We start from the raw sequence: 119,341 nt of genomic DNA, 5'->3' as shown, positions 1-119,341 counted from the left end.
ACAAACGTGAAATCATTTACCTTTCTGAGAGAGAACGCTATCGAAGAATAAATATTTGACGGTTGTAGAAATCTTGTTCATTTCTGGGAAACAGAACTGATATGCCGGATTCTCTGTTTCACTTCCGAATGTGAAGATAGTCAGAGAGAGAGAGAGGTGAATTAGAATGTTTGGACACGCACGCCGCTATTGGAAAGAATTTCGGATCGAGGACGTTGTTTGTACGCGGATCAATGCAACACGAGAACTAATGAAAAACCTCCCAGAAAACCGTCTCCCACAACACGACATTTCTTTTTTAACCCTTCCCCCGAAACACGGAGAAGCTCATCTATTTGACGCCGTTGTCGTAGTCAATTCTTGTTCTCTCTCCTAAAAACAGTACGAACGACTTGTCGGGATACAGCGAAATTCGTTGATCCACCCCTTAAAAGGACCACAGAATAATTTGAATGTTGAGAATAACGCTACGTCAGTATCACGTGGTTTGCGAAGCGGGTAGGTATGCCAAAGTCACGTGACGGAAGGGGTGGAGCTACCCGAAGTTCGTCCCGAATTTTTCGAACTATCCTGTGAACCTTTAAGAAACCTTGATCTTACTTTGAATAACTTTTAGTCTTTACGACTGAAGAATCTCCCGAGATGGAAATGTGACGTACAATGAAAGCCAAGTCCAGCTTCGAGGTTCAAATCGAAGACAAAATTCGTAAAAGGACCATTGTTTTGTATCGGAGCTGCAACCAAAATCAATATCCGTAGGCGAAACGGGTCGATGGGGGGTCCTCGACGAGCTTGTTTTCGGCGACGTTACTCGCCCTTTGGGAAGCACCCGCTGCCTTCGCTGTCATTGTAGCCAACAACTGGAAACAGTCGAAATTGGAAGGTTCTTCGGGGACGGTGATAGTAAACATGGCGTGTCAATTTTCGTCCTTCGCTCCACTCTTTGTTTTTCGAGTTTTTAGCCAACCGCGACGGTCGATTATTTCCCCCGGGACGTGGCGCGTCGAGCGCCTTCGGAGAAACCGCGCGCTACTAATTACCGCCGACTTATTGACGCGACTTAGACCGAGGCTTAAGGACTCTCCCCAGAAGCTCGCTCTACGTGCCCCGGGCGAGTGTCGAGGGAAAGTTCGCTAACCGGTTCGAGCCTTAACGGCTATTTGAGCGTACCCAACTAGGCTACTTTCCCCCGCCTTCGCCGAACTACCCGTTGAGGGAGGGCCGAATTAAATCGGAATCGATTTTTGGTTAACTCCTGGCTCAAAGCGAGCCACTATCGAGGACGGCCGCTTCGCTGACCCGGTTCCGGAGTTCGCTCAGCCGCTGCCCGCCAAGAGTGCAGCCGTACCCGCGGAGACCATTATTATTGTTGTATTTGCCGTTAATAACATTATTCAAATTACACGCAGCGTGAAGCGAAATTGGGGCACGCGAAATCCTTGTTCACTTTAAATCGCGAAACGCGTTTATGTTTTATTCTGGCTTTTGAGGAAAGTCACTATCGGCAGCAGTATACAGGGGGTTTCAAAATGTTATGCAAAAATTTGAAGGAGTTGTAGGGGGTGAGTTGATAAGTATACCTGTTTTTCCCCTTTTTCCTACGATGAGTTAAAAGAGCGCCAGAGAGATTCAAAGTGTGGCCTATTAGCCCCAGGAAGTAGGCTGCAACAAGCGCGAAACCTAGCAGCAGGGACTTTAAATACTGCTTAGGTTTACCTTTTTACGCTGGTTACCTCGATTTGTTTACAAAGTTGATTTTACCTATCTCACGAACCCAAACCTTAATGTTCGCATTTCCCTGCTGCTTGGTTTTGCGCTTGTTACAGCATAACCTTTTGAAACCACCTGTATACGAAAGAAGTCTGCATCTGAGATGCGCGAATGAAACGTGTCATTTACTCCGCCTGACAATGTAAAACGTCAATGTTACACTTACTTACTTATTTACTTATTAGTCATATTTTTCCACCTGAGGCGCGTCAAAATTCTAAGAATTCTTCCCTTGATACTGAGAATTATCTTCTGCCTACAAGCATTCTCATTTCGTCAAAAAAAAAGGGGGGGGGGTGAATAAAAATAAAAATGGCAGGTAATATTCTAGCTTGGATTAATAAAAGTAGTTCCTAGTAGGAACTACTTTTATTAATCCAAGATTCTAGTCAGTTTACTTGATGCTGAAAATAAACAGTATGATATTTTTGTGGACGAAAATCAATTTAAGAAAAAACGAATGTTAAGTTAATTTCCGATAAAATATTTCCTTTTATATTATGTTTTCTTCCTTCATATATTGACGTGAAATCGTGCAAAAATAATATTTATTGTCCAAGGCTTAGTTTACAACGTTCGTGGCATTCTCGTAAGCCGCCATCCGAGGGGCTTACCACTCTTAGAAAATCTGTACACCGGATTACGCTTAGATTAGCACTGCCAAAGATTACGCGTAATCCCATTAGTACAGTCAAAGGTACGGCTCTGTACACCGATTACGCGGAGTGATCAGCCCCTCACCGCCATCTTTAGAAGAATCTTTTTACATTGGACGCTTTTTAGCCAGTTCTCAGGTGGAGAAAAATTATCACGAAGAACATCTTCTAAAGAGAAAAATTCCTTCTTAGAATTTTGACGCGCTCCAGATGTAATCATTTTAAATAATTTAATTGACTATTTTTAGCCTAGCTACTAATTCTCGCTCGGTTGATTCAATCTAAATTATAATATTCGCCATCGAAGGATCTCCCACGCATGTATCGTTGTTCTGACCTACTAATGTACTTCCAATTGAGCGCCTGTAGAAGTGTTTGACACTTAACATTCCGGCGTTCAGGGAGAAGATAACATTTAGGAGGCCCGTTTTATCACTTATACCAATATATTATCACGATAGAATTAAATAACAATCTGCCACTTATATGAAGTAAAATTTTGCATGAACTTGTAAAAGAATTAGTATTTTCATAAAAAATATTTTCCCGTTTAAAAATTGAATTTAAAGTACTTCAACCTCGTAATAACATGGCCGCTTCTACATTAAAAAGATTATGGCAAGTTAAAGGGGAACGGCACAGCTTTTCCAAATATGGCCTTATTTCCGTATCAAAAGATTAACAAGACGTTCAATATACTAACACGTACCTTTTTTTGTCTTGAAAAAATAGCTTTTGGCCCAAAAAGTTTAAACGAATAATAACGCCAGGTGTTTGGGTTTGAATTTTCGCCGCCATCTTAGGGGCTGCCGCCAGCGCCCTAACCCCGTATGAGCGATTTGCGAACTATCCTAACTTTTAAAATCGCGCAATTTAGGCTTAGGTCTCTTATAACTGGAACGCGCCGCTCGTGCAAAACAATTTTTTTGCGTCTTCAGCAGCGCGCGCTTTTACGTTGTTTTTCTCTCTCACCGTCTTCTCACCAGGTGTCGCGGTGGACGCGCGCTTTTCGATTTCCCGTTATTTTTTTTAATTAAAAATTAACCACTCAATATTTTTTGATGCGGTTTTCGCCATAAGTTTTAGTTTTTAATGGGCTATAGGGCTATCTAACTGGTTAAAGCTTGACTGTTCCCCTTTAACTTTCCCCTTACGAAAATAGGAGTCTTATGTTAGGATGGAACTAGGATAATTACGAATCAAGTCTTAGAGTAGACTGCAATTAACAGATATGTTCGAAACATCAAAATATAACACGTGCAAGACCATCTAATATATAAAGATGAGTGTTTGTATATATGTGTGTTCGCTATATAGGAATCTACAGTTTTCAACTTAGGTCGACCACATTTGGTAAACTATCTCATGGTACCCTGACTGTGGTTTTCGACGGTTCCGGTCGGCAAAACAACTTTAATTAATTGAATTAATTTCATAATTAGTTATATCCGCTATATACAAGATACTACACTTTGATCGCAGCCAAATACCGAGTTTCTTAATTCTTTAGGCATAAATGAAAAGAGACTTAAAACGGTTTTAAAATTCACAATTTATTTATTTAAAAAATCCAACGTTTCGGAGGAACTGTTCCTCCTTCTTCAGGGATTTTTACAAGTCTGACAGTATAATGGTAAAACTTTGGGACGAAAAAATATTTATGCGCTTACATATAGTGGCTACTGTTCTATAGCCACGAGCGTTTTTTCTCGAAGGCGAGTCGACCGTCGAAGGGTTATATGAGCAACGGACTCGATATCTTCGTTCGCGCGCGAGGCTACTATTGTCGGAATGGGGGATTCTGCGAGAGGAGGAATTGGTTTGTTGTGTGGGAGAGGGTGAGGACCATAAAAACATTTAAAAAGTGGAGAAAACGTGGATAAGTTAAAGGGACCCTCGTCGCGGTTTAAACATTGCGCAGATTTATTTTTTAAAATTTCGATGGATTCGCGTACATTAAAATGGGTTTTATGTAATTTTGGTTGAGCTAGTATGTCTATTGAGTCCCACCAGCATTATGGCCAAAAACACGAAGGTGTTCGCTAAGGGGAGAATTATTGTACGGGTTGTTTATATTTTTGTGTTCTTTAAGCCTTTGATGAAATGGGCGACGGCATTGCCCAATGTAAAAATCACCACATTCGCGGGAGATTTTATAAATAATGGCCTTGTCGAGGAGGGCAGTTGGTTCTTTGTTATTACATAATAAAGCTGACAATTTGGGTGGTGGGAGATAAATAGGATCGAGACCTACTGATTTAAGATTTTTAGCTAGTTTTTGAGAGAAGCCAGGATAAAAGAGGATGCATGCTGGGATGAAAGATTTTTTACGTTCTGAAACTACAGGAGCTAGAGTTGTTTGGAAACTGACGGTATTAGAGAATTTTTTTGATATTTTTATTATTATGTGATCTATTTGGGATTCCGAAAAAGAATGATTTAAAGCTGTGGATTTAACTAATTTTAATTCGGAGGAGAGGAAGGAAGAATTGGAGGAAATGGTGAAAGCGCGGTGAATTAATGTTGATAGAGCACTTATTTTTTGGGAAGGAAGGTGGCATGATTTCCCGTGTAAAAAAGATAAGGCATTGCAAGGCTTACGATAAACTGATATTTCAAATTGGAGGGTGGCCTGGTTTTTATGTATAAGAATGTCAAGGAAGGGCAGTTTGCTGTCTTGTTCAGTTTCTATGGTAAATTGAATGGCTTGATTGATTGAGTTTAAATGATTGTGGAATTCAGAGAGACAAGCTAAGCTATGGGGCCACACGCAAAAGGTATCGTCATAAAATCGGAAAAAACATTTAGGTTTTTTGGGGGCAGAACTGAGGGCGAGTAATTCCAAATTTTCCATAAAGGAATTACATAATCCCCCATTCCGTCAATAGTAGCTTCGCGCGCGAACGAAGATATCGAGTCCGTTGCTCATATAACCCTTCGACGGTCGACTCGCCTTCGAGAAAAAAATGCTCGCGGCTATAGAACAGTAGCCACTATATGTAAGCGCATAAATATTTTTTCGTCCCAAAGTTTTACCATTATACTGTCAGACTTGTAAAAATCCAGCTGAAGAAGGAGGAACAGTTCCTCCGAAACGTTGGATTTTTTAAATAAATAAATTGTGAATTTTAAAACCGTTTTAAGTCTCTTTTCATTTAGTTTAAAAAAAAACCATCTTCTATAGACACTAGGCCGTATAATAAAAGGCAAATTATCAACGTAAAATTGGTTAATATTGTCATTAACGAGTTGCTTATATTGGGTACTGTGCCATGTGTGGCGACAGTTATTGCAGCGTTCTATTTTCGTTGTGAATGTGTCACTGGCGCTTTTTCCTTGCTTATACCTAGGAGCAACAAACACAAGGTGAACGCAGCTAGCCTTTAAACACGCTAACGAAGGGTTGTGTACGAATTTCATTGGACGAGCGGAAGGAGTGGTTCCGAGTTTTCACCCAGTGCCACTAGCTGGGATCGGTCCCGGCCCCTCTTACTGGGAGGCGAGAGTGTAGTGCTGACCGCTCGAGCCCATAGTTGTATCAGGGATTAAACTTCTTAGTTCTAGTCTCAATGTAAAATGCTGAAGCCAAATAGGTGATTATGAAAAAGAATTGCGCGCAGAGGCTCACGGGAGTTGGTTATTTTTTGACAAAGCGTCGGCTGCTTAAATTCGTCTGCACCTACCGAGGCCCGCGGTCGTCCGCGTTTAGTAAAAAGCACTAACCATGGATTGATTGTTTGAAAAGTTAGTATTTTTCTAAAATTATTAAAAATACATAAAGTTAACAAATTTATTATATATTTTTTTATTTCTTATAGTTCTAGACCAAGTATTGATAAAGAAACAAGCCCAATTTTAATAGAAGACACAAGGTTATATTTACATACATGTTTCCATTATTCCTGAAAATGAATTAAAATCAATTTGGATAGAATTTAAAAATATTTCATTTAATAAATCAATTACCTTAATTTAACGACTTTGCAAACTTCTCTCAAAACGAAAAACGAAAAATCCTTTCGATTGAACAATGAAATAATAGAAATCTCGCTAACCCTTGCCCAACTAGCCAGACGAATTTACAATAAGGGCCAATTTTGATACTTTAAACTTGGCAGTACTTAACCAAATCACGTGACCACCGATATTTTTCATAATCACCTATTAGTTCTTTATTATTATTTTAATCATACGGCCTTTGAAATGCATCAGGGAAGTTCCATATCGGAATCTATCGCTGAAATCTTCTTGGCTTCATTAAACCCAAGTACCAAATGCCGAAATTCAACGTTCTGTTTCCCGGTGAAAAGTTTCCATTATCTCATCAAGCGCTATATAAACAGACCTTGCGGGTCCTGGCTCTCGGATATATTACTTCTGGGCGATTTCCTTGAAGGATGTTTTATTCAAGAGCCAATATATTACAATGTACAGCTCACAAATAGAGAAAGCTAGTTTTATTAGTTTTAGCATAAGTAACATAACACCAATAAGTATGACAATAAACGAGATTTACAACCAAACTGATTTTCATAGCTATTGCGTAATCGAGATGTTTTCTCAGCACAGAGCCCTCTAGTGTCTAAAATATACGACACTTCCGCTAAGCCGAAATATAATAGCTACGTTCAGCAGCAGTCAACAGAAAAAAACCGGATGGATTTGATATTTTCCACCGATGAGCTTTTTCGTCATAATGACGTCGTAAGTTTCTGAACGCTTTTATTCAGTCATCGGTGTTTTTTAAAATGCCGTAGCTTTTATAGTAGTTTTACGTCAGTAATGACGTCAGTTATCGGGAAAACCGACTCTTCCACTTCCAGCCGACGACTTCGGTGAGTAACCGATGACTATCGTGACGTCAAAACCGGAAACGCGACAAAGCGTACAGTAGGAAACTGATGTCACCGATTAGTTATCGGTGAGTCCGATGAGCTCTGCTGAACGTACCCCTGGTTTCCGATAGATAGGCGGAATATTAGGCTAAAATGATGAAAATTAAAAAAAGATTTCTCGGCGCCACGAGCTCATATTTTTTTTAACACGCGAGCTTCTCTTAATTAATCTGCAACTTTGAGTCTTAAATCAGGCTATTGCGCGCTTTAATTTAATGTTTGCGGCTCTAGCCACTCTTGCCTTTGGCTTTAAAAAATTTTGGCGCCACTGTACAGGGATATTCGAAAAATTATAGGGGTCTTCCAATAAGATGGCTTTGCGGGTTATATTCCCTTTAAGGTCGAAATAAGGAGTAATATATGGAACTAGTTGTGGCAGCTTAAAACTTGTCTTTTTTATGATTGAAAAAATCAGCTTCGATTTTCGTAAGGATAGTTTATGGGGAACGTATTTTTAGTGATGAAAGCTACAACTGAAACTAAATTGGGGATAAAGTGTTAAACAGACCGCGTATTTTAGCTTGCACTGTGGTTGACTTTATATTAAATGTGCTAACTCACTTCATTAGTTTTAAATAAATTCAAGCATATTTTAGCCACGATTTAGTTTTATACAAAGTTTAGTTTTTACCTTTTTTAAATTTTCAAAAAGAAGCGAACTATTTTTTGCCGCGGAAGACTACACGTTATGATAAAATCTACGTAAGAAGGCATGAAAAATAGTTTATTCCCTCTAATAGGTCGTCGCTCTAGCTAATTTCTTGTAACTAGTTTATTCAAATTGCAATAGTTGATTTTATCAAATGTCTTCACGCTTGTGCAACTTGTTGAAATGTTGCCCTGGAATAGTTCAACCAATGCCTAAGAATGAGTTCATAAGCTCTTTAGTGGGAGAGAAAACGGATCCACAGCTGAAGCGGGGAGGTAACATTTCAACAAGATGGCCAAGGTTATTTTATAAAAAGAACTATTCGTAATAAAATATTAATTTCACTGAAATATGAGAAACATGATCTATGATAATTTGATCACTCATGCATTTTGTGCCCTCGAACAGATTTGAAAATAAGGGGTCAATATTTAAAGGGAATATAACCCGCAAAGCAATCTTTATGGAAGACCCCTTTAATTTTTCAAGTTTCCCTGTACAGTGGCGCCAAACATTTTTAAAGCCAAAGGCAAGAGCGGCCAGAGCTTCAAACGTTGGTGTTCCACACCAAATACCGGAGGTTATATTCCCTTTAAATGATAAATGTTCTTAGAAAATTTCCAAATATATTTTATAGATAACATCTAATATTATTTATTTAATTTCCATCCCAGATTTCACTTTCTCAACGTTCAGTAAAATTGATAGTAGTGTTGTTAATTTTCCGGAAAAAATTAAATGCGGAAAAATTTAAGGGAATTTTTCCGAATTGCAGAAAACGTTTCGCAAATCGGAAAAATTAAAAATTTAAACATAAATTACTTTTTAAGGGTTTTAATGTTTTTAACTTGTTATCGATATAAAATGTCTAGTACAAGTAAACATACTACAAAATATTAATAGTGTTACATTGTTAATCAGTTGAATATAGTCTAGAGGTTTAGTTTGACTTTTAGATTCGAAAAAATGAGGCGAAAATTCCGCTTTATTTAAATTTACAAACAATATCAGACTAATCATGGAATTAAAACTTGTTTTTCGGAAAATTACGGAACATTTTCGGACTTACAACACTAATTGATAGTGATATTTTTAACGGGGGCCCTACGGTCTCCCGGCCCCCATTAAGTTTATTTTTATTGAGGGCCACTGGCCTAGGGGGGGGGGGGGTGAAATGGGTGGAGGAATTCTAAAAAAAGGGAGGGAAAATACGATAAAAAAATTGGTTACGTTACTTACGCAAATATTTATTGACTTTAAAACGTTAACTTTAACACTAGGGTACTAAAACAGCGTTTCTGAGATGGCGTAAAAAATATTTTCGTAAATTTCTTTTATAGCTATTTTTATTAAATTTGGGGGCCCCGGTGGCCCGCAACCCCTTTTCGAATGATTGATTTTAAGGGCCCCCTGATTTTTTTAAAGAGCCATTGACCCTAGGACTTCCAAAAATAGTCTTAAAGGGCCTATAACTTGCAAAGCCATCTTTATGGAAGACCCCTTAATTTTTCAAATTTCCGAGTACAGTGGGCCAGTGGCGCCAAATATTTTTAAAGCCAAAGGCAAGAACGGCCAGAGCTGCAAAGGTTGATGCTCCACACCAAATACCTGAAGTTATATTTCCTTTAAAGGGAATATAACCTCCAACGCGTTCTTTATGGAAGACCCCATCAATTTCCTTAATTCCCTTCACAATCAGCGATTATCAGCGCCGCAGGTGTGAAAAGCCAAGGCAGGCAGCGGACAATATTGGAACCCTCGGAGGGCGACAGAAATACCAGAGGTTATATTCCCTTTAAGTCCTTTTGTATAGTCTTAATTATCTATGAACTGGCAGATCTGTTATTTTTGGTAATTAGAGTTTAGCCTATTCACAGTGAACTAAAGGATTATTCACAAATCCTTCACCCAATTTACATTAAAAAGGTATTAAAATAGATTATATTATCATTTAGTTTTGTGTAATATAGGAAAATTACATCGGTTAAAAACCCTTGGAAGAGGCGGTTGACCTTCGGCGCCGCGTTCTTCCAAAATCGAAAGTTCACAGGTGGCGCCTATGATGGAGCGTCTGCTATTGTCAGATTAGAGAAAAGTTTATAACTTATTCATCATAACGCGTAATTATGTACAATAAAAAAATCCTTATTCTAATAATAATATATAATAATCATAATTATGATAATAATAGCAACAGCAAATACAAAATGTACACACTTATTTGACCCTGTGTCTTGCGCAATAGCATAAGTGTATAATATTGTTTCATAAGTGTGGACACTTCATATTCTTCACACGCAAATGTTTTACTGAGAAAGTCACACGGGTAGCCTTTGACAGTGCCTCGCTAGGGGGAGATTTTCTTCTTGTGATGACCTCACTCGTTACTAGCTCTCAGTGACAAACTTCCCAACAATATTATAAACTTATGGCAATAATAAAATGAAATTAAAAACAATGAAGTTAAGAATTGCATGGAAATTCTTTATAAAAACTCCAATTAATAATTAATTAACTGGCTACCAAGCGCCAATAGCGGCTGCTAATACCTTAACTATCTGTCTTTCGACGTCAACCAAAAGATGGCGTATCGATAGCTTTATGTCGCGAATAATGAAACAGTTTGAAACTACATTATACTCCGTTGCAGATTACTGCAGTAAATAAATAATACATAATAACATATGTAACATAATTACTCATAAGTATGCCTCTGTATAACATTTCCATGGAAAAATTCAATGAGACCTTGTTCCACGCGGAACATACATTAAGCGGACCCAAAAATGCAAAAATGCTTATAATCCTTGCGCTATAAAGGTTACCAAGGAAACAAAATCTCGTGATCGCGAGACACGAGCTAAACGTGACATGGGCAAAGCCAGAAACGCGCGAGGAATTCTCACTAACTTCCGTTTCCAATCAGTAATAATAATAAATAATAATAATAAAGTTGATGACGCGTATATCGTCACGGAATTGTAAGTGACGTAATTTACGTCATATCCCGTGAACAAGGTTTCATTAACGAAAATACTTTTATGGCATACTTACGAGTGATTTTGTTACATATGATAATAATAATAATAATACATTTTAAAATTTTAATGTTAAATGTGTAGGGAAGAAAATAAATATAAATATGGATACCTTTGTGGGCAAAATTGGATCAAAGATTTGGTGTTAAAAATTGGAGGAGCAGTGGACTGTGATTTGAAAGGCGGAATGACGTCATTCTGTTGTTCACAGGAATATTTTTTAATACTTTAAATGAATTTGACATAATAATCAACAATAAAAATAATATATGTCCCTTTAAGGCTGCACATTTAACGAGCTCTAAACTGGTTTTTTTCAGTTCGAAGAACTGTTTTTGTTATAATATTTTATAGGTCTTGAAACCTTGCTGTTGCCTCGGCAACGGGGTCCAGATACTAGAAAACATAGTGGCAAAAACTGGCCAACTAAATTTCAACGAATAAATTTAAGAAATTTCACGCGCATGGGTCTGTAGTGTGTATTTTTGAATTTTAAAATAGATCCAAAAAGAAATTGATTTGAAAAAATTCAACGGTTATATTGTGTAAATTGGCGCGTGCTTGCTCGGAAGGGATAATCTTATTGGCTAAGACAAATGCGGATAAATATTGCTAAGCCCACGTGATTCTATTTTATTATCAGAATAAATAATTACACGTGCGACGAAAAAATGGGCGATATCATCGAGATTCACGCGTTTTTAATTAAAAAACCCTTCCTTTTGACGGTTTTTATTTTGGAGTGAATAATTTCTTTTAGCGTCTATTGTTCAAAGTCATAGTTTTTGCTAAATTAATTAAAATAAATTTTAGAAGACAAGATACTTGATGACTAAAATTAAATTCTTAATGATATACAATTTTATTTCCGACCATTGATTCAAATGTGTATCTCAAACAATTTTCCCCGTAACAACAACAGCATAGTAGCGTGTATTTAGCAAGACAAGCGAAAATCTCAAGAATAAGAACCGCGCTTATGTCAAACATTTTATCTCGGCATTTCTTGAAAAAACACTTGACGCGCTCGAGTGCTCATCGCTGATTATTCAGATTGGCTTCGTTTTTTTGCTGGCATATCGATATAAACGAAATCACGCGTTATCAGCGAGAGGTTTTGCGTCGAAAATGCCGATCGCCGTTTTTAGCTTTATTTAAAACAACGGAAAATGACTAAATGACGAAGCCGAGGCAAAGTTCTACGCGGGGTAGAAGTTCAAAATATGAATTTTCTCCTTGAACGTCGACTATAATTAACAACGATCCGGGTAACGCGGTTTTTATCAGGCCGCGTTACTTGAAGATTTCCTTAAGGTTCAAGGTTGAGAATATCTCCGTTTATTAGTTGATAGCAACAAGCCGTGCTTTTTATTCGTGATAATCTCCCAGAAATCTCTTTTCTTACATTGCTTTTTACATAAGTCTATAATATCGTTACGCTCATGAATGTATTCATGCGCGTGAATTTATTTATTTCGACTTGGGGAGAATGACTATCTTAATGAGACGATTTATAGTGGGAGGGGAAGCAAAAATGTTACCAGCTTGAGCTTCAATCGCTTGGTATTAAAGGGGAACTGTCACCAAAACCAGAAATCGCGGTTGAACCTACGTGCAGCGCCAAAAGAATGAAGCGGCAAAAATTTGAGAAAGAGTGGCGTGTAAGGCGTATTAAAAACATGATTAACTACAATCTACCAATATAACTAGGTTAAAAAGCTAAGGAGAATGTCGTAGCAGACGGCAGTTCCGAAAAACGATAAAACCTGGAAAAAATATTTCGTTCACGAGATGGCGCTGAAGGTAGGTTCAACCAATCGGTTCTGAAATTATCGAGTCTGGGGGGATAAAACACGAAATTTGGTTGCTTATAATAAATCAAATACTGGAAATATTAACATGAAATTTTTTGTATAACCATTTTCAGACGTCCTCTATCCATTTAAATAGTTTTTAACCCATTTTAGGGTGGTGTCAGTTCTCGGCTGCGTTCAACAACTATCAACGGAGAAAAACCGCTGAGTTATCGTTGACTTCTTTTAAACAACGCTACGTCACAAAAATCTAAAGGTTGTTGTACGATTTATAGCTCGCTGACTTAACGAACAAAATATCGTCTGCTACCCCTCCTTTAACTTTGTCGAATGACGTCACGACACCGATGAGCAACGGAAAAACCTGCTCCTCCGACCGCTGACTTCGTTGAGCAACATGACGTAGAAACCGGAAGTTAAAAAAAGCGTACAGTAAGCTCAACGCTCAGCGCTGAGGTCAGCGCTGAGTCCGCTGAGTCCCGCTGAACGTAGCCCTCCTTTAACGGAGTGACGTCATTACCGGAAGGAAATTACTTTCAAGCGAGACGTGAGAAAAGACTACGTGATACTCGCGAGAGGGAGCTATGAAGTCTATATAATGGTTAGCTCCCAGTAAAGATTTTGCTCGCGATGAATAAGAAGTGTCGTACTAACTTTTGGTACAATATTATAGACTTATGGTCTTAATTATAAAACTAAGATTACAGAAGGTCAGCCAAATTCGTCATTCTCAATGATACGCTGAGATTTCCTTTCACGGAGAGCATCTAAAATTACATTCGACAATTCGTCGTTGGTGGGTTTTTTGGTATTGACCTACTTTATCGAAGCCAACGTGTTGTGTACATAAACATAGTGGGGGTAATCAGGGGTGCATCCCCCTCGAAATCTATGTTTGTTTTGGTTGCAAGGTTTGTATCCCGTCGTGTGAACAGTGACCGTTGCGCGTCTCAGCGTTTCAGATCGCTTCGGCTGAACCGCTTCGTCGACCATTTTGACAGCGATTCGTTACGTCATCGAGTCGGTTTTTGTGAACCATGAGCCTAATTAAATTTTTAGTGTAGTAAGTACGGAAAATTTTCCGTATTTTTCCGTAAAAAATAAAAAAAGTTTTCATTCCATGATTTGTCTAATATATTGTTTGCAAATTTAAATAAAGCGGCATTTTCGCCTCATTTTTTCGAATCTAAAAGTAAAACTAAACCTCTAGACTAGTTTAAACCAAAAGTAAATATTGAGATTATTTACTTTTGGTTTAAGCTGATTAATAATGTAACACTATTAATGTTTTGTAGTATGTTTACTGATATTAGACATTTTATATCGATAAAAAAGTTAAAAACATTAAAAAAACTTAAAAAGTAATTTATGATTCCATATTTTATTTTTCCGGAAAATTAACAACACTAAATATTTTTATGCCTTTTTTAGAAGAAAATGTCTCCCAACGTTTTGTCCATTTGTTTAAAAAATACAACAAATTTCTTCTGGGTTCATTCATTTTTAATTATAATGTTTTGAAATGTCACTCAAATGCGTGAGCAAACGAACTCCTAATTATATGGCTATAATACGCGTGTCCAATTTTCTTCAAAACTCACTGGAAATCAAACGTGTGAAGAAAAAGATTTCCAAACGCTAAGAACGTGGTTTTAGTTAAAAACTTTATTGATATTGTTGCGATCTGTGTCAATGATAACCCCGATGATAAGCATTTTACGCTATAATCAAATTATTTACGCTGTCTTTGAAGAACCAATTTGAATTATATAAATTATTAGTCTACAATTGTCCAAAAGAAACAGATATCTTAATCAAAAGACTTTTACCGCAACAGGATATTCTCTTCATCTGCTCTGTATTTTTGTCTTCGCTGAGACTATAGAAGATAAATCATATTGTTAGCTTCTTTGACAGCGTGCCGCCACTGTGTTGTTTCGATGTTTTACTTATCAAGGATAGTTGATTCTGGATTGATCAAAGGTTAATTTAACCCAATTCGCACTTATCCCCTCAAAAAAAATTGGTTTCCAAATTAACAGAAAATGGCTTTAAGATAATCAGATATTTAGACCTTTCTATAAAATCCGAGCGAAAGCGAGCAAACCCTTGGCAAAGACTTTAAGGTTATTGCGGTAAGACTAGCAACTCTAATTATTCTTTGGTTTTGTTAAATTAGCTTATGTTCAGTCCTTATTTGGGCTAAACATATTACATTTATTTAGTTATTTTATATCAACCAGCCAACCAATGTTGCATGTTTGCCAGATGAAAGATAATAATGGTCTATTACCATAAAACTATCAAGGCCCCCTAAGTTTGAAACGAATGGGATTTTAACATTAGGCTAATGACTGTCCAAACTGGCTACATGAATCCAACTGGTGGTGAAAAACTTAAACTTACGCGCAAATCCCGCGATGCATGCTACCGGATAGCAAGTGGTAGTATACACTCTTTTTTTGGGAATTTTGCTGGGCGCGTTCATGTTGAGTTTACCCCCCTTAACCCCCATATCCTGGGACCAAAGACCGGAGTCTAGACCCCCGACCGGTGGTTCCAGGAAATGGCCGACTAGCAGGCGGCCAAAAAGAGGGGTCGAAAATACCGCGAAAAAGAGTGTATAGGGGTTGGGAGGATTTGCTCTTTTCCTCCGCCAGGTAGCGTAGATTATATTTTATTCTCCCGCGCTTGTCTAGTGCGAACACACGCGCCTTTATGCTCAATTCAAACTTTGGGGTGTACAAATTTCATTGGACGAACCTTTTCGCTGAATGTTTTACGGAAAAGGGGAAGACAATTTCTGAATTTTCACCTTCCGACGGTAGCTGGCGCTAAAGCGTCTAACCAATGAAAACTGTACGCAAGAAAGTGCACGACTTTTGACGGGTTGCGTTCTACTTGTGTGGGGTTGTTGCTAATAGCTAAAAACAATTTACTTGGGAGTTCAAATCAATTTCAGAACATTCCAAGGAAAAGCTCAATTAGTTTTCCTGTTTAGATCACAGGGCTGTGGTATTTTGAGATTGATATTTGTTTATGTTCGTTCGAACAATTAGGTTAATGTATTCGGTGTTTAGTTTTCTCGTTATTTCGACGGACTTAGGCTTAACCTCGAAATAAAAAAGCGAATCAAAACAATCATTTCTCGGAAAAGATCGGACTATCAGTAGAAATAATTTTTCGTCGAGAAAATGTCGAAATCATCCGCGACTTAGAAACATTTTAATATTGATCGAAGCATATTGGCTATATTTTATCCTTATCTCATACGACTGAGTGATAGCTTCGTATGGCTAAAGTAAATTATTATTTTTCTAGAAAAAAATGTCGAAATAATTTTTTCAAGAACTTTAACAAATCGGAAAACATTTTAACATTGACGGAACCATGGTGGTCGTAAATATCGAATATCTCATATTCCACGAAGACGTCATCTATCTTTGACCCCGGCGTGTCCTCCAAATGGAACAGAGCGCCTCCTCAACAGCGACAGCCGTACCAAACTCTTATCTTGCTTTTTCGTACATCTTTGAGTGAGGAGAGAGAGAGATCTACAGAACGTAATAATCGTACTTTTTTTTCGCAAAGTTCAATCATCAAAGATTGTCTGCTCTTCGCGTCTCGCCGCTCGACGTGAATAGAGCAACGTGGGAACGGGCTCTGACTTTTATTCTTCAATTCGGGACAAGTCAGAATACAGCTAACATTGGACCAAAGGGTATCCCAAAAATGGGACTCTATTACCTTTTGTGTTTCTCACTGCTGATAAGTGGTACGTTATTACTTTATAATTAAAGTTACATTGGCTGTTTAAATTTAATCTATTTGAACGTAATAGTTACGCGTTATTTAGAGTGGATTTCAAATAAATTCTTACTGTCTTAATTCTAGTAGCGATGTTTTTATTTCGTAATTTCGATGGGTACATCATTAGAGAAACCACGCTACTATGAAAGTCAGACATTGTAAAATTCAAAAAGGGTTAAAAACTTAAATGTGTTAACGTAGTTACGCGTTATTTAGAGTCGATTTCAAATAAATTATTACTTTCTTAAATCTAGTGGCAATGTGATAGAAATAAATTACTTTTTGTTCCCTAATTTCGATGGGTACATCATTAGAGAAACCACGCTACTATGAAAGTCAGACTTTGTAAAGTGCAAAAAGGGTTAAATGTGTTAAATTTCAACCGCCTTACGAATAATTTGTTAGTTTAAATACATCGCTCCAGCCTAGAAAAGAAAATTATATATTTTCTTGTTTGTCTCCGCGAACAGTCTCATTCGGAGCCCCGTCATCGGTGAACAAGGAATGTAAAGAACAAAACGCTGGTAAGACATTTTACGCTTTTTTTAGCGGGATATGCACCCATTAATGGTGATCCGTCGGCGTAAATGAGATTACATCCGGTCAATCAACTGCCCGGAAAAAAATCAACTATTATTCGGTCTATGGTCTCGCATTAAGGCTAAGGCTAAGATTCTAGATAAGGCTTCTTATTCGCTTTCTTTTTGTGGGATTCGTTCCCCGGCCTAGTAGTAGTAGGCCTGTAAGTTGAATGCTTCTAAGGGATTTTAGTTCGAGGATTTTAAGATAACGAAAAAGCATTATACCGATTTTTTCGAAAAGATCGATAGTAACGCTGTTTTAGACGAGCGAAGATTCTAAAAATGTGTTTTGCCCAAAGAAAATAGGTCATTCGGGAAAATGATAAAGTGGTCCCTCGCGCCATCTTTCGGGGATTGAAAGCAAAAACCTTTAACGGATAAATAATAATAATAAAGGGAAATTGCGTTTTCTAAATCGCTATAGATAGTTTTCTGGAAAGCGACAAGTTCTACAAGTACCGTTACCATGGCGAAGCAACGGCGAAAGCGGTGGGCACCACTGACCTGGAAGAAAAGATCGACATTCGATGCGAGGTCCACGTGCAGCACTCTTCCAATTGCATCTACACTTTGGAGGTAAGCCGTTTCTCGCGACGCTTTTAAAACGCGTCTTAACCGAAACTCTGTCGATCTCCGAATTAGGTCAGAGACTGTCATTTGAACGCCTTCGAAGTGAATGGTCGAGGAGACAAAGTAGATCATTTTGTTCAGGATCAAACCTTGGACGCCGTCACGAAGTAAGGGTGGTAGCTTCCGCTAATAAGTTAAAACCTCCGTCGATAATTGCAAATTACTTAGGCATCCGGTCGCATTCGCCCTGAATGATGGTGAGATTAACAGCTTCTACGCGTCGCACGACGACCCACTCTACGCCGTCAACATTAAGAGGGGTATCGCCTCGGCTTTCGCCCGGAGGAAATCCGATCTCAAGGCCAATAGCGAGTCACATCAGGCTAGTCCATTTTTATACGCCAGTCGCGAGTCGTTCAATTGAAGTAACCGAAGACGTTTCCCGCGTACTTAGGTCCGAACCGACGTCCAAGGTGTTTGTCCAGTTGACGTCAGCTCCACCGAAGAGGGTAAAAGTGTCGAGACGAAAGACATGGGTGGATGCTACTTGCCATCCCGGAAAGATTACCATCTCAGCCCACTGTCGATGTTTTTCAATATGGTGAATTACCACTTTAAAAGCCTTATTTTATCCCGGCTAACAACGACCTATCTTCGTAGAGTTTCATCCAGCACGTGATCAACTCGACTTTGGAATGTCAAGTGTCCGGAAAGGACGGACAATTGAGAAGCGTCAATTGTCACGAAAGGCATGCCATTTTGTTGGAGTCCCATCGCAACACCGCCTCTGCCGTCCAGACTGTAGTTGAGTACAAAATGGATTATGTGGATTCGCACAGGAAAAAGGGAGCCCCCATTGACGTGTCCGCTTTCAAAGAAGTCGGCATTGTTTTGGAGTACGAAGAGAATTCCAACTCGTACCACCACGACCACGCCGATCTGACTCGGGAAGTGAAACAATTGTTGTCCCAGATCGTTGCCACAGCCAGCGAAAGAGTTCACATCGATACCATCAGGCAACACCGAGAATTAGTCGGATTACTTAGATCCAGCCAAGAACCCTTGGAAGACATCTCTCAGAGCGTCATCGACTGCGATTTCCAATCCAGCTGCTCCGATACCGAAAAGTCCGTCATCATGGACTTATACCAGTACTCCCTGCTTCAGTGTAACACCGTTCCTTGCTTGAACGCTTTCGCCGATTTGGTCGATAAGAAATTAGTCAATAAAGTGGGCGCCAATTTCGCCTACATGGCGCTTACCAACATCCGTAATACTCCGACGGAGTACGTCGGAGCCGTTTTGAAAATGTGCTTGGCTACTACCGACCGTTTCTGCTACCACACTTTGGGAACGATAGTCTCGAATATCCACCAGGAACAGCGCTTGGATGAGAACAGCGTCGTAAGTTATACACGTAAATGCTAATCCACGACCACGAATTCATCCCCCACCAAATGTCTAGTTGCGCAAGGAGATCGTCGACGCCGCTCGACACTTGCAAGCGACGCTGGGAGACGAATGCAGTTTGCAAAACGACAAATTCCCTCAATCCATCAACGCGCATCAAAAACTGGACTTTATGATGACCGTTATTAAAGTTAGAATATTTAAACCTAACGTATATCGTAAAAAGCTGGCTTTAATACGCGTGTCCCTGATTTAGACCATCGGTAATATGGGAGAAGTTTTTAGAATGGCCGAACCGGAAGTCGTCAACCGTCTGGCTAAATGCGCTCGCAGTACCGAGCTATCTCCCGCCGCCAAAGTGTCCGCCATTGAGGTAAACGACAACTACTTCTTTGTAATCGCGGATTTTTAAAATCTTCGTCTTTGGGTAGGCTTATCGCAAAATGCAACCGAGAGAAGACATTGGCATCTACCTCTTGAGATTTTTAGAGGACGAAGCTACCCCGGTCGAAATTCGTATCGCCGCCTATGACGTGCTCGTATCTAACTTCCCCGTTGAAACTTACAAGGACCTGTTTATAACCCTGATTACTAACAAAGACACCAACTCTCAAATTCGAGGCTACTTGGCCACGGAGCTGATAGCGTCCAAAACTCAAAAATACAAGAATATGGCCAAAGAAGGATTAAAGAGACTCAGGTAGGACTGGAAGTGGCGCTGTCAAATGGCGCGATTAAATCGTCATGGTCTTTTCGCAGGCGCTCGTTACCGGCGTCGATGGCTGACGATCCTGATTTGGTCAAATTGGACTTGAGCACCATCCCGGTTTTCGAGGTATCTTCATCTCGCAAACTAGCCGAGGAAGAGTACTTCGTTTTAAACTCCTTGCCAGAGGGATACAATCTATTTGGTGGACGCCTCGAAGGTGAAGTTATCTTCAACACCTTGAGCGCTTTCCCCCAAGCCCTCCGCGGTAATCTCACAACCGAACTCTTCGGGAAGGCGTTCCAGTTCTTGGAAGTCGGTTTGCAAAGCGGAGGTAACGTTCAACGACCGAAGATTGATTCTCGAGTCGAACTGTTCTAATAGAAAGATTTAACGTTTTAGGATTTGAGAATGTCATCTCTCAGATTAAAACCATGATCCTTACCCTGAAGGAACCTAGTTATATTCAATATCTAACTCTCATCAAACAAACGCTCTCCAACAGCCGAGCGAGCTCTAGAAGGAGACCATCGGGAGCTTTCGAACCTAAAACCAAAGTATTACTGGACAAGCAGATCGAGGACACCATCAAACAACTTCGAGATGCTTATAAAGCGGCCCAAAAGATTCTACCACCTTATTTTGTTCTTAGTTTAAGAATGCTCGGTAAATTTTTAACGTCGCCGTATATTCCTCACTGTTTCGCGTCCGATTTATATAAATGTCCGTGCTGCAGGGAACGACCTTGGATTTTTGTCCTACGAAGATGTTATTGGAGCGGTCAACAAAGTATACGCTTCAGTCAGTGCCGGACCCAGAAGCAATGACGATCGTCAAGTATTCAAAGCCGAAAGTACTAGAGTGCTGGACTTTATCGAAGCTTACCACCAATTCCCGACTCTAATGGGCATTCCGTTGAACTGGACCACCAACGCCTCCATCGCCTATTCCCTAAGAATTGCTGTGAGAACCACCTCTCAGTCCGCCAGCGCTCCCATCCATTTTAGGTAAGATCTAAGACGCCTATACTTAATTTGTCGTTAAGATAATTTATACTACGTTTAGCGGCGCTTTGACCTTCTTGAACCGAATGGTTCTGGATCTACCAACGATTACCACTATCGGTGTCCAAGCCAACACTTCCGCCTATACCGACCACGACATGAAACTCATTTTGGCTATCTCTCGTGGCATTGGAGCGAAAATCTCGATGGAAGTGGATGATAAACTCCATAAACCTTTTGAGTTTTAGTAAGATGATCCCACGCTTTTTTTCTTTTCGCGCGTACTCAGACGGTTGTTTCTTTACTCTCAAAAGTCGTACCAACCAGCTAATAAAGGGCAGCAGACACGTGGACATTGAAGATTACGATATTCAACGGGTGACTAAAGAGGAGTGTTCGTCAGCCGAGGTCCAAAGAGTGACTGGTTATAAGATATGCGCTTTTGGAACGTACCCCGATGTCACTCATTCGGACAAGCCTTTCTTCACAATGGCCGGTTCGGCTAAAATGACCGTACATATCCAGAAGGTGGACCCAGATATCGATTCTCTGAACGCCGACATTGCCTTCGAGATGGTCAAAAAGTCGGATGAGAGGAGGTTGGCCGTCAAATTATCCGCAACTGGTAATATACGACTATAGGATGGCTATATAGAAAACCGTAAAATCTATTGACGTTTTAAGGTCCAAACGGAGAAAAGAGGAGTATGCCCATAGAAATCAAAGGCAATTTTAACACTATGGAATTCTCTCTTCAAATCACCCATTCCGACCTCCCAGACGCCTACTTGCGCGCAAATAGAGAGAAAATTGAAGACACGGACAAAGCCAAAGGTTACAGATCCACGTTGAAAGCCGCTATCCAGAAAGGGAAGGAAGTGGAATTGCTATACGAGGTATACATTAGCTAAGCCTCACTGAGAGTGGCTGCTTTTAATAGCTTTCGAATATATAGAAACACAGTCGTCAAGAAGATAGGGAGGAGGGCCCATCCAACCGAAATCCCTCCGGGAGGAAGGATAAATTTATCGCCAAAGTGGACGAGCGCGAAATCAAATTGAGGACGCCGTACAATCATTACCGATACCACTCGCAGCTCCACAACAATAAGGACAACGACAAGATTGACGTGCATGTGTCTTACGAAAAGTAAAAATATCGCTTTGGAAAGACGCGTGTTTGACCATAATGCTCGGTTTGCTTACAGTCTAGATCCTTCTATGGACCTGATGAAAAAAATTCTTCCGGGAATCTTCTACGATAGCGATGGTAAAGCCCACATTCGCCTTCACGGCAACTACCGTCACCCGCAGAGACGCACGAGGGGCCAAGTGTCCAGGCAAGCTACGAGCCACCTCATCATCCCGTATTCAACCCTCGAAGTCAGCACTCACACCATCGAGGAAAAGGACAGGCTCAAATTTAGACTCAACGTCACCAAGACCGAAAAAGCCACCGGACACCTACTGGTTAGCGTTAAAATGTTCCCTTTCTAATCTAGAACTTGACAAATGAATGGTATTTCCGTTCAGACCTTCTTCAACGTCACCTCTAGTTACTTCAAAAAATCAAGCACCGACTTAGATCGTGTAGTCGGCGAGGCTCACCTAGACATTCCCAGACACTCCCTCTCGGCGAAAGCTACCGGCGAAAACCACAGAAATGGCGCCGAGACTTTAGTGCACGTCGAAGTTGCCGGAAGCCGAGACGTCCCCGAGGCGGATGAAGACGAACCTTACGTTAGTATTTAGTCTCCTTTTCCTCTTCACGCGCTGCTGTTAATTTTGTTTCTCGAACCAATAGGAAGGCTTGTACAAATACTACAAAGACAAGGGCAAGTCTTTCAAACGCCAAGAGAAGAAAATCGTCTACGAACAAAAAATTAAAGTGCGCCGTGGGAGCGACGATGACTTGACCGACACGGTCAAGAACGCGATGCGCAGCGACCTACCAGCCGAAGCCGGATACGAAGGTTCCTTCGATGATTCCTTGAACAAGGTTGTAACTGCCGATATCAGACTTTCTTACCCCTCGATCTTCACGAAGAAACAGGAACGCCTCGACTTCAATGGAACCTTCAAACACATCGTGCCCGCTTCTGGATCCCAATACACGTAAACCTAAACGTTGACGCGTAAGCTCTGGTAAAAAGAAAATTAAAATTTTCCAATTTCAGCTTCGGTAAGGACTTTGTTCTAGAAAGCAGCCAATCCAACCTTCGATTGACTTCCACTTCTGGTTTCGTCCGTCTGGACAAGAGGAGAACTTCTCTCTTGCATTCTTCATTTTTCACCAACACGGCTAAAGATACCAACCAAGGCAACTACAACTTGAAACTTCAAGTTGGTAGAACAGCCAAGAACTGCCCCGTTATCAAATTCGGACACAAAATCGACGCTCACTACTTGCAATTTTCAAGCAACATAGACGTTGATTGTAAGAACGGTGAACTACGAGACTTAGGTGCCGTGATCGACATCGACAGTCACTCTCCTTACCTGAAGGAACTTGAACTTCATTTAAAACGTAATTATTACACTTCGTGTTTGACAAAATTCTCCAAAAATATCGAATTTTTGTCAACATTCTGTTCCGCTACCAAAACGAAAACTTACTACTCGTGATTTTATGAGTCTAGAACGCACGGACCAGCAACCTCCTAAAGGCGCTCAGTCGCGTTAGGTTTTTTTGTAGTAGCGGAACAGGAAATGGAATAATCAAAGATAAAATTCGACGGGTACACATAGAAATCTCATAGGTAACTAGAATGCTGCCGTGTAACTGGCAAATGGGCCAAACGCCGTGGCAGACGATAGCCAGATCTCAGCCAATCAGAGCTCAAAGAGTGGTTCTGCCAAGAAGTTAATGTCACCAGAGAGAATGACGTCACCTATCTCCCGCTATATTAGCGGATCCAAGGAGGATTCAAGAAGGTTCAAGGCGAACTGGCGTCAAGCTCGGCCGTAGGCGGCAGCATTCTAGTTACCTATGAGATTTCTATGCGGGTACATCATACATTTGGGATAGTTTTTCTTTCGTTCAACGAGTGTTGATGATTCTCATAGAAACGGGGTTGGTTTATAGCGGATATTTTCGCTGGCGGTGTGCTAAGCTAGACTCGGGCTCCTAGTCGACGTTAAGCCTTTTGTCGAATAGAAGTTAACTTACCTCCTTTACTCTTTTTCTAACCATCTAAATGGGCGATCCTTCATTTACAATTCCGCGGCAGCCAACCAATTAATTTGAAAAAAACGCGGGACGACTTAGATTCGACGTAGTTTAAGCTAGGAGCAACAAACACAAGGAGAACGCAGCTAGCCTTTAAACAAGCTAACGCAGGTTTGTATACAAATTTCATTCGAGGAGGCTTTACGGTGAACGTTTTACGGAAAGGGGGAAGGCACTTAGCGAATTTCCCCCTTCCGACGGCAGCAGGCGCTAAAGCGTCTAACCAATGAAAAATGTACACAAGCAAATGCACGACTTTTGACGGTTTGCGTTCTCCTTGTGCGGGGTGCTGCGTTTGTTGCTCCTAGGTTTAAGCCTCGCCCGTTTTTCGAGATTCCGGATTTTAATTCAAGCCAAAAGCTACATCTATGACACTTTCGTTTAGAAAATTTCCATCTGGGTTCGGATTTTAGCGAAACTATGAACATGACCAGTTCCTTTTACGACGTCTCGGTTTCCGGAAAGTACGACAAGCAGAGACGTTTTTACGAAAAGAGTGCCGTTTTTACCAGAAAAGTACGTACATTTGGCCATCCGAATTGAATATTTTTCACGGATTCATACGAACTAAACGTCAACGCGTAGGTAACTTATCTGCCAAGTTTCAAGTTATCCATTGAAGGCGATCCTAAAGGGGCGATACGCGCCGACTTGGTGCCGATTGAAGGAGAAGACGCACTCAGCAAATTTTCCGTCACCCGTGATATTGAGAACAACGGCACCGTTTTGCACTACACGTTTTCTCACACTCACAAGGTAAAGGTCACTTTACCACGAATCCGAACGGTGGTTCATATATTTTTTCATTAGGACACTGGCGATGAACATCGGGACTTGGAAGTCATATTGCAAATCGCGGCGCCTCACGTGATTATCGTGAGTGGGAAAGGAAGCGTCGGTGTAGCACCTCATATTATTCGAATTATCAGAACGCGTCTCGAAGGCGTCTTCGAACACATTCGCGATAAGATTTCGAACGCCGATAACGAACTGAACCAGCAACTGGCGCCTTACATCGAAGCGCCGACCATTCGCGATTTCATTGACAGAAAATTGCACGTGGTAATTATCTCGTAATCATAATCGTTACAAATGTACTTGGGTTGTAATACCACTGCCCGTGTAGGTCCATGATGAGATCAGTAAACTTGCGCTTAGAATTCTGGAAGCCGTTGATAAACTAGCCATCACCTACGAGCCTACTTACAATATTGTGAAAAATTCCGCCACCCAATTACTGGTCCTGTCAGAAAAGGCGTTTAACTGTTTGAAGAAATCCTACGCTGGTACGGTCATTATCACGCTTGAAACGAGACTATAGTTGAATCTTTCGCTTTTTGCAGGTAGCTTAATCAAAGAATTGGAAATTCCTCTGAAACTGGACTATTTTTTGAATAATTACGAAATAGAGTCGGAAAATATAGCCAAAAAACTCCTAGGTTACGTCGTCAATAAAGATGAGAGTTTCAGATTTGGTTTCGAAGTGTACCACCCACTGATTTTGACTGATTTCCGCGAAGTAAGATCTCGCCTTTCGACGTTGTAACAATCGTCACCTAATTCCATTTTTATTCATTGGTAAACGCAGATGCCCAAATTAGAAACTTCGTCGGCGGAGGCGACATACCCTCTGTTGAACCGCATCCTGTCCTTGGTCATGGACGTGACTCGCCTCCAAAGAATGCCTCAAATGGGAATTAACGAAAAGATCGGTATGATTTTCGGAAGAAGTTCGGTACTGACGTTTGACGGAAAGCTCTACAGACTTCCCGAATACCCGAGCGTGAGTAAACTGGTTCCTTTCCTTTCGCGAGTAGCGGGAGTTTTAATGGTTAAAAATACGCAGGAGGATTGCGCCTTTTTATTGGCGCACGACGTTCGAGGGAGAACCTTTTCTTTGTTGACGACTAAAAACAAAATCCACGCCATTTTCCCGGAAATGTCCGTGAGCATCGACATTAATGGCAGAGTGTACGCCAACTCGACCCCGTCGGACAGCTCCAAACCTCTTAACCTTCCCATCGTTTCCGCCAACAAGTAAGCCATTCAGCCGCGATCAACTTATTCGCCAATTAATACGAGCACCTTTTCAGACGGATTAGTGTTACGAGAGAGGACAGTGATAGTTTGGCAATCACCAGCCCGACTCTTCGCGTACACTGTAAGCGATACAGTTGCGTCATTTTGCTTACCAGTTTACACCACGCTGGCACTATTGGTTTGTTGGGCAACGCCGATGGAGAAACTGACAACGATTTGGTGGTAAACCTTTAATAATTCGCTTATTTGACTCTCCGTGCGTAAGAAAGTATTTTCTATTCAAAGACTCCGAAAGGCGAGCGTTTGAGCACTCCGAAGGACGTCGCGTTGACGTACGAATTGAGCAAACAACAAATTTGCCAGAGGCTGGTCGACGCTCCGGAACCTTTGTTCAGCCCCGAAATTAAGCACTCGTGCGAGAAGCGCTTGGAAGACGCCAAACTGAAGGAGTGCGCCAGGCTAACCAAATTGGATCAACGGGAGATTCTCGAATCCTGCGCTCACGATTACGGTAACATTTCCATTAAAACCAAAAGACTGTAGTATAATTATATCTTTACAATTTAGAAGGATCTAACTCCGAAAACCCGAGGGCCTCTTGCGCGACCGTTGACGCTATGGTGTTCTTTTGCAGTTACCACAACGTTAAAGGACGCGGATGCGGTATGGACATTTGTTGTTTTTGTATAAGGGTGCAAAGCGCTAATTATTCTCTCGATTAACTCGTGGTAGATCGTTGCGACGGCGCCAACACCGCCGAAGACGAGAAAGGATTCACGAAACGCGCGGCCCAACCGGGTCTCGATTTGGTCCTGATTGTGGAAGAGAACAAAGACAACTTGGATGGCGGAAGCGGAACCGCGTTGAAGGGCGTCGAAACGCTCGTCATGGACATTGAAAGCGCTCTTCAAGCCGAGGGCTTCGGTGACGACCCCGATCAACCCAATCGCTTGTTTTTGGTTGGATACGGTGGCCAAGAAGGCGTGGAAAAGAAACCTCATCTGCAAACGCTCGGCGGGTAAGTAACAATTACCCGAGTAAACTACGTCTTCTTAGTAAATAACGGCCATCGTGATATTTTAAAATAACCAGAGACCCACCATTGAAATTTGACGAAGTAGCGAGCGCTCTTAAAACTCTGAAATTTGACGGGTCCGTAGCGGGAAATGCCCTGGAAGCTCTCCGTTACGCCAATCAAGCGGTCAAATTTAGACCCACAGCTTCGAAAGTGTTCCTGCTCATTACCAACGAAGACAAAGAAGTAAGAAGCGCGCCAAGATTTAAAAGCGTTGACATAAACTTCAATTTTTCCGACTCTAATTATTAAGTTTTCGACTTTGGACCGAGCTCTGATCTTGAATCTACAAAGTGAACTGAACGATAACGGAGTGACCCTGTATTCATTCAGCGATTTCTCTTCCCTTAAAAGGAGCAAAAAGGTGCTTGGGCTTCGAGCCGATGGTCTGATACTACCATCCAGTGGGGAGGACTACCAAGACTATCCAAAGTAAGGGTATACTAGCTCTCGAAAGTGGCTCGCGTTTTCAGAACGCAAATTTAAATAGGGTAACGCTTATTCTTAGGCCTATTACTAAAGTCTGTTATTCAAATAACAAATAAAACGTGTTTTTGAAAACTCAGGACGCCGGTTGCTAAGTTGACCTCAGCCACGAGAGGCGCCATTTTTGACTCTTCGCACATGGAAGAGAATCAGAATGATATTTTCTTCCACACTGTCGGGGAGGAGGTCGTCGCTAAGGTGGCCAAAGAGAAGAATCTGTGCAAGAAATGCGTGTGCAAGAGGAACTTCCTGTACAACCTGAGATCTCAATGTCACCCAAAAGCTTGTTAAAAGAGACTCCGCTAAATCGTAGTTTAAAAATGCTGTTCGAGGTATTCCGCGTGTATAGTATACTCCGCGTGGTTACGTTTTCAGCCAACTCAAATTACTCCCCGTATATTTAAATGTCCCGCAAAATCTTCCAAACCACTATATGAATACCTATTTTTACACGACATATATTTTTATGTAAAAAAAAAAATTATTATCGCGAATGAAACACATTTTTTTTGTCAAATAAAAATAAAATATTTTCCCATGAAATCTAAGCGACTGCCTTTACTCTCTGATCGAACACCTTCTATAAATAGTGGGCAACGCGCATGCGCTGCATCGATCGACGCTCATCCGGCCGACGCAAAAACTGAGAGAACTCGCAGAGACGCAATGGCCACCTTTATCAAACTGAAGTATGAGTAATTTAGTTTTCCAGTGAGAAGAGATTATTCACATTCCCCGCATGATGACGGACTTAACAACGGGAAAGAGCGTTCTAGTTCTAGCCACCGTCATCGGCTGTTTCGCCATTCTTTGGCCTCGTATTTTTTATCCCATGATGCAAACCACATTCTCTTTGGCATCTCCGTTGGCATCTCAAGACGACGCGGACAGTAAGAGCGATTTTATTTCGCAGTCTTAACATCTTTATAAATAGATTGGCAAAATTATAAGCCGCGCCAGATATAAATATAGTTTAGAAGCGTCAAAATATTTCTATACCGCTTACTATAAGCGTGTAAAATAATTTATTTTTTAATTATCCCAATCGAGATCAAAATCTGAAAGGCGGTCGGGTTCGTGGTCATCCTCCCGTCCACGCTGGGTCGGGTCCCGGAGGTCGAATCCCGCCGAGGATCAGGGAAATCGTCGGAGATGGCAGACCGGATATCGATCCCTTGACCACTATAACGATGGAGGACGGAAGAGTAGGTTCATTGCAATTTAAAGCTCCGCTATTCAATCGGGAACCTTCGTTGAATAATGATTTGCGATGTCCCAGCCTTTCACGAGACCCGGAGTCAGAGGGCCGGCGACGAGACCTCAGCAGAAACCGGCCGGTACCATGAGCATAGTCATGCCCGTCTATACCATAGGAATAGTCGGATTCTTCTTGTACACCATTTTGAAGGTCAGTTGATAATTATCCCATAGCTTTTTCGGAAGAGATTATTTCATTAGATTTGAAACCGTAGACATACAGCAGCATTGCCAGACGTACGATAATCGTACACGTCGATAATTTCGAGCTCATTTTTGGTACGTACGATATTTTCCATGGCGTACTATACATGGTGTACAAAAGGTTATGCAAAAAATTTAATGAGTTGTAGGGGGTGAGTTGAGAAGTTTGCCTGTTTTTGTCCGATTTCCCTACGATGAGTTAAAAGAGCGCAAGAGTTCTTCAAAGTGTGGCCTACTACCCTCTGGAAGCAGGCTGTAACAAGCGCAAAACCAAGCAGCAGTTTAAGTTTACATTTTTACGCTGGTTACCTAGATTTGTTTACAAAGTCCTTTTTTACCTATCACACGAACCCAAACCTAAATGTTCCAGGGGCTAGTAGGCCACACTTAGAACCTCTCTGGTGCTCATTTAACTCATCGTAGGAAAATGGAGAAAAAACAGGCATACTTCTCAACTCACCCCCTACAACTCCTTCAAATTTTTTCATAATCTTTTGAAACACCCTGAATTTAAATTGACTGAAAACCAGTTAAAACTGCGAAAGTTTTAAATTGGTCAAACTTTAAGTGTTATTAAAAAAATTGGATTTCAAAGCTTAACGACACACAAAATTAAAATTTATGGCCAGTTTTCAGGCGTACGATAATTTATTTCTGTAATCGATAATTTTTGTGCTCTGGTACGATAATTTGCGTTCCACGAACTGGCAACGCTGACATACAGCCGAACGAAAGCCCTATGGCTCGAAACATTTTGTTTAGCATTTTTCTTCCATGTTAGCACTTATACCCACGTTCCGCTGTTATCCAAATAGTTGGTTTTCAAGAATAAACAAGAGAATGAAGAAGACCAAGAGACCGATCCCAGAGGTTATTCGTCAACCATGAAGAAACTAGGAGTCGATCCGGCTAAACTGTCCAAGTTAAGACAATGCGTCTACGATTCTGGACAGAGTTGTCAAGACATCGACGACTATTCCGAACTTGTATCGAAGAGCCGGCTCAAGACCAAAGACACCGGCCAAAGGAAGGCCAGATCCGATCTGGGTAAACCTCGCGTCGAAGTCAAACCAACCAAGAAAAGCCCGTTTCAAGGACTTAAGAAACACGAAGGTATTGGTTTTTGGCAAATATCGGATCGAAGGGACTGTTGGTGTTTGTTTGGTTAGGCCTAACGCAGCCCGTCGCTCTGAGCGAGAATATATTAGCTTACACGGGATAGGCTCTATAATGCAATACACGTTTTATGACAGAGAAAAAGGATCAGCCCGAGGAAGAAGCGGTTTATCAAAATTTGAGAGAAGCCGAGCAGAAGGTCAAGCAGTTACTTCGAGAGGTGGAGAGACAAAGGCTAGAGTTAGCCAACAACAAACACCATCAGGCCCAAATCAGGGGCTTCGATAGCAAGGTACCACTTACGCGTTAATAATAAAGCGGTCGAGTTAGAACGTATTTTTGGCGCGAGTGGTCCCCCGAAACTTAAAGTGACTCCAAAGCCGCGATTAATATCATTTCGTATTTGCCAAGAATGCGTTCTAACTGCATTTTTCTTTCCACCGCCTTTTGGGTGACGCAGTGTTGGGCTCTTTGAAAACATTCGTCTCCCAGATGCGTGACGTCCAAGAAGAACTCGAACACAAGCTCGAAACTTTAAATCCGGAAGAATCGATGTCTAATAACGAAGATGAACTTCGAAGCTCAGAAAAGACAGCCGATCAAGACGACGAAACGGATGACGTAAGAAATCTTCGCGGTTGTCCGTGAGAAATAGTACTAATGACCGTTGAATTCGAAGGTTGGGGAAGATGAGCGGGCGCGCAACGAGAGCGTCGAAGATTCCGAGGAGGACCAATGGGAGGATCGCCACTCCGACGAAACTCTCCAAGACTCTCCAGTTAACGAAGAAGATAAAATCTTGCAAATCCTCGACTTGTTGATACGAGATAAGGTCCAAAATGAAGGTCCGGCGACGGAAACGACTAAAACAATCCTACGCCTACGAAAAGAACTTAACCAAAGATCGCTGAACACCGCGACGAAGAATCATGACGACAAGAAAATAAGATAATAGTCTAGACACGCACCACCTTCATTTTAAAAGTCTTATATCTATTAAAATTTGTATAAATATTATTTCAGAAATTGTGTTTCACTAACAAGGGGGTTGAGTAGACCTTCATGTACCTCGAAAGATTCTAAAGCGAAAAGTTTCAATGGCCATTCGTTTTGCCATGGCAAACAAAAATATTTTTCACAACTCAAATTTAAATTTTATCCACGTAAAATAGCATGGGAAAAGCACGAATTTTATTTTTTTGATTTTACCCAATTTTATCGATTTGGTTCAATTTTATCGATTCGGTCAAATTTTATCGATTTGGTTCAATTTTATCGATTTTTGTCCAATTTTATCGATTTTACCCAATTGTTTTGAAATTTTTTTTAATTTTTTAATTTTTTGAAAATAGCAAATCCGTGATTTTTCCTTTCTATTTTACGTTGAGAAAGTTTAAATTTGAGCTGTGAAAAACATTTTTGGTTGCCATGGCAAAACGAATGGACATTGAAACTTGTCCCGGGATTTTTAATTGTAAGACATTCAATTTATTGAAAGTTCGAAACATGGCCAATAATTCACTTTTTGTCGTTTTAAATTTCCCAAATTAGTTAGTTCAACTTTGGTTCAGGCTGGTTCACACAACGGCCAGTGTTTTCCTGATTTTCTCTATTTTCTCGTTTTATCAAAATTATCACCTTTTAACGCTGTTTTGGCGCACGGGAAAACGTTTGTACACACCATAGATATAGGAAACGTATATAAAGGTCTAGATAATATATTTCAAATGGAGTGAATACGGAGGTGACAGCTAGCAGAAACGCGTAATTTCTGCAGGCTATACTTATAAGGCGCTATCTATCGGTAAGAAAGCTCGTGCTATCGTCGCGAGAGCCGTTGTCTCGTGCTTAAAAATTATACTAAAAGTCACCAACAGATGGTGTCTAAAGACTACGGCCTGCGGAATGGTCAAGCACTTGTACTAAAATGCTAAGAGAGCTCGCGCTCTTGGTCACGTGCCTTCCTCGGTGTCTGCTAGGTGTCAATTCCGTATTTTATGTTAGGCTTAGACGCCCCGAAATTTATCTAGACCTTTATATACATTTCTTAAATCTATGGTACACACAGAAAAAAATTTGTCTGATTTTACCGCCGCCAGCGCTGCTGGTAAACGAGATGTATAGTCGTTTTCCCGTGCATTAGAACAACGGGAAAAGGTGGTAATACTAGAAAATAGGGAAAACCAGGAAAACACTGGCCGTCCAGGCCATGTGAACCAGCCTTAAACCATCAATTTATATGGGTATGATGGTCAAAATCAAGGCATATGATTCATACGTATAGTCTAAGGGGGGGGAACATTATACCTTTATTGGCTCCTCCTACCTGTTCTTGGCAATAGAGTAGTGTCAGTGCTACATCACGCAACGTCACCCATGCTTTTTCCTATAGAGAAAAAAACGTGCCTAAAATGGCGGCCATGGCCAAAGCTACGAGGTGATACTACTCTATGGTGAAGAATCGTAAAGCAATGATGTCCTTGCGGGTTTACCTTTGAAAACCTCCGAGACAAACAAACAAACAATTAATCAGACAGACAAACGAAATATTTAATTTGTATAGATATCAATTTTAAGGGAATATGACCTTCTGTCACCTCTCAAATGGCTTTAATATTGATAGCTATCTCCTATGTCGTAATCTCTAAACTTGTTGGGATACTTAAAGAACGCATTGGATGTTATCATGGGCTACTGAAGGACACTTCTCGGGCTGCCTTCTACCACGCTATCTCCAAAGTTTGACTTCTGTATAGAGGCAGATTGATCTAACTGGGGGGAAGACCCGCGTTCGGGGGGTAAAAACGGACTTTTCAGTGGCAAGAGAAGTGATCACTCGCGAAACACTGTTGCCCTCTATTAGCGAATTTCGGAACTATTATAAATAAAATACTGTCTGCTCTCTCGAGAAATATTCAAACATTTGATTTTACGTTTTTAATAAAGGTATAAAGTGTTTTTTTAATTACTTACCGCTTGTTAAATCGCCAATAGACCTTTAAGAAATCGCATGCTGGCTGGTTTTAAATACACAGGGAGATTCGGTGGTCACGTGACGTTTTATTTGCCCCTGAAATCGAAGCCAGCGCGCCCTTATGAGAGAATCGTTAATTAACCCAATCTCTAGTTGCTAGGGAACGTAAGCCGGAAATGAAAAGCGGCCCGAGAAGTGTCCTTCAGTAATTCGTCCATGATGTTATATTCCCTTTAAACTAGTGAAAAAAGCATGATGGTATAACGTAAGTAGCTTTGTAATCTTTAAAGATTACCAATTCTCCATGAGCCGAGTTATATCATTATTGGGCCTTGTATGCAAATGTTACTTGTTTTGAAAATGTGGATACCACAGCGCGACCGTATGGGCATTTTAACATAATGACATTCTGGTTTTTGCTGTTTATGTAATCGGCTTTTTATTGACCAATTTACATTTAAATCCAGCTGGACATGAAATGTGATGACGCACACCTTTCTAATTGGAACAGTTTCTAAACGTAACGTTTGATTGTTTCAGATTATGAATTTCATTCGCTATCTAAACTAATTAGAGCTTTTGCTACCGGGGCCAATCCCTGCTCCTTTCAACGCACTGTTTTCAGTGGCGTAGCTAAGAACATTCGTCATGAAGCAACGGCGGGGGTGCTCAAAACATACCTAATGCAAAAATGTCTGGATAATATCAATTTATAAAGCGTCTTCGTATTATAAAATTTCACCTTTCAAAAGTATACAAGATAGAATTGTTGGTAGAAGGTTTTCAAAATTTCGTCTTCTATGCAATGACTATTGAGAATTGTAACTGCGTTTTCTAAAATTAGGGTAATTACCAACTAGAAAATCATGGGCCACAATGTGTGATAGGTAAAAAAGGACTTTGTAAACAAATCGAGGTAACCAGTGGTAAAAAGTAAACTTAAACAGTATTTAAAGTCGTGATGGACCGCGATTTCTCACAAATTCATTGTACCCCTGAAATCGCATTTATCTGCTGCTTGGTTTTGCGCTTGTTGCAGCCTACTTCCAGGGCCTAGTAGGCCACACTTTGAAGCTCTCTGGCGTCTTTTAACTCATCGTCATAGAAATCTCATAGGTAACTAGAATGCTGCCGTGTAACTGGCAAATGGGCCAAACGCCGTGGCAGACGATTGCCAGATCTCAGCCAATCAGAGCTCAAAGAGTGGTTCTGCCAAGAATTTAATGTCACCATAGAGAATGACGTCACCTATCTCCCGCTATAGTAGCGGATCCAAGGAGGATTATTATCCTCCTTGGCGGAACCACTCTACGGCCTCTCATTGGCTGAAGGTTCAAGGCGAACTGGCGTCAAGCTCGGCCGTAGGCGGCAGCATTCTAGTTACCTATGAGATTTCTATGCTCTTCGTAAGAAAATGGGGAAAAACAGGCATACTTCTCAACTCACCCCCTCCAACTCCCTCAAATGTTTGCCTAACCCATTGAGTTGGGAATATTAATCTAGAGGTCCAATCAAAACGTCGGATTTCAGTATTTCGCGAAACAAGTTTTTAAAAAATAAGAATACTGCCGTCTGCTCCCAACGACGAGAAAACTTTATCATTCTACCCGTGGCGCCGTCTATCTCTCAATGGTTCGTTCAAATAAGACGCGTTTTCCGGCAAAAAGATTTTTTTTCTCCAAAAACTTGTTTCGCGGGGAGCAGATTTGATTGGATCTCTAGATTAATATTCCCAACTCAATGGCCCAACCTTTTAAAACACCCTGTATATAGACCTCTTAAACAAAGGCTGAAGCCCATTCTAGAAAACGCGCGGGAAACGTGTGGTACTCCACAGTGGTAGTGTAGAATTATGTAGCTTTATTGCGTACAGACGATTTATCTTACTCGTTCTCTAGCGCTCGCTTAACCTCTCTAATGTTTTACTTATCTTAAAAAGTGCCCGGGAAAGTAAACTAGACACAAAGTTTTTGGAAAAAATTTAATAACCCATTACAGTTAACAATATAGTATCTTCAAAAATGTGCGTCTAAATATTTTTAAAGCCAAAGTTTAATACGTTATTCTCGACCGAAACCAATCTAGATGGCGCTGCGGTGCAACGATCTTCCGAGGTAGCGCCTACGACCTAGCGTCTGCTAGTACCAAATTAGAGACAAATTGCTAAATCTGAGCGTCGTAATTTCTCACACAATACAGCGTACAATTATAATTAATTTTAAATATTAAACTATTTCATCCATCATAGCCCTGTAACACGCTAATAATTCTGATATCTAGTTTTCTACACCGCCAAAAGAGGGCGCAGCGAGAGCTTTCGGTCGTGAACTGTAAATAAACAGTGCTAATCGCGGAGCAAAATTTCTTAGGAATGACCATAAATATCACATTTTAAAATTTCAACCCACTCAGAGGCCTTTCTTTTTCATAAAATCGAAGTTGGTAGTCTTCTACCCTTATACTGAACTTTGCCTCACAGTGTGGCATAAAGCGCTCAGAAAAATATAATTTATTTTGTAGCAGTGGTGCCAGATCGAAGGAAATTCCCCTACGTCTAGGGAAATGTGAACTTTTTCCTAGGTTTACTTATATAATTTTTTACGTAAATATTAATGTTTCTCTGGTTTTGGAAAACGAAGGAATGTTTGGTCCTGAAAGGGATATAAGGAAAATTTCATTTTCGCGATCTGGCATCACTGTTTTGTAAGGCCAAAACAATGGCAATTCGCCGCAGGCACAAGTGATAGAAGCGTCGATACTTTGTACATAATATATTTACAAATTCTAATTTTTGATCAATTTTATGCTGTTATTTTAGGAACACCCTTTTGAGGCTCATACGTAATTGAGTGATTACCAACCTTGGGAAACGTTTAGGTGTTTAAAACAGGGGGATGATTTATTGATTTGGTCATAAAAGTTAAGGAGGTTCTAAGAGGAATCTTACCTATTCATTCCTATTCACAAATCATGTACAGGGAAACAAACATTAGAGCGAAATACTCAGAAGTTCGATTTGAATCGTTTTATTTATAATAGATGGCGCCAATACCTATGTTTCAATAACCGCACCGCCATCTATCGGCTCTAAAATTAACTATTAGGATGGTACTTTTCACCAAAAAAGGAACGCCTAAGCGCTGCCGACGTACTACGTCAAAGTACCATCAACGCCTACTTTTTCGTCTAACTGCGCATGTGTCAGATATATTATTGAATCTTGCTTATTTAAACTTTTTGGGGGGAATAAATAATGATATATTTAATAAGTGAACAATTTTTTTAACCGATGTTTTGTGTATAAATTATAAACAAAAGTACCACTAGGGATGATTCCGCATAAACAAAAAACTCAAAAAACAAAATTAACGGCTGTTAGATAATATAAAACTGTTACGTTTCAGACTGTTGGCGCCATCTAGAAAGACTTCGGGTATGTAAAAATCGGTCTCTTATGTCGATACTCCTCTGAAAGGATCTTATCCGTGGCCAATGGGTATGGGTCAATGACTACATTTCTATGCTTCAAATTCGCAATAGACCACTAATTTATATCGTTCATGGACTACTTAATTATTGGTATCAAAATTAAACTAGGATTGACTAGAAGGGAGTTCAACTCATTAAGGTTGGGAACCACCGAGTTACGACATGGACGTTGCGATACAATGACTAACACTTTGAACGTATACGAAAATAATTTACAACAATGACCTTGAAATACGGATAAAAATAGCTGGTCCCACCCTCATTTCTGATCCATTTGAGAATATCTGCTCCAAAAGCGCTCGTGAGTCATAGTTCTTAGAAGAGCGCATCCCCGACGTTTCCCGCATTGGTATCATTGGTTGACGAAAGAGGTCGCTGGCCTGGCCACTTCTCCCGGTTTCGTGTGCTCGTGTAAAATAGGATTCTCCAAAACGGTCTTGGAATTGACCAGTTTACTTTGCAGCGATCCCAGTTTGGTCATCAGGTAACCCACGAAATGCTGACTCTGTTGAAAACCATCGTCGGGTCAATTTCGGTTCGTTAATACTTTTTCGCTATTTACCAGGAAACTGTATATGTATAAACTTGGAATGTCTAGTTTTCGATTGAAACCGTGCTGCTTAAGCCTAGGAGCAGCAAACGCAGCACCCCACACAAGGAGAAGTTGGAGAACACAACCCGTCAAAAGTCATGTATTTTCTTGCGTACATTATTCATTGGTTAGACGCTTTAGCACCTGCTTCCGTCGGAAGGGGGAATTCGGAAATTGTCTTCCCGCTTTCCGTAAAACGCTCAGCGTAAAGGCTCGTCCAATGAAATTTGTACACAACACTGTGTTAGCGTGTTTAAAAGCTAGTTGCGTTCTCTTTGTGTTTGTTGCTCCTAGGTGCCGTAAGCTGGTATCGAACCCGGCTTCTCTATGTCGAATGTAAAACCTCACGCGTTTTTACAAATTCATTGGCTGGCTGCCGTCTCTAAGAAGCCGCTGGGAAAAAATTTAGAACACTTACTCTTGGATAATTTGTCATGAACTGGTCTAGTTAGTAATAATAATAATAATAAATAATAATAATAATAATAATCAGCTAAGCTAATATCCAAGGCACCACCTTAGGCCCAAGTCATCTAACGACTTTTAATGGATTAAATAGATTCGCGTACATCATGTATTTAGACGGTTAAAAGTGATTCATCCAAGATGTAAGTGAACTTATATTCGAGACAAGGGCCTTTATGCCGACTATGAGCCGAGTTTAGCTTAGCACTCAGGGCCGGATTAACCAATAGGCCGAATAGGCCTGGGCCTAGGACACCAAGCCTACAAGGGGCACTTTAATCATTTGCTTTTCACAAAATATTTTCCGGAGTTATTTTAGTAAATGCGTCCACCCCTATGAACCAAAAACGTTTGATTGTCACATTCTCTGACGGACTGCCGTCTAGCCCTTTACGTCTGACGACATACTAAATCTGGCAGCAAAATGAATTTTCCTTCCATTTCTCAATTATAAATTGAGGAAGCGCCTAACTCGCTTCGCTCGCTATTGAAAAGGGGGGCACCAAAATTAACTTGGGCCTAGGGCCCCATACAGTCTTAATCCGGCCCTGCTATAGTCAGTTGCAGGCTAAGAAAGACAAAATATATAGTACAGTCGGCTCAAGGATACCTCAGACCATTTCCGGCCAGTTGACCGCGCGAAATTTGAATTTGACCACTTTACGGTCAATTTCAAATTTCGTGATTTTCATCGTCTTTTCGCGCCATCTACGAACCGAAATTGGAATCAATTTTTAATATCATGTTGTCATGAGTTTAATTACTGAATACAGACGAATTATTTTGCTAAAGAAAGTTTGATATTGGAAGCTCCAAATATTTTAAATAGCCCAATACTATAAAAAGCACGATAAAGGTTTATTGTTAACAAGTAAAGAGAAAAACATAATTTTAAACGTTTTTAGCTCATTAAGACAACGTTAGCCCCAAGAAAGCGTGGTAACTATTTTAAAAGAAACTGCCAATTTAACTGGTAAGACGTAGAAATAAATTTACAAAACTATATAATTATACATACGGCATTCCTATTATTCTTAAATTTAAAATAGTATCTTTTAAATTTGCTCGCCACAACAATTATGAAATTTAAAAATGATGATTCCAATTTTGGTTTCTAGACGGCGCTAAAAGACGACGAAAAGAGCAAAATTCGAATTTGACGGTAAAATGGCCAAATTTAAATTTCGCGCGGTGGAATGACCGGAAACGATCTGAGGTATCCTTGCGCCGATTGTACTATATATTTTGTCTTTCTTAGCCTGCAACTCACTATAGCACTTGGCGATCAAAATCTTATTTCTAAACCATGCCCTTTTCCATGAGATTCACCAGGACATCCAAATTCTTCCTTAGACATTCCCAGTGTATACATATATAGTTTTCAGCTTTATACCAATTTCTTCTCATTGGAGACTGACGTGGGTATGTCCGGGATCATGATCATCAGCAAAAACTTGACGGCGAACACTGCGTGCTGAAATGTATTTCGGATATTCGCGTTAAAGAGAAAATGGTAAATAAGAACGAAAAGACTCGTTTTCACGCTAGACGGAAAATATAATTAACGCAAGAGGCGGCTCTATCGAAAAAAGTTTAAATTTTTAAAATGCTTCTAAAAGTGCTTCTAGGTGGCAGCACCTTCCGGGACTTAAAGCGAAAGGCGAGTTGTCTGCCATCTATTGGCTTCCCGAAACCACTTGTTTAATAAGTTAATAATCACGTGATTCCGAAAAGCCAATCAACGCGAGAAACTCCCAATTTGGCACACCTTTTTGGCTAGATTTTGATGCTTATCGAAACTTGATTTGATTATTAAGCTAACGACATCTAGTGCGAGCTAATGCACCTACATGTCCGTTACGACACAGGTATATAACTGCCTATCCCGCTAATTTTATACGCTTGAAACATATACCATGGACTAATAAATCAGGCCCGTACACGGGGGGGGGGTGCCAGGGGATGCTCAGCGCCCCCAAATGAGTACTTGAGCATCCCCAATCCGACTGACCCAAAAAAATCGATTGCTCAATTACCGAAAGATATGATCTAAAATATTTGTATATTAATCAAAAAGGAAAATTACTTTTACTAGCGAGCTGGTATCATTAAATATTTGAAACTATTTTACTAAAGTTTATGAAAATTGCTTTCGCGCGTCTCACTGCACCAGAAAAACATTTCAATTGTAGAAATATTGAACCAGCTTATCAAAAATGTTTTGACGAATATTTTAGGGCTACAACCGGATTAGTATATTTACCAATTTCATAGGTGGGGAGATAAAAATTACTCAAGGTATTGGCACCACCAAAAAGAATTTGAGCGCCCCCGAGTTTTGGCAGCTGTGTACGGGCCTGGACTAATTAACACAGGGACACCCCGTTCCCCAATATTTGCTTCGGGCGATTGTTAAATGTGCGCTCTGGCGGTATAGTTAATAACTAACGGAAAACTAGGGTCAAACGGGGATGAGAAAAGGGGGGAATGAACATAAAGCTAGTGCATGTGGCTACCGTGTTGTGGCGCGTAAAGTTTCGTTTTTGAATTGTCCTTCTTAATTTATAGTAAATAGAAAATCAATTAATTAGCCCATGCATATACCTTCGCAAAATAACATCGATTTTTTAAAAGACATTTTCGAAGAAAAAATAGTGCAAGGCGTATTACAATATATACTTAAAAATGACATCGGAAATAAGTAAATATCTCTACGCACTGATATTTTTACACTTTACGTCGTTAGTCCGAGGGGCCAGCCACTTAATAAAAAATGGTGTACCAGATTTCTGATTGCCTACAATGCCTAGTAATTTTATGATTTCAAAAAAATGAGATTTTTATTATTTTTTGATTTCTTGAAGACCTGATTTCCTAAAATTGTGCTTTTTTTTCGGAATAGGATAAGAAGAGTAACGCTGTATAACATCATTTTACTCCGATTCTGTGGCGAATAGTTTGGGTCGGAGTAAAAACGTTTTTCCAAAATGGCTACCTGTGGCCTGTTTAGCAGATAAATTCTGGCTAGCAGACGACCAAATCCGATTTACTCTCTTTACACCTCCTTTCTAGAAAGAGTAAAAAGAGTAGCCCGAATACTAAGGAACAAGCGAATGGTTTAGGTGGATGATTAATTTTCATCCCCGGAACAGGTGAATAAAACGTTTAAGGGTGAAAAGGGTACACTTTTACACTAATTGTCAAAGATTTCCCTGATTTTTAAATATTTCTTTTGATTCCCAAGTTTTTTTTGATTTCCTGAATAATCTTTGATTTTCAATGTATGCATAAAATTATTCCGGATTTGTATGCGTTTTTATTTCTGATTTTCTAAGATAATTTTTGAATTCTTATGATTAAGAAATCTGTTTGGAAATTTTATTAATTTTTCTGATTTTAAGCTAGCCCCTCGCGTTAGTCGGAGCTTGCTTCTCTGTATCATATAATTCCAGTCAAAACTATTACCGGAGCTACTCCACTTCCATCCCAGCAAAAGTGTAGCCGAGCGGATTCAACAAAATTTCCGTCGAGTGTGAAACTACCATAAATATCTTACCTCAAAAATGAGCACGATCATTAATTGCGCGGATAATGAGCCTTTTTCTCGACCAAAATCCGCTGCGTATCAAAATTATTTTAATAATCCGCTAAAATTAAGTGTTAAAGTGACATAATTACCAAAAGTGTGTTAATGTAATCATTTTTAAACCCGAAAAATGTTAAACGCGAAGTAAAACTGCGATGGGAGCCTTGGGAGGAGGGAGTGAAGCTCAAAAGTTTAAACAGTGACGCCTGGCGAGAGCTTCGAGAACTAAAGAAGCACTGGAGAAGGCTAACAGGTTTTAAGATTTTTGCCACTCGACGGTGACGATACCGCCATCTATCTACGTTTTAAAGGAACACACTGGCGTTTAAAAAAATCGGCAGGGATTTACCATAGAGTATAACTTAAAAACTAATGCCTACACTCGTAGCAGACGATTTATTTTAACCAATAAGAAAGTCTTCCATAAAAAACCGGAAATGAAGAATAAAAATTTGAAGAGATATTTTATAATGCACTAGTAAAGGCTAAACCGGCTACTCCTCTTCTGTTTATACTCTATGGATTTACCAAGTGGTACTTCAACCAATCATATTCTGGAAACAAGAGCGTGAAACTGGTTAAATACAAACGCCGGTGTGGCCCTTTAATTCCAAACACGAAAGAACGAGCCAGAAAAAAAGTGCATAGTCCATCCTAGCTTAGACTTCTATGTGGTCTATCTCGATAGCAGCATTCAGTAAATCTCGAGGGGCTGATCACTCCGCGTAATCGGTGTACAGAGCCGTACCTTTGACTGCACTAATGGGATTACGCGTAATCTTTGAAGTCCCTGCCTTTGGCAGTGCTAATCTAAGCGTAATCCGGTGTACAGATTTTCTAAGAGTGGTTAGCCCCTCGGTAAATCTTTATCATTAGAAAGTAGAGGAACTGGCACACTTTTGGTAATTATGCCACTTTGGTTAAGTGTATTTATTGAGAATTTACCGGTGAAGGCTAGCAACAGAGCGTTAGTGCAAACTCCGCATATGTTTAGAAAAGCCAAGATGTTCATCCACATTCCTATAAAGTCATTCGGAAATTGATTAGCCTCGAATCCCAGTAACAGTGTTCTCTGTCATTTTTATTTAAAACCATAAGCCTATCATAAGGTCCCCATAATTAAAGGTCTACCATAGGGGTACATGACGATACGGCAGTAGCGACATCTTCTTTTTCAAAATGCCGCACAAAACGCGTCTAAATCTCAAATATGTAAAATAAATACCTTCAGAAACGCAACTCTTATTTCTAATAGCCAATTTTAGGTTCTGACGAATCATTTGGCAAAGATAAATGTTAATTTTAAGTTTTAAAGCGATAAAATTGCGAATAAGCCTTGGCTACAGTGCTAAGGGCTCGCGGCGGAAATTTCTCCCGCGTGGTTCTAAGTTTAAAAACGTTCGCACACGGATTCTGCGCATTCATAATGCATTTCGCGAAATTTATTTCAGAAATGCATAGTTGAGGTCCAACTTGAGGACGTAGCCACTAGGAGGTGCAGATTTTGAATACCTACCTCTTAATAACGGGTATGTGATCGTCAAAAATTTGCCATAGACTTTGGCTTATAGGGACCTTATGATAGGCTTATATTAAAAGCTATATCAGGGAATGCCAAGCTTCTATCGATACTCACTGGTGGCGCGACAGTCTAGAACGTGGCGGAAAATTTCAATTTCCCATCCTGCTGCAAGGTATCATTACAGCACGATTTTCTATTACGTGCTTGACTGCCGCGACACCAATGAGTATTTACGGAAGCTTGACTTTCCTTGCTAGGGCTAATCTGCATTTATGAAAATGTACGGTATTTGTTAGGGCTGTGCGAGTACTCGACCTTTTTTGAGATCGAATACTCGAACTCGACCTCGAATAAACAATTGGAAAATACTCGTCGATTACCGAATACCAAAATATTGTATAGTCGGATACTCGATTATTCGAATACGCTGCTCTCGTCGAGTATTTGTTTTTTTCTATCCTCGTTGCTTTAAAGTTCAAAGAGGGGTTTTTACAACTTTTGTGGGGCAATAAACGGTACCTACAAAGTTGTGGAAACTGTGGTTTATTTAAATTAAATAAATATTTTTCAGTATTGGAAGTTACTTTATACTCCTTTTAAATTTAGTTTCATAATTACTCGTATAAAACCAACTCCTAATCAAGTACTCGACTTGTTAAAAATATTACTCGTGGTTTTTTTAGTAGCTGTAATCGAATAAGAGAAAGTGTCCCCTTAATCAATTATTCATTGGGTGGCGGAGTGGTTAGCGCTTTCACCTCGCAGCCAGAGGAGCCGGGTTCGATCCCAACTTGTGGCACTGGGTGAAAACTCGTAACTACTCCTTCCGCGTTGAGTTTACAAGTTCTCCCCCCACTGGTTAAAGGGGTTTTACCCCGAGTTCTTCGGTTTCCTCTTTCCATAATAACTTGTCGAGGTTAAATGTAACAGTTACTGTAGGGAGCTGTTGGCTCGCGTGGCATGACGGGCTTGCCACCACCTCCAACGCATTGTAACTCGGCCACCCGTTTAAAGGCATTAAAAGTCGCAAGATGACTTGGGCCTGTGCCTTGGGTATTAGCCTATTTTATTATTATTGTTATCAAAAGTGACATAATTACCAAAAGTGTGAGAATCCCTCTACTTTCGTATGCTAAAGGTTTAATGAATGCTCGACTCGAGATCGACCACATAATAGACTATTTATTGTCGCCTTTCTGGATCTTTTTTAGTCTATGGTATTATATCGCAGATGGCGATAGCATCTCCACAGAACGACAAAAATAATAAAAATACACTAACTTTGACCAGTGCGACTTAGTTCCTCCGTTCCTCACTACGAGGCGTTATTTGTGGGTTTTAACTTCCTTCCCTCCCCAAGGCATACTTTCCCTTATCCCCTCCCAACTTGTATTTCGCTCGTAACATTCATTAAGAAACAGGTCCGATTGACACACTTTTGGTAATTATGTCACTTTTGTTATTATCAAGTACTCGATTACTCGACTAGACTTCAACATTACTAGACTCGAATACTCGATAACCGACTCGATTGCCTAAAATCACCAATCACACTGCCCTAGTATTTTAGTTTAAAAAATCAACAACCTAGGACCTAGAATTGGTCAAGAACGTACCGATGTCGTTGTCCTGGTAAGCCAGGGGTCTTCGGTTCAGCCACAGCAAGCGCCTAGCGTCGACTCTCATGTCTATCAAGTTCATAATGAGTACCATGAGAGGAGCGATTGGGAGGGACGCCGAGAACATCTGTCGAAAGAGAGCGCGTTACTCGACGATAATATAGTCCAAGAGCCCATGACAAAATAAGCATGTGATAAGGTACGCGATGGGTCAAGGTATTTTTTAATTAGGTTAGTGATTTGTAACAAAGAACTGTTTGTCTTACGGGTCAAAGTGGGGGCTTTCCGGAAATACATCACTTCCGGTGACCTTGAAAATTGATATGACCTGATATTGGTATCGTTCGATTGGTCTCAACGTGCTCTTACCAAATGTCACTAAATTAACCTTCAAATCTGAACCAATAGGCGTATAAGACTAAAAAAGTAATTTTGTCTTATACGTGTAAATTTGGGAGGGGCTCGAAATTAGTTTTTTAATCTTATACGCCTCTTGGTTCAGATTTGAAGGTTAATTTAGCGATATTTGGTAAGAGCACGTTGAGACCAATCGAACGATGCCAATATCAGGTCATATCAATTTTCAAGGTCACCGGAAATGACGTATTTCCAGAAAGCCCCCACTTTGACCCGTAAGACAAACAGTTCTTTGTTACAAATCACTAACCTAATTAAAAAATACCTTGACCCATCGCGTACCTTATCACATGCTTATTTTGTCATGGGCTCTTGGACTAATAGGATGGCCGTGGCTAACTCACCATGAGATAGCCGTACTGGATGATCTTTTCGTTCATTTCCTCCCGGGTGAAGTCCTCGACCGGTGGTTTGTACATTTCCCGGAGCAAGTAATGCTGTTTGTTGGGGTCGCCTTCCCCCATGACCCGAATACGCTTGGGGTCGAAGCGCATGTACAGTTTCTTTATTTGGCTACATTCAATGGACGAACTAATTAACGCGTATGTAACAGTGGCGTTTTTGACGTAGTGAAACCAGCCTTAAACGAATAGGCGATAGCATAAATTGCAAGGTATATTGGGTAAAATTTCTTTCGGGAAAAAGTTTAGTGCCATCAAACGGTAGAAACCTTTAAAAATAGTCGCGTGGTTATAAAATTGCTTTAAGGGGGAACAATACTGTAAAAGCCTCTTTTTCGTTCAACGGTTCAAGCTGAACGTTTCTGTTTTAACAATTACATAATTGAATTATATTTTTCTTATTAAAATGAACCTTCCTCTAGAGCTTAAAATAATTTTGATAATTCTAATATTAATAGTCCGAATTAACACGTAAGAACTTAATTATTTATAAATTTGAAATTTTCAAAATTATTTTAATCACTAAACAAGACGCTGTTCTACACATAAATATTATTTTTAAAAATAAAAATACAAAAAATAAAAGAGTTCAGCTTGAAATAGCGCGAAAGTAGACAATGGCCACAGTAGTCTTCCCCCTTAAAGTTTACTGTTGAACACAATAGAAATGAAACTAGAACCACTGCGCTATCCGGTAATCGCAAGGAAAACGGGCAAGCTAGAAGGCTGCCATGAGAGTGGAATCGTTACTAATTCACGCAGGAGTGCTCCATCTATTAAAAAAAAATTAAACTTTAATTGTTTTTTTAAATAGATGGCGTGCTTCCACAAAGAATACTGGCGATTCCACTCTCATGGCAGCCTTCTAACTCGTACATTTCACCACGATCTAATCGTGCTTCTAGTCTCATTTCTATTTTTATGGTTGAACAGCGACTTCCAAGTTATGTTTTTAAATATTTTTGACTTTTTAATTGAAAAAATATATATTAATTTGTTAAATTTAATTTAATGACGACTCTGACATTAGTATTATTACTGTGATAGTGATGTTAAGTCTCTGACTAGAAAATTGTAAAAAAAATTAAGGACTTACAAGGAGACTACCCGAGGTGGTTATCTCCGATTTGGTTCAAACTCGGGTGGTAAGTAGACCTTCATGTAACTTGAAAATCCCTAAAAGGGTGGACAAGAATGGGCTTTCGTTTTGCCATGGCAACCAAAAATGTTTTTCAAAAAATTAAAAAAGGATCATCAATTAGATACATAATTCAGATCATGGCCAAATCTGGTACATTTGGACCAATATACGTCAATTTTGGTAAATATGAGAAAATATACATATATTGGGTAAATACGAGTAATCAGTTTTGAAGTTGTGAAAAACATTTTTGGTTGCCATGGCAAAACGAAAGCCCATTCTTGTCCACCCTTTTAGGGATTTTCAATTTACATGAAGGTCTACTTACCACCCGAGTTTGAACCAAATCGAAGATAAACCCCTCGGGTAGTCTTCTTGTTAGTGAAGCAGCCCCTATGTTTTGACTACGGCCAACCCCGATCGCGGTAGCACGTTATATAAGTTGGCAGCCCTATGACGAATTTCCGAGAACATTTCAATAAGGTAGCTAAGACCAAAACCATTTATGCTATTGCCTCATTAAACACCGTACCCTAGATTCGAATTCCGAGAGCTTTCTGAATTCTGATTGACGGTTTTGTAACTAAACGTTTACCCACGTTCGGCCCGTAACCTCCGAAAAATCGGCCTCCTATCAGAGTTTATAAAACCAAGAATGTATTTATTTATACCTAGGGAGAATGTCTATGTCGAGACGGTTTTTAGCCTTTCTCTCAATCCACCCGTTGGACCCCCCAGTACGCTCCTCCGCTTAAAATAAAACGAATAGTCCCGGTATTTCATTGGCTGCTTAAAATTTACGTCACCTAACGCGATGGTAATCAAACGCCGGTTACGTTTTGTCTTTCCCCCCGCGCGAGACGGGGGAAAGGCGTTCAATGTGCCCGGCGATTGTCCCAACATAATCATTCTTCCTAAATATAAATAAATACATTCTTGATAAAACCTGGTCCTATCAGCGCAACAGCGCGTCATCAAAATTGACCGATGTCTCATTTATAGTTGGTTACCATGGTAACTATGGAGCTATTGACTACGCGCGAGGCAGTTATTTCCAATCTAGGATACGAGCTGTCTATATAAACTTTGTTCGTACCACCCAAGCGCCACAGGAAACCAAACTTTAATAATCATGATTTAAAATTTTATCATGATTTAATAATTTTTCATCTTTGTACAGCCAAAGCTACAGATTTAATTTTAATCTAATCTAATCATAATCTAATCTTGACTTAATCCTACAATCATTTGAGTGAACTGCCCCTCGCTTTTGAGCCCAAAAAATATTTTTCTGTATGTAGATCTATGTCAAAAACGTTTGACGATAGTTGATTATTTAATGAGATTTTTTCACGATTCCAGCTTGGATTAACAAAAGTAGTGCCTACCTGGATATATCACTTCGAGAAAACCTGACAAGCAAATGACTTTTGCGACAGCAGCGCCTCTTCAACGAAGTTAACGGATAATTTCTGAAACTCCCGTAACACGTAGCCTTCTACAAGGCAGAACCCGTAAGAAACACTTAGCAAATACACGATAGAGTGATATATCCAGGTAGGCACTACTATTGTTAATCCAAGATTCCATCTTCTTTCGCGAGGGGATTCGTAACTAAAGAAGGACTACAAATGAATAGCCGAAAATTCTTACGGCACGACGATGTCCTTGAAGAACTTCGGCAGTGGTTTAATGATCATGTGCGATAGTAATTGAAAAGAAAGCAGGGACATGCAACTGTCGTTTCGGCCGCTGTTGCAATTGTCCTGGTACTTGGGGCCCATCCCCATGATCCCGTTCTCGCCACCTATGTCCTGAAGAATAATAGGTTACGCGTGGTTAAACATTCGAGAAAGCAGTGGCGTCACTTGGAGGTACTTTGGGTGATACCAGCAACAATATAAAGGGGTGACACTCTCATCATAATACAGTATTTTTTATACAACTTTCTAATTGGAATTTTTTCTCTAAACCTAATGGTTCTCGAGGTAATTTTAGTATGACCTTGAAGACATGGTTCAAGGTCATACAATTTTCCGAATATTAAAATCTCCCACCATGATGAGATTGTCTAGCAAATTTCGGCAATGTAGCACGACTTGTTTTGGAGTTATTAGCGCTGTCTTGCAATTTTCCCTTTTACGGCCTTTGTGATTTTGGTAAATGTTTCTCGACTTCCTATTGGTCGAATCCCATCGGGTCTACGCTATTTAGAGCTAAAACGTGACGGGAAACACTTTTCTAATTGGAACCAACTTTCTAACACTTACGGTTCTCGAGATAGTTTTTGGATGACCTTGAAGACATTACCTTGAAGACATTGTTCAAGGTCATCGAAATTTTCAAAGTAGGTTTCCCCCTACACACTCTATGCGGTTTTGGAGGTATTCGCCCTGGTACATATTCAGTGGACACCCTGTATACATGTAATCGTTAGAAATGCTTGCTATTTTTGTTTTTACTTTTTAATTCGTTTTTCACTCGAAGATGTTTGGTCCGAGTTTCGCGTTTTTATTTTATTCTCGAAGACCAATTGGTACGAGTAACTCGTAAGTTTTAATTTTTTTGAATTTGTTTAGGGCTTAGCTGTTTTTTTTGCTCATTTCCGCGTATTTTACCATTTTTAGCCTACTCAGCCTATTGGTTAACCCGCCACTTCCTTGGTAGTCTGGTTAGTGACACCGCCCTCAGTGACGCTACTGCTTGAAGACCGTTACTGTACGAATGGGAAGATTTTTACCCGGCGAAAGAAGGCGACGTAGAACAGTGACGTGTAGGTGTTCGCGAACTGGAACGCGAACAATTTGAACACTAGAGAGTCGCTATAGTTGCTGTCGGTTCGGTGGTTTTCTGTTTGGAACGGTAAATTTTAGGTGTTATCAAATGTTGCAGACAGTGGCATAGCTAGAATGGGTGACACCCGGGCCGGGCATCATAGCGTGGGGTGATACCCGGGGCGGGTATCATAGCGTGGGGTGACACCCGGCGCGGGTTTCATAGCGTGGTGTGACACCCGGGGCGGGTATCATAGCGTGGGGTGACCTCCGGAGCGGGTTTCATAGCGTGGAGTGACACCCGGGGCGGGTATCATAGCGTGGGGTGACACCCGGCGCGGGTTTCATAGCGTGGGGTGACAACCGGGGCGGGTATCATGGTTAGCTACTTACTAGTCTCTTGTTCATGTAAATTTTTTATTTTTTTCGCGGTCGGGAGTCACCCCCAAATCACGCCCAAACGGGTGGCACCCGGTACGGGCCGCCGCCCTAGCTACGCCACTGGTTACAGAACCCGAGATAACTTACCCCAATCCGTCAATTTTACCGCCACGTGCTGATAAATCTGAGAATAATTAACGAAAATATTAAGTTTTCTCTGAAGCGTTTCATCTTCAAGAACTTATACGGACCTGTCCCAATAACATGATTGAAATTGTGTTGAGGACAGTAGGGATCAAGGCACCGTGAAGCAACGAGCAAGTTGAATCTTGCCCACACCATTCGTTGTCGGCGTACACTCGGTACACGATGACCGACGTGACGCTGATGAATACCACGCATACCTAGAATGGACGCAACTTTGAACCTGAGACGTTCAACGTTTATTAAGTCCCTGATGGCTTTACCATAAGAATTAAGGAGCAACACGACGCGGCGAACTTCAAGATGCGATGACTAGCCGGGTAGTAGTAATACACCTCTCCCGTGACGTGGTTGAGATTGCTGTGGGTTCCCTCGAATGTCGGCCGGTCGGGTTCCACCTCATCGAAGGTGTCCATGTGCCAACGATGGGCGAGCGTGATCTGTTTGCGCGTCCAGATTTCGGACTGGACAGTACCCCAGACGCATATTACGAAGGAGAAAAACGGCGTTAGCAGGTTATCACTCGACGCTTTTAACACTTCCACGTAGTACACTACGTCTTTATAACCCCTGAAGTTAAGACAAATTCATTATGAACTATTTTTCCGTAATTTACGGTTGGATATACTTACGCGGTTTGGTTAGAACCATCTCTGTGTAAAAATTTGATGTCATCGTCCATTCTACGCGCGAATAAAACTAGTCAAACAAACTGGCGACCCTTTTAAAATGATCCCAATCAAAATGTGACTAGCTCACCGTTCTATGACACCAATGGAGAAAACGGTGATACCGAGTATGGACGGTATCCATAGGGAGGTAATGAGACTACCAACCCAGCCGAAATAGAAGGCGATCTTCTCCCCGTAGTAATCCTTGACTTTATCCAGAGGCTGCGACCTGCAAAAACCCACCCAGAGTTTATTTAGAATTTTTCGCGTGTCCAAGGCGACTCTCATGCCGTTGACTCCGTGTTCGTCGTTGAACTAATGAAATACAAAGGTTTAAAGGCGCTATCGACTCACTTCGAGGGCTCTAAAGGAACAAATATACCTGCGGTTCCGTATGATCATCCGCAAACTCTCTGAGTTCCAACTTCCCGTTCGGCATTTTTACATTGGACGTTTTGGGAGGCGGATCGGTTTCGAAACAAGGGATACTGCTGTAAGTTTCCAAAGAGGAAAGGTCGTGCAAGACGAAGGCGTCCAAATAAGCCTTCTTCAAGAGCATGAAATTTAGCCCTGCGAAGTATTTACTCCATGAGCTTCTTGCGTTGCCATTCGCGAGCGGATTTCTTCAATGCTTACCAATCATTCGAATGCCTTCAGGAACTAGATGAGACACTTTATCGTGTATATTGATGTTTATCAAAATATGGTGCACCTAGATAGTGTTTATTAGCCATTTAGTACTCGCAAGGAGACATTCCAAAGCGTAACCCACGGATTTTGTTCAAACTCGGGGGATTGGTAGACCTTCATGTATCATGAAAAATCCTAAAGGGAATTTATTCAATGGGCAACCGTTTTATTTATTTATTTATTTATTATCACATGTTGTGCCTACAAAGCCGTAATAGGCTTATATGCAGGCTTCCAATCTTGTGCAGGTGAAATGGTACAAAACACAATGTAATACAATACAAAATGGGGCAAGTACAGTAACAATTACAAAATCAGAACAAGATGTAAAATAAGATAAGGTAGATAAAGATTAAGACGTAAAATAAGATAAGATTAAATATCGGAATTAAAAAAATTCTACTAGAGTTGCCATGGGAACGCAAAATGTTTATCACAACACAAAGTATTAAATTTTTTGATATTGGAAATAACATGGGATTTTGACCTCAAATTGATCAACAGTTGGTCAATTTTGATGTTTTTTTTGTCAATTTTTATCTATTTTTGGCATTTTCGAAACTTTGAAATTTGTTAAAATGTTTCACAGGGGGGTCCTAGGAATCGGTCAGAATCCCATGTTATTTTCAATGGGAAAATTTCCATTTGTTCTTGTCAAAAACATTTTTCGTTGCCATGGCAAAACCGAGCGGGCAAAACGGTTGCCCATTGAATAAATTCCCTTTAGGATTTTTCAAGTTACGTGAAGGTCTACCAATCCCCCGAGTTTGAACAAAATCGGTGGGTTACACTTCGGGATGTCTCCTTGTCAGTTTAGCTATCGGGGTGTTTAGTTTATTTGGTAACGTACTAATAATGATCGTACTGCTGAGCGAAAGTACGTTTCTTTTTCATGATTTCCCAGAAACCATTCTCGACACGTGTCCAGAAAAGGCGTGTAAATCTTGGGAGCTAATGGAAATATTGTTTTTAGTACGCGTACCGATTCACAAGTCTATAATTACGCTCCATAAGCGAGTCAGTTAGTCAAAATAATTGTGGAGGGACGTACAGAGGCGTATCTAGGGTATGGCAGCCATGGCGCGTGCCATGGGCGCAACTCGACGGGGGGCGCCAAATCACATTTTAATTTTTTTTGGCGGTCTGCTTTGGTGTTGTGTTTTAGGTTTTTTTAATGTTTATATTTCCGTTATATATATCTCTAAGATGAGATTAGATTCAGGTAGCTTTCTGGAAAAATGCCTGGGGCCAAAGAAGGTTGTGTGAACTTGCTTTGCTAAGTATCGAGAGAGAACAAATGGAAAACACAGACTTCGACGATATTATTGACAAATTTTCGTCAATCAAAGCAAGGAAGGTAACACTATAAGTTGGTTACGAATTAGACAATATTTCTTGTACAATTAAAGATTATAGTTATTAAAAATTAACTTAAGTTTAACTTATATTCAATTTCATATAATTCGGACCACCTGGGAAGGGGCGCAATTTCTATGGTTTGCCGTAGGTCAAATTTTCTAGCTACGCCACTGGGGACGTAGAATTGACATCACACAAAAAAAAACAAGTGGGCCCGGCAGTCCCAAAAAGTAGTCTCACACGAGCTTACCTAGCAAATATTTGACATTCTAGTCATAACATAGACGTCGGGGATGGTTAACTTTTATTCAATAGATAAAGCTCTCAAAATTATTCGTAAAACATTTTGATCAAATAATTTATATTTCTGTATTATCCGATTAATTTTTTGAAAAATTTGTAAAATTTGTAAAATTAATCGGAAAAACGACGTTTTTTTCGATAAAAAGCTCAAATTTTACGAATAATACATGTTTTTTAATTATTTTCCGAAATATTAACCGGTAAATTTCTTTGTTTACATTCTTTTCCCGAAAAAAATCAATTTAATCATGGATAATGATTAACCGTCCCCGACCTCTATCATAACACACATAAACAGGCATATAAAATTTCTAAATTCTTTGCGCCTTTTTCCAAAATGACTCGTACTTGTTTGGAGGAATAAAACAAACCAGACGACCCGAAAACAATGATATAAAACGATAATAGTTGCAAAATCCCGTATGCAGTTGGCGCTAGTCGCGTTGGAACCCCTCCGTCTCGCGCGTGTTCACGGTCACTGACGAAACCGATTTCGCAGCTATCTCCTGTATACTTGTTTTATTCCTCCAAGCTTAAAACATAATTATCAACCAATAATTAAAGGGCAACGCAAGTGGCCATGCAGAGGGTGAATTATCTTATAGATAAAAAGAACGACTGCGCATGCGCTATCTGCCATAGTCTTTCCCTCGGTAAAAAAATCAGAACCATATTTGTCGAATTTATTTTGTATAAATGCGCATCTCGCGGTGCTTATGCGATAGCAAAATCCATGGATTCCGAGCAAAGTGAAGTTTTCGAGGTTACCATTTCCGGAAAAATAAAATGCGGAAAAATTTCTAGAAAATGTATTACGCTAAGCCTAAAATTCTGGGTTCGTTGGTGTTGAGCTTAGAAAATTGAAAAATTCGCGAATGAGAGCGAAATTGCACGACATGGCTACACCAAGGAGAATAAGGTTTCCGCACGGTGTAAAATCCTCCAATCAAGCGCCCCCTTACATGGCCACTCGCGTTGCCCTTTAAAAAACTCAGTGGCGTAAGCAAAATTGACGAAGTTCTCGATCTTTCGCGTATAAGCCTCGAATAAGGTTTTAAGGTTTTAAGGTTTTATTGTTGCCGTCTTCGACACCCTTTTGTAACAGGACGGCTCACAAAGAGCACAGCAAGAACAAATTGTTTTTGAAATGGCGTACTTTCATCTTTCATGTCCAGTAAACCTTTGATCTTTTTGGCTAAGCCTTTATTCTTCTTTTTCGGGGCCGTTTCGAAGACCAACTGAAATTAAATAAATAATTCATTTAAGAAAAAAGCCCCGCGGATTTGGGTTGCGAAGGCAACGACCAACGGCCATTCCGTCAGAAATCGATACCTTCGTCTACTCATAACCCTTCTCTTGAAGCACGCAATGTGCCCCGGAATTGATCGCAGCAGCTGGCTTCAAACTTTGTTTCTCTCAAATGACAAGGCCTAAGGAAATTTAATTCCGGAAACTATACTATAAACCTGCTATAAACTGATCTACTGAAATACCTCCCAGGTATAGTCTGGTCTGTTATGTATCGGTAACTTTCAGCAATGTCATCGCGTTGTTTCGGATTTCCGAGTACCGAGTAGGTGTTTAGTAATTAATAATAGACAGGTTAAGCAAGCCCGCGAAACGTGAACGGGGAAACTTGTAGCTGAGGATAGACGTAGCTCCATTCTATACAATCTACACTCCTATAAGTTTCCCGTTCACGTTTTCGAGGGCTGGCTGACTTAACCTGTTTCATAACACTTAATGGGATTTCATCAAGCTAAGTCTTGAGTATTCAACTTTGAAACGTCATCAATAAACTTGTTTAGTTTCTGCCCCGTTCGTTTGTGGAAAAAATTTAAAGGTCAACTATAAAATGCATAATGGAGTATAATAAAATTAAGTCGAGCTGAATTGTTTTATTATATCTTAATTTTCTATGCCTGCCATACATTTTCCTATCCATATTAAATTTTGCTATTTCTCGATAGATAGTGCCATTGTAAACGGTACAACATTTTTTTAATGAAAACCACGTTTTAATATTGGTGCATATAATATTCAACAATTAAGGTCCATACAACACAATCCACTAGAGGTGTGCAAAATATTTAGTTAGGCCAAATAATTCGATCGAATACCAAATCGAATATTCGAATCGTCGAATCGAATAGCACTTGGGAAAGTTCGCGAATATTCGTTTTTCTTGATCAAATAGTCGAATATTCGAAAAGATAGGAAAAAAGTATTTGGTATTTTCAAATAGTTTGCAAACTGGTCGAATAACCGCGGGTCTCTTTCTACTTTGTTAAGTTTCAAGGCCATCAGAGGAGAACGATGTGAAATTTCCAAACTAGTGCTTATTTCTGGCACCTCTCTTTATGCCACAGTGGCAACTAGGAGCAACAAACAAGGAGAACGCAGCATAGACAGTATATATCCCTAAGGGGACGAGAAATCGCCTACCTTCCACTGCATTAACGTCGCTGTTTATCTCACTGACGTTCTGTTATTGAAAGAGGGGGGAAAACACGTAAGCTTCTAAGCGCTTCAAATGACCTTGAATGTTCCCGTTTTTAAAATACAGCCGTCTTTATTCAGTTGGGGCCCTAGCATCATAGACAGTATATATCCCTAAGGGGACGAGAATACGCTCTGATTTTTAGACCCCCACCACAGTCGCTTTGCGGCCAGCTGCAAGAGTTCGTGTCGATGCTAGGGCCCCAACCGAATAAAGACGGCCGTACTTTAAAAACGGGAACTTTCAAGGTCATTTGAAGCGCTTAGAAGCTTACGTGTTTCCCCCCCTCTTTCAATAACAGAGCGTCAGTGAGAGAAACAGCGACGTTAATGCAGTGGAAGGTAGGCGATTTCTCGTCCCCTTAGGGATATATACTGTCTATGGGTGCACCCACAGACCACCTACCCTAAGAAGGACTCACATCGGCCTCGAAAAAAGTAGTCTCAAAAATGATGCGGCTTTTCTGTATATAGCAAACAGGTATAATAGTGCGTTAAAATTCTTTTTTTTTTACGAAATTAAAATAAAGAGTCGTGCGCGAGCCAGCTTCTGCAATACATATTTTTATTGTCACGCGTGCTCGTCTTTGTACCTCTACTTGCCGTGAGATGGCGTGCTCTTAAAAACGCCGATTCACAATCGAGTCATTACTACTAGCGATACATGTCCCTCTTGGGGTAGGTGGTCTGTAGTGCAACTGTAATAGATGTTTCTATAAAATGAAATGAATAAAAAGTAAAAAATAGAATATGTTTCTCTTACGTCACAAGACACATTGTAAATTATTAGTATATTCTTCGCACGCGCGATTTGCACGAGCTCTAGAAAACCTATATTAGGTGGTTTTTTAATGCCTGTCCGCGAACAAAAAGTGTAAACTTTTTACCCTAAAACGTTTTATTCGCCTGCTCTCGGGGTAAGATTTAGCCCGTCCCTAATTTTGTTCGCTTGTTCCAGAGCTCTAAGGTTAAACTTTTTACTCCTCCTCGAAAGGAAGTGTAGAGGGAGTCATCTGGCTTTGTCGTCTGCTTATATAGAAAATTCTTCTGCTTATATAGAAAATTCGTCTGCTTATATAGAAAATTCGTCTGCTTAAATTTCGTTTTACGAAAACATGACGGGTTTTGAAGCTTTTAATAACGAAAATCCAATTGTTAAATGCTATTTAATGGCTTTAAAAGTCGCTGGATTACTTAGGCCTAAGGTGGTGCCTAGCTGATTATTACTATTAAATAAATGAGAAAAATGAGCCTCATATTGATGACCTCACCACTGGCCGCCATCTTAAAACAAAACTACGGCTGCTACGGCAAATAAATAACCTTTAACCTTTAACTACTCCCTTCTTACTCCAATAAAGTTGAATTTAAAATAGTATCCGCATATTTTACTATTTATGATGAATTCAAAAAGATACACCGTCAACTTGTACGTTCTCAGTAACCTAAATACTTTCTTGTTTCAACAAGTGACGCTTCAAACCATAGATATAAGAAATGTATATAAAGGTCTAGATAAAATTCGGGGCGTCTAAGCCTAACATAAAATACGGAATTGACACCTAGCAGACACCGAGGAAGGCACGTGACCAAGAGCGCGAGCTCTCTTAGCATTTTAGTACTAAGTGCTTGACCTTTCCGCAGGCCTTAGTCTTTAGACACCATCTGTTGGTGACTTTTAGTATAATTTTTAAGCAGGAGACGATGGCTCTCGCGACGATAGCACGAGCTTTCTTACCGATAGATTGCGCCTTATAAGGATAGCCTGCAGAAATTACGCGTTTCTGCTAGCTGTCACCTCCGTATTCACTCCCTTTGAAATATTTTATCTAGACCTTTATATACGTTTCCTATATCTATGCTTCAAACACTTTAATTTACATGACGTTGAAAACTCCTAAACTCGCTTGATGAACTCCTGATAATAGGCTTTTACTCGCGACCAAATATTATCGCTACGCCCCCTTTGGTTCGCCGTTGAAACCTAGATAGGTAGCGGCTAAAGCAGAACCAAAGATGAGTAGACCAGTGGCATAGCTGAGAACTCAGAGCCCCCCCCCCCAAGATCTCTATGAGGGCCCCCTTTTTAATTTTTTATGGTTAGCGGGGTCCCCCCGAAGCTCGAGGCCCCTATTGAAGCTCGAGGCCCCCCGCACCGCGGGCCCTGCGGACTATCAGCTACGCCACTGGAGCAGAGGCCATTAGATTTTCCTCATCGTTATTCGTAAATTTAAATTTATAAATAATGATTAATTATTGCATTATATTTTGATAATTTTATTTAAGAAAAAAGTTCTCATGACTTTTTAATTTGTCTGTAGCAGACGCTAGATCTTAGGCCAAACCTCGGAGAAGCTAGCGCCGTTACGCCACCTAGACTCGTTTCGGTCACAAATATCTGCGATGATTATAGCGTGTTTGGCATTCAGAATATGCTTAGACCTTTCTAACCAATAGAGGTAGTTTAGTGAACAATTCCCATTGCCCGTTTTAAGCCTTTACCATAAGTAACATACATCAATAAGTATGACAATCAGAAAAAAATTATCACCGAACTGGTTTTCAGAGTTATTGTACAATCAATTCTTAGGGCGAGGGTGTCAGTGTCGAAAAACGTTTCGAAATAAAAATTGCCATTAAACCAATAGGAAGTGTCATACTTATTATTAATATGTTGCTACTTATGCTTACACTGATATTGTTATTCGCGACCGAAACGACTGTAGGTGGCGCTGGCTTCTCCGAGGCTGCACCTATGATCTAGCGTCTGCTACAAACCAATTAAAAGTCATAAGAACGTTTTTTCTTAAAGGGACACACCGGCGTTTGAATTTAACCAGTTTCAGGCGCTTGTTTCCAGAATGTGATTGGTCGTATCTGCTACCACGTGCTAAATCCTTGCCGAATTTTTTCAAACGCCGGTGTGGCCTTTTAAATAAAGTTATCATAATATAATAAGCAACGATGCAAAAATTATATTAAAATGCAAGTATCATTATTTATAAAGTCAAATTTACGAATAACGATGAGGAAAAACTAATAGCGTCTGCTTTAGCCGCTACCTATCTAGGTTTCAAAAGCGAACTAAAGGGGGCGTAGCGATAAATTTTGGTCGCTAATATTGTACTGTAGCAAATACCAGCTACGAGCTTAAAAAACCAGATGTTGGTAAACCAAATTTTTTTCATACTGAAACCCGTGAAAGTCTAATTTAAATTGGTGTTATTTAAAAGCTGAAATTTTGTATAATTATATTTTCCAAAATATTTTATATAAACTTTCAGCTTGAAATAGCACTTAAATTATTATAATTATGTAATAAATATAATAATTTAATTTTTTTATTGAAATTTTGCGCCAAAATTTCCACGCTGGCGTCATCTAGTGTAGAAATACGAAATTAAAATTTAATACTCGATGGTGGTTTCTAAATGTTTGTTTCCCTGTATGTAATAACGAATTGAAGTATTTCTCTAACGCTAGTTTTATAAGTTTTTCACGTTTCATTAAATTTATATGCCACCCTGGATGTTTCTTTCTATTGGGATTTGTTAATTGAAAAGCCACTTACTCCGGCTAAAGCGCATTCCAGTCGCGTTTGCTCGGAGGCTTTGCACAATATCTCGAAAGGGCTGTGTACTTTGACGAAGATTCGTTTCCCCACTCGTTCCTCGCGGACTTCCAGGCCTTCCTCGATCATGGCATCGTAGAAGACCCTCCGTAACTTCCCCAAATCAACAAGTTCCGGAGTAGAGTTCGTCAACTTGCTGAAAAGTTCGGTCTTGACGTCCCGCGGCGCGTAATCCGTGTCTTCGTACACCAATACATAATCGATGGGTTTCAAGGGCACCAAAACCTACCACGTACAACGCGTTAGTTACGTTAATTTAAAAGGTACGAAAAGTAATTACAAACCTGATCGGGGCCAAGCTCCATAGGACGATACAGGGACTCTCTCGAAGGTTTTTCTTCGGTACTACTATGCTCGCTTTCTTCCAAATCTTGGACGCTGCATTCCGGCGACGATGTCTTGTCGAGGCGCGTTAGCGTTCGTCGTGAACTGCCGCTTTCCACGCTTCTCCCATCGTCGGCGGCGGTAGGCATGGATCTATAAGCGGGTGATTAGAATTTTGTTTGCTACACAGTTGAGACAGACGTGGATCAATTTTTCTCTCCGGAAAAGCGAAGTTTACACGCCGAATTACAAACATAACTGGAACGGGGGAAACTCGAATCTGACGTAGTAAAAAGCACCGCCGTATCGATCTTACAAAAATCGAAACCCTACCAACCACTGCCGGCAACTCCTCGTATTCGTATAACCAAAACAAAAGTGACAGACTATCAACGGAATTTATAATTGTACGATTCTTGTAAATTAAGTCACGAAATCATACGCACCCGATCGATTGAAATCACGTTTGTCTACCTTAAAATTACCTTAATTTTTGCTGTTCCAGAGGCCTGTAGTCACTCGATCGGTGGATTATCTTTTGTATCGAAGCCCCTGTTAACTCAACTTTCCCTCGTGGACTTCTTTTAGACTATTGACCGAAGATCTAATTCCGAGGGTTTTTATCGGGATTATTAGGTCGCCATGCCCGGGAGATCTGGGCTAAATTCGGGTCAGAGACTGGATGATGAGAGGACAGGCGCGAGAAAGTTCTGGGAAATCGCTCACTCCTCTAGAATTATTTTATTTTTCTTGAATGCGGGTTGGGAAACGGAAGGATATACTATAGGTCTACTTTCCCGTTTCGCTATCGCTGCACTTTCTGGATCAGGTTGATATCCCCGAAAACCCGTAGATGTGTTAATTTTCTTATAAGAGTACAGATCTATTATAATTAAAAGAATTTTCCAATTACTTATAAAAATTAGGATCGGATATAGATAGTAGTTAAGGGGAATGATATTATTTAATTAATGTATAATAGTACTAAAATAAAATAATTAGTTATGGTAAAAAAACGGTTTTAAATTTATTTATTAAACGGTGTCAATTTGGTCTGGCCACACTGCAGCTACCCTTATGACATCATATGGGTAAAAATTCCCATTAGTTGCTTTCTGAATCAGAAAATAAAACTATAAATCGAATTAAATTATAACTCTATAGCGATCATTATCATATATTCCTTTAATGCTAAACGATAGTAGAAATGAACATAAGTAAATAAGTGTCACATGAAGTATTCTTCTGCAAAGTGCATATATGCTATTTTCTTGAAACATGTACTATGAAGGAAAGATATAATGGCAGAAAACTCAGCCATAGAGATGTTTTTCGAAATTCTACGCTAGCACCTTCTGCCCGTCAGTGCTGTTGTTCTCTTTAAAGGGAATATAACCTCAGGTATTTGGTGTGGAACACCAACGTTTGCAGCTCTAGCCGCTCGTGAAAAATTGAAGGGGTTTTCCATAAAGATTGTTTTGCGGGTTATATTCCCTTTAATTTCAAAAGTTGGAAGAGCAAAATACATAGCACCATCTCGTTATCCAGAATATGAAATAATTTTAGCAACTTTTAAGAGTTCAGTTTGTTGGCTCTCCTTTTCTTACCTCGCTGCATTTTTTCTAAATCTATTACATCATGTATTTTCCCATTGGGATAATCCGATTTATAAAAAAATAGATATCCCTATGCATGTTATTTTTACATTTTATATTTTAAAATTTTGAGTCGAGATACTGTATATGCTTTCACAATTAATTTGCCAGGAATCTGCTTACATAAATGTTTCACTTTAGGTCCTAGATGGATATTTATCTTACAAGTTTATATTATTTACCTCTCATATCTTTAAAAAATATTAAGGGATTAAAAGATTGCCTTAACAGGATTGCCACAATATCCTCAGATTCAAATTCCGTTTCAAATCTAAAATTAGCCAGTTTTTAACATACATTTATCAAAAGTTAATAAATTAAATACACTTATATTTCAGTACAAAAGTTAAAAAACCTGTCAAGAGTCTAAATAATAATAGTAGAATTTTCCATAGATCTAGAGTAAAATTACCTTAAAAAAGTGTCAAGATTAAACTAACTTCCCCTTACTTTTTACAAATTCTTATAATTCCTTGACTTTTTGGCCCATTTTTAAATTCCCTAACGTGTGGTAACCCTGTTTTAACAAAACAGACAAATCTGGAAACAAAAAAAATTTATTGACTTTTAAGTGAAAACTGAATAATTACAGTTTGAAAATCGATAGATATGGTACAGTTAATATTTAATTCTTTCATATTTTGGATATTATTAAAAAATGGTACCCACAATTTTTTTTATCTAGCAAATTACAAAAAGGATGGAGCGCAAATTGATTAAAAATTGATAAAAAGAAAATTTTACCTTTTTTTTTTACACAAAACTCATACTAATTTGTCAAAGCGTCAATAAAAAATCCAAAAAGAGTTATTCCGGACTCTTTGTAAGTTTAAGAATATTTTACAAGTGAAGGGCTCGCATATTTGCCAAGGTAAATATTTTTTTTTTTTACAATTTCTTTCATAAGACTATTACAAAAAGTCCGACTCAGTCTCTACTTTTATAAACGATAAAAAAATTAGTCCAACTGTATTTAAAAAAGATCGTGTATGATTAAAGTTGGATGAAATTTGTATCTACCGCATAAGTTCAAGTATTTATCGCTCTTTCTTCAATTTTAGACTCAAAGCATTCGTCTTGTCTATCTCCCGTGGCTACGTTATCTCTATGTCCTCGAACATAAGTAGCCGGACAAATTCCTTCCACAACATCCTTAGTAATACGAACACTGACCACATCAGAACCTGGCACATCAAACATTGGTTCTAGCAAGATAGTTTCCTATGTGTAAAGAAAAAAAAATTAGTACTCAACTAGTTTAATTGGTTGTTAGAAGAGAACCAACCATAATAGCCCTTAATCCTCTGGCCCCCGTTTTCCTTTCCATAGCTTGTCTAGCTATCGTTTGCAAGGCATCGCTAGTAAATGTAAGTTCTACTTTATCCAGGCTGAAGAGCATCTGATACTGAGGTACCATTGCGTTGCTCGGTTCAGTCAAGATTTGCACCAGCATCTCTTGGCTCAAACTATGAAATGGAACTACCACTGGAAATCTGCCGACAAATTCCGGGATCATTCCAAATTCAATCAAATCACGTGCCTAAAAAACAGAAGTTACAAAAATTATTTTCATTTTTTTCCCACAGCTAGGGCTGTGCGAGTACTCAAATATCATCGAATATTTGGCCTTTTTTGAGGTCGAGTACTCAAACTCAACCTGAATAAATAATTGGAAAAATACTCATCAATTAACGAGTACCAAAAAATTGCATAGTCGGGTACCCGATTACTCTAATAAGCTGCTCTCTAAACTCTTTGATTATTTGTTTTTTCTAACCTTGTTGCTTCAAAGTTCAAAGAGGGGTTTTTACAACTTTTTAGGGGGCAATAAACAGTACCTAAAAAGTTGTGGAAACTGTGGTTCTTTTAGTCGACTCAAATAAGAGAATGTGTCCCCTTAATCAAATACTAGATTACTCGACTCGACTTCAACACTTCATGAAAAAAATTGATACTCTATAACCGACTCGATTGCTCCTTACACACTAATCACACAGCCCTACCTACAGCTATTCTTACCTCGACTTTTTTTAATAGAGCATCTTTTTCTTCCATGTCATCAGTTACACTTTGAGCTTCAGAATAGCTAGCTACATCAGCCGCTGAAGCAGCTCGACGACCCGGAGATTGGTTCGCTGGTGCTCCGAAGCCCAAATACTATTAAGATTGTAATGAAATATAATTTCAATTTTAAATTAAAAACTTCATCAGTAAATTGCACCTTTTCGTTTTTTCTTCGACTAACTACTCTATCTAAGCCATTGAAGGCTCCTGATGCCACAAAGAGTATATTGGAAGTGTCTACAACGACGGTTTCCCCTCTCAATTTACGTGAATTTTTTTCTGGAACACTAACTAGGGTTCCTTCTAACATTTTGAGCATTCCCTGTTGAACACCCTCCCCGCCAACATCCCGAAGCTGATGGATGCCCGGTACAGCGCCTATTTTATCAACTTCATCCAAGAACACAATTCCTTGTTGAGCTCTTTCAACAACGTAATTCGCATCCTAATGAGAAAAAAAATGTCTAGTCTCGTTTTAAATGTGTCTAATGGGATATGAGATAAAAGTTACTTGTAGAAGCTTAGCAATAACTGATTCAATGTCTTCTCCTACATAGCCAGCTTGGGTCAGTGTGGTACAATCGCAAATTGCAAATGGAACATCCAAACATCTGGCTATTGTTTGAGCTAGCAAAGTTTTACCACTGCCAGTAGGCCCTAAGAATAAAATATTACTTTTCTCAAGCCTCAAATCGTGAGTGGACGCATCTAGTATGTCAGTGCCCCTCTAAAATTTAGAGAAAAACATTTTAAGTACAGGTTTCTAAGGATGAGATTGGTTTAAAATCACATTAATTGGCGGCGAATCACCGACATCCTGGATGTGATGATGGGTGGTAGAACCCATTCCACCAATCGATTGTCCTTGATACGGGGGTTGAGTTCCTTGGTTTTGTTGCTGCTGCTGTTGAAAACTGACCCCCAATGGACTACTATGAGTGATGCCTGATATATGAAGAAGATCTCTTGGAGCAAACACTCCGTGAGTATGACTATCCACAATGTCAGTAACCCCTCTCACTGTACCAGATGCGTTGGCAGGAACATTGTTAAAAATGCGTTTGTAATGGTTATAAACAGCAACGGCCAAAACCTTCTTTGCGTGATCTTGACCAATGACGTGTCGATTCAAATATTCAAAAATCTAAATTAAAGGTTTAGAGAAATTAATTAAATGACCAAGAATACATCATATTTAATAAATTACTTTTTTAGGCGGCGGTGGAGGTCTACGGTGCAAACCTTTATCAGAACCCAGTCCAATATGCCTATTCTCTTTAACAGATTTTTTGGTATCCATATCAGAGAGTACTACAAAGAAGTGGTGGCATTTTTCGCATTTTACAAACCGAGTAGATGCTAAAGCGTGTAAATTTTGAATCTGTTACCAGGAAAGATAATTAAAGATTATTGTGCAAACGGCGCCAAACTTACAAACTAAAGTTTCAACCTGGGTACAAGGATTTCCACATTTTGGGCAACAAAGATGGTTATCTCCTCCGTTATTATTGGTAGTACTGCTACCATTATTACCCCTTCCTGGGGTGTTGCTTCCTCCATTAGTTCCTCCAATTCCACGAGATCCAGACTTCCCTCCATCAGAAATACCGCCACTCCCTCTGACACCAGTCACCCCTTCTCCACAGTCTCCTCCAACTTCATCACCCCCATTATAAGGTGGACCAACTATAATTCTATTGGACAGAGATGTAGTACTAAGGCCACAAACGACTAAAGGGCAGTTTAAAGATTGACGATAAGTATGATTAAGAATAGCTGGCCAACTGGAGTTGCGAGTCACAACAGTTGCCAATGAAGCTGAGAAATAAAAAAATAGTTGAATGAAACATATTAGATAAAGAGTCAAAAAATGCCAAAAGTTAACTAACGTATTTTTGAAGAGTGAGCTAGGGCAATAATTCTCCAAGGTTGGTTAAAACCATATTTAACTGCTGATGTCATTACAATAATACGTTCCTGTAAAACTTTAATTTTCAGATATCTTCCAAGATAAAATTAAAGGGAATTTTTTTTTACCACAGCTGTGTGCTATTGTAAAGGACTTGGTTTGGCTCTGGAGCTTCCAAAAGGAAGGGAATGTTTACAAATAAGTTGAAAAAAATTCACATTAAGCGAAAGCGTATTAGCAATAACTCTTATTTCCAGCTGAAATAATGACTTAATAGCGAAAGGATTATCATTTATTAAGCGTATTATCTTTCCTTATCACAACATCATTATTTACCAATTTATATACGCTAGAGTCGTCATTACTATTAGTCCATAAAATGTGGAATTATCGTACGAGCAGACGATATAAAATTGCTTTTACTTTGACCCTTGTTGATCCCTGATTCCCGTTGATGGCGATGGGTGTTGTTTTGACGTAAGTTAAAAAAATTTCGATAAATTATTTATATAAATATTTTTATATACATTGGTATTAATTGTTTTATATTTTCATAAAAAAATTTTGTTCCTCCTTAGGCACAAAGCCTTTCGAAAGATTTATTTATTCTTGTCAGTGGCCTTGGCCTCTATGAGTTAGGGAGGGAAAGGAAAAACTATTTCAAATGGTCTACTTTCTGACCACCAATAGCCATGACAATCCCTTACCTAATATTGCCAATATTGCATAACGTTAAGACACCATATGAAAAAATTATCTAAATGAAGCCATTTCTCAATGGTGTCCCTAATTTAAATATAATGAATTTTAAATGTGTTAAACCGGGATTGAAATTGTACTAAAATATGACTCAGTATGAAATTGAAATGACTGATGAAAAGGAGACTGAGAATTTGCAAACTTCAGCAACAGATATTGTAACTGCAGAAGTTGTAGAAACTAAAAGAAATCCAATTGTGCACCCTAGCGCTAAAGCCCCGTAAGTATATTTTTCACTGTATTTTAGAAATTTGTCTGTTATTTTAACAAATTATTATAACTATAATAAGATTGTGCAAGGGCTGTGTGCAATTGGACTTGTTATTTTTTGATCCCGATTGCCCAGGATGTTTAGGCGTTTTAAAAGACCCCAACACAACGGTTCCTGAGATATTTGCTATTATACGGCAATGGATGCCACAAACACAGAAAAAAATAAATCTTTTGGTAGAAGAGGTATTCATGCAGATATTAATTTTCTTTAGATCTCAGCCTCATATTAAAATATTCTTGCAGATACTTAAGAGAGGTTGTCACATTGATGACCGTGATGGTCTCACTGACATGACATTGCTTCATTATGCTTGTAAATCTGGTGCTAATGGTGTGGGAGATGCTGCTGTGTCCACTCAAACGGTTGCCTGGCTTTTAGAGCAGGGAGCTAATATATCTATACGGTCAAGATGGACAGATATGGCTGCCATTCATTACGCCGCTTATTTTGACGTTGCCCCTGTACTTGAACTTTTGCTCAAAACTACAGGTTGCTGCCCAAATTCTGGTAAAACACTTTTCATCAATGTTTTTATTGAGAAGTACATAAAACCACTAAACCATTTTGGTAGGATTGGAGGATGGGTGCCGCGAGTTCAATTTTGGTACACCACTACACATTGCCGCAACTAATCTATGTTTAGACGTTGCTAAATTGTTAGTTCAACATGGTGCTTGTCTAACTGCTAAAGATGGCACAGGGAAAATTCCTCAAGGTGAGGTTTACGTCTCAAAAACCAAATGTGGCATTTTTCATTGCAACAAAACTCAAATTAAATTTGTTTATTGCAGAGTGCATTCCAGAAGTAGAAGTAAATGAATCATTGCCAGATTTGGGAAATGTTGTTACAACTTTGTACGATCTTTTGACCGCAAATGCTACTCTAAGTACCCATAGCCCTCAACATGGCAAAAATTGCTATCCACCGGCTGATTATAGTAATGTCTCCGGAAAGGCTATTTTGAGAGCTGCAGGAATTAGTATTGGAGATTTAGTTTGTCTGGCAGATTATAAGGTATGTGACCTCCTAAAAAAAAAGAAAAATTCCAAGCTAAAAAATATTTTTAGACTGGCATTTTGAGGTACTGTGGAACAACACATTTTGCCACTGGAATTTGGGCAGGAGTAGAACTTCAAGATCAAAGTGGCAAAAATGATGGATCAGTCAAAGGCGTTCGGTATTTCACATGTCCTTCTGGATATGGAATATTCATTCCAATTAACAAAGTTTCACGGTGCGATATTAGTGGAACTCATTCGCTTCCACGACATTTAGAAGCTTCACAATGCTTCACAGCCACGCCTAAAGCTATAAATCATCCTAAAGTTAATATTAAACACGTCACTCCTAAAGTTGAGACTGGTATGATTTTGTAGATTGTTGCATAGTAAATGCAGAATGTATAAACGGCTTTTTCATCTGATAATTTTGCTTTCTAGGTTTGGGATCTCTAAAAAGGCAGTCTTCTTCGTCATCTGATCCTAACCAGGAAGTGTTGTGTATTAACGATCGTGTTCTCATAACGGGTAGAAGAAAGGGCACAATTAGATTCGTTGGAGAGACTAGCTTTTCTACTGGTTTGTGGTACGGTATTGAATTAGACAAATCGGTGGGCAAAAATGATGGCTCTGTGCAAGGGAGGTCTTATTTCTCTTGCAAGCCAAATCACGGATTGTTTGCTCCACCATATAGAATCACAAAGTATAATTGATCCAGAGTGAAATGAAAATTCAAACAGTTAATGCATTTTAACTTATATTAGATTAGCCAAAAACTTGGACGACACTGAGGATGATTCAGAACATGGTGGCTCCTCGGGTGACCTCACCAATACTGGAAGCATGAGTCAAAGTTCAAACGGTGTGTGTTTGTAAATTTAGAATGTTATTTTTACTTTTTATTGTACTTATTATAGCTGTTTTGCAGATGCTGATTTCCCTCAAAGTCCTATTGGCTTTAATTCTCCCGCTGCTGCTAGAAAATCTTCTCGATCTTTGCACCATTCTAGACCTGGCTCGGATGGAGTGGGTGGTAGTCATTCGCCATCTTCTCTGTCAGTGCCAAATAGCAATACCAATTGTTGGCTTACTGTAGGCGTTAATGTTTTTGTCAATAATGAAATAGGTAAGAATAGATACGCTATAATGTTAAAAAAAATACCCGAATACTTACAACATATTCTTTTAAGGCATTGTGCGATATATTGGAAATGTGGATTTTACGGATGGAATTTGGCTTGGTGTTGAACTTCGAACAGCTTGTGGTAAAAATGACGGATCCGTGAATGGGAAAAGGTATTTTATCTGTAAGCCTAACCACGGTATATTAGTCAAACCGAATAGAGTGACTATAAGAGGCATAAACGGGGCCAAACTACTCCCCTCTTTAGATGGGCCTTAATTAGTTTGACCACTTGTACAGGTACTTTTTGCTGTTGCCAGTTAAGCTATAATTATTTTTGATCAAATCACTTTAGGCTTCGACCAAATAGTTATAAAAATGTGTAAACAGTAGTTGACCGGGTGATTTATTTTAAACCTAAGAATTTTTTAAGTTATTGCCATTTTGGATATTTGTTGAAGTTCTAAGTTTTTTTAACCCAAAGTTAGGTTGTGTTCCCAGGGTCTCATTATTTTTAGAAATTAAATATGATCTCTGGTGTTTTTTGGTAGCCAAACCAAATTAAAATGGTGTAGCTAATTTCACATTTGTCACAAGCTGCTAAGTACAAATTAGGCCTCTTTCTATGGGCTTTAAAATTTAACGTAAGACTATATTAATGAGATAATTAAAAACTATCACGCTGAATGTTGAAATTTTGGTAAAAATAATTTGCGGGCTGTCTTTAAACTGGTCTATTACGGTTCTTTAGGCTTGCCTTTTTAAAGAACAAGATACTAACTAAACATAAAAATTTTAAAATATATTGTTCCGCGTACAATAATGAAATTCAATTAAAAACACCAGCTGTTAATGTGTTCCCAAACTCTTACGAATTTAGATATTGTTTTGTAGACCTCCATTTTTGTGACATTGGATCTAGCTGTGATATTTTTTAATGTTAAATTCTGTTTAGTCAAACCTAGACTGAATATGTTCATGCAACCCAAACTAATTTTCCAAACTAATGCCAATTTAGTTTACAAATACCCAAAATGTTTCAAAAAGTATAATAATATATACTTTAAAAACGAATATATTAATTTCCATTCTGTCTGACTGGCGGTTCATTTTATGTTTTTGAAAAATCTTTTTCAATGAAATCAAGTTCATTAAAACTACCAGTTATTTACAATCTTTACTTTACAGTGATTTCTTTTGCATTTATAATTAATTTAATATCTTAACAATTCGGGTATTTTTCTTTAATACTCCAGTAAAATGATGAACGTAAATTTTCAAAAATGTCCATTTTTGGTAAACTTATTCTTAAATTTACATTTAAATACAAAAATAATACAATAATACATCATATATAACTTTACAATTAAATTAATTTTACATTAAAACATAAAACATTGGGAAGCACCAAAAACCACATTTAACAATAGGTGGGTTAAATTTTTCGCTTACCCTCTAAATTTATATAAATAATATAGAACAAAAAAATTGAAATAGAAGCTTCAATAAAACATCTTCAAGGAAATTGCCAAGAAGTAATATTTCCGAGAGCCAGGATCTGTAAGTTACTGTTTATAAAGTGCTTGTTGAAATAATGGATACTATTGACTTCTACAGTACTCAAAAGGGTTTCCTTTTAACCAGGTACTTTTTTTTTACATTTAAAGGCTTAGCAAAAACCGGATTTTCTCTTTACAGGTGAAAAGTTACCATTATTTCAACAAGTAACTTGCAGGTCCTGGCTCTTGGATATATTACTTGTTGGCAATTTCCTTGAACTGGTTTTATTGAAGCGCCTATTCAAATTGTATATTTTTTTATTTTGGGGCATTTTTTCACTTTATTTTTTTGTTCATGGGGCTACTCAATATATATATGGGAATTTAAACTCTTTTGGGATACATCTAACTTTTAAACAAAATATTTTTGATAATATATATAAACATGACACATTCTACCACGTAACTGAAAAGGATAGTCTTTAAATGGCATTTTCTTTATCATTTTTGGTCTAATTTTTAGAGTAGCATCTATGCGGCGTTTAATCTTAAGGCGTTGTGATCTCTTATTAATCAGAAAATACAAAATTCTACACCTAAATTCTATAGAGCTTTTTACAGGATTCCAACTGGTGATTTTTTTTCAACTGATCAAATGTAATACTAGTCCAAGCGATACATTTTGGAATCTATCGCTCATAAATAATGTGTTTTTAGTCGTATAAACATCCCATTCAGTCAGTTGTAGCGTAATTAAGAATTGAGCCTTTATAAATTCACGGAGGATAGTGTTTTTAACGATATATTTATCTCTACAGCAAAAACCAATTATAAATTATCCACTCTCATCTAACCGGAACGTGTTCCCTCGAAAATTTCCCTTAAGTTTTTTAGGTAAAGTCTATCGTTGTTCATTTGTGGCATCCTAATTTGAATATATCAGCTTTTTTTTTTGTTCACAAACTCGCGGCTTCGAGTTAGTTTTTCTTTAAACGCGAGTTTTTGATGACTTTTTAAACTCTACTCGTTGTCGTGGCCGCGGATCTCTCTCTTAGGTTTTGCTGGAACGCCTCTTTGCTGGACCTGTTCGCGTGTCAAAAGATCATTTGAAACCGTGAACTTCTCGGATAGGTTTTATTTCTTGAGCGAACTCAAATGGTGTCGATCAACGGCCTTAGACACCAACTAATTATTATAGGTACTCACCGGGATATGCACCCGCCCTGAGGTCGGTGGGGATTTCGAACGCACACGTAAACGGGTCTGTAAAGAACCACATTATCGTCCTCTTCGCCGGCTCCGGACATGGTGCCATCGTACACTTGACCCAACTGGAATTCCGGACATATATAAATGCCGCCTTCCACGTGGTCGCACGAAACGTCTATCAGGAAGTATGCAATTTAGTACGACTCGTTGAAAATATAAAAGGAGTAGCCACTATTTTCTACTAGGTCTTAAAACATAATAATAATATTAATAATCAGCTAAAACTGAAAGTGTGCACGTGGTTAATATGCATTAAGCTAGGACATACTGGGAATTGATAAGCCTATTGTACTCGTAAGCCTACATTTTTCATTTTATTTAGGAGTCTATGGACTTGCTTTATTAGTCAAATGCCTGGGTCTAAAGCAAAGACGATATATACGCTTCGCTAAATAGACTGGCGTGTTCAATGGCTCAACTTGCATACAATAGCAGACGCTGGTCAAAATTTTCCCTGGGATACAGAGTGCTACCATGGACTAATTAATGTATACATTAATTAGTCCATGGTGCTACTAGTGGCGCCTCTAACGGCTGGTCAAAGGCTTCTCCCGTGTTTCGAAAGTGTTAACAGGTTTTTTGTATGAGGACGACTGTCTAGTAAGTGAAGCGTACGTATAGTCTTTGGTCTAAAGTACACCGAAACGAATAGCCAAGTTGCTATTACTCTGATATATTTTCTACGGTTTTTTACGATCCACCAGAACAAGTTCGCCCTCGCAAAATGTCCCGGAAGACGTAATGCGAAGACGGACATTCTCTTTTACCGTATTCTATTTGGGGCTGTTGATTTGTGTTGGGAATTCTGAATGGAACGGTGGCGATGGTGATTGGGAAATTGGTGTGCAGATCGTCGCCCGATTTCTCAAGCTCAACCCACACCTACAAAACGAGATAAACATTGTTATAATTAGCTGTAACATATCTCCGGTGAATTTCTCTCGCTCACCTTGAGCACGTAATGAATTTGTAGTAGCTTACAAACGTTGGAGAGAGTCGGTGGCATGACGGGAACGACCAGGCTGTTGCTGCTGTCGAATTTGAACCGGGTCCGGGGCTGGACGGGTTGGCCCCGGTACTGGAGGACGTCGTACGTCGACTCTTTGCTGAGACCCAGGACCCGAGGGCCCTCGATGAAGTACTCGACGTGCTGAATGAGCTTCAGGTTCAAGCGGACGTTCTCGTCGCTCTGATTATCAATGTCGGCCTTCAATCGAATACTCTCGCCGGCGCAATAGGCCGACCTCTCCAAGGCGCTCCTCAAACTGACCACTCCTCTTTTGCAGCACAGGCAGCAGATTGACCTCTTGTTTTGACCCACCAACGGCTTCTGAAAATCCCCGAGAAGAAGCGAAACAGATTAATAGATGACTACGGCGTCACTGGTCGAAATAAAACGGAAGACGCGAAAATGAAAGTTCATCACCAGGTACTGTTCGTCCATGCAGTCAATGTGGGGTCCGATGAGAGTGAAGTACTTCATTCCCTGAGGCGGAGAAGCGTATGGAATGTCCAGCGTGACTTTGACGTAGTAGCGAACTGTGCAGGGTCGGGACTCGAAAGAGCAAGGCAGCGACGTCTCCGGCAACTGGAAGCGAAAGTGGAAGGAGTGGTGCCCTCGAGTTAGGATAGGCACCATGTCGCTCCCCTTATCTATACCCCCGATTCGCCGCCAGAGAGAGATAAAAATAAATATTCCACGCCTCGGTTTTTAGATAGTCACGGCACTCGAAGCTGACCTTTTCCCCAAAGGACGTTCCGTTCGTCGATGAAGACTTGTTCCTCCTTGACTGTGCGCCTCTCTCCGCTCACCATTACTTTCCACTCGGCGTGAGCCTTGCCTCGTAACAGCACTCGAATCGCTGGCGGTCAAATCGAAAATTATCATTTTGTACGAACGGCGTATAGCGGGCCGTCCGCCGGATCTACCTCTACCTTAAAAACTGCGTGTTTTTCCCTCGGGGGCTCTTTTTCTAGCTAGGCGCCATTCGAAACGCGGAAACTTATCAGTTTCGCTCACCCGTAAGCGTTCCCTTTACGTTAGGGAATTGTAACGGCTACTTGGAGAAACTCTGGGTTTTTTACGTCCTATAGAACTAGGATCAATCGCTTTCCTTAATAAATTACGAGCCGCGCGAACGGTAATGCCAAAAAGCAACGGAATCAAAATTCTCCAAACAAAAGGTATTTTCTGTAGAAAGTGAGCGTATAATATATAAACCCCATTAGTAAAATTGGGTCCATTGGTCAGTTTGACGTTGATAGGTGAAAACGTCGTTAGTTTATCGTACCCCAACTTAAGCGTTTTATTAATTAAACATCTTTTATGGGACACGTCGGGTGATTTACGTTACACGCTAGTAAATATTAGCATTCGTCAACGTCGGGAATACATTATTATGTCGTTTCATTTCCCTTAATGTAACAATAAAAGCTTACGCACGAATGTGGCTAGTTAGGTTAAACTCTGTACGATAAAGTAATGTAATCAAAATAAGCTCATTTATTTACGAAAAGCTTTGCGAAAAACCATCTAGATTAACACGGTCGAGTTTGTAACTATAACTACAATTTGTCCACTTTGCTTCATTTCGTTATTCAAATAATACACCGAAAATATAAAATAGGTACAAATCGTTTCGAACATTTTACGATAAATTTTCTGAATTATAATTGGGTACCAAAACAATAGTTGAAAAACAACGATAAGTTGAAAATATGATGGATTTTAAATTGGGAATATTAATCGTGCCCCCGCGAAATCTAGGGGTGGCTTCCCCGCTACAACCGCGTGGAAGGCACGCGGAACACTTCTACAGGCGTTTTGGTCTATTTTTGGCCTATTTGGGAGTGTTATCTTTCCTAACCATAACTTAACTATACGAAACTTTTTCATAAAAATGAAATGGCAGTGGAATACAATAGAAAACTTAGCACTACTCTAATAGTAATAAAGTTTACAACAGAAAAAAAACTCACTTTTTAATTTAAAATTTTCTGTTGTATCGAGTAATACGTGTCCGGATAAGGTTTCGCCGGCGTAATACATTTCTAAGGAGAAAAATAAATGAACCAAAGTTTCTAGGGAATTTTAATAAGTAAATGGATCATTACCTTTTTCAAGGCGGATATCAAATTCCCGGATGTAATCCATTCTTTTGTCCCCCTTTTTATTCCGTTCTAGATCAAGTCTGACGGCGTAAAAGAAAATGTAATAACTACTCGATTGACAACTCAAAAGCAACGCGTCTGCGGGGAAGAGAAAAAAAATACTTTTCGAAAATGAGAGTCTTATCTTTTCACGGGGAATATATCAAAGGCTGGCTGGCAGCGAATTAAAGACGACGGCTAACGCTCTTCCATACCGTTCCCGTCAAACGGCGATGGCGAAGGTAGAACCTCCGCGTTCCGGAATCGCCGATGGACTCTAGTAAAGCCATCGTCTGTTTCCCGACAGGCTTTTCCGTCGAGTTGAAATGATAAGGGAACGTCTTAAAACAAGTAGTCCTAATTGCTCCACAGTTTAATTTTCGTGTATACACCCTGCGCGGTAATTATATTTCGCGAAGGAAATGGTTCGAGAAGAGCGTGAGCGGTGTTATTTTGTAAAGACGTTTCTATTGTCACCTTATTGATCGGAGGTGTAGTGGGGCGCTGTAATAGGAGAAGATTCCCTTAGTATCGTTATTCCCGCGCCTCCACTCCCCGCTTACATACCGAAGCCACTTGACCCCGAGGAAGGACTCACGAGCGTATAGTAGGCGAATCGAAAAGGGGGAGATACGGGGAAATACGAAGAAGGGGGAGGGGAGACGCGTAAAGAAGGGAAAAAGAAATCGCGGCCATTTTTGGTCTCCTATTTACCTCTATTAGGCGGGGGTGAGCGTCTAGGTCTTGTCAGGCGATCCGTCGAAATTCGGAGGCTTCGTCTCCTCTTCCGCGAGTTGGTCTGGCGTGGCTCGTCGAGTGATACGGGTCAACGCGCTATATTAAGGTTCGCGTTGCCGCAGTTTCCATTCGCTGGATGCCGGGAATAAGGCGGCGCTTTCGGGACGAGAAGGCATCGCGCTGCCCGGACTCTTTTCGTTTTCGCTCAATTTTGTTTACGGGGCTTCGAGATGAGAGGTCCGCCGCTTCCGTCTCGATGGATTTGGACTTCCTTTTCTGGCCCTTTCATAATTACGACCGATTAAGGCGAGGCGTCGATTAGGCGAAAGCAACGCGCTCGCTTCGGAGACAAATCTCTCCCGCGATCTCTTTTATTAGTGCGCGCACTCTCTAGGCAGCGTCTCTCGGATGGGGCCAGGGAGGGGGAAACGGCGCGTCAACTCCACGAACGCCAACAGGTTTGCAGGCCCCGACGATTTACGCCGGCTCAAAACGCGGAAACCCACGTTAAATCCTCTGGTCTTTCACCGCCCGCTTTGGAATCTTCTCCGCGTTCTTCACGTTTTCACTCGCTTTCCGCGTAACTCGAATACTCCGGGGTTGCCTACCTCGTATTTCCATAGTGTCCGTATTTTTTACTTGAAATGTATGTTAATAGTTCAGAAATAATGGGTAAAATTGCAACACTCGGTGTGGCAAAATATCAATATCTAAGGCTAGTTTGTATTTATTTGCATTCAACTTTCTTTTTACTAGTGTTGTAAGTCGAAAAATAACCGAGGCCATTTTTTTCCGGAAAATTTTCCGTATTTTTCGGAAAAAAATAAAATTCCAGGATTGTTTGCAAATTCATTTTTTCGAATCTAAAAGTAAAACTAAACCTCTAGACCAGCTTTAAACTGATTAACAATGTAACACTATTAATGTTTTGTAGTATGTTTACTGTTATTAAACATTTTATATCGATTCAATTTTTTACTTTTCCGATTTGCGGAAAGTTATCTGGAAATTTTTCCGGATAATTAACAACTCTACTTTTTAGTTCCACATCGAGATATATATATATATCGAAGTGGGACTATTGCTATGGACGGATTGTCGTTAAGTGTTGTGTGTGTTTGTGTGTTTGTTTGTTTGGTGTGGAAAGCAACGACACGTCTGTTAAGTTGTCGAAATTCTCGTCCGTTTTTGCGCCTTATTTTACATATATTTTCGGAATTTAAGGTCAAGTGAACCTCAAACTTCGCGTCGGGTAGTGGGTGGTGGGCACACTCGCTTAAGATGCCTTGCTCGAAAGTGAGTACTCGAATAAACGAGCTCGAAAATTTTAAATGTTCGGGTGGTGAGCAGTGGTAGGTGGGCACACTCGCTTAATATGCCTCGCTCGAAAGTGAGTACTCGAATAAATGAGCTCGAAAATTTTAAATGCCCTCGTCCCCATATGTACTTATAAATGCTCTAAAAGCCCCACAATGAGATACTTATTTTCTTATTCAAATAAATCAACAAGAGACATTGAAAAACTTCATCACTCGTTACACCACACAATAGGTTCAAAGACAAACTACGAGTTCAATCCACACCTGACGAACTTCCTTTTGGGTAATAAAAGCAATAATGGAACCATAAAGAAACAATAATAAATTGAAGTCACTATCGGGAGAAGGTATTATATTATTAAGAACACGCGTACGCTTAAACAGTTAAAGCATTGAAGACTCTATTTCCCTTCACACACTTACGTACCGCCATTATTAATTATTGGACTCCCATACTCATCCAAAAACTAGGGGCATTCGGGCATATGTATTTTTATATCTATGAATGTAAATTTTTATTACGATAATCTTTGCCGTATACCATTCGCAAAACTTAGGTATATTAACTTACAAGTTTACGTAAAGACTACCCGTTTATAGCTCTACCACAAATAGATCGAAATTTAAAATATAGCTTTTTGTCAAATTACCTTGCAAGTTAAGTCAAAACCAATATGCATTAATCAAGAATGAATTTATGTACTTAGAATATGGGAGACCAAAAAATCCAAAGCAGTCGGACTTAAGCTTAATTACATTCAAGGGTATCTTTTTTTGAATTTGTGCAATAATAGGAATTTTGGTGTTTGAACCATACCCAAATGTTTGATATAAATTTCCTAAAATAAACATATTTGAATCCCAGTTTAAGAATTTCTTTAAATCATTTTTCCACTAATTTCAATAATTTAAAAAAAATTATGTTTGTCGTGTTTTGCTTACCTATTTCACCTTTGATACTTTACGTCTATCTAACGATAGGAAATCAAATGACCTCAACAGCTTATGAATTGGTTTGCCCACCCGTGTATCCTGAGGGTGGGCGGTGGCCACTCTTTAACATAGGATGGTAAATAGTATATCTAACTACAGGAAATCACATGGGCTCAAAAGTTTTTATATTAGTTTGCCCACCCGGGTCTCCTGATGGTGGGCGGCATCCACCCTTTCACTTAGGGTGGCAATTTATATATCCAACGATAAGAAATCACAAAGCCTCAAAAGCTTTGTATTAGTTTGCCTACCTGTGTCTACTAAGGGTGTATGCCTTTGCCCACTCGAATACACTGATGTGGAACTAATATTACGGCCTGGGCCGACTTGTTACAAATATAAACGTCCACAATTTGGCGCAAAATTCAGAGTTTAAGTCGGTGGTTTTCAACCTTTATTTTTTGATATCAGAAACAAAATTAGCGAAACCCCGAAATTTTAGGAATAAAATAATATCGCGGGAATCTGATCTTCCTTGGTAGTACAAGCCCCCAGCGTTTTAAATAATTATTATTATAAATAATAATTATTTATAAACAAAATTGCAGGATTATCAATTTATTAATCAAAACAACACAAATATGAAGTAGATTATAAATTTGTTATTTGGGTTTTTAACCTTTTTATGTATTTTTTAAATGTTTCATAACCACTGGTCTAAGAGTAAAAAATATTCTAGCACCGCTACTGCTTTCCGATTGAAATGTTCGATTCTAAAGATATTGTATATTACCCGATATTACCTCGTTCTTGTTGAGAATGGGCACTTCAATAAAACCTGTTCTTGGAAATCGCCAAGAAGTAATATATCCGAGAGCCAGTAGTCCAGGACTGGCCAGTTACTGTTTAATTGGTGCTTTTTGAAATTCTGGAAACTTTTAACCAGAACGTCGTATTTTTGCTAAAAAAGCTACCTGGTTAAAAGGAAACTCTTATTGCATACCGTACAGGCTAGAATTGATCTATTTATATATAGAGATAATGTTTATATTCCGTCGATTTTTACCTTCACTCCCATTGCAGCTCTAATATAAGAACCTGGCCCCTCCCCTTAAAATTCAATCAACTCCAGGCGGCGCATTATTGGCTCCCTAAATATTACGTACTCTTGACGCGATTGACGTAATATACGTATATCCGCTTTGAGAGGCGTTAAATAAGAACGCCTTTTACATTTCCTCCCCCCTTTAATTGATTCCCCTGGTTCATGATGCGTCGCGACTGACGGAATATAAACATTCTCTCTATATATAAATAGATCAATTCTTGGTACAGGTAAAAATTTTAACAAATAAACGGTAACTTGCAGGTCCTGACTCTCGGATATATTACTTCTTGGCGATTTCCTTGAAGATGTTTTATTGAAGCCTGTATCAAGGATGATCTTCCTTGCCTGTTACAGTATCTTCCCCTCTAGCCAATCTGCCGTTTTGTCCGGTATATAACTAAAATAATTTAAATTTTATATGAAATCTTTTGTATATAAAATGTGTAGAATATTATATTGTTATAAATTATTTTATGCCATTTAATCCGATTTACGTTGGTTTTCAAAATTGCCCTCAAATTAGGTAAAATTAACTTTGAAATTAATCGTTTCTTTCTGCCCCTGTCAAAATTTTGAGGTAACTAAATTTTTTGTAATTGGAACAAATGAGTTTATTTGACAGTTTTCTTGCGAAATGTAATTTGTTAACACTGTATCAAACGTGTCGTGACTTTTTTCCTTTTCAAATTTAGCGCTATTATTTTAGAATTTTTTCGCCCCTCTATTCGTTCCCCTTTCCTCTCTTTGCCGGCATCTAGTAGGAGTTCCGTATTTTTTATTTAGAAGGACTCGTTTGGAAGCGGCGCATGCTAATTTTCTTTATTTTCTAAAATGACTTTAGTTAATGATAGTGAACTTGAAAAGATGATGAATGACAATACCGTAGCTTCTGACAGCTGCAGCAGTTCGGTTATTTCGGTCAGTATAGGAGAAATTTCAAATTCTATGGAAGCAAACGATAATTCTGCTGTGGCAACACAAGCATCAAAAAGAGGACGACCACACCAAGGCTTAATGGATATAACTGAACTTAGTCCAGAACTGTTAAGTGCCTATAAAATTGTTTCACAGCTGATGTCTACTTCTAACAAGCTTGTTAACTACGCTTTCATGAATCCCATTGATTATTCTGATCCAGAAAATTACAATTACACGAATGTGATAAAGAAACCAATGTGGTTAAATAAAGGTAAGGAAATGTTAATTTCTACGTAAAGTATTGTTTAATCTTATAGACTTTTGTGAGGTTATGGAAGTTTGGAACTACACAAATTCTTAGTTCATATTTAGTATTTGTGATTATTATTATTAGTATACAATTATTTATTTGGTATCGTTACATGAGGTGTGGGATATATCAAATCTAATTCATTTGTTTTTAGTTAAGCTAAAATTACTGTCTGGAAGATATCAAACAATCAGCCAAGTAATAAGAGATCTTCGCTTAGTACTCGAGAACTGTTATCGTTTTTATGGCCCCGCTCATCACATAACCAAGAAAGCCATTAAACTAGAAACTATGCTTGAGCAAAAGTTAGCTTTACTGCCCAGGTAACTTGGCATGCCTGTTTTTTAGTAGTAGAAAGCTCAGGATAATATTGTTATTATGTTGCTGTTTTATTTAGAGAACTCAAGGAAAAAACCAGCCTACAGTTGACTACTCCGGAATTAGTAACTAAAGTTGAAAATAATGTCAAACCGAGTGGTTCTAAAGCTACCCAGAAGCTTGGAAGTCACAAGGATGAATCATCTTTGATTCTTAACTGTGTTCGGCAAGCAAAAGCAAAGCGTGAGCGAGAAGCTAGGAGACTTCAAATGGAGGAAAAAAGAGCTGAAAGAGACGTTACTATTCATGAGCTGGTTCAATGGGAGGAGTCTTTTTATGGAAAAGATTTGGAACTGGTTAAAAAGATGTGGGAGGTTTGATATTTTGTTTTCCACAATTTTTGGTCAGAATTATTTATAAATTGACACTAAATTTTTCCACTTAGATACCACAAATTGGTCATTTTTTATACTTAGTTCAAACTGTACTTAATATTCCGGAAGTGTCTCAGTTTGAACTTGAGAGAGCCTTTTTGACTCCTCAATGTAGCTCGTTATTGGCTTGCATAATGACATCCTTGCTTAGTTCTCCTCAACAGAGGACCAAGTAAATTGAGAAGAGACTTAGAATCTTTTCAGAATTATAATCTAACATAACTTAATCATATTTAGGTTGGACGAGATTCCATCAATGCCATATAATATGTGGCAGTCACGATTGAAAATGAAAGTTCAGTCTTGGTACAAAACCTACCTTTACAAACACAGATCTGCCTTGAAAGTATTTGACATCACTGGAATTGAACCAGAGTTTTTCAGCATTCTCGGTATGAGCATTTTGCAATTAAGAGCTTAAGGAAATTGAATTTTCAAGGTTGATTTTGTTAAAGGGAAAGAGAATCCACTAGAAACTAAACAATTTCACGAGATGAACTTGAAGCAAAGAGTGTGGCTTGTTAAATCCATGTGCGATCATTGTTTGGTAAGTTCGCTGTAAATTGTACTTATTTACATAGTCTTGTTCAAATTGTCCTTTTTTTTTCCATAGCACAATCACAAAAGCATACAAGAAGCAATTTTTGAAAGTAGTTTTTTAGATCAGAAAGAATATTACCTGGGAAATGACAAGGAAGAAAGTGTATATGTACATTTTCCTCAGTTCTGTGGCCAGTCTTTACGTGTTTATAAACAGTATTTTGATGATAGTGAGGCACCCAATATGGAATTTCCAGTTGTGAAAGTGATTATAATGATTTTAAATTTTTTTCAAAGTTCTCTAGAAAGTGAACAATTTTTATTTATATTTGATAGGTGGTTGAGGAACCCATTGCCTTAAATGAAGTAGTTAAAAATGAAACAAATGTAAACAAGTCATCGAATAATTCCATTGTAAAGAAGGAAGTGAAATCGGATGAAGCTGTAAGCACTCCTGTCTCTAGAAGAAAGAAAGGCAGGAGAGTCGCAACTTGGAGCTCTAGAAAAAGAAGACCAAGGAAAAAAGTGGTGGACGAGGAGCCTGAGAATGAAGGTACAAAGTCTTAAATTTAGGGCTGTGCGAGTACTCGATCAGCATCGAGTACCCGATGATTTTTGAGGTCTGATACTCTAATTCGATTAAGAAAATTTTAAATACTCTTCAATTATCGAGTATCAGAAATTTGCCTTAATCGGGTACTCGAATAAGGAACCTGTAAAACTCACCAAATTGTTTTTCCAGCGACGATATTTGGGTAATCTACCACTTGTTGGGTACTCGACAATAATCTTTGTCATAGCCAGTCGCCCAGGTAGAAAAACAAACATCCCTTTCAATGACCTTGAATGATTGGCTGGCGGGATACCTGTAATGTTCTTTAGTTTGGCGATTTGATAATTATCTTTATCTTTTTTAACTTGTTAGTTGTTATCTAACATCCATTTCAGTAGAAACTAGTAGGCTATTTTAATTTTTTTTTTCTTGACTACTCGAACCAGGAAAAAATTGAAATAATCGAATACTCGACTACCCGGTGAAAAATTTATTAATACTCGAAACTCGGCTCTATTGCATAAAACCACTACTAACACAGCCCTACTTAAATTGAACAGTTTTTGGCTGTGTCTGGGTTTTAACAATATAGCATTTTCAGAAAAAGAGGATGAGAAACCAAAGATAAATCCATTTTTTGAATTGGTTGTGGATAACATTGAAAGTCTCAGGAAACTGACAGAATCGTTTTCTGGAAAAGATGGGAAAGGGCTTAATATATCCTCAGCTCCGGCAACTCCATGCTCTTCGCAAGCCACAACATCCCCAGCCCCATCACCTAATCCTGAAGAAATGGTTTCAGAAACCCCTCCAAATTCAAGAGCTACTAGAAGAAGCAAAGTAAATAAGATAATCAAATCATTATTGGAATCATGGATTAGTTGTTTTAATGATTATCAATTTTATAGCTATTGGCAACAATTGCTCTGAAGAAAGTGGTTGCCGCAACAGAAGTTAAGAAAAAGGAGGAAAAGGTGGATAGTGAATCGGAAGAAATTGATGAGAATAATGAGAACCAAAATGCGGACGAAAGAAGTTTGTATAAGAGATTAAAAAGTTTACTGAAAGAGTTAGAGCCATGGGAACAAAAATTGGATCAAGCCGATCGTAAAATGCGCTTCAAACTACGGAAAGAATGGGAAGATTTTCAACTTAAAGGGGAAAATAATGATGATGATGTATGTTTTGTAAAAAAAATATTTAGTTTTTTGTATTTTTATGTTTTGATATTGATATTTTAAGATTGCTAATGAATACTGGGGAGGTCAAAACGCTTTGAAAGTGGAAGAAGAGTTAGTAGATTCTGATTCTTCCTCGGATTCTTTTTACATCAAAGCTGAGCAAGAATTAGCCAGTCGGAATCAAGTTCAGAAAGAAGACGTAAATGTTTCAGCCGATACAAATCCTCAACCTGGTTCAGAATTTAGAATAAATCATTACAGGTAAAATTGACATTTTATTTATTGTATGATATTCGTTAAAAATATATCTTATTATTTTCAGACGTTGCACCAAAAGACAAAAAGTGATAAAAAATGATCCAATATATAGTAGTTCAGAAGTTGATGAAGAATCTGATGCCTCCTCTGGTTCTGCGAAATCATTTCAAATTACAGTTTCATCACGGGGAAGAATAAGGAAAACCAAAAATTTTAATTTTAGCTTAGAAAATCAGGTTGAAAAGAAGCATAAATCTATAAAGGAACTATCAAAACCGATGGAAAATAAGCAAGATTCAAATGATGCCCAACTACAGTACCAATGGGAAACAATGCGGCAACTTCTAGTTGAGAATTCTCCTAAAGAAACCGCTTTCAATACCAAAAAAACGGAAGAAACGGCTGCTTCCTCTCCTCAGCAGCAACCTATCTTGGAAAATCTCTTGGCTTCCCAACCCGGATTCGGTTTAATGAAGGTTCAAACAAAGACCAGTACCACTCAATCAGCTAGCTCCATAAATCTTTCAAATGAACCAAAATATTTGCAAAGCTTTATACAGAAACATTACACACCCCCTGCTCTACCAAAATCATCCCCTACCAAGGGATCGTCAACGGGTGTTTCACAACCATCAAGGCAAATAATTTTCAGGCAGAACAAAGATGGAGGGAGAAGGGTTATCGAAACAACTTTTTCCAAACCTGGTATTATGAAAACCACCGTTTCAACAAATGACAAAGTCATTCCGAGTTCTTTGCCTCAAATTAAGCCGGTGCCAGTTAACCAAAGAGTCAGGCAACCCTGTTATGCAAATGCTAATTCCATAAGTACTTCACCAGTTACATCATCTACAACGCAACAGAATTTATCCCCTACTGTAAGAGTAGCAGCTGCTCCACCCATTCTGAGTCGTTCAGCTTCCATGGTATCCCAGAGTACCAAACCTAATGAAGGGTTGGCTTCCCAGATTAACCCATCTCAAAGCGTTGCTAATTGTCAACAGGGAGTTAAAGTGCCTCAACCTAAGGGAACAATAATTCAACAACATCAGCAAAGAACAGCTTCTCAAATTAGAATATTAATGCCACCCTCAAGTACCAATGTTAATAGGCAAAGTGCCCCATCTCCAATGAAAATGACTTTAGCAAAAACAGTAAATAATACTCCTCAACAAAACAGAATTGTTGTGCCTATATCAGATCAAAGGTCTGTTGTACCTCAGGTCCAAGCACCACCTGTAACACAAAGTATCATTGTACCTTCGTCTGGAAACTTGAGCACTGGAACTAATCAAAACGTTTCAGCGTCAACCCAAATGGGTAAAATACTAGTACATCAACAAAATGTAGCTTCACCAAATAGCTCTGTACAATTGTTAGCAAAAACAGGTCTGGAGGGACAGACTGGAATTCCAACTAGCAATCCAGGAGGCAATGCTACTATGATGTCCACTTTGACTGGTGTTAGTGGGCAACAAATACCGGCCACGGATTCCAACAGTAACGTAGCAAGAAGGGTTGTTTTGACACAATATAAAGGGCAGAATTTGCAAAATTTACAAGCCGGGCAAAAAATTCCTCCTCTCATTTTAAAAGTGGTTTCGACACGAAATTATAACAATAGTGGTGGTCAAGCTGTTCAAACAGCGAGTGGTTCAGGATTCACCATCGCAAAGCTTGTTAAAAGTGGTAGTACTTATATTTTGAAGCAGGCTAATAATATTCAAGGTGTTGCTGTATCTAATTCTTCTCTAATACCAACTCAACAGAAATTTGTCACGAGTAACAATGTTGTAAACCAGCCAACTCTTTATCATGCCAGCTCAAATAATTTGCCCAATGTAAATCAGCCTCTTTTTCAGTTTGCAAATTCCCAAAGTAACCAAATTTTGAGTCAAATGAATGTACCTCAAGGGCAATCATTAATGACCACAGTTGTTGGAAATAATTGTAACACTATTCCTCTGCAGCAAGCTCAAGAAAATCAGCATCACCAAAGTATGCAAACCAAAATAAATTTGAATCAACATCAGATAGTTTTGAACAATCCCAATTTAAGTCATCAAATGTCATCAATGGGACAGGCTTTAGGGAATTCTTCCTTAGCCAATCAACCAGTTCCCATGGTGAACCAGCATGTGTTGAACAACTCGAACGAGGATATTTCCAGTCTGTCCATGAACCAACAGTCTATTATAAATGTCGGAAACAACTTGGTTTCTCAGCAGCCTGCAACATCTCAAATGAACACAGTTATAGTTCCGTGCCCATTACAAATTCAAAGCCCCAATTCTATTCAGTACGTAACCCAGCAAATGATGACTGCTTCCACTGTTACTTCACCTGTAATGCATCAAACTAATCAAAGAGTGTTAGTTTGTTCTTCATCAAATGCTTCATCTGTAAATGCTGCATCATTGTTTCAAAATAATCAAAACAGTGGTAATGTTTATTTTTTGACTAATTCTGGGCAGTTGATGGCGACGAACAGTTTACCATCAGTTTCACATGGTAATTTATTAACTGATGTTTTAAAAAGTGAATTACAAAATTTGTAAGAAAATATCACTTTGGTAGTAACAACGGTTGATGACCATAATATACATTTTGTTAATTATCCTTACTTGTTCCGTTTTATATTTTAATGCATACATTGTGAGAAAGAAAATTTTATTCTTTTGTCTTAAGGATGTTTTTCTGTATGTAAAACTACCAAGGATGTATTTGTTTATACTAAACGAGAATGACTATGTGGAAATTATTTTTATTTTGGGGCACACCAGTGAAGTTTTTCCTACGCCTTCTAGAGCTGGCTTTATTAGACCATGGTATCTGCCGATCAGCTCAGCATAGTCATTATCCTTTAGTAGAAATAAATACATTCTTGTAAACACTCAGTGAAAAAATGTAAATAAATTACGTTAGTTTTAAATTAAGAATTTGATTTGTTTGGGGCTAGATAGCTTTTCATGATAAAGATCGATTGAGGTATCGTTCAATTGTTTTTAGTTTCCTCTATTCCTCAATATAGCCATTCCAGCGAGGGGTCCGTCACTTCGAGGCATCGGTATGAGATTCCGAATCAAGGAATCTGGAATCAAGATTCCGTGATTCCGCCATGATTCAGTGGCTTAAATAGGCGCGGCCCCGAGAACTAGGGCCCCGGGTGAAAGACAAATGGCGACGGGAGGTATTGCAGCGCCAGCTGAGGATGCCAAGCACTCCGCAACCTTTTTCTGGTCGGTGAGAATTTCAGCACCATTTTGGAGCGTGAGGAACTTCCTGGGGCGAATCCCTGTTTTGAACCACCTAACCTGGTTCCAAACTTGAGACAGGGGCGTTTGTACATTTAGCCGGACGCAATAGGCCCTCCAACTAGCACGCTTCGTGTCATTAATCAGTCATTTATAGACAGCCTTCTCCCTTATGTAAGCAGCCTGGTCCAACAGGAGGCCCGACCGCTGGGCCCTGCGACAGGTCTGACGGACTTCCTTGGCCTTGTTAGAACGCTATCGACCGAAATCCCATTCGACCGAAGGCGGTTTTTGGGGTGTCCCATTCGACCGAATTCCGCCGAAACGTGCGGTTTTTATGTGTCCCATTCGACCGAACGCTGCTATATAATTTGGCTTTTGCTATGTTTTCAATTTAGTTACTGAAGTCGTTTGCAATGGAGCGGATAGCTAATAAAGGAGGGTATTTATACATCAATAATAATTATTTATTCCGTCTTAATAAAAAGAAAGATACAAATTGCTATTTTTCTTGCCGAAACGCGATGTGTAAAGTAAAAATAGTAACGCATGATGGTGTAATTAGTAAAACCATGGCCAACTTCGCCCGCTCACTACGCTCGCACCAGGCGGCCTACCCAAAGAATTTCAAATCCATGTATTGGCGCGAAATAAAAGTTTGGTTTTTAGTGTCTTCGACGGCCGTCGGGAGCGCTACTTCCGGACCTTAAAGTCGGCTCCTTTTACGATATAAATAACATGGTTTTCTATGGCGCGAAACTTGACCATAATGAGTACATAGTACTGGAAATTATTTAAATATCAGAAAATTGTATTTATTTTATACTTAGGTTATAACTTAAAAGTTCAATTTCCATAAATAACCCCTCAAATACTTCATTACTTTGGTAATTTTTAAATAGTTTGTATGAATAGTTAAGCCTTGTTGGATTTTAGATTTGTTGTCTTTTAAAACAATTTTCGCGGCGGGAAATTCGAACACTTGATAATTACTTAATGCTGAGTGATATCAGATTTATGTAAAAAGATATTTATTTCATTTTTCAATTATTATTTAAAGTTGTTACATATCAATAATTTTTGTATAAATGTAAATAAACACCTGGAGTTTCTTTCCAGGAGTTTCCTTCTGATGGGGCGTTGAGAGGCATGTGGCTAGAAAATATCTCTCGGGATAATTTTCAAATAAATGACAGATCAGAATTTAGCGTTGTATGTAGTTTATATTTTTGTGAAACAGATTACCGTAAAGGTCTTAAATTACGAACGCTGGAAATAGTATTCCCACAGTGGCAGTCATATTGCTAGTAGGCCAAACAGGCAAACCCTTATGTTATTAGGCCTAACTCCCAAGGGCGGGGGTGGTGGCACTAGTGTGGGAGTTGGTATAAAAGGAGGAAGCAGAGAGAGAGATAGGGCTTTTAACAGCATAGAGGCAGAACTGTAGAGTCAGTGGTTAGTAGCAGTCAGAAACTAGTATGGGAGTGGTTAACTCCCAGCTAGCCTGCTAGTCAGTTGTAGTTTTCCCCCAGTGGCTGCCAGGTTGCATTCTCTTCCCTTGGTGGGAATATCTAAGAAATATTAGTATCTTATTATAATAGGATAGTTATTGTATAGTTCGCTCTAAGGCCTCCGAAGGCACGTTACCCAACCTTCTAGAGTAGAGTGGCTATACAGTATCCAACTTATATGAAATGCGTTGAGTACAGAGCCTGATACGCAACGAACCACTTTAAAATTGGCAAGTTTGGCTTACGTAGCTGGTTTTGTGGTACAGAAAATGGAGCAAGCTGAATTTTGTAGCTTGTGTCTCGAGTGCATTTCCGGACCCTTCTCTAATTCACCACTTTTAGACTTTATTAAAACATCCGACAGAGGAGGTATAAGCTACCCAAATAAGGATTTTGTAATGGTTCATTGAGGCAGCACTTCCTTATTTACGAGAATCAGCAAGAATTAGCGAAAATATTGAAGCTCCCGTGTTGCCGAAACTTACCAGGTGTCCAATTTTGCATTGCAATTTTAATGTCCCTCATGCCTCGATATCTGTGACAAAATAATACCACCCGTAGTTGATAACATAACTAGGACAATTTGATTTGAGAAAGTAAAGGAACTAGTTTACAAACCTCAATCGAGAAAACTTCTGAAAATGTAAAGGTCTTTCATCTTCATTGTGGATTTTCATATTTTGATCACCATACACCAGTGATATCAAAAGTGGATATAAAACAGAAAGTCTGGGAGGAAAAGGGTTCGTTAGCTTTCCCAGTGGTTTCCTTCAAAAATGAGGAGCTGTTTCCCCTATACAATGATTGAGCCAATCAGGAACGACTCTGTTACGTTTGGCCTATGTCTCATGACGTCACGGTCAGAGGAAATAGTTCAGATGGGCGATGCTAGCTAACCTAGCGGTAAAACCAAGAAGCATATTCCCCTTGGTAAATCTCCCGAAGACGTTGTCTCGTTGGTTAATTTATTCCTTTTTCAAAAATTTTGCCTCTGTTAAGTTCAAGAGTCACTGTGGCTCAAGCTCGTAAGAAATATACACCAGAAGAGTTAGCTTTAAAGCCGAAAAGTAAATTTAGTCAGTGTAATTTATTTATAAAAGATTTGTATTCAATTGGTACTATACAAACCAGTGAAGATTTAAACCAAGGCTTAACTAAAATTCCAGTAGATAGGGATGTAGACAAATTTTAGTATAGTAACATGGATTAAATAACCTTATAAGGTTATTTAATCAATGATAGTAATAACCAAGGTAATAATGCAGAATCGCAAACTGAGATTGGAGAGTTCATTTGCATATATTGGGTCACAAATTATAACTGGGTCAATTCCTTCTTCATTAAGTACTAAATTGTATACCCAATTGTTCCATGCGTACAGAAAGCCACTATCCTCCTCTTTCTTCAGAGTAATGCGAATGTAACAACTCGTGTTGAGAGCACATATCTTCTAGTAGTTCTTTTAAAGTTTGATTGTTTTTAAATTCGTTAAACACTTTAAGCCGCACACCCTATTCAAATAAAACAAAAACGTTTTTATCAATTATCTACCTAAGCCTTGCCAAACATGTGAATTTTCACAAAGAGCAGACGCACCAAATCCAGCCCAAAGACTATATAATCAGGTGGCTAAGGAACTGAAGAAGAACTATAATATATCAGCCGATTTACGCAGGTACATGCGAGTAAAGTGCCATTTGTAATGCTCCGCCAAAGGGGGTAGGCACAAACTAGGGGCATGCTTGGGGGATCCTCATTTTTGATGGAACAGGGCTACCGGGTCCTCCCAGACTTTCTGTTTTATATCCACTTTTGGTGATATTTCATTGTTTTCCAGGATTCTTTCATATCTACCATTCATAATTACCAGTTTTCATTCATATCTACCAGTGTTCATTCATATCTACGAGTATTCATATAATCATATTTACCAGTGTTCATTCATATCTACGAGGATTCATATATTCATATTTACCAGTGTTCATTCATATCTACGACTATTCATATAATCATATTTACCAGTGTTCATTCATATCTACGAGTATTCATATAATCATATTTACCAGCGTTCATTCTATTCTACCAGTATTCATACTTTTTTATCAATGTTCATTCATGTTTTCCAACTATATATGTCTCTAAAATTTAATGAAAAAATGCAATTATTAACTTTTATGTCAAACAAATTATTTCATAAAAATATTAAAAGTATTTTTATGCTCATTACACTAAAATTTTAGTTATCTACTTGCCATCAAATAGTTTAAAATCCAAACCAAAACGTTTGATGAAAAATTCCACATGTCGGTTTGTTTACATTCCATTCTAAACAGGTGATTTTCACTGGCGCCTGAGCGGTGGCACTTTTGGAAATAGTCGATCTCGGCGGGAAAAATGAATTAGAAAATTTTGAAAAGAGTTGTAAATCATGGAAAAAAGTTTACTCTACCTCTGACATCGACGATATATCGAATAGTTTTCAATAAATTCCTTAAAGTAACGAAAAACCATAATCGTTCCATTCGATTCTATGCTAATAGTTAGGTCCGGAGGTGGCTCCAGCGCCTCCGTAGCGGCAAAGAACGAATTTCGCTATTTTTGATCTTTTGGGTAGGCCGCCTGGTGCGAGCGTAGTGAGCGCGCGAAGTTGGCCATGGTAAAACGGCTCCTTCAATTCATCCATCACACGAAGCGGATACTTCTTTCATATTAAAACTACGAGGAGAGAACCAAATGATCGGCGAGGTAAATGGCGTAACTAACAACAGAAAACGTATCCTAGATGCAGTAGCTATGAATTTAGCTATGCCATTTTAATATCTTTGTACTATGCATTTATTTGAAAATAAAATGGAATGAGCATGAATTATATTTTTATCTTCACCTAGTCAAGAAAAGTAACTGAACCAAAACTGAAATAGTAAACTTAACCTAACCTAAACATGGATCTTCGATAGTACATACCTTATAAATAAAATACCAAATCACCCCGCCAATTGGGCTACATTTTAAAATTATTTCGGTTGAATGGGAATAAACGTGTTAGAACAGCGTTCATCCCACCATGGAGGCTGACGAGGAGACGAGCCTCCCCCACCCTTTTTGATAGGAATCGTAGCTAGGGCCGTCAGGCACAGTGTTCAGCGATATCTAGATACGGATCTAGCTACGTTTTTAGGTACTATTTTTTAGGTACAAGGTACAATTGTGGGTAAAAGATACTACCTATTTTCAGGCGAACACAGATAAATAAAAAACTCTTACACATACCTTTTTTCCAGTATCTGTTTGCAAAGAATGTATCTTATGTATCTCAATTATTGCCCTTTGGTATCTTATCTTTTTTTGAGGGGCTATATCTGCGACGTTCCTTATCTGAATCTTTCTTGTTTTGGTAGTTATATTTTAATGCATCGATAAAAAGATATACCAGGTACAAAGAGTGAAAACGAACGTAATTATGTTTTTAGTTTGAATAAGCATTATCTTGGTTTCTTTCAGGCATCTCTTCGGGGGGAATGTCTACCTCCCGGGCGTTAAGAGCTTACCAATGGACATCACACACACGTTTGTCTAGTAATACCCACTCTGAGCATTGTTAACTTCCCCCGAGGAAACGTTTCTGAGAGAAACACTGAGCATTATTAACGTTTGTAGCATACAAGAGGCAGACTCAGGGGCAGACAGGCGCCTTTTTCGTGAAGTGGGTACTGTAATAATAATCAATAATAATCAGCCAGGCTAATACCCAAGGCACCACCTTAGGCCTAAGTCATCAAGCGACTTTTGCAGCCATTTATTCAGGTGGCCGGGTTACAATGCGTAGGCTTTCGGCCCCCCAAAAATCACTTTTCAAGCGGTCCCAAGTCGAACTAAAGGGTAATTTGGGTCGCGGCCCCGTGAAATAACGCTCACCAGCCCACCGGCCCAATCCGCCCCAGGTCAGACTTTAAAAGAAACACCTACTAACTTAATTAGTATTTCGCATAAATGTGTCGGTACTATTAATATGGAAAGTATGGTGATTACCGCTTAGTTCAGTGTTTCTCCATCTTTCCGCTACTATCCTATAATAAAGGAAGACGACGAAGCAGTCGAAGATATGATATGCTAGGGCATGGCGACAAAGGCGACCGCCTAGAGCCCTGCACTCAGCGGCACTTATTGGGGACCAGCATAAATCCGTCAAGGGGGGTGGCGGAAGTCTGGACCAGGAACACCCCTGGTCTACGCCACTTGCCCGCACTTAGCGACATGTTTTGGGATCCCGCAGTTAGCGACACTTATCGGTATTCCGCACTTAGCCTGGGTTTTTGGTTCCCCCGTACTTAGCGACATGTTTTGGGATCCCGCATTTAACGCGGTTTTTTGTTTCCCCCTTACTTAGCGACATGTTTTGGGATCCCGCAGTTAGCGACACTTATTGGTATCCCGCATTTAACCGGGGTTTTTGTTTCCCCCCGTACTTAGCGACATGTTTTGGGATCCCGCAGTTAGCGACACTTATTGGTATCCCGCATTTAACCGGGGTTTTTGTTTCCCCCTTACTTAGCGACATGTTTTGGGATCCCGCAGTTAGCGACACTTATTGGTATCCCGCATTTAACGCGGTTTTTTGTTTCCCCCTTACTTAGCGACATGTTTTGGGATCCCGCAGTTAGCGACACTTATTGGGATCCCGCAGTTAGCGACACTTATTGGTATCCCGCATTTAACCGGGGTTTTTGTTTCCCCCCTTACTTAGCGACATGTTTTGGGATCCCGCAGTTAGCGACACTTATTGGTATCCCGCATTTAACCGGGGTTTTTGTTTCCCCCCGTACTTAGCGGCACTTATTGGTGCGCCCCCTCTTTTTTTCCTCAAATTGCGTTGAGAGAAGGGGCCCCTTCTCACTACTTAGGGCCCCTCACTCTCTAATGCCGGACCTGAGGGGGGAAGTTGGACTTCACTTCACGCAAATTCTCACCCAATGGCTTTCTGAATCTAACTATCGGTCGATTTAACGTCTTGAGTTAGCTTTGTTGATATTCGGTCTATGCCTGCTCTTCTTTGAAATGTTCTGTTAAATTTCGTGTCGCTACTCACACTACATAGGAATCGTTATGTATATCTAAACTGTACCTATTATCTAGATACAGATATTTTTACCTTTAGATAAAATCACTTTTTACTGGGTACTATATTTTAAAATAATTGGTGTTCGATGAAATATCCGATACGCAAATATAACTCTCGAATACGTATGAGAAGATAAACAGTATAGCACGTTTAGATAATTATAGCTGAACTAGATAAAAGTATCTTTCCACTAACAATCAACAGATACGCTAGATACTTTAACCTTAGATACAAATATCTTTTTACCTAGTATCCTTTATCTTTTACCTAGATACCAAATCGCTGAACACTGGTCAGGCAGAGAAGATTTTCCGCAGTGTATACCGATAACGGAGCGTCCCCCAGTGTGTCATCCAAAAGGATTCTAAACCGTTTCCAGTCCGCCGCTGGATAGTGCCAATGCGCATACCACTTGCCGTAGAACGTGTAGTGTGTGGTGGGTTCACTATAAAAATAGGGAGATGATCATTTGTTCCTCGGCTTAAGACTGTCCAGGGGAGGGAGAGAGCCAATGTGGAGCTTACGAAAGTCAGATCGCGGGCAGCCTCTGGGCCCCGTGTTGGGCGGCGGGTGGCGTCTCTAGTGTTGAGGAGGACCTAACGGTCCTGGGCTTTTAGCCAATTGATCAAACTTCCTTCCTTCCACGTTAATGCATTTCTGGAAACGAAAAGCCCAATTCCCTCTGACATCTTGTAACATTAACGGAGTAATTAGCGCTAATACTGGTCGAATTCTGTCTTGAAGGATCTCTCGTGTTGGTAGTTCAGTGGCATAAACGATACTTTGCACGTACCCCCATAGAAAGAAATCAAAAATCAAACATCGTGGACAAGGCGATAAGGAAATTCCTTATTACGAAATTATTGTTTTGCTATTGTATTGCATTGGCGTAAACATTTTCTGAGGATTCCCATCGAACTTGCAAAATTCCACACTGCCCTCTTACACCAACAATGGTTATTGACAAAGCGGCAGATGTGAAGAAGTCATTTTTTATCGTAGTTTGTAAATGATTCACTAATTCTTCAGAACACATTATCGCTCACTACGTAGTAATGGTAAAATTATCCCGATATCTTTATTTTCCGAACTTTTTAAATTCAAAATAAGTGAACCAACAAGCGAGAATCTGAATTTTCCGAATCCTTACTCCTACAACGGAAACTGGAGCTTCAGTTGCAAGAACAAACACAATAACCCTTTAACCAATCGCCTGAAAAAGCATTTGGAAGATGCGCTTCTAATTCTCCCATTGGTCTATTTTTGGCCTACCAGCGCCTGTAGAAGTATTCCACGCGCAGCACTCTAGTGTACTAGGAGAAGTACCAAGGCTGGACCACGGCTGAGGCTTCCACCCTGTATTTAGTCTTTGGTAGACTCGTTGAGAAACGTTAACTAACTAAGAAGGCCGATGTCGAGTCCGGTTTTGCAGTTGGGGTTGAAGGTACACAACGGTTGGATGAACGCGAAGCCTTGGGCCAGAACGGCACGGATGAGCAACGAGATGCTCAGTAGATTGCGGAAGCTACCGATTTTGTCGACGATCAGAGTCAAGAACGGCGTCATCGCGAATTCGATACCGATTTCTCTGACTATGATTCCCAAGCACTTCATGTGAAGAGCCCGGAATGGAACAAGGCCATGTCACCTGAAATGAGACGCCAAATTACAAGTTAGTTAATCAAATTTTAAAACGTTATGTTAATTGTAAAATTTTTGGCCAGTTTGTATTGTATTAGGCCTAACGAGGATATTTGGCGGCCGTACTCGTCGTCATGGCGTTTTTGCTCGAATGGAAACCAGGCACTTAATGTAATTTTCCGAGAACAGCCTAGCAATCGAGGATTTTATTCAGTCCTTGACGAAATAGGCCAAGCTGATTAATACTAGGGTCGGAAAATAGTTAAGGGAAAGGGAGAAGGAAGTAGGAAGGACGTACGATGCTGGATCGACGTTTTCTACTTTCGGTATTATCAGGAATCCATAACGCTACTTGGAATGAATATCTTCCCATATCCGGTGTGGTATTTTGGGCGGATCATTATGGGTTGGGCCAAAAACGCTTATACCGCCTTAAATGACGTAAAATTCAGTGATGTTAAAACTCTCGCGTTTGATTCGTTAATAAAATATACAGGTTTTTGTTAGTCGTCTGCTTGTTTTTATCTTCGGAAAGAAATGGCAGAAACCATCGGCATAGTTTATTTAGAATCCGCGATAGATGAGTCATTAAAACCAATTCATGATTTAGAAAAAATAGTAGTTTGTAACCAAGCTTCGAAGAAAAGAGCGATAATAATGGTCAGTAAAGATGAAACCTATTTTCGTCCAAATCCTGAACAAAGGCCTAACAGCTCAAATTTAGTAGCGTGGAGTGAAGCAAATTGTTCTCAAAATCCTTTGAGAGTTATCATAACATCCAACAAAATAAAGGCCATCCTATCATGATAGGATTTCAAACATGTATTCCATAGTGCTTAGCACAAAGTGTTAAAACTATTGGGTATTTTCCTTGAATGAACCATGGAACAATTAATTAGTCCATGCATGAACTCAATACAGTCTTTAAACCGGCGCGGATGGAATATTAAAAATGCCGTTCTCTCAAAATATGTTCATTTCCGAAACAACTGCTTTCAACCGTTTTTTTAAGTTCTTTGATAACTTTGTTCTTATTCAAATCTTGGTCTATCAGAACTTTATAACAATATAATCAACTCCACCAAAGACCTAATTAGCAAACAGACGACTGAGCAAACGACACATTCGTCACGTGGTTTTATGAGAGGAGGAGCTATAAGCTCCGCCTACTATGTTCCGCCACAACGGAATCAAAGCCGTTAGTCATTCCAAGTAGCGTTATGTATTCCTGGTATTATATTTTGCTGATAAAAGTGCACTGTTAGAAAAAAGAGTTTGATTATAAACCCGCAAGGTTCTTAAAAAATATTCCACAAATTCAAACCCTCCAAAACCCTTTAACGGAAATTTTCAAACCCACAAGGCTTCAAAATGAGCACTTTCTGTATTTATAGATTAAATTAAAAATAATTAATTTAATTTACGACTTTATACCAAATTTTGGCGATTGCAACGGGCACGTTTCGAACCCAAGCCCTCTAGCACGACAGGCCGGCGTTTTACCACAGAGCCACCGAAAGATGTATGATTACAACGATGTTTAGAGAAACATTTTGGGGAAAGTCCGTCTTCCTTTACGTTTTATGAAATTATTATACGGCTTGATATCAAATTTTGGCGTAGATGACGTGAGATAGTTTAAAACGTGCAGGGTTTGAAAAGGGTTATAAAAAGTGATAAATTATTATTTTCTTTCTATAGGTTCTTAAATTGGAATCCTAAGGGTTTTCCATTGACCGATAGGGGTTTCCTTTAAACATGTAAACCCTTTTCAAACCATGCAAGTTGCCAAAACAAACCTTAAGGGTTTATAATTTTTTCCTAAACCTTTTTTAAACCCAAAGCAAACCCTAATAAAACAAATGGAAACCCTTTTTACTAACTGTGTGCTGTTGGTTGTTTATTGGTGTCAAAAACCTGAAGGTGCCTCTATTTCAACCGCCGAATACAAAATAAGGATTCGCCTGTGTCTTTCTAGCCAGAGTTCCTCCTTTCTCAATGGCCAAGATGATTCGTGTCATGGAGCTCCTCCTAAGCTACTCACTGCGTGGCCTTGGGGAAATACTAGGAGCAACAAACACAAGGAGAACGCAGCTAGCCTTTAAACGCAATGTTGCGTACAAATTTCATTGGACGAACCTTTACGATGAACATTTTGCGGAAAGGGGGAAGACGATTTCCGCATTTTCCCCTTCCGACGGCAGCAGGCGCTAAAGCGTCTAGCCAATGGAAACTGTACGCGAGAAAATGCACGACTACTGACGGGTTGCGTTCTCCTTGTGTGGGGCGCTGTAACAAAATTACTAATAAATCTAGACCCGTCAAAAATGGCCATGCGCATGTGGAGAAGGGGTGGATATCGAAATATCAAACAATCGATTGTGTAAGTTCAATTTTAAGTAGTGGCAAATCATGAACTAAATGCCTAAGCGGAGGTTAAATACTTGTTTATATTTGGTGCCCAAGACTTAAATTAGTACCATCGACCGTATGTCGAAGCATTTCATTAAAATCACTTACGTCGCCATTACAAACCCGGCCCCAATTTTGAATGTGACCAATAGCCATCGATAGTTTGATATTTCGATAGCAGCCTCTTGTGCACACGCGCATTGTCATTTTTAGCAGATTTGGCTAATTATGAAATGATTATTTGAAATTAAATTACGCTCCTCGCCAATATCGATCTTTCGTTAATGGTTGCGACAGGACATAATATTTTAAAACAAGTTGGCAAGCCAAAATATACCTCTCCTCGGAAGAGTTTTTAATTTTCAGTGAAGAGTAACTGTGGTTCTGCGGTAGAACGCTCACCTGTCGTGCAAGAGGGCTCGGATTCGAATCCCGGCCAATTAAAAAATTGTACTACACCCAATGACAAAAAGAGGGCGCTTTTGGAAAAACCTTTTCCCTGATTCTAAGAAACTGGGTACGCAGCGATTACCCTTTGCCCCGAAAATGAGAACGCGTTCGCAGGCCTGACAGACAGACCCACAGACAGACAGACAGACACGGTCCCCTCGGAGAGGTAAAAAAACGAGTTAGCGTCAACAATTTTTAATAAATTATATTTTCGCTGTTATTTTAAATATATTGGAGTTTTCTCCCAAAGTTGTTTTTTTATTTTACTTTTTCACGTAGCGTAAGCGTTTGTAGTACGAACTGTAGCTTTATTTTCCCCGGCTTTATCACACTCATATGTAAAATATCTATTTAGGGTCTCGGTGTTTACCTCTCCGAGGAGACTTTGTATCCTAGGAGAGGTTATACAACCAGCGTGTCAATCTGTGCGTGTGTGTGGCCTGCGAAAGGTTGGCGATTGCGTTGAGTTTTTTTTTTCGTTAACGCCCACCGTTGCTACGGGTATGTATTCTCCAACTCCTTCTTATTGACTTTTGGGACGGACCGAGTGCTTAATGTTATGGTAACCTCTCAACTTCAAATGGCAGGGTTTCCACCAATAGTTTACGGTACTCGCATCGGGCGGGATTTGAACCCGAGAACTCCTGCTTGACAGGCGGACGTTCTACCACAGAACCACCGACACTTGTTACGCTTCATTGAAAATTAGACCTTCAGCTTTATCGGAAGCGTATTTAATAGAGTACGAAATTTTGGTTTAATTGAAATTATTGCATCGAAGAAATTCTAATTTAGCGTTTTCTCTATTGATTAAAAACAAATGCGCCACCCAGGTTTCGAACCCAGGCCATTCGGCTTGGCAGTTGAGCGCTCTATCACAGAACCACCGATAGCTGCTTAGCTTCACTGAAAATAAGACACTCATCGTAAGCATAATAGGTAATAAAGTCTTGAATTTTTTTATGAATTAATTTATGAAGGCCTAATCTGTTTTTTTTACGAATGAAATTATGTTGATTTAATCTTGTTTAAAATAATAAGTTATTGAATTTCAAGGAAAGGAAGGGTCTTATGGTACTTTTGTTGGGTATTTTTTTAAATGAATGGAGATAAAGATTTTTTCTGTTGTATATTTTTCTTTAATTTTTTCTGTCTTATATTTGTACCTACTATTTTTAAAGTTTATTTCCTTTTTCCCACAAAATCGTCCAGTCTTAGAGGAACCTTTAAGAGCGTAAGTCATGCCCAAAAGCTTATCCGGTTTCATTATAATAACGTGAAAAATCGTATTTGTGAATGGTAAGGTATTGCGCTTCTTGATATTATATTTTCTATTGCTTGATTTCTAAGTATTTGAACTAATTTATTGCTTGACTGCGTTATAATATTTTTCTATGAATTATTTTGATTCTGAAGTCTGATTGCTTGACTGCGTTATAATATTTTTCTATTAGTTTTGTTTCTGAAGTCTGATTGCTTGACTGCGTTATAATATTTTTCTATTAGTTTTGTTTCTGAAGTCTGATTGATTGGGTTATTATTGTGTATTTTTCTATTCGTTATTTTTATTTTTTGATACTCTACAGTTTTTTAAATTTTAAATATCTTTCGTTTTATTTGTATTTTATTTCGTTTTTTCAGTCGTATATTTTTATCGAGTTGTATACATCGTGCGCTTACACTTATGTTGGTCTGGTTTTTAACTGGGTCGTCATTACTTCGTAATTTATTTTAAACGTTTTCTCGACTGATTAAGATGTTTAATTTGAAATAAAATGAACGTTAAAGATGCGGCAAGTATTTCGTAAGCGAGAAAAATACAAATACCCTCTGTAGATATTTCTTTCATTAAAATTGATTTCGTATTATATTTAACTGATAAACTTGTACCGTAAATAGGGTTAAATTCAATTGTGCATTGTTTTAGTACGTCTAACTCGCTGTTGTAACTACTTAATTTATAATATTCTGAATAAATTATACTCGGTTTGTTTCGTCTCAATTATTTTAATTATAATTAAAATTTTATACCGGGTGGGATTGAACCTGGATTACGTTTTTAGTAAATAACTCTGAATTGCGGAGATCTATCTTTAAGGGTTATCTCGAGAAATTAATACCGCTAGGGACAATTCTTCCGAGGAGAGGTATATTTTGGCTTGCCAACTTGTTTTTTAAATAATTTAAGACACAATAGTAGAAAGATTAAGTTAACTTTGGAAAACGTGTGGGGGAAATTGGTAAGAGTGTAGACCATGCACATTCTTACAAGTTCCCCGTTCACGTTTTAGACGCTGGCTTAATCTGTCTATTTAGATTAAAAAATAAATATCAGTGGTATAAATTTGGGGCTCTAGAATGAAACACATCCATTCCGACGTTCGTTTTCATTCAACAATGGCAAATTTTACAACTTCGAAAGCGTGACACCAAGACGCCAAACTGGTACATATAGTAAAGATTTCTTCAGAAAGTTGGGCAGCGAGGAGCGGCTGCGGAAGACAATTAATAAAGACGTAAGAAAGAGAACCAAGGCTTCGCACCTGAAAAAGATGATTCATTGGTTCCGCTCCTTCGTCTCTGGGACGAGGCGCATATCTGAGATCCCGACGTTATTGGGGACTGGCAAAAGGGACCCTTCACGGACTACCTTCAATTGGATGGTTAGTATGATTTTGGTTTACCTATCCATGACGTAAGTAACTTAATCCATAGGGTGCTTTCTATACTCATCAACGATCGGTTCCTAATCTTAAGAGTTTAATTAACGGTTTTTTTAATAGTGTTCGCCCGTAATTATGAGACTTGGTTATTACCAAGTCTCGTCTAAAGGAAATATAGCCTAGATTGTCTCTCCTCAAAGGCTTACCAATATGGGACTCGAAGATCCCTTACCACGAATTCCAATGGCCAGCGGCGTGCTTAGAGGTATCGCGGCCCCGGGCGAAATGCATGGGCGAAACTGAAAATTGTGAGTGTAGCGGCCCTCCGGTATACAGGGTCTTTTTTTTTGCTCGGAAAAGTGTTTTTTTTCAAAAACTATTTATAGTACCGATTTCAAATTTGGAAGGTCAATTCTCTATACCGGGGGACATCAGTTTGAGAAATTTGAGCGTTTTCGGTAATGTTTTTCACCAATTTTGAAAAATTATTTTTCGACCACTAGGTGCGAGATAAAAAATTTCTATTATAAAGTTGTAGGCCGTCATCGAAAACCCTTAAAAATTGTTCACTCGACGAAAAACAATTTATTTATCAGTGAAAATTCGAGCTTGAAAAATTTACAAGTTGGTGAAGCCAAATTACGATTGTTTGAAACGATAATTGAAACCGAATTACCTAATCCAGTTGAAACTTTGGTTAAAAAAACGACCGGATTTAAAAAACACGAGGCTATAGGTCAATCCTAAACATGCATTGGGTATTTAAAGGAAAACTTTGGGAGATTATTATCAGTGTTTGATAATATTTCGAACAATGCCTCGTTATTCAGTAGCTGAGCGTACCGAGATAGTTGCCATTTACTATGGAGAAGCAGCGCAAAACCTTAGAAGAGTGACTGAAATCTTCGCAGAAAGACATCCAAATGGAGCACCATCTGTAAATACAGTAAGACGAGCAATTCACGATTTCAATCAATTTGGTAACTTGCAACCTAGGTTTCGCGGATTGGGTCAACCGGATTTAGACTTCGAGAACAATGTACTCGCGTACTTTGTGGCATATCCTCGTCACAGTTGCGCTAACGCCGCTGCTGATTTCGGTTGTTCTGCAAATCGTGTGTGGAAAATTCTTCGTAAGAATCGCTATCACCCATACAGAGCTACGCTCCACCAAGGACTAATTGACGGAGACCATCAAAGACGTTATGAATTTAGCAACTGGTTACTAAATGCTGTCCAAGAAGATAGACAATTTTTGCGCCATGTTTTGTTCTCCGACGAAGCGTCATTTTCTAGAGATGGGCCCTTTAATCATCAAAACAGCTATCTTTGGTCTGACATCAACCCACATTGGGGTTTTGAATATCATCACCAGGTTCAATTTGAACGGGTCAATGTTTGGGTTGGACTTGTTGGAAACCGTTTGATTGGTCCCTTTTTCCTGCCGACGAACCTCAACGGCCAAAGGTATTTACATTTTCTACAGAACGAACTGAGTGACGCAATCGACGACCTTCCATTGGCTGAAAGACGTCAGTTGTGGTTTCAGCAAGATGGCACCCCTCCGCATTTTTCCCGGCAAGTAACTGAGCACCTCAACAACGAGTTTCCTGAAAGGTGGATAGGGAGAAATGGTCCAGTGCATTGGCCAGCAAGGTCACCTGACCTAACACCGCTGGATTATTTTCTCTGGGGATTCGTTAAAGCAAAGGTATACGCCACGGCCATTGAAACTAGGGAGGAACTCATTAGACGAATAATCAGTGCTTGCCGAGACGTCACACCAGAAATGGTAGAGAAAGCGTTTGAGAACTTAATTGTCCGCGCACAAACCTGTGTTGCAGCCAATGGTGATATTATTGAAAATGTTTTGTAAAAATTTATGTGAATAAAATATCTGCATTTAAAAACCAAACGTGTACATTTTTTCAAGTGTGAAAACTCTACTACGTTTGTATTAGACTTGTTTCCTTTTCAATTATCGTTTCAAACAATCGTAATTTGGCTTCACCAACTTGTAAATTTTTCAAGCTCGAATTTTCACTGATAAATAAGTTGTTTTTCGTCGAGTGAACAATTTTTAAGGGTTTTCGATGACGGCCTACAACTTTATAATAGAAATTTTTTATCTCGCACCTAGTGGTCGAAAAATAATTTTTCAAAATTGGTGAAAAACATTACCGAAAACGCTCAAATTTCTCAAACTGATGTCCCCCGGTATAGAGAATTGACCTTCCAAATTTGAAATCGGTACTATAAATAGTTTTTGAAAAAAAACACTTTTCCGAGCAAAAAAAAAGACCCTGTATACATCCCTATGGTAAAATTTTAGCAGCCCTGGGCGACCGCCCTGCTCGCCACCCCCTAAGCACGGCCCTGGATGGCGGAAGCGTTTGTCATCGTGTGTACGCTCGTGCTTGTATTTGGGTGGAAAAAGGTTCCGCTCTTTTTTGAGCGGTAAAACTTTCGCTCTTCTTTTTCCGCTCTTTTTTTGAGCGGTAAAATTGGCGCTCCTCTCATTTTTGTTTTGCGCTATTTTAAAAAGATATTTTACCGTTCATTTTCACTCATAATAACAAATCCGCTCACAATGAGATGAGCGGTGCCCAACACCGATAACAAACTAGAACGCTTAATCGAATGGCTGGCGACCCACCGATTAGATTCTTAGCTAAAACGACAGTAACACCATCTACGCCACGCGCACGAAGCTTATTTTATCTAGTGATCAGGTCTACTATGTGAATAACGTAGGCACTGATGCAGATAACCATTTACAGGTGTTGTTGATTCATTAGTGGTCTTTTCCACTTTCTTTAACGGTTTTAGCTGTAAGTACAAAGCAAGATGTGGTTTTCGGATTCATATTTTTGGAAAGGTAAATACAGCATTTCTTTGTTATTTTACGAGATGATAGATTATCTTTTGAATAAATGTTGTAACTTATCTTTATTATTAAAAAAATAGTTTACTGTATTTAGGGCTAGTTAGGAAGGCTTGGGATTAGCCTCTGCTATATAATCTAGGAGCATTAGGGCCGAGATATTTCCTACAAAAACGGTTCTATGAACATTTTCTATACGAGCAACCTTTGTGGCGTATTCGCGGTGTTAACGTTGTACCCGAAACGCGTTTTACAATTTTGCGCCTTTGTTGACTTAAAATGCGATCCCACTGGAGTCTGGGTGTCGCGTTTTTGTCAATCGGTTAATAAAATAATACACAATGTATATACTAATTTAAAGTATTAAATATAATTTATTATACGTTTGATTCGCTCGCGCTCTACATGCCGAACAGTCTCATCGGTGTCAGGTTTTCTTTACAAAGCATTGATACTGGTCTTGTGGATTTAATCCTTACGGCAGTCAATATGAACTTAAATTGAAGTGACCCATTTGTAGTGTTCTTACTATTCTATTATTCTAGACACCGCAGCTCAGACAAACAACAACCTTTATTTACTGACTATTATTCAGAACTAAAACTAAAACTATCCATACCCGTACATACAGGGCTGCCAGGTACCTCTAGTGGCATAAAGCAAAACATATTACATATCTTATTTTTTCCATGTTTTTTTTCTAACATTCAAATTGAAATGTTTTACAACAAGTTTTAAAATCAACGAATTATACAATTATACGAGTTATTAGTAAGTTTTTTTAATTTCTTCAAATTTGTTTAGGATTTAGCTATATTATCCCTTTTAATTATGGACTAATCTACTTTTTCTCGAATTATACAATAAACATTTAAGACACCAAAAAGTATTTGGGCTGAAGGCATTGGCCTTTATTATTGTTGGCTCATTTCAAAGTCATGGAACCGATCCGGTAGTTTACCTCTAGTTACTCTAGCTGGTAGCTGTCGTCGTAACACGAGTTCTGGGTGATCTCGGTCAACTCCCGGTCGAATTTCTTGCGGAACGTCAACACCAGGGTGTTCTGGTACCTCGTGTTGATCGTTATTGTTTGAGTACTCATCGTCGTACTCGTTCACCTGTATCCATTTTCATTTTTCTTCCGAAGAGTATTTCACCCGGAGATTTACCAGTAGTAGTATGCGGTGTACTTCTGTACGATATCAAAAACAACCGAAGCTCTGACTTTGCACCACGATTGATCCTGCAAATTGGCGATTTGAACAAATTTGTTCAGTGTTCGCATAAATCTCTCGACTTCACCGTTGGCTTGCGGCCACAGTTTCGTAACTTTATGGTGATAGCATCCTCTTTCAGGCGATTTGTAAATTCATTTGAATTGAACGGTGGTCCCTTGTCCGTTTTTAAACGTTCTGGAAATCCAAACAAAGCAAACGTTGTTTCCAGCTTTTCGATGACAACGGAGCACGAGAGTGAAGCTATGGTGTGTACCACTGGATATCTTGAGTGTTCATCTATGAGAACCATTAGATATTTCCCGTCCGGAAAGGGTCCAGCGAAATCCAAAGTAAGGTTTTGCCATATCCTTTCGGGCATTGGAGGCAATTCTAGTGGGACATTCTTGACTTCTTTGACCGTCGATTGGCATGCGAGGCAATTCTTGACTAGATTTTCCACGTTGTCATCTATTCCAGGAAACCAGACTTTCTCTCTTAACAAGGCTTTTGTCTTTACTATACCTGGATGACCAACGTGAGTGAGTTCAAGGCACCTTGTTTTTAGAGCTTCGGGTATGATAATACGAGTTCCCCTCAAGACAATTCCTGACTTGTGTACCGAAAGCTCATGTCGAATAGGTTTGAATGGTCTCAGTGTGTCCTGATTCCACTCTTTTTCACTCTTCTTACTGCACTCCAGTGCTGTTTTAATTGCAGTTAAGGTAACGTCATTCAGTGTAGCTTTGACTAACTCATCATTGGTCAGGGCTCGTGGTGTTGCCTGTTTAACTACAAAATTGACGTACTCCTCTAAGTCATCGATGTCTTTTGTTTGTAGCGGATGACGAGAAAGATAGTCAGATGGATTGTCTTTCCCTTTCTGATAAACGACATTAAAATCGTATTGCTGTCAGTACCCCCGCCAGGAATTTATAACACACAGGCCCGGTCTTATTTAGAGGCCCCTCATCTATATATTATAATTTAGAAATGCCCTATTTTAAAGAACATTTTTGAGCGAAGCGAGCGTAGCTCCCTTAGCAACGACTGCTATGGGGAAAAAATGCTGGTCCTGTGATTGTCCGAAGCCGTCAAAATAACCTATGCGAAGCGCGCGTAAAAGGCGAGAGAGTAGAAACCGTCCGAAGCCTGAGTCTGATAGTATCGCTAGATAGCATGTGTGTAAGGTGACTTTCGATAGAGAACCTGGCAGTGCGCGTAAAGTGTCTATAAGAGGGGAGGGGATTGAAAGGCTTTTTTATGCATTGCGGAAGAGAGGGAGATGAGATGAATGAAAGGCGGTTTTTTATGCATTTTTTTATTTAATTCTGTCCAAAATGAAATTCATGGTTTCCACAACTTCAATTTCAATGACTCTACTGCCTAATTTTACAACTATTTCCCCAGACATTAAAGTAACTGGAATGAAATTGTCCATTTCGTTGAATTCATCGTCGCTGTCGAACGCTGGCTCCTCCAAAAGGTTTATCCTTTGGAAATAATGAATTATTATTATTATTTGGCGATGTATAAAATGTTTGCTCAATTTAATAACTATTTCTTGTGGTCTTATTTCACGTCTCGCTCGCTCCGCTCAAGTCTGTGTCAAAAATACCCTTTGGGGTTTTGTGACGTCCTAGTATATTTTAATTAGGTATTTAATTAGTTTTTAGGTAATTAACTACTAATTTTTTTGTTAGGGGTTGTTTGTGGCGATTGAGTAGCGAAGGTAGGATTTGTTTTGGCAGCAACGTTTTGGGGCGAGGCACGATTTGTTTTTGCTCCAACGGTTTTAACAGGCGTTGCTCCTACGGTTTTAACAGGCGTTGCTCCTACGGTTTTAACAGGCGTTGCTCCTACGGTTTTAACAGGCGTTGCTCCTACGGTTTTAACAGGCGTTGCTCCTACGGTTTTAACAGGCGTTGCTCCTACGGTTTTAACAGGCGTTGCTCCTACGGTTTTAACAGGCGTTGCTCCTACGGTTTTAACAGGCGTTGCTCCTACGGTTTTAACAGGCGTTGCTCCTACGGTTTTAACAGGCGTTGCTCCTACGGTTTTAACAGGCGTTATTCCTACGGTTTAAACAGGCGTCTTATTTCACGTCTCGCTCGCTCCGCTCAAGTCTGTGTCAAAAATACCCTTTGGGGTTTTGTGACGTCCTAGTTTACTATAGTTTAAATTTTAAAATTATGACACAAATATGTTAATTTAAACGTTCTCTTAGGAAAGATAAAATTTTCTGCCCTCGCAATTTAATCAAAGAATGATACTCTTCGATTAGAGCTTTTTCCAAATTCGTCAACCACCAAATTAAGGTTTCCTTTTAAACAATTCGACAAATCCCGATTAATGGACAACGTAGCCAGATTTGAAAGTCTAAATTATCAAATAGTTGTTCGTAGACGTGATTCTATTCTTTTCAGTGAACTGAAACTTCTTTCTGAGGTAGTGTTTGCCACAGGAATGCATGAAACAACCTTGTAGTACTTAACAAGGTCAGGGAAGCTAATTTACATGGTCATTAAATAGTGGAAGCAGATTTCTCGCAATTTTAATTTGACTTTTTAAGGAATCAAGGTCGAAATGAAACCTATCGTATGTGTTACAAGGTGTTAGGATATCGATTTCGTTTAGGAAGTTCTCAGAGTTAATGTCAGACGCCATGATATCATTATATATACCAGAGTTTTCTAATAGCCGGATTTTCATTTCAGAAATAAATTTGTCTATTAATTCGAAATAGGTGGACCTCATCTGGTCTATTAGGGTTTTTGCTTCAGTTTCCCTGGTCCCCGTTGTAATTTTGACCACACTATGTTTTAATCTCCTGTTAGGGATAATTTTACGTTTACGTAAAGCTAATGGTTCGCTGTTACGGTCAGGTACTGCAATAAAAGCCGATTCCGCGATTTTAGTAGCTTCTTCCCAAATAGAATCAAAGCGTTCAGAGTTTCTACAGTCTTCTAAGGTCTTGACAGTAGCTTGGCAAATGGCAACGGCTTCCGTAAAAATAACTTTGGAGCTTGGTAAATATTCCGACAGGGAATTTGTTACGCCTAATACTTCGTCTAATGCAACGACTAATATTAAGTTGTTAAAGTTATGTAATTGGGATATATACCCACGACACTCAGCAGCCTCGTCGGGTTTTCCGTTTTCAATCAGATTCTCTAAAGTTAAAACTACGGAATCGAGTCTATTTCTAAAATAGTGAATCCCTTTTTTTTTGGTGTCGCGGCTTTGTGGCATTTTCAGTATGTCGTACCCTAGATCTTTTTGAGAGTTTTCAAAATATTCACTTCTAATAACCGAATTGCTTTGAAAGTTGTAAATGGCTTGAACCAAACCAAGTAATTCCCTAACTGTCGATATTTTGGAGCAACAGTCAACTAAAACTAAATTTAAGCGGTGGGCGTAGCAATGAACGTACGGACAATGGCCACCTACTGCTTCTTCTACTTTAACCCTTACTCCTTTTACGTGTCCACTCATTACACTAGCTCCATCATAAGTCTGTGCAACACAATTCTCCAGTTTGAAACCACCCTCTTTTAAAAGATTTATAATTGCCAAGCTGATACTCTCAGAATCAAACTTGTGTAAATCTGTGAACCATATAAATCGTTCTACGACACCTATTTCTGCTTTAGTATATCGAATACAAAGACTATTACAGAGTATAATCCACCGCATTCGTTGACCTCTTGAACAATAATTTTTCTCACTAAACTTGCACAAATGACAATTATTTCGTTTTGTATGGTGCTGTGCAAATATTTGGCATTTTTCGGCATATTATCGCACTTGGCTTTTAAATCAGGACATTTTCTTTTTAAAAGATCTAATATTGCAATAAAGTTTCCCCTATTCCCAATATTGTCGGCGGATGTGTAAGTGTTCCCCTGAAGTGCTAAATCTTGTTGGGCACATAAAATAATAACTTCCACGTGTGTAGATATAGGACCTCTCTGTTTCTAATAACGTCTAGTCTATGGTGGTCGTTAACCTGGAAAACTATTGATCCACGGGATTTGGATTCCATGTAGTCTAAGTACATTTTGTAGGCTAGTTGGTGAGAAGATTTGTTGGAAGTGAAGTGTTCTTCGAATTGTCTCCCCATGTTTTTCCAATCCGAAAATCCCTTTAGAAATGCAGTGTTTCTACTGCCTAAAAAATGACGGCAACAAAAACAATACACTGCATCCTTTGCAACTGAATATTCAATCATTTGATATTTGTCATACCGAGAAGAATTGAAACCTCGATTTTTACCGCCAATTAATCTTTTAGGAAAAGGATTTAGTTTAGGCTGAACTGGAAGGCAATCTTTATCTAGACTAATATCCAAGTTATTCAACGCGGGTAAGCCCATTTCTTTTGAATTGGACACGTTGTTTGATGTATTTTGTGCATGGTTAGAGTTGGGGTTTGCAATTACTTCTGCAATTTCTCCTTCATGAGTTAGTTCCATTTCCATATCAGTACTGACGTTTGGAAGAACTTCAGCAGTATTACTAAAACAGTGACTGTTATCAGTCCCCAAGGATTCTAAACCCTTTCCCAATTCTTTGACTAGGTTTTTCTCAGAACTATAGTTATGGCTTTGCGCCGACGATTTAAAAAAACGTGCCATTGCACCTTTCTGACTACTAACGAAACTATCTTCCCTTTTCCGTTTTTCTCGTTTTTGGGACCCAGATAAAATTTTTCTGGTACTCATATTTCAAAATGCTACTATTATATACTAATAGCGAAATAACCTTAAAAATGTTTAAGAAAATAAAGCTTAGTTAAAGCTATGTAGTCTTCAAACAGACTTTTTAATAATACCAGCTATATCAAAGCCCTGAAAAAAGCTGTTTGAATATTTTTTCTAGAATAGCTAATTAGCCTTGAAAAAGGCTTTTTGAATAATTTAGCTAGAATAGCTAATTAGCCTTGAAAAAGGCTTTTTGAATAATTTAGCTAGAATAGCTAATTAGCCTTGAAAAAGGCTTTTTGAATAATTTAGCTAGAATAGCTAATTAGCCTTGAAAAAAGCTGTTTAAAAATTAGTTTAAAACAGCTAAATAGCCTTTAAAAAGGCTGTTTGGGGCTGTTCACAAATTACGTAACGCGGTAGGGGGGGAGGGGGGGTTTGTGCAAGCGGTACAAATTGTTACGTGGGGGGGAGGGAGGGTTCACTAAAATGTTACGTAACACATCTTATTTTTAATATCGTAGAATAAAATTTTCATCACTTTCAGAAAAAGTCGCAATTATTAAAAACATAAGCATTTTCATTGGTTTACCCACGTTTAAAAGAATTTCATATGACCTTGATCTACAGTTTCGACTATTTTCCCACGCTCGGGATGGACAAAGGTACGAGAACGATTAGTAAAATTTAGTACCTGGTCTTATTGTACTTTATTACCAGCATATTAGTTGTTACGTTCTATAATAATATAAGGGGGGGGGGCGATATTTGTTACGTAATTTAAGAAGAGGGGTCTTTCCATTTGTTACTTTTTGTTACGAGGGGGAGGGGGGAGTCCAAAAAAAAGGTTTTTCTGCGTTACGTAATTTGTGAACAGCCCCTTTGGCAAAGTTAGTCTCGGAAGACACTTTGAAAAAATTTGACTCGGAGAGAATCGAAATTGAGAACTACCTGTTTGTTCAGGAGCAGAAAACGAAATGAAGAAACGCGCGTTATCTGGGACAAGTCCGACCACCGAAGGTCTAGGTCCTTTCTCTACGATCAGTGGTCACTGATATCACGTGATTTCGCAAAAGGGACAAGGAGTAAAAAAGAAAACACCCTAATCCCCAGGACGCTCTGTATTCAAAGTAGTGACTGGTACGATGCTTTACGCTTCGACTTCAGCGTTACAACGGTTTAAGTCGTATTAAAGAAATCCAGTTTCTCACTTTAAGCACCCTTTTGTAGAATTCCTAGAAACTAAGCTTATGTTTATTGTGTTGGTTGGAGCTAAGTTAACACTGAGGCGAACAGGTGGTTATTTTTTGCTGCTTTCCTTGCACGACGGACTTCCCCGTCCCGGGCCAGTCTTTTGTCATATACTCTATATCAATGTTAACAGAGTACACTACCAAAAGCAGAAACCACAGAGTTCGCTGCCTTTGTTTGTGTACTCAAGTAATATTGATTTCGAGTATAGGTGGTTCAAAAGAGAACGTTTTGTAAGGGCCATTTAGGACTCTTGGAAATTGGAATTGAATGGGAGTTCTTTTTTTAGGGGGCTAGATGACCAATTTTTAAAAATAAATAAAATTTAAAAATCACATTTGGAGGCCCCAGAGGCAATTTTTTTAAACTTTTAGAGGCCCCTAAAATAGGCCTAAAATTTTTGAACATAGGCACGTGCCTACTTGTGCCTACTGCTGGCGGGGGTACTGTTTGCTGTGTTTGTAGTAAGGGTGTGCGAGTCCTGTTTTTTGAAATTCGAGTCGAGTCTCGAGTCTTAGAAACTTGGGCTCGCGAGTCCTCGAGTCCAAATATTAAGGACTTGATCGAGTCCTCGAGTCCTAAAGAATTAGGTTTAAAGCTTTCGAGTCCAATACGAGTCCGGAATGTTTTTAACGAGTCCAATTCGAGTCCTAATTTTTATCGAGTTCAATTCGAGTCCTAAGTTATCGTGGCCAATTCGTCTGAAATTTATTTGCCGCTGTTTAAATAATCTTGCCCAATAATAATGGACTCGCCGAGTAATAATGGACTCGCCGAGTAATATTAGACTCGCCGGGTAATTTTCAAATTATCTATTTACTCGAGTCCGCTTCGAGTAATTATGTACCCTTTTCGTGGGAATCGGGTACCCGTGCGAGTAATAAAATTACGTATTCCGAGTCCGAGTCCGAGTACTCGGACTCGGACTCGATAACGAGTACTCGCAATTTTCGAGTACTCGCACACCACTAGTTTGTAGGCACAGACGCTCTAGTCTTGCCGATATGCGTAAGTGAGGTTTCATCAAAATTGGTATTAGAGGTTGGTGATCCATTCCCCAAGTGACTGCTAATAACTCCCGCTCAATTTGAGAGTATCGTCTTTCAACCTCCGATAACGCTTTGCTCGCGTATGCGACGATCTTGATGTCACCGTTTTTTCTAAAGTTGTTAATTTTCCGGAAAAATGAAATGCGGAAAATTTTCCAGAAAAGTTTCCGGAAAATTTTCCGAATTGCGGAAAATTTTCCGCAAATCGGAAAAATAAAAATTTTAAACATAAATTACCTTTTAAGGGTTTTTAATGTTTTTAACTTTTTATCGATATAAAATGTCTAATATCAGTAAATATACTACAAAACATTAATAGCGTTACATTGTTTATCAGTTTAAACTAGTCTAGAGGTTTAGTTTTACTTTTAGATTCGAAAAAATTACGCGAATATACCGCTTCATTTCAATTTGCAAACAATATATTAGACTAATCATGGAATGAAAACTTTTTTTTATTTTTTTCGGAAAAATACGGAAAATTTTCCGGAAAAAATGCCTCGGTAATTTTCCGGAAAATTTTCCGAGCGGGATCAACCACTAAATTGGTCGTTAGTTCGGGATCGAAACAGGCAAGCTGTCTGTCTTCAGCCAGTACCATCTTGAGAGTGTCCAACGCTTTCTGGTGCGATGGTGTCCACGCCATTTTCGAACCCTTCTTCAGTAGTTGACGCAATGGGAACGTGATGGTTGCCAAATTTGAAATAAAGCGTCCACAGTACTGAATCATTCCTAGAAGACTATGTACTTCTTCTACCGTTGACGGAGCTTGTAGCTGGGTAAACGCTGTGATTTTGGCTGGATCCGCCGAAACACCTTTATCAGTAAGTAAAAATCCGTAGAAGAGAAGAGCCGTTTTTCCAAATTGACACTTTTTCTCATTGACTGTTAATCCAGAGTCCTCTAGTCTTTTTAATAGTGCGTGAAGTGATCGGTCATGGTCTTCAACTGATTTCCCATGAACAAGAATGTCATCACTCGCATTCAGGACGCCAGGAATGCCCGAAATTACTTCCGCTATGATGTGTTGAAATAGTTCAGCAGCGGATGAAATTCCGAAGAATAATCCGAGGGGCAGATCACTTTTTTACCAGGTGTCCTAGTAATCATGATTAAAAATTTAATCATGATTTAATCATTTTTAATCTTTGTACTGCCAAAGCTACAGATTTAATTTTAATCATGATTTAATCATACGAGGGTGCCTAATAATCATTGGAGTGAGCTGCCCCTCGGAATAATCGCTTGTATCGCCTTAGACCCATATGTGTAGTAAACGTAGTAATCACTCGTGATTTTTCGTCCAATTCAATTTGGTGATATCCCATATTAAGATCTATCTTCGAGAACATGACCGCGCCATTAACGGCACTAAAAATGTCTTCTGCCGTTGGAGTTATTTGCCTTTCCCGTTTAATGGCGTTATTTGCTACACGCATATCTACACACATTCTAATGGCTTCTGGGTCATTTGGCTTTGGCGCTACTACGATCGGTGAAACCTACGGAGTTGGTCCACTAACCTTTTCAATAATGTTAGCTTCTTCGAGTTTTTCCAACTCTTTCTCAACTTTCTTTCGTATGGCAAATGGAACTCTTCTATGTGGTTGAATTTTCCCACGCACTGATTTGTCAATATGTAAACGAGCTTGAAACCCTTTGAACTTTCCCACACCATTGAATAACTTTGGGTATTTAATCTTCCACTCGGATTCAGAATCTTCTTTAGACTCTTGACTTTCCACCTGCTCTATTATTCGAATTACTCCAAGCTCTTCTGCCGTTTTATATCCTAGTAATGGATCACTCTTGCATTGTACAACGTAGAGATAGTTTTCAACCCTACGGTTTCCCTTTTCCAACCACACCTTGCATCTTCCCAAAACAGGTAATAGGCGGTTGGAACCGTAAGCCTTCAAGCTCACCTTTGATTGCTTCAAAACTGGCAAATTTAACTTCTTGTGAGTATCCACACTTACGACATTCACCGTTGCACCCGAATCGATAGTCATGTTTAACCATTTCCCATTGACCTTGATCTCAGTCTTTGTTGACTCCTGTCTTTGAAACTCCACACTGAAAAGATTGGCTACGTCCGATCCTTCGCTTGAACCTGTATATCCGTCGACCTTGACGTTTCGTAATGTTTTAGTCTCTTTAGCCTTTTTATCTTTACAGCATCGAGAAAAATGATCCTTTTTATTGCAACTTGAGCATGTCTTTCCCTTTGCTGGGCATTTCTCTCTGTGTGGCCAGTAACATTTGCGAGAATTAATCTCGTCCGCCTGCTTGTTTGTTTTGAAGTCGCATTTCTTTTTATCCGCGGCTCTCCTATTTTCGGTACTCGATGTAACTCGAATTGTTGTTGCTAGATTTCTTAGGCCTTACCGCATTGAAATTTTCCACGCGGCCCTCTTTTTTGCTCGCTTTTCCCACCATTTCAGAAGCTTGTTTGTCGGACGATTCATGTAGCCGGCCTGTATCGAGCAGCTGATCCAATGTAAGTGTAGGATCCCTCAGTGCGTTTTTGCGAAGGCGATTCATAGTAGTAGCCTGAATAATTTGGGATTTTATTTCTTTTCCGACATCTGCGAAGTCACAAAAGGCGGATAATTTTCTTAGCCGAGTGTGAAAATCATCTAACGATTCTGTAGGTATTTGCTTAGCTTGCCGGAACATATAAACTTCGTATTCAACGTTTTTCTTCAGAGCAAAATAATCCGTCAGTTTCGTAACGGCCTCGGTATATTTGGTGCCAGTTCCCGACAACGTAGAAAATATTTCAAATACCTCGTCACCACCAAAGTGAAGGAGCATAGCCCGTTTTCGGCTATCTTCTTTGATATTCATAGCTTCCAGAAAAATCTCGAACCGAGCCAGCCATTTTGTCCACCGTAAGGCCACCGACGAAGAGTCGTGATGAGGGTCAAAACACGGAGATAAGGGAAGATTCATCGACGCCATAAGGAAGAAAGTACGACGAAATCCAATACGAGTTAAAATTCCACCAGTATCCGTCGCCAAAATGTAGTGTTCTTACTATTCTATTATTCTATACACCGCAGCTCAGACAAACAACAATCTTTATTTACTGACTATTATTCAGAACTAAAACTAAAACTATCCATACCCGTACATACAGGGCTGCCAGCAGGGGCGGCGATATAGGGTACGCAGGGTACGCAACTGCGTGGGGGCGCAAGAGGTTTGGGGGCGCAAGAGGTTTGGGGGCGCATTTTTTCAAGGACTATAAAGTGAGTAAGTTTTATAGTTGGCACCAAAAGTAGGTAAAGACTGGTTTAAATTTGATGTAGTTAAGTCTTTAAACACGAGTAGTTTATTTAAATGCGTTACGAGATTTACTCTACTTTACTTTAAGTTTTACTGCTTAGAATTAACTCATAAAGCAGGATACACGATGGACACGTTTTTACTCTATGTTACATTTCTATGTTGGAGAGCTTAATAAGGAGACGGGTTGTTTAAATTTAAAAGTAACATATAATGTAATATTCGCAGTGGCAGCGCAAGGATATTACTATGAGTAGGCCATTGGTGTAGTCGGGCCAGGGCGACGCCCTGGTGCTTTTTCCAAAGGCAGGGCGGTGTACTGCCTTTGTTTTTCCATTTTGCCAGGGCACGCCCTGCCTCTTTTTTTTTAACTTGCCAGGGCGCGCCTTGCTTCTATTTCGTAAATAATGTTTCTCGAATAAAGGGGGTGTTAATTTGTTATAAATTTTTCCCACAGGAAAATACCATAACAATTTCCAATAGTTACCTAGGTACGGTCAGCTTCGATCACGCTAAATTTCGAAGTTGGACGTACATTTATAGCGGCTGGTACAGCCAACTTCGATTACGCGCGAAATAGAAGTTGGCCGTACCCATGTAGCGCCCCGGTTCTTTTTGTTTTAGGACTACACCACTGGAGTAGGCTACTTAATTCTTTAATTTGGGGCCCCCCCCCCATTACATACACTAACTAAACAAAACTGTGACAAAACCGGTTTATTTTTAATAATTTACAAGTTATTTTTTTAGTCGATGAGCATAACAATGCACATATGGGCAACATCCTCCAACAGCATTCTCCATTTTCACTTACAATTGTTGCAAAAACACTTGCCAGTTGCCACGCTTTATTTTATCTTTATTTCGGAAATTTTGCCTCGGAGTGGGAAAACCGCGCAATTTAGCATCTGTCTAACGATGCAACACTTTTTGAAGTAGCTAGTTTAGCAACTACAACGAATCAAGGCTGCGTTCGAAAAAATATTAGAAATCACTGTTCAGTGTTCGCAACTTAAAAACAGCAGGCTTTTAATTCGGATTTTGATATTTCTAGTTTCGCAAATCATTGTAGGGGGCTGTTCGGGGCCCCTTCATCTATATTTGGGGCTCCAACAAGCGAAATAAAAGTAGGCTGTAGCCTGCGTAGCCTACCCCTGGCGCCGCCACTGGATATTCGATTTTAAGAACCGGAACCGAGATAGTTCCGGTTCTTAAAATTGCGCTTTGTCGGTTCCGGTTCGGGTTCCTAGCATATTTTTCATTGTTCAACAAAAAGGATGTAGGGTACGTGACGGTACTTAGACAAAACTACATCGAATATCCAGTATATATATATATATATATATATATATATAGATAGAAAGGGGCGCAAAATCTTACGCGGCGTGGGGGCGCTACTAACCCAAGCTCCGCCACTGGCTGCCAGGTACCTCTAGTGGCATAAAGCAAAACATATTACACCATTATTCCGACTTTCCCTCTCACCCAACCTTCACAATAGTTAGCTGGGTGGTAAATTTTAAACGCGGTTACATGACGGCGCCAAATTGTAAGACGCGTTTCCGGTACAACGTTAAAACCGCGAATACGACACAACGATTGCTCGTATGTAAAGTGATCATAGAACATTTTTTGTAGGAAATAGCCGGACCCTAATGTGCGTAATTGGGCTTATAGCCGTACATACAATAATAACGTAGATATTCGCGATAAACAATTACTGTGCACCGGTTTCCCTCATAACCATTGCGCGTAAAACAACTATTTCTAACAGTAACCTGTGAAAAGATATGTTTTTGTTTGAGTAATTACTCCTAAAATATTGAATTACGCAATTTTGAACCATTCTTCATTTTTTATTTTTAAAAAACTAACTTTCTATGATTTGAAAGAAACGCGTTTTCTAGTGCGTTCTTAGCGATTGGAAATTATGGTAAAAAGAAAACTATTTCTAACACTAACCTGTGAAAAGATATGTTTTCTTTTGAGTATGTACTCTTACACGATTTGATTACGCAGTTTTGAGCCATTCTTCAACTTTAGTTAAACATAAGTTACTTTAAAAATTAAAAAAAAAACCGCGTTAGCATCGAGATAAAGTCGGCCATTTAATTTTAGGCGAAATAGTGTTAGTTCACCAGTGTGGCGCAGATGACGTAACTTTCGTTGTCAGCCAAACAAAAAGCATGGGCCAAAGGCAGGGTTCTTTAAAAGTTCTAATCGGACCACGCGAGTCGCGACAAAATTTCAAAAGTCGTTCAAGAAGAAGTTTTCGCGTTGTTCTTTCCCGGCAATCTTGAGATTGTTAAGGGAACTGTCTATTTGTCTATCGATGATATTCCGGGTGTCTAAAACTATTACATGTATAGGTCATTCGTAGTATCTCTAAAGGGGATATCCATATCTCGAATGACGTCAACGAGTTATTTTACTTCTTTAGCAAATTTAATTTGTTTGCTTGGCGTGTTTTCGGGGTGACTAAACAAGTTTTCTTTTTTACCCTTTCCAAGTATACCAGTGAACCCCTTCACTATTCGAGCCATCTTTAGCCCCGTGACCATCTACCTTAAGAGCGCGGAAGGCTTTTCTGTAAGGCCGACAGCGCCTTCATCACCTTTCGCGCAAGCGTTATTCTGTTCGGGACTTTCATTTAACGACATTGGAGAAAAAGGACGCTCATTTTTTCTTTACCGTAAATTTTCCTTTGCGAAATTCATTGAAGATATCTGAGTGTGAATTTTTTGGGGTAATCATGTCGCGAAGGTGAATGGTGACTGCTCGAGCGTAATTTGTATGGTCAAGAGCGTAAAACAACAAAATTAAGCTCTTTAAGCTCTCGACGTACAATGGGAGGTTGCCTTCGTGTACCGCGCGATCCCGTATAAGAAAACCTAATTCAATACTTCCAACGAGATCCCAAAATTGGATTTGGGGACTTTCTTCCGAAATGCGCTCGCACCACTGGTCAAAGTCCAAATCCGCATTACCATCAAGCTTGTAAGCTTCTTTTCTTAAATGATATAATAAACAAACCGTTTCTTGATGCGCTCTTCCAGTTTTCTTCACGTGAGCGACCTTTAAAAACGAGTTTGCAGTCCCGGCAGAGGCCACATTTCCTTGTTCCAAAAGATGACCTACAGATTTTAGCAATGTCTCTGGCCACATCCACTGAGTTTCGTTCGTGAGCTTGTAAAGAGGTTGATCACCAAAATGACTGCCGCGACTCGAACAACGTCCATCGAATGGCGAATCATCACTATACTGATTTGGATTTATCGGTGAACAAAGGCAGTATGGCGGATATGTCTGCGGTTCATTCTTTTTCATTTAGCGAGGTATTTGATGGAATTGTTTTTGAACTTTATTAAGCTGCCCATGATATAGCGCTATCACTGACCTGTTCTTGTCTGATGGCCTTTGAAACATTTTCGCACCACCTAAATTCTTCGTTTAAAGATTTTTTTACCAACGGCGTGTCAAATTTTCCTATTCCAACAAGACTCTTTATTTGGGGAACTTTGATGTTTTTCTTTACGGAAGAAACTGGTGGAATATTTGTGTAGCTCATGGGCAGAGATGAAACTTTTCGCGTTGATCTTTGAAAGTCTAGATTGTCCTGTTTACCACAATATAGAGATACCAGTACCGTGAAACGACCCATGAGCGGTTGTTGCAGTCGGGTTGTGGTCTATGTTGTCCACCGCGGACGTAGTAAATACCCCAGTCTTTAATGACGGTGGACACACTGCGCCTACATTCTCAAAGTGTCTAAGAGAGCTGATAGCAAAATCGGCAGAACAGCCAAGGATACGATCGTATGAAACGGAGGCGCCTAAATCCAGAGATGGGGGAAACGGTGAGCACTCGCGACTACTGTACTCTCCCTCTTGAGGGAGATTGCGATTCCAACAAGTCGGCCCAGGCCGTAATATTAGTTCCACATCAGTGTATTCGAGTGGGCAAATCCATACACCCTAAGTAGACAATGGTAGGCAAACTAATACAAAAGCTGTTGAGGCTACGTGATTTCTTATCGTTGGATATATAAATTGCCATCCTAAGTTAAAGAGTGGGCACCACCCACCTTCAGGATACGCGGGTGGGCAAACTGATATAAAAGCTGTTGAGCCTATGTGATTTATTATTGTTTGATGTATAATTTACCATCATTTGTTAAAGAGTGGGCACCGCCCACCCTCAGGATATGCGGGTGGGCAAACCAATACAAAAGCTGTTGAGGCCATGTGATTTCCTATCGTTCGATATATATAGTGGTTCCAATTTCTATCTGAAAAGGTATATCTGAAAAGGTATATCTGGTATCTGGTTCGTCTACACTTGTGGTAAACAGATAACCAAGCAGATAAAAAAACTTCGTCCCCCTTTATTTTATCTGCTCAGATAAAATCTGTTAGTCTTATCTGAATATTTTAACTAGTTAGTTTTTTTTGAAATACGATAATCAAACCAGTTATCTTCTACAGATTATAGAATAATATTATAAGTAAATGAATATTTTTAGAGAAAGGCTCTAGCTTAGTATAGCTCAGGGTGCACAAACTTAATGACATGAGCTTTATTTGTAGTTCAGTTGCTATACCTACTCGTTGGGCCATGATAGAACTCCTTCCTAGGACCCTACACAACCTTCCATAATCCTTTATCAAATTACGTAAAAAAAAACATGTGAAAGCATGAGTTCACTTACGGGGAGTCTACCCGAGGTGTAAATCACCGATTTTGATGAGACTCGGGGGAATGTAGACCTTGGAAACATGAATTTTCACCAAGGGAAAAGTTACGCGGGGCTTCCGTTTTGCTATGGCAACCAAAAATGTTTTTGACAACTTAAAATGAAAAAATCTACATTTAAAAAAAGCATGGGATTTTCTCGGTTTTACAGGGGGTACCCTGTGAAAACTTTTGAAAACTCAAAAAAAAAAATTTAAATTTAAATTTCAACTAATATGCTAAATTTGAACAATTTTGGGTGAAATTCATCAAGTTTGGGTAAACTTAAACCAAATTTGTGTAAAATTGAGAAAAGTTCATTGAATTTGATAAATAAAGGAATATTTGCAAATTTTACCTAAATAGGGTATTGTCAAATAATTTTTATTTTGAATCGACAAAAATTGGGTAATAAGACCAAAATTGGGTAAAATGACCTAAAATGTTAAAAATTGGGTAAAATCGGGTTTAACCAACTAATATTGCCATTTGAAAAGCATTTGTCAA

General features: G+C 39.3%; 7 protein-coding genes across 12 annotated transcripts; 4 read left to right on the top strand and 3 right to left on the bottom strand.

Annotated features, from left to right (window-relative positions):
• The first annotated feature begins 16,419 nt into the window (after positions 1–16,419).
• Positions 16,420–28,275, top strand: LOC149923178 (uncharacterized). 2 transcript variants are annotated; one of them, XM_090163938.1, is made up of 35 exons: positions 16,420–16,597; positions 17,103–17,156; positions 17,638–17,789; positions 17,856–17,950; positions 18,012–18,165; positions 18,238–18,384; positions 18,444–19,187; positions 19,249–19,383; positions 19,450–19,566; positions 19,625–19,893; positions 19,953–20,233; positions 20,302–20,565; positions 20,636–20,906; positions 20,965–21,150; positions 21,218–21,528; positions 21,588–21,799; positions 21,859–22,052; positions 22,111–22,372; positions 22,436–22,642; positions 22,707–23,017; positions 23,080–23,429; positions 24,517–24,647; positions 24,717–24,887; positions 24,942–25,193; positions 25,258–25,417; positions 25,475–25,650; positions 25,720–25,914; positions 25,978–26,168; positions 26,225–26,393; positions 26,457–26,682; positions 26,742–26,834; positions 26,904–27,189; positions 27,264–27,432; positions 27,500–27,678; positions 27,813–28,275. In XM_090163938.1, exons 1-35 carry the CDS (start codon positions 16,555–16,557, stop codon positions 28,021–28,023), a joined length of 7,368 nt encoding a protein of 2,455 aa, XP_090020064.1. In that variant the 5' UTR covers positions 16,420–16,554; the 3' UTR covers positions 28,024–28,275. The 2 variants fall into 2 exon arrangements, with proteins under 2 accessions (XP_090020064.1, XP_090020063.1); XM_090163937.1 differs by having other exon boundaries at positions 16,421–16,597; positions 26,739–26,834.
• Positions 28,276–28,360: 85 nt separating this feature from the next.
• Positions 28,361–31,326, top strand: RIC-3 (RIC3 acetylcholine receptor chaperone). 2 transcript variants are annotated; one of them, XM_090163311.1, is made up of 7 exons: positions 28,361–28,622; positions 28,783–28,937; positions 29,012–29,140; positions 30,009–30,306; positions 30,447–30,601; positions 30,802–30,930; positions 30,989–31,326. In XM_090163311.1, the coding sequence occupies exons 1-7, from the start codon at positions 28,472–28,474 to the stop codon at positions 31,259–31,261; spliced, it is 1,290 nt and encodes a 429-aa protein (XP_090019437.1). In that variant the 5' UTR covers positions 28,361–28,471; the 3' UTR covers positions 31,262–31,326. The 2 variants fall into 2 exon arrangements, with proteins under 2 accessions (XP_090019437.1, XP_090019438.1); XM_090163312.1 differs by lacking the exon at positions 30,447–30,601 and having other exon boundaries at positions 30,770–30,930.
• A 3,921-nt stretch (positions 31,327–35,247) lies between these two features.
• On the bottom strand, positions 35,248–59,954 carry LOC149923176 (anoctamin-7-like). 2 transcript variants are annotated; one of them, XM_090163548.1, is made up of 20 exons: positions 59,837–59,954; positions 59,312–59,504; positions 58,968–59,252; positions 54,054–54,135; positions 52,086–52,186; positions 51,182–51,257; positions 50,928–51,115; positions 50,634–50,860; positions 50,507–50,557; positions 50,138–50,444; positions 49,922–50,074; positions 49,818–49,854; positions 49,256–49,365; positions 48,169–48,329; positions 45,318–45,486; positions 44,554–44,683; positions 42,361–42,435; positions 41,386–41,447; positions 39,223–39,303; positions 35,248–37,277 (listed from the first exon to the last, which is right to left on the bottom strand). In XM_090163548.1, the coding sequence occupies exons 2-20, from the start codon at positions 59,498–59,500 to the stop codon at positions 37,125–37,127; spliced, it is 2,637 nt and encodes an 878-aa protein (XP_090019674.1). In that variant the 5' UTR covers positions 59,501–59,504; positions 59,837–59,954; the 3' UTR covers positions 35,248–37,124. The 2 variants fall into 2 exon arrangements, with proteins under 2 accessions (XP_090019674.1, XP_090019675.1); XM_090163549.1 differs by lacking the exon at positions 59,837–59,954 and having other exon boundaries at positions 59,312–59,523.
• Positions 59,955–61,608: 1,654 nt separating this feature from the next.
• On the bottom strand, positions 61,609–65,449 carry ClpX (Caseinolytic protease chaperone subunit). 2 transcript variants are annotated; one of them, XM_090164279.1, is made up of 11 exons: positions 65,316–65,449; positions 65,108–65,248; positions 64,960–65,047; positions 64,521–64,888; positions 64,278–64,451; positions 63,861–64,214; positions 63,582–63,797; positions 63,228–63,515; positions 63,026–63,163; positions 62,292–62,546; positions 61,609–62,227 (listed from the first exon to the last, which is right to left on the bottom strand). In XM_090164279.1, the coding sequence occupies exons 3-11, from the start codon at positions 65,030–65,032 to the stop codon at positions 62,036–62,038; spliced, it is 2,058 nt and encodes a 685-aa protein (XP_090020405.1). In that variant the 5' UTR covers positions 65,033–65,047; positions 65,108–65,248; positions 65,316–65,449; the 3' UTR covers positions 61,609–62,035. The 2 variants fall into 2 exon arrangements, with proteins under 2 accessions (XP_090020405.1, XP_090020406.1); XM_090164280.1 differs by having other exon boundaries at positions 61,610–62,227; positions 64,278–64,429; positions 64,505–64,888; positions 65,108–65,421.
• LOC149923174 (CAP-Gly domain-containing linker protein 3-like) lies at positions 65,407–69,254 on the top strand. Its single transcript, XM_090164281.1, has 11 exons — positions 65,407–65,456; positions 65,558–65,958; positions 66,029–66,194; positions 66,255–66,519; positions 66,584–66,727; positions 66,804–67,027; positions 67,081–67,375; positions 67,453–67,714; positions 67,776–67,873; positions 67,940–68,137; positions 68,202–69,254. Exons 2-11 carry the CDS (start codon positions 65,825–65,827, stop codon positions 68,411–68,413), a joined length of 1,998 nt encoding a protein of 665 aa, XP_090020407.1. The 5' UTR covers positions 65,407–65,456; positions 65,558–65,824; the 3' UTR covers positions 68,414–69,254.
• A 495-nt stretch (positions 69,255–69,749) lies between these two features.
• Positions 69,750–75,512, bottom strand: LOC149923173 (arrestin domain-containing protein 3-like). Its single transcript, XM_090162722.1, has 9 exons — positions 74,767–75,512; positions 74,017–74,093; positions 73,882–73,953; positions 72,642–72,764; positions 72,329–72,555; positions 71,852–72,232; positions 71,670–71,784; positions 70,840–71,017; positions 69,750–70,716 (listed from the first exon to the last, which is right to left on the bottom strand). The coding sequence occupies exons 2-9, from the start codon at positions 74,054–74,056 to the stop codon at positions 70,647–70,649; spliced, it is 1,206 nt and encodes a 401-aa protein (XP_090018848.1). The 5' UTR covers positions 74,057–74,093; positions 74,767–75,512; the 3' UTR covers positions 69,750–70,646.
• Positions 75,513–78,944: 3,432 nt separating this feature from the next.
• On the top strand, positions 78,945–85,594 carry LOC149923172 (uncharacterized). Of its 2 annotated transcripts, none has more exons than XM_090162657.1 (12): positions 78,945–79,339; positions 79,533–79,701; positions 79,776–80,070; positions 80,142–80,302; positions 80,368–80,522; positions 80,586–80,677; positions 80,744–80,935; positions 81,007–81,223; positions 81,825–82,063; positions 82,132–82,401; positions 82,466–82,665; positions 82,727–85,594. In XM_090162657.1, exons 1-12 carry the CDS (start codon positions 78,982–78,984, stop codon positions 85,218–85,220), a joined length of 4,842 nt encoding a protein of 1,613 aa, XP_090018783.1. In that variant the 5' UTR covers positions 78,945–78,981; the 3' UTR covers positions 85,221–85,594. The 2 variants fall into 2 exon arrangements, with proteins under 2 accessions (XP_090018783.1, XP_090018784.1); XM_090162658.1 differs by having other exon boundaries at positions 80,744–80,937; positions 81,012–81,223.
• Positions 85,595–119,341: the final 33,747 nt, after the last annotated feature.

Source organism: Leiobunum rupestre, chromosome 11 (genome assembly GCF_980474605.1).
Source record: "Leiobunum rupestre chromosome 11, qqLeiRupe1.1.hap1, whole genome shotgun sequence".
NCBI lineage: Eukaryota > Metazoa > Arthropoda > Arachnida > Opiliones > Sclerosomatidae > Leiobunum > Leiobunum rupestre.
Note: the sequence above shows the minus strand (reverse complement) of the source record. Positions and strands in the feature narration are given on the sequence as shown.

Excerpts from the sequence above, each read along its gene's own strand:
- LOC149923178 (XM_090163937.1), top strand. The coding sequence starts at position 16,555 with ATGGGACTCTATTACCTTTTGTGTTTCTCACTGCTGATAAGTG. Across the intron at positions 25,915-25,977 it reads GACTTCCCGAATACCCGAGC|GAGGATTGCGCCTTTTTATT; the intron begins GTGAGTAAACTG and ends AAAAATACGCAG. Across the intron at positions 26,835-26,903 it reads CGTTAAAGGACGCGGATGCG|ATCGTTGCGACGGCGCCAAC; the intron begins GTATGGACATTT and ends AACTCGTGGTAG.
- RIC-3 (XM_090163311.1), top strand. The coding sequence starts at position 28,472 with ATGATGACGGACTTAACAACGGGAAAGAGCGTTCTAGTTCTAGCCACC. Across the intron at positions 28,938-29,011 it reads TAACGATGGAGGACGGAAGA|CCTTTCACGAGACCCGGAGT; the intron begins GTAGGTTCATTG and ends GCGATGTCCCAG. Across the intron at positions 30,602-30,801 it reads TCAGGGGCTTCGATAGCAAG|ATGCGTGACGTCCAAGAAGA; the intron begins GTACCACTTACG and ends TTCGTCTCCCAG.
- LOC149923176 (XM_090163548.1), bottom strand. The coding sequence starts at position 59,500 with ATGCCTACCGCCGCCGACGATGGGAGAAGCGTGGAAAGCGGCAGTTCA. Across the intron at positions 59,253-59,311 it reads TGGAGCTTGGCCCCGATCAG|GTTTTGGTGCCCTTGAAACC; the intron begins GTTTGTAATTAC and ends TGTACGTGGTAG. Across the intron at positions 41,448-42,360 it reads TCTGTTGCTAGCCTTCACCG|CGGATTTTGGTCGAGAAAAA; the intron begins GTAAATTCTCAA and ends TTTGATACGCAG.
- ClpX (XM_090164279.1), bottom strand. The coding sequence starts at position 65,032 with ATGACATCAGCAGTTAAATATGGTTTTAACCAACCTTGGAGAATTATT. Across the intron at positions 64,889-64,959 it reads AGCTCACTCTTCAAAAATAC|CTTCATTGGCAACTGTTGTG; the intron begins GTTAGTTAACTT and ends TTTATTTCTCAG. Across the intron at positions 63,516-63,581 it reads TTATTGCTAAGCTTCTACAA|GATGCGAATTACGTTGTTGA; the intron begins GTAACTTTTATC and ends TTTTCTCATTAG.
- LOC149923174 (XM_090164281.1), top strand. The coding sequence starts at position 65,825 with ATGACTCAGTATGAAATTGAAATGACTGATGAAAAGGAGACTGAGAAT. Across the intron at positions 67,028-67,080 it reads TTTGTCTGGCAGATTATAAG|ACTGGCATTTTGAGGTACTG; the intron begins GTATGTGACCTC and ends AAATATTTTTAG. Across the intron at positions 67,715-67,775 it reads CCACCATATAGAATCACAAA|ATTAGCCAAAAACTTGGACG; the intron begins GTATAATTGATC and ends AACTTATATTAG.
- LOC149923173 (XM_090162722.1), bottom strand. The coding sequence starts at position 74,056 with ATGGATTACATCCGGGAATTTGATATCCGCCTTGAAAAAG. Across the intron at positions 71,018-71,669 it reads ACAGCCCCAAATAGAATACG|ACGTTTCGTGCGACCACGTG; the intron begins GTAAAAGAGAAT and ends ACTTCCTGATAG. Across the intron at positions 70,717-70,839 it reads CAGGGCGGGTGCATATCCCG|GTCCAGCAAAGAGGCGTTCC; the intron begins GTGAGTACCTAT and ends ACACGCGAACAG.
- LOC149923172 (XM_090162657.1), top strand. The coding sequence starts at position 78,982 with ATGACTTTAGTTAATGATAGTGAACTTGAAAAGATGATGAATGACAAT. Across the intron at positions 80,303-80,367 it reads TCTCCTCAACAGAGGACCAA|GTTGGACGAGATTCCATCAA; the intron begins GTAAATTGAGAA and ends AATCATATTTAG. Across the intron at positions 81,224-81,824 it reads CGAGGAGCCTGAGAATGAAG|AAAAAGAGGATGAGAAACCA; the intron begins GTACAAAGTCTT and ends TAGCATTTTCAG.